Source organism: Micromys minutus, assembly GCF_963924665.1.
Source record: "Micromys minutus genome assembly, chromosome: 21".
NCBI lineage: Eukaryota > Metazoa > Chordata > Mammalia > Rodentia > Muridae > Micromys > Micromys minutus.
The window spans coordinates 48,740,663-48,881,049 of NC_137956.1; the positions used below are offsets into that span (position 1 = coordinate 48,740,663).

The 140,387-nt window shown below is 49.9% G+C and overlaps 5 protein-coding genes and 1 pseudogene across 13 annotated transcripts; 2 read left to right on the forward strand and 4 right to left on the reverse strand.

Moving 5' to 3' along the window:
- Window positions 1-3,359: 3,359 nt before the first annotated feature.
- LOC308434430 (pre-mRNA-splicing factor 18-like) lies at window positions 3,360-4,382 on the reverse strand (annotated as a pseudogene). The gene has a single exon. The product of its transcript is annotated as a pre-mRNA-splicing factor 18-like (transcript).
- Window positions 4,383-17,840: 13,458 nt separating this feature from the next.
- On the forward strand, window positions 17,841-48,458 carry WDR48 (WD repeat domain 48). The gene is made up of 19 exons (XM_080933985.1): window positions 17,841-17,893; window positions 26,331-26,471; window positions 28,213-28,291; window positions 29,027-29,109; window positions 29,193-29,322; window positions 30,817-30,905; window positions 31,354-31,455; window positions 31,578-31,802; window positions 33,649-33,723; window positions 34,944-35,046; window positions 36,088-36,185; window positions 38,961-39,068; window positions 39,339-39,435; window positions 40,636-40,731; window positions 41,746-41,851; window positions 42,416-42,503; window positions 44,714-44,790; window positions 46,035-46,224; window positions 46,722-48,458. The coding sequence occupies exons 1-19, from the start codon at window positions 17,846-17,848 to the stop codon at window positions 46,815-46,817; spliced, it is 2,031 nt and encodes a 676-aa protein (XP_080790111.1). The 5' UTR covers window positions 17,841-17,845; the 3' UTR covers window positions 46,818-48,458.
- Window positions 48,459-48,584: 126 nt separating this feature from the next.
- On the reverse strand, window positions 48,585-59,634 carry GORASP1 (golgi reassembly stacking protein 1). Of its 3 annotated transcripts, none has more exons than XM_080933988.1 (9): window positions 59,545-59,634; window positions 55,220-55,300; window positions 54,787-54,876; window positions 52,135-52,221; window positions 51,886-52,016; window positions 51,446-51,659; window positions 50,739-50,889; window positions 50,218-50,370; window positions 48,585-50,026 (listed from the first exon to the last, which is right to left on the reverse strand). In XM_080933988.1, exons 1-9 carry the CDS (start codon window positions 59,602-59,604, stop codon window positions 49,764-49,766), a joined length of 1,230 nt encoding a protein of 409 aa, XP_080790114.1. In that variant the 5' UTR covers window positions 59,605-59,634; the 3' UTR covers window positions 48,585-49,763. The 3 variants fall into 3 exon arrangements, with proteins under 3 accessions (XP_080790114.1, XP_080790113.1, XP_080790112.1); XM_080933987.1 differs by lacking the exon at window positions 59,545-59,634 and adding an exon at window positions 59,271-59,383 and having other exon boundaries at window positions 54,673-54,876; XM_080933986.1 differs by having other exon boundaries at window positions 48,587-50,026; window positions 54,673-54,876.
- A 176-nt stretch (window positions 59,635-59,810) lies between these two features.
- TTC21A (tetratricopeptide repeat domain 21A) lies at window positions 59,811-88,767 on the forward strand (the record flags this gene model as incomplete). 4 transcript variants are annotated; one of them, XM_080934726.1, is made up of 29 exons in its annotated part: window positions 59,811-59,837; window positions 61,186-61,315; window positions 62,269-62,379; window positions 62,829-62,995; window positions 64,056-64,178; window positions 65,245-65,402; window positions 68,046-68,154; window positions 71,199-71,297; window positions 72,331-72,523; window positions 74,196-74,293; window positions 74,399-74,599; window positions 75,494-75,623; window positions 77,197-77,354; window positions 77,555-77,770; window positions 79,822-80,060; window positions 80,765-80,837; window positions 80,946-81,056; window positions 81,383-81,527; window positions 81,666-81,772; window positions 83,272-83,460; window positions 84,562-84,672; window positions 85,092-85,173; window positions 86,769-86,919; window positions 87,118-87,279; window positions 87,431-87,623; window positions 87,716-87,940; window positions 88,318-88,438; window positions 88,546-88,613; window positions 88,690-88,767. In XM_080934726.1, the coding sequence occupies 29 exons, from the start codon at window positions 59,811-59,813 to the stop codon at window positions 88,765-88,767; spliced, it is 3,975 nt and encodes a 1,324-aa protein (XP_080790852.1). The 4 variants fall into 4 exon arrangements, with proteins under 4 accessions (XP_080790852.1, XP_080790853.1, XP_080790854.1 ...); XM_080934727.1 differs by having other exon boundaries at window positions 77,200-77,354; XM_080934728.1 differs by having other exon boundaries at window positions 68,046-68,130.
- Window positions 88,768-92,075: 3,308 nt separating this feature from the next.
- CSRNP1 (cysteine and serine rich nuclear protein 1) lies at window positions 92,076-104,130 on the reverse strand. The gene is made up of 5 exons (XM_080934013.1): window positions 104,032-104,130; window positions 97,937-98,171; window positions 95,307-95,566; window positions 94,206-94,520; window positions 92,076-94,051 (listed from the first exon to the last, which is right to left on the reverse strand). Exons 2-5 carry the CDS (start codon window positions 98,133-98,135, stop codon window positions 93,080-93,082), a joined length of 1,746 nt encoding a protein of 581 aa, XP_080790139.1. The 5' UTR covers window positions 98,136-98,171; window positions 104,032-104,130; the 3' UTR covers window positions 92,076-93,079.
- Window positions 104,131-128,289: 24,159 nt separating this feature from the next.
- On the reverse strand, window positions 128,290-137,923 carry XIRP1 (xin actin binding repeat containing 1). Of its 3 annotated transcripts, XM_080934045.1 has the most exons (5): window positions 137,801-137,923; window positions 136,834-136,886; window positions 134,557-134,621; window positions 131,002-134,368; window positions 130,469-130,604 (listed from the first exon to the last, which is right to left on the reverse strand). In XM_080934045.1, exons 4-5 carry the CDS (start codon window positions 134,362-134,364, stop codon window positions 130,596-130,598), a joined length of 3,372 nt encoding a protein of 1,123 aa, XP_080790171.1. In that variant the 5' UTR covers window positions 134,365-134,368; window positions 134,557-134,621; window positions 136,834-136,886; window positions 137,801-137,923; the 3' UTR covers window positions 130,469-130,595. The 3 variants fall into 3 exon arrangements, with proteins under 3 accessions (XP_080790169.1, XP_080790170.1, XP_080790171.1); XM_080934043.1 differs by having other exon boundaries at window positions 128,290-134,368; XM_080934044.1 differs by lacking the exon at window positions 134,557-134,621 and having other exon boundaries at window positions 128,290-134,368.
- Window positions 137,924-140,387: the final 2,464 nt, after the last annotated feature.

Below are 140,387 nucleotides of genomic sequence, written 5' to 3' on the forward strand. Positions count from 1 at the left end.
TCCACAGGAAAAGCCACCTCATCTTCTGAACCTGATGGCCAGACTACCCTCAGTGCCATAGAGATGCAGGAGCCTGGGGCCACTGTCTTGTTTAATGGGATATGGACTAGTCTGTCATCTTGATACATAAGCCATTTAGATTACAATTTATCCTTCTCAGGTCTCCGGTCATTGATGGCTAAACTATAAATGTAATTTGACAACTAGAGAACAGGTAACTAGCTCCTTACCCCAAGGTAATCTACAAGTGTGTTCATCAGTCAATTCATTAGTTACTTAAAAACTGCTGGGTCTCTTTAATACTAAGGACAAACAGGTTTGCCTGGCTCGCAGCTCCATGTTAAAAGAGAAACAGATTTCAGTGTAACTTTTTACTGGTCCTTCATTTAAATGACTGCTCCCGATGACCAACCACTGCTCTCATGATGAATAATTGGACACACACAAGTGTCAGGAGCCATAACGGGACAAGCTAATAACCAGAAGGTGACCATCCTGAGATGGCCGCCTCAGATTATTATATAATCTGCGACAGATTCGCCCTTATTCAGCAAGGCTGTAAGGGATTCATTTTAGGAAAGATCCCTGCTATTAATATGCTTTTCTCATTTATTAAACATATATAACAATCATTAAGTAATAGCACACCCCTTTATAGCAGATCTCTGCAGATCAATGAAGATGTACTGTCTTGTACTGAAGCTATATAGACACATGACTTCTTTTTAAAGGAAAGTTATCTCTTTATTTTAAAGTCTTGAAACAAAGTATAGTACATGCAGAAGTAAAATGTCTGGCTTGAAGGAAAGATCATTGTTCTACATGCCCCAGGAGTATCTAGATAGCTTCTTTAATTTACATAGCTTTTTAATTTTGTTCATGAAAGACTTCATTGAGAGCCACATAGTTGAACTTGTTTCTCTCCACCCAAATTCAGAACAGCTAAAGCCACAGTCCTGTAGAATCCATACTCACTCTGCAAACGTAACAGTCTCAAAAAAACAAATTAACTAAACAAAACCCCAGCCCACACAGATCAATTTTAGGAGTATAGATGTCATACGGCAGTTCCTTCTTCATGTGGAATATTAACAGAAAGGAAGACAACATAAAATGACTTACCATGCTGTGAGACCTAACAGTAGATAAAGAATGAGTGATTGGGGCATTTCCAATAGCATTTATAAAGAAAACCTTTATAACAAAGCCGCATGTCACAATAGGGTTTTGCTAGGTATCTCATGGAAGTTTCTTCTTTGTCAAGTGCCCCTAAGTTCTGGCTTGATCCTAAGAAAAGGCTTCAGCTGTGGTGCAAGAGAACACTGATTCAACCAAGCCAGCCACCACCCTGCAAGGAACTGGCAGCAGCTACCCATCTATGCACACATTGGCCCCTAAGTAGCCAAAGTAACTTTCTCTCTCAAAAGGAGCAGCATAACCAAGTGTGAATCTGAACTGCCTACAGCAGCCTCCAGGCCCCGCTCTCTGCACTTCTAAACTTGGACATGCTAAAAGCAAGGACAGGAAAAACCTAACAATGATTCCATCCTTTCCTACTATTGTTGCTAATAAACCGTCATCGCTGTTACACGAGTACATACCATCTATCCCATTGTAGCCACAGGGCCCCATAAAGGCCCTCGGTCTACACTGAAATAAGCAACGATGATCTCTTGTCCTCCTTTAGGCAGTGGGCTCAGCATCTTACACAATAGGAAAGTGAGGTTTGGGTTCTTATCATCACTGTCAGATAAGGAAGTTAAGAGCTCAGGGAGATGGAAGCACTTGCCCAGCTGTAGTTAGAGCAGGAGCTGAGAAGCTGTCAGTCCTGATTTGGCTCACCCCCTCTTCCTTCTCTGACACCACATTCAACTTGTCAGGTAACAACCCATCTGCACAGATCACTGAATTAGTCCCGACCTCTCAGCACCACGGCACTGAGTGATCACAGTGATCAAAGCTCTACTTCATATGACCTAGGGCAAGTCCTCGCTTTGTGAGGCCTGAGTGAGGCACAGGGAAGCCAGGAACCCTCCGGCTGCCACACTCAGCTCCCTCCCACTTCCTCACTCTGGCCTAGATGCACTGGTGTTTTGAACTTATGCTGGTATAGTAGCCATCTTTGCTTTCAACCTATCTATTAATTCTGTCTGTCTAGAAAGGTGACAAACACACTCTGCTTAGAAAGAAAAGCAAGTCTGAAATACAAGAAGAAAAACAATTAACAGGAACATACACTCTGTTGCAAGATGGTGAAAAGTCCAAGAATATAGATTGTACTGAAGCTGTTTGTATTTTAATGTTAATTCCACTTCCCCAAGAAGGGCTGCCTAGTTACGTACTCAAGAGGTGACTTCATCTGAACCTTCCCATTTAGTAAAATAAAGGAAAGTCAGTGACTGGGTGGGGCAAGGGAGGTGGAGGAAGGAGAGGTCTGAAGAGGTCAGAAAACCAGGGTGAAGGTCGTGGCAACATGGAGGTTCCCAAGGACCAGCTGGACCCAGGTGGGATTGATTGGCGTTAAATAGTTATGAACTTTAAGGATTTATAGGTCTAATATCTCATTTAGAAGGGCAGTTTGTATCTTTGTCTATTTGGTATAATCTTGTGTAGAGGGTTTGTGGATTGAGAGTTGGATATATAAACCTGTATGAAAAGCTATCTGGCTGTAGAGTTGTATTTATGTGGGATTTGTGGGTAGAGAAACACCCCAGGACAGAGGCAGAGAACAGGTAGTACAAAACCATCAGGGAAGGGAGTTGCTCGGACAAGTTGGGCCGTGGTGGTGGCTCAGATCGGGCGACAGAGGTGAGCCATGGCTCCAAACTAAAACTGGGCCTGAGGAGTGAGACCTCAGGGCCAAATAAGAAATAAAGCATTATTTTTTAATATTTACTGAAACACAAGAACATGTAAAAATTGTAAAGAGACATTCAATGGTCCCATGCGTTTGTTGAAATACAAAAAAGTATTTTCTATAAATACCACATAGAAAAATGTGTAAGTCACAACAATTTACAGAAAGTTCCAAGCCACCCTCAAATGTTTCTAAGTATCCAATGCCACATTTGGATCTTGAGAATGGTCATCCCAAACCCCCTTTCCTGTGATGGTTGTTGTCTACACATTTAAACTACAGATAGCGTCTTTAGAACTTCATTTTTCAAATGATTAAAATGAAACCAAGACACACAAATTAGTTTGCAGTCCAATACCATGTGAAAGTCAACACAGTTCTCAGAGTCAACAAGAATTGCACTGGGTGGAGCTGCACTGTGGGACCCCTCCCTTGTTGCCGTGGGAAGGCCGGACATCCACAGGCTGCAGGCAGAGGCCGTTACACACCCCGTGCACAGACCTTACAGCGTGTTATACTCCACACATTTGAATGGGTCAGTAGGAAAGTGCTTCTGGCAGATTGTCATTAACCTCTTCAGTCCCTGAATGTATTTCCGTTGGGTTTCATCATTTAAAACATGTGCAACATGCCCGGAAAAAATCTTTTCCCTGCCAGTTCTGGCATGGATACCAACCATGGTGACAGCAATAGGCCAGGGAGCATTTCCAACAGCCATCTGAAGGTAAGTACCATTCGCCTTCATGTAGTCTCTCTGCAACATGAACTTAATATCTGTTATTGATTCTTTAATATCAGCAGGAAGATTCCTTTTCCAGAGCTTTCTGGAAAGCGGTCTGAGGTAGGACTCGGTCTGCTTCTGGGTAGCACTTTTCAGTTTGCCCTGCACGCTGCGTTTCACGTAATCCTCTCTGGCATTCAATTCTTTAGCCCAAACACCAAGAAGAACCTTCAGGAACTTGGTGATGATGTCCATGCCCTTATGATTGTCACCTTTCCCTAAGGACTCCCCCAGTGCCTCTAATCCTTCAGTGGTGGTGTTTCCCTTGTGAACTTTCAGGTCGTTTGTGTGTCCTCCTCTTCGGGTTCCTGACCACCCACGATTTTATTTGAGTACTGCTGGTCAATCTTGGCCAAAGCTGCCTTCAGATCATTCCGTGAGCCCTTGTTAGCTTCTGGTGTAAGAATCTCTATTTTTCTTAAACGCCGAAAAGCATCATAGTCGGTTTCCCCAAACAGTATCATTGGCTCTCCTCTCTCTGTCTTCTGATGACCTCTTGCAGAGAGTCATAGGAAGTTTTTCCTCTGCTAGTTCAAGTTCCAGCACTGGGTTTGATGAAGTCAGTGGTTTCTGGTCATCCTCTTTTGGCTGTATCTTGTAGCCACAGCTTTCAAAGTATGCTTTCTCTTCCTTTTTTGCGTGCTTACTCTGTTTGAAGTACTTTTTATTTTCCACCAGCAGGTTCCCGTCCTCTATCAGCTGCCACTTCTGCAGAATCTCCGATTTCAGGATGTCCCTCTCCATACCAGTGTCTACGCTCTCCTTCGCCTCTCTAGCTCCTCGGCGACAACCTCACCTGCCGCAGGAGGGGAAGAGGGCCGACAAATAACTTAAGTCTTAATGACAATCCTTTAAGAATTCCTAAAATTATAACTGATTATTAGGCTCTTATAGAGGAACTGCTATTAGGTCATTTCTGACAGTCAAAACCGCACTGAGAACTCTGCCAGCCTCCCAAGTGTCACCAGTTAATTGCTCTTAGACAGTAACCAGACTTTCTCCTACTCAAAGCACATTCCAAGAGGTTGTAAAACAATTAACCAAAGGTCATAAAAAGGGAACTAATGATTTATTATAGGTGCTAGAACAGAGGATAAAATATTGACTGGGTTTATCTATACAGAACTTCACTAATAACTTAGTTATGGTTGTAAACCTTCAGTGAGCCTGTGGAGCTGAGACAGGTGATGGATGTTTAGCCAGATAATCACTCCTAATGGATCTGCATGTGAACATATTCTGTTGTAAACTTCTATTTTAGTTTATGGTTTGATTTTATGTGTGAACATGTGATGAGTTTTGTAACATGTGATCATGCGTTCTGAAAGATGTATAAGTACTGAGGACAAAGAGAGAGGCATTCCATCCTCTTTTCCCTTAGAACTTCTTCTTCATAGGAATCGTTTTTCTCTTTCCCCACTTAGGATCTTTCCACTTTTCCCTTAGACAGCTTTCATGGGACACTTTTTACTACTTATCAATAAAAATTATAATCATTTTTCTAAGTGTCCCTTTTTCTCCCTGCGACTTCTGACTAGCAGGCTGAAAGTTAGAGCCCAGCAGTTTCAACTGAGATAGTACAAAGTCTTTTTACTTAATCCTTTGCTGACTTGGAAAGAGGTGCTAAGTGCCAGAAACTGCAGTATCTGGCCTCAGAGGAACACAGAAGGCAGCTCAGAGATTCCACCATGGGGTGGGGCTGGGTGGGGCAGCTCAGTGATTACAAAGGGCTGGGTTGTGGGAGGTGACTCAGTGTTCAAGATCACTTGCTGTTTTCTGTGGAAGACCCAAGTTCAGTTTCATTTCAGAAGATTCACAGCCACCTGTAACTCCAGCTCCGGGGGATTCCGTGATTCCGCCCACTGCACTATTTTGGACCTCAGAGCCTTCACACTACCTCATATCCCTCCCATATGTACACACATGCACATCTATACTTCCAACTTTTGGTTTTTCCAAGACTCTTTTTTAAGGATAACTTAATGAAAAATTAAGCTGCCATCACAGGGAAGGTGGGATTTTTGGACCGTATTTGACAGTGGGAAGGTGAAAATGTGTGGAACATGACGGGTTCTTTTCAGCAGGGGTGTGTGGTCAGGTGTAAAACAAGGAGAGCCCTACTGTTCAGGTGGAAACTCTTGTGCCCACAGTTAGCAGGACAGCAGGGTTGATAGAGCGGCATGTCCCCGTTTGGCATGTCTTTTCCTAACCACAGCCCTCGGTCTTTACTTCCTGTGAGGCAGGGGAACAGCCAGTGGCTGTCCCTAGGGTTTAATTAAGTCCAAACTTATTGCAAATTTAACCACTCATATTCTGAACAGCACAGGCAGAGTCAGCTAACCCACACAAATTTTTTCATCAAAGTAGAAATACTTTTTGGAAAAGGAAAACAGGCCTCAATGGGGCTCTGAGAGACACAATGAAATCGGTGTGCTGGGTAGGTTTCTGCCTCAGCTCCTTCCCTGGGTCTGTGTCCCACGGGAGACTTTGTCTTCTCTTGCCCATCTCTGTGGAGGCCGCTGTGCTTAAGTGATGAGCACCTTGCTGCTGCCTGTTACTTACTTTCTCTTTGGCTCTTTTCTAAACTCTCTCCTGCAATTATGTTGCTTTACTGAGAGTGGCTAAAAATGTACCTGCAGCAAGGACTTGTAAATGCGAGATAAATGCTTGATGAGCTGCAATTAGGGGTTCCTGAAAATAAATACCAGGTGACGGTTAGCACTGCACATCAAGGAGCATGAGGAAGGGGTGAGGGGGCACATTGTCTTCCCTTTTAACAAAGGACCAAAATGAAGGAAACTCATCAGTAATTCTGCCACTTAGAGATAACTGCCTTTAATCGATGACATTAGAGGCTACTGATCACTGCCTTAGCAGAAAACAGCTGATGTGTGTTCTGGAGGGCATCTTAAAGCTCTAGGGCGCACGAAGCCTCCCATGTGAAGACTCTGTGTTCCAACACTATAGCCATGGAGAACCCCAGCCTGTGCTGGAGATAATGTTGGGACACAAAAGAATGAGAAAATCCCCATTCCTCCCTTCCTCCTTCAAGTCTTACAGGCACATGCACGTAATGTGATCCAGATGAAGCCTGTCTTCGCCTTGATCCCACTGGGCACGCCAAGGGAAAGCTTGTAACACACAACCCACCCCGAACAAGGAAAGGGCTTTCCCTCCAGTTCAGTCGTTGGTATGAGCTGCCACGGTATGCTTCCTGGGTCTCATGGGCAGGCATCTTCAGCTGGTCAAGGGCAATCCCTAGAGAAAGGTTAAGTACAGGGTGCAGCCTGAAGCCTCTGCTTGTGGATCTGTATACAGAAGAAGCACTAGAAAGTACCTATTTGGGCTGGAGAGATAGCTCAGTGGTTAAGAGCACTGGCTGCTCTTTCTGAGGACCCGGGTTCGATTCCCAGCGTGCACATGGCAGCTCACAGATGTCTGTAACTCCAGTTCCAGAAGACCTTGGCACCCTCACAAAGGCGTAAAATACAGGCAAAACACCAATGTACATAAAAGTAAATCTTAAAACTAAGGGAAGGAAGGAACTAATGAGCTTAACTGGTGGTCTTTGTTCCTTGTGCTAATCCAAATCCAAGTTTGCTTTCTGCCTAGTGGATATCCTTCCATATTCTGTCTGTCTACTATGTCAGGTAATGGTGCTAAGTTGGTTTAGCTTTTGTTTGAATCCATAACAAACATCAATATGATAGGATGTGGGGCTTTGGAGGAACCAATTAGAACACGAGTGAGGAGCCACTGTGAATGGGACCAGTGTCCTGGAGAGATAGTTCAGCTGTTAACAATGGGTACTTTTGGGCTGGAGAGAGGGCTCAGTGATTAAGAGCTCCACTGCTCTTCCAGAGGTCCTGAGTTCAAATCCCAGCATCCCCATGGTGGCTCACAACCATCTGTAATGGGATCTGATGCCCTCTTCTGGTGTGTCTGAAGACAGTTACAGTGTACTCATACATATAATAAATAAATCTTTTTAAAAAAGAATGGGTACTGTTCTCATAGAGTACCTGAGCTCAATTCCTAGCACCCACAACAGATGGGTCACGACCGCCTTCATCTCCAACTCCAGGGCATTTGACAGCCTCTTCTGTGTTTGGAAGGAAACTACACCATGCACACATGTGCATAATCAATACTTAGAGGCACACATGAGCTGTTTCTTCTCTCCCTGCCGTCTCCCATGTGTGATGATCCAGAGGTCTGCAAACTTGAGAACAGGTGTTCCTCAGATTCCCAGATCTAAAGAGAAATTTAATCTTTTTAAGAATTTATTTATTTCATGTATGTGAGTACACTGTAACTGTGTACAGGCACACCACAAGAGGGCATCAGATCCCATTACAGAGGGTTGTGAGCCACCATGTGGTTGCTAGGAATTGAACTCAGGACCTCTGGAAGAGCAGCCAGTGCTCTTAACCACTGAGCCGTCTCTCCAGCCTGAGAAACTGCATCTTTGACCTTGCTGTATTCAGAAAGCCACAGTCCTAGAAGACTGTACTGGCTGCTTTTCTCCTCACTAAATAAATACCCAGCAAAAGTAACTTAAAGGTTTATCTGAGCTCAAAGCTTTGCGGTACAATGAATTAAGGCTGGGAGTCACAGTGGTAGGTGGCTGGTTACAATGAGACAATGGACCTTGTCCTTTCCTCCTCCTCTTCTCACTCATTCTGAGCAGCAGCCCCTGGGATGATCTGCTCACACTTAGGGTGACTCTTCTACCTCAAGAAATGCAGTCTAGAAACTTCCTTTTAAAATCAAGGTTTGTCTCCTGGTGACTGTAGGTCCCATCACAGTGACAGCCGGTGTTAATTACCACAGCAGCAGACTAACATCCTAGGTCTGTCACCCGTCTCCTCTTAGGCGTCGGATCAGGACGTTAGCCTCCATCTCTACATGCACGGTATAGCAGGTGTACACCTGCACGTAGGCACACGTGTGCACAAATACATCCATACGTTGTTCAAGTACAGAAAATAATTTTTTAAAGTCAAGATATCTGAAATTTAAAGCTGCATTTAAGATTTCTCTATTACTGGTTTTAATCATGGCATGTTTCCATATTGTGTGTATGTGTATGTGTGTGTGCACACATACAAACACATTGTACACACTTGGCTATTTCTGGAGGATCTTGAGTGTATAAAGTTCCCATTTTCACCAAATTTGTGAAATAGTCATTCATTATTTCTTTACTTTTTTCACACAGGGCCTCTCTGTGTGGCCCATGCTGACCTGGAACCTGCAATCCTCCTGCCTCAGCACCCTATCTTCAACCACCCTATCTTCAACTTTTTTAAAAAAGTCTTTTTAACAACATGGGCAGGAAGGAGTGAGCATGTGCATGGAACAGCTGTGGGCACTAGGAAGGGATCCTGGTTCCTGAGAGCTAGATTATAAACCACCCTGAGTGTTACCGGGACTGGGTCTGGTGCAGGAGCTGCAAAGCCTCTACCTGCTGAGCCGGCTCTCCAGTCCCTCCTGACATCTCTGCATTGCCTTCGGAGACCCTGCTGAGCTGCCCTGTGGATTCCACAGCTCTCTTTGCACAATGTAACTATTTTAGCATTTCCATTTAATTATAGTATCTGTGCCCAGTCTGGGCTTCAACTGAATCACCTGTAGCCTCACTATGCGTCGTATTTTCCTGTCTTTTTATTTGCCTGGCAGCTTCACACAGCTGTGGAATGTAACTGAAGGCCTGTGTTCCTGAACACTGGGCATCGGTCTGGATCACTCTGGAAAAGGCTCTGGTTCCTTTTGGGTCTGGCTTTTCAAGTTGTGTTCCTTTGTTTGCTTTTCTTTTGAGAGAAGGTCCTGGGTCCCAGGCTGGCCTTGAAAATTACATTGTAGCCAAGGATGATCTTAAACTCCTGATCCTCCTGCCTCTGCCTCTGTATGCAACTGTAGGTGTGGGGAACCACACCTAGTTCATTCTCGCTCTGTCTCATTCTTGCTCCTCTGTCTCTCTCTCAGTGTGTGTCTGTGTGTGTGTGTGTGTGTGTGCTTGTGTTTCAATGGAGTGTGTATTATGGAGGACAGAGGACAACTTGTGGGAGTCAGTCCTTTCTGTCATGTGTGTTCCACACTTATGGTGGGGTTTTGAGAAAGAAGTAAGAGGCAACCTGTAGAAACTGAATCTCTCCTTTTACCTTGTGGGTCTTGGGAATCAACCTGTTTGTCGGGCATGGGGTCAAGTGTTCCAACCTGCTGAGCCATCTGGGGCCCCAGATGTGTGGCCTTTTGAAATGCAGGTTCTGGGAATCAGGGTCTTGATACATGCAGGGCCAGCACTTCCAACTGAACCAGCCCCAAATGTTCCTCTTCAGGAGATGTGGCACAGCTGCAGGTTCCAAATGTTCCTCTCTGTGAGACTTGACCCAGTTGCAGGCTGCCTCTCTCCCTCCCCAGGTACTTCCCACACATTTAGTCTATGGAAAAGCCTCAGCAAGGGTCTCAGTCAGGGTCTCTATTGCTGTGATGAGTCATCATGAACAAAAAGTAAAGTGGAGAGGAAAGGGTTTATTTAAACTTGCAGAGTCATCCATCGTGGAAGAATTCAGGACAAGAACTCACACAGGGCAGGAACCTGGAGGCAGGAGCTGAAGCAGAGGCCATGGAGGGGTGCTGCTTACTGGCTTGCTTCCTGTGGCTTGCCAAGCCTGCTTTCTTAGAGAAATCAGGACCACCAGCCCAGATAGCTCCACCCACAGTGGGCGGGGCCTACTATTACTAAGGAAATGCCTTAGAGCCTGATCTCACAGAGGCATTTTCTCAACTGAGTCTCCCTCCTCTCTGATGACTCTAGCTTGTGTCAAGTTGAAATAAAACCAGGACACCAGACCCTTACTTCAAAATTATCCCTGTTCCCTGTGAGTTAGTGAAGAAGCATCCAGGTTTGGTTAAATTGGGTAGGTGGACCCCCAAATGAGGGGTTGGGTCCTGAACAACAGAGAAGGAAAGCCAGCTGCATCGTGACTGCTGGCCCAGTGTGTCGGCTGTGCCCCTAGACTCCCACTGGTTTATCCGCCATGACTGTACCCCTCAAACTGTGAGCCAACATGAAGAATTCTGCTCACTCTCTGTTGCCCTGGCACAAAATTCTCTAGGTAGTGCTGGCCTCAAACTCAGACATCTGCCAGCTTCCTCCTCCCAGCTGCTGGGATTAAAGGCACATACCACCATGCCCAGGTCCTGTCAGAAAAGGGACTAATCCCACGTCTACCTCAGGTCAAACTGGGACAGGAGGCAGTCCATCTGACACCACTCCTTCGGATGCGCCAATGACCTTGATGCTTGGCAGTAGCGCTGACTGTCTGCATGCGTCTTGATGGACCTGTCCCCAGAATTTTTTCCAACTAATGCTTCAATTAAAAACCCCTCCCCGTATTAACTGTAAGTACGGCCGGAGAAGGAATTGCTGGGAAAGGAACTGCTAAATTGCTTTCCTGGGCAATTACACTGATTTGCCTTCGCACTCCAAGTGTATAAACATCACCTGAACGCCGCATCTCATTAGGTGCTCAGGTCTTTCCCGAGCTGTAGGAGAAAAGTGCTGTTTGTTCCCTTCAACGCACACTTTCTGCATTATGAATGAGACTGAGGACATACAAACTCCACCGTCTCTTCTGTCAGACACCTATTTGTACCCCTTTGCTCACTTTTCCTATTGTTTTAGTGTGTTCTGTGTTAGCTTGTAACCATTCTTTGTCCTGAGTGTATTTTCTCCAAGGACAACCAGAGGAGGCCAAAGCCTGGGTAGTATTACTTGGTGGGTTCAGGATGTAGCTCCAGATGCTTTGACCTTCAGCTCTCACAGCCCCTCCTCCCTGCACAGGGACCCCGCCCTCACCTCATTCACAGCAGCTCAGCAATGAAGATCTAATTGGCTTGCAGGGGGAGTGGGGTGGAAAGGATGCTTTGAACTGTTGCCATGGAAACTGCCCCTCCCACCACATTTACCATTCAAAGGTTTCTTTGGGCATTCATGTACAACAAATTAGCAAAGAGAGATTTCCAGACTTGCTGGCCAGGTTTTGAATGCAGTTTGAAGGTGCTCAGAGGCATAAAGAATGCCTGTGGTTTTTGCTGGGAGATTAGTAGGAACAGGATCTATGGAAGGGTGATTTGTTGAGGCATTAGAGTGTCTCAGCCCTGCTTGTAATTTTCCTTCCTTCTTCATCTTCCTCTGGGGGCTGTCAACCCACAGAGCATGCTGATCTCAGGGGTGGTTTCCTTGCCCAGCAAAAAGCAGGAGCTCCTAAGGATAGGTTCTCATCTGGACTTCAAAGCCCAAATCACTGAAGACTTTACATTAGAAAGCTGGGTGAAGTGGGAAAAGAGTAAACAATTTAACTCCCATTAGAGGCCAGAAGAGGGGTTAGTGAAAGTGGAGAGGTTCTGAGAGAAGTGAAAACCATAACCTCCAAAGACTGCATCCAGGCTGTTGATGGGCCATGCTCTTAGGCCATGGGCTCTGGGATTCCCAGCCCTGATGATGCCCTACTCCTGATGGAAGAAAAGGCTCCTGGCCTGTCACTTCCAAGGGACCACATTTCTGAGACACTGGGTTCTAAATCTAAACACTGTTGCTGCAGGACTTCAGGTGCCTCCAGTGTGGTCCTAAGATTGACAGGTGACTTACGATAGACTGATGTAGCCATGGTGTATTACTGTATCACTGAACATGAGCTCACCATCTTTTTATTAGGTGGGAGCTCAAAAGTGTACTTAATTAGATTTTTAAAATGTCTTCTGTCTTCCGGGACAGATGCATGTGTATGCCACAGCCCTCGTGTGCAGAACAAAGAACAGCTTGTAGGAGTCCCTCCTTTCCTTCTGCCATGATTTCTGGTCATCAGGCTTGGTAGCAAGTGCCTTCACCTGCTAAGCTATCCCGATGGCCCAGAATTACACTTCATTTTAATAACCCGATAGGGCATCTACTTGAACACATTCAAATATGTGGGGTAAAATTCATACCCAAGACGGTTTTTTGTACTAAACCTCAAAACACTTTAGCCCATTCAAGTCCTGTGGAAAACCATACTGCCAGAAAAGGGACATGTGCAGCACAGTTATACTACTTTCATTTCAGTTACCTGGTAAATTATCAAGTTATCCCTCATATCCATGGTAACTAGTTTCAAGACTCTCTTGGGTACCACAATTCTGGAATGTTCAGGGGTCTTGTGTCAAACAATGCGGGATTTCCATGTACACACACTCTACGGTTACTCCTAAAGCACCCTGACAAAAATGGAGACATTAGGTAAAAACTGAATTCCTAGTTGGTGGTGACACGCGCCTTTAACCCCAGCACGCGGAGGCACAGGCAGGCAGCTTTTTGAATTTGAAGTCAGCCTCGTCTACAGAGTGAGTTCCCGGAGAGCCAAGGCTACACAGAAACAAAAGAAAACAAAAATTGGTTTAACAAATACTTTTTAATCTGGGGTAGTTTGGATCCACAGCTATGGGGCCTACTAACCTCACTAACACACAAGCCGTGTTTTATTTTCACACAGCCTGTCGTCATGATTATTATTAACATTTTCGTGGTGAAAAAATGTGTTTCTTGTAAAGGTACCTTGATTGTGACTTTTCATCAGTAGGGGAGTAATTAGCAAACATTCTGAGGTGGGTCTTAGATGGTCGGACTTTCAAAATTAGGGGCACTGTAAATGGATCAATACTGCCCCCCAGTGGAAAAGATGGACCGAGCATTTCTAGACCTGGAAATGCTTTGTGCTAATACTCCTGTGTAAAGAGGTAGAAGAGGCTGTTTTCTTCCTCGGCGTATTCGGAAATAAACAGCTACTGAACACCATGACTTCTTTTCACTTGGAAGGGAAATTTCCAAGAAATCCTTTAAACAGCTCTCCCTGACAAGATGAAACATCATACAATTTTTGACCTAAGCATCTCCAGCATCTTGTTAGACTTTCTGTAGGAGAATCAACTGCCCATAGAGATTGCAGGGCTGCAAAACTGCATTTGTCAAGTGGGCAAAATAGCAATCTAAAAATCTATCAAAAGGATGGAAAGATGTTTCAGTGATTAAAAGCTTTTGCTGTTCTTGCAGAGGAACAGGGCTCAGTTCCCAGCACCAATGACAGGCAGTTCACAACTGCCAGTGACTCCACCTCCAGGAGATCAGGTGTTGTGATGGTTTGAATAAAAATGGCCCCCATGGGCTCATATATTTGAATGCTTAGTCATAGGGAGTGGCGCTATTTCAGAAGGATTAGTAGGTGTGGCCTTGTTGGAGGAAGTGTCACTGTGGGTAAGCTTTGGGTTTTCCAATGCTTAAGCCAAGCCCAGTGGTTAGAGTTGCCTTGGTCATGGTGTCTCTTCACAACAAAAGAACACTGAGTAAGGCAGGTGTTTTCTTCTGGCATCCTTGGACACACACTCACACACACATATGCATTCATACATACACACAAAATAAGTTAAATTAAATTAAAGCAATACCACAGATGTGCCTTTTATATAGTGTACAGAAGTTGAACTGGCTGAAGCTTCCACAAATACTAGTCAAAAACCAAATTGTAGTGGGTGTAAATTTTATCACACACTCAGAAACTCTGAAGTCTCAAGTTTGGGTCCACACTACCTTGCTGAAATTATTTATACAACTGTATTAGTCAGGGTTCTCTAGAGTCAGAACTTATGCGTAGTCTCTATATAGCAAGAAATTTGTTGGTGACTTACAGTCTGTAGCCCAGCTCCCTAACAATGGTCAGCAGCAGCTGTGAAGTCTAAGGATCTCAAAGATGCCCAACCCCACAAGATAAGCAGGCGAAGACAAGTCTTCCTTCTTCCAAAATCCTTATGTAGGTCTCCAACAGAAGGTGTGTCCCAGATTAAAGGTGTGTCCCACCACACCATGGATTGGGACTTACTTGCTTTGTCCCAGATGACCTTGAGCTCAGAGATCTCCTTGTCTTAGTGTCCTAAGATTCATAGCCTCAAGGTCATCTGGGACAACAACCTTGGGTTGTACATCACTTTTGCTTTGTTTGTTTTGGGTTTTATTTGTTTTTTTTGAGACAGGGTTTCTCTATGTAGCTCTGGCTGTCCTGCAACTCACTCTATACACCAGGCTGGCATCAAACTCAGAGATCCACCTGCCTCTGCCACCCAAGTGCTGGGATTAAAGGCATGAGCAACCACCCCCAGCCTGTACATCACTCTCCAATGGCAATCACCTTCTGGCTTGTCGTACATCATTGTACCGTATTTACTAGAAGACTGTGGTATAGGGAAATTATACAGTTTTCATTTCTCTGTGAATATGATAGACAGCAAGTGTGAGCTTGTACTAAACTATTTGGCTAAGTGGGGACTAAAAACAAACACCCACCAGTGTCAGTTACTTCTCTGTTCTGGAAGAAGTTATTTTTGCTTATGGTTCCAGAGGACTGAGAGCCCATCGTGACAGGGATCGTGTGATGCATGGCAACATGTGATGTACAGGTTTTGGCCAGGCCACGCCATTTCCCCTCACAGTGCTCACAACCAGGACCAAGTGTTCAGATACTATGGGGGACATTGCTCACTCAAACCACCACATGATTTTTTTCCTTTTTTATTTTATGTGTATATCTGTGAATCACATATGTGCAGTAGCTGAGCATGCCAGAAGAGGGTTTGGATCCCCAGGGACTGAGGTTATAAACAGCTGAGCTGCCATCATGGTGCTAGGAACTAAACCAGGACCTCTGGAAGAGCAGTCAGTGCTGTTAACCTCTGAGCCATCTCTCCAGCCCCCTACCACACCATTTCTTAAAATCCAAATATACACTAATCACTAATAGAAACTACTGTAAACCAAAGTTCTGCATGGTTTTGTGTTTTTATTGTATTATGTGTTTATTTTTTATGAACCTGGGCCTGGAGCATACTAACTAGTTACCACTGGGCTACAACATCAGCCCAATTTCATTTCAAGAGGCAGTGATTTTTACTGTGTGCTTACTACAAGCATGCTAAACATCATATGACCATTTTAATATAGTATTTTTCTTTTGCCCTTAGGCAATTTCATATGTGTAAACAATACACTGTGATCATCTTGATCATATGTACCCCCAATTCAGCTCTTCTAATTTCCCAAGGAACCCCTCCTACTCCCTGCAGGAACCCTATGACCTTCCCCAACTCCTCTAGGAACTCCCGATACATCTTACCCTCGTGTCCTCTCCTTTTCAGTGGTCAGAACCCAGAGTTCATTCATCACTGCATGTTGGGATGTTTACAGGTCTTCCGCAGATAACCATAGCGAACTTCATGGTGCGGTGGCCATATCATCCAAAATGCAGCATTCTTCGGGCTTAGCCCCCTCCCCCAGATCTTACATCCTTTCTAACAGTTTTGTTGTTTTTTGGTTTTGGTTTTGTTTTTTTTTTAAGAGTTCCCTGAGCCTTAGGATAAGGTTGATACAGACTCCTATTTAGGGCTGAGCACTTAATGGACATTTAAGTCTCTGCATGGAGTTGGAGAAATGGCTCAGGGGTTAAGAGCTCTGGCTGCTCTTCCTGAGGTCCTGAGTTCAATTCTCAGCAACCACAGGGTGACTCACAGCTGTCTTAACAGAATCCGATCGATGCCCTCTTCTGGTGTGTCTGAAGACAGCAACAAAACATACCTACATACAGAAAACAAACCTTTAACAAAAGTCTCTGCATCAACTGTTGCTCGACACAAAAAGCACCTCTGGCCATGGTTGAGAACAGTACAGATTTGTGGATATACACATAAATCTCTAGAAAGAAGTTTGATACATGTAGCAAAGCAACAGTAATAGGTTCCTCCCTGTGGCCCTGTGCCCATGATGCCCCAAGCCATGGGATTTACAGGACCAGGTTTACAGTACCAGGCTTGAATTCCTTCCAGTGGAACAGGCCTCGCTGCACCAGTGGGCACATTGTCTGGCAAGATTGTCTACTGGTGCATCACAAATACTTTGCCGCTGTGAAAGCTTGTCATCGGAGAGCTCGTCAGTTCCACCTTGATGCCTCTATGTCCAGCTACCAAAGCAACAGTGTCTGACTACTTCGTTTTGGTAGGCAACCAAGAGCAACAGCTATGGCCTGTATTGTTTTGGGGGTCTCTGGGGCTTCTCCGACCCTGTCATAGGAAGCTATCCCATGCCTGGTATTATGATTTCCATTTAATAATGCATGCCTTTTGGAGGAATCATTTTCTATCCATTCAAGTGTATCTATATTCGAAATTCTTTATTTTAGATTTACTTCTGTTTTATGTGTATGAGTGTGTGCCTGCGTGTGTGGCTGTGCCACCTTCCTGCAGTACCCGTAGAGGCCAGAGGGGGTGTGTGGGGTTGGACGTTGTTATAGCAGTTCATGAGTTCCCATGTGGATGATAGGAACCAAATCCAGGTCTTCTGCAAGTGTTCTTAACTTCTCAGCCATCTCTCCAGCCCCTTTGTATTTTTTTATTAGTTTACAAAGGTAGTGGGTTTCCATTGGGAATACTTTGGTCATGTTTTTGCCAAGCTGATCATTTAAAATATATTGTCTTCTATCTAGCAGGGCCTAGGCTAATGTTATCTCATTTAACATCCTAAGATCTATATTACCAGCTGTACAGGCACAAGTCTGTAATTCTAGCACTTGAGAGTCTGGGTAAGATCATGAAGGAGCTGGGGGGCTGGTGAGATGACTCTCTGGATAAAGGTGCCTACTGCCAAGTCTGACTTAGAATCTCAAGGCCCACATAGTGGAAGAGGGCTGACTATCAATAGTGGTTCTCTGACCTCCGCAGGAGTTTGAGGCCACCCAGGACTACACAGCGAGGCCATGCCTCAAATAACTAAATAACAATTTTTTACTATTATTTTAAAAACCTATAAATATGGAGTTAGAGAGGTGGTTCAGCGATTAAGCACTGACTTAAGTGGCTGGGGCACGCCTCTCTTGAGTGCTTCCCTCTGCACGCAAGCGCTGGGGCGACCGTGGGGCTCAGCCATACGGAGTCCGACGAGGATGGGTTCTCCGCTGTGACTCCATTAGCTTTACGGCCCGCACTCTATTTCTCTGGTAGCGTTTCCCCGCGCAACCAGGCCGGAAAGCCTACGCCCTACCTACCTTCTACCCAACCAAAGAATAGGGCGGGACATCCGCCGGTGCCGCGACTCTCCCGGAAGTGACGTCGGAGTGTCAACATGCAAGATGGCGGCCCATCACCGGCAGAACACAGCCGGGCGGAGAAAAGTGCAGGTATGACGGCCCAGCTCGGCGGCCTTGGCGACGCTGCGGTCCAGTCGGGACCCCCCGCGGGCGGGCGGACGCCTCGGGCCGTGACCGGCGGGGTTCGACGGCCGGAGGATAGCGGGGCGGGGCGCAGCGGCGCGAGGGGTGGGGCCGCGGCGCCAACGGCCTGAGGTGGTGGCGGGCGGACTGGGCGCGCGGGCCTCGCGAGCGGTCGCGGGGGACCGCGGTCGCGGGGAACCCCTGTCCCGGGGAACCGCCGTCCCGGGGTACCGGGCCTGCGGCGGCGCCATGGGCCTGCTGCCCGCTCACCTGCCTCTGCTCTCGGCCGCCTTCCTCCGGAACAGCGGCGACCCGGCGGCGGAGGCCGCGCGGCCCCCGCGGGTGGGTGAGGCTGGGGAGCGAGGGGCCTTGCGGGGGCGTGGCGGGACCGGGTCGCACGTGGGAGCTCTGCGCTGGAGGAAATGACAGTTCCCCGTTGCAATAGGCTTTGCCTCCGCTCTCCACCGTCCTCACTAAGCATCTTCCACTAAGTCCTGGTCTCCCTAACGTCTTCCAGTGATAAGTTCACTAACCCACACCGTGGTGCTTTGGGTTTGCCCAAATCACTTTGGTTTGTAGTACGTTTGAGTTTTGCTTGCTGCCAGTCGGGCTGGGGGGTGGAGCTCATTTGGCAGAGTTCTTCCTGTCCTGAGAGCAAGGTTCAAACCCCCTGCACCACATCAAACCAGGACTTCTTAGTACCTCCCTGTACCTACCTCTAGCCCTGGTATGTGTTTCTGTGGTGAAGGCAGGAGAATCAGAAATTCAAGGTCATCCTCCAGTACCTACCAACTTTGAGATCAATTAGTCTGGGTTACTTGAGACACACCGCCTCAAGAAAATGCATTCAGTCATTAAATGTGCACTAAGTGCAAAGAGGGGAAGAGACTGAACGGGATCAGCAATCAGTAAACACTCCACAGATTGAACTCAGTGTTCGGAAGTGAAGGCCAAAGGTGAGCAACTCCAGCATCCGGCTGAAAACCTGTGACATTTTCTGAGTGAGTGTCCTCGTTATACTCCTCACCTCTGCTGGCCCTGCGTACTCACTAGGTGGTTGGTGTGTGGCTGGGGCGATGGCTCAGTCTGGTGAAAGGCCTGTAGCACAAACAAGGATCTGAGTTTGTGTCCCCACTTAAACATATCTGTCCCCTCACTCGTTAAGAAGCCTGGCATGTTGGTTGGCACAGGGAATCTCAGCTCTAGGGAGGCAGAAACTGGAGTACCCCAGAAGTTAGCTAGTCCTGCTGATCAGTAAGTTTCAGGTCCCGTGAAAATACCAGGTGGAGAGTGAGCAATGAGGGAAGGCACCCAGGTCAACCTCTAGCCTCCAGGTGCATGTACACACGCGTCTGTGCTTATGCCCCTGCACATACACACAGACACATATACACATGTACGCACGTACTCACAAATAATAAATACTATAAAGGATGAGGGACGTGACAAGAATCTAAAAGTCCTTTAGCTTTTTCTGAGTAAGTGCTGCTTCTCTTTTAAAGGGTACTCTTGAGGGCACTGAAGAAACCCCAGCCTCCGGGCCAGGGGGTGAGAATGCTGATTCCAACTCAGTTGTAACTTACTCATGTTCTACACACTAGGATAGTGGTTCTTAATAGAGTAGGGATTATCAGTTCATTCAGTGTGGGGGTAAAGACTTAAAAGACAAAGGCTGGCAGGGTAGCTTGGAGGGGGAAAGTGCTTGCTGCCAACCCTGAAGATTTGAGTTTGAGTCCTGGGACCCACATGGTAGACCATGAGAACTGCCTCCAAGTTATTCTTTGACTCTACAGGAATACACCTCAGTGTAGAGCATGTACCTGCCTTTCACAAGGCCCTTGACTTCTGTCCTTAACATCTCTTTAAAAAAAAAAAAATTAAGACAACACACAATAGAGAAGACTGGAGAAGAAAATGAATCACATCCAGTGCCAAAAAAGAAGTGTTTAAATAGGTCAGATGTTGGCCAGTGCATATAGACCAGGGAAGGGCTAATTTCATGCTTAGCTAGCCAGAGAATGAAACTAGAATCTGATGTTTAGCACTTTGTTCCATGGCAAGCAGATTATGATTAGACTATTTCCTACCAAGAGCTGAAATTAGCCTGCTAAAGAGAATGTTGAGAATCTGTCCAGTAGGTACAGAGCGATGCTAGAAGCCTCAGACTAATTTATCTCCTGATGCACAGAAGGGACGCTCTTGTGCACATTGCAAGAAGAACCCACAAATGGTACAAAACTGTAAGTTGTAGTTGTCCTTCACTGTCTCGAGAATAGCATCTATGTGGACTGTCCTGTGTCACTTCTTAGCCTGCTCATTCTCTACACATTAGGGTAGCTCAGCCTTCCCTGCAGGAGATGGGGATCCTGCCCTGTGTGCTTTAAGTTATTTAGGATCCCCCGACTTCTGCCCACTAGGTGTAATAGTACCTCCCGAACTGTAGGACCAAAACCTCTGCAGATAACTTTCCTGTGAGGGCAGAACTAACAGTGGGTGGAAGCTATGCCTATGCTTTTCCAGCAGAGTCGTAGTATTTACCACTTTGTATCTTGCTTTGCCAAACTTAAAAGCAGCCCCTTGAGCCCACAGTTCCTACTTTAAAAATGTGTTCTAACCTTTCATGGTGGCATACTCCTTTAATGATAGCACTCAGGAAACAGAGGCAGGCCTGATATACACACTGCATTCTAGGTCACCTAGAGCTACATAGTAAGGCCCTTGTCTTTAAAAGAAATTTTCTACAAAATGACATATATGTCTGTAATCTGTCTCTACTTCTCTAAGAGTATTCACTGTAGGAATGTTGCTATTGTGGGAAACAAAATACTATATACCCATCTTCGGAAATTTCTATGTAGTCTTCAAACAAAATATATTATATTCATCTAGTGGGTTACTTGGCAATGATCCAGCAAGACTAATTCACAGAAACAAGGTTTAGGCTAAGTTTGTCCTTCAGGCACTTGTTGCTAACCCCTGGTTTAGAAGAAAGCAAACTAGAGTGTGTCCTAAGGAGTTAGTGTGTGCTACCACGTATGTGAATGTAGACATGGTGTACCACAGCACGCACACATGGGAGAGCAGAATAACTTCTACTGTCCATATTCGTGTTCCATCTTAAGACAGTCGCTCACCAGGGCATGTGCAGTGTGGCTACTGGTGAGCTTCCAGGACCTCTGTCATCCCCACCTCCCAACATGCTGTGTAAGCACTGGGGTTCCAGATGTGTGCTGCTTCACCTGGTGTTGCATGGTTTCTGGGAATTCTGCCTCATGCTTATGCTTGCAGGACATGTGAAGCTCTTTACCCACTGAGCTAAAATAACGTTTAAGAATCAGCTGATCTGGAGAGATGGCTCCGCAGTTAAGAGCACTGACTGTTCTTCAAAGGTCCTAAGTTCAATTCCCAGCAATCACATGGTGGCTCACAACCATCTGTAATGGGATCCGATGCGCTCCTCTGTGTCTGAAGACAGTGACAAAAGTACTCCCACACATAAAAAGAATCAGCAGAGATAGAGTTACAAACAGTCATAGCTTCTGGGACAGGACAGGGGGGATAGATGTAGGATAATGCTTATATTTGGTTTTCCTGGACTGGACTAAACTGATATTTAGAAGTAGCCTTGCTCAGGAGCTGTATGCCCCTATTAACAGGGTGTTGTGGTGACAAAATTAGGGTTAGGTTATCTGAGGATAGAGTGTGCACATCAGAGAGAGAAGGGAACTTTGAGGGTGTGATGATGTTCTGTCTTTGGAAGGGTTTGTATTGCATGGGTGAACTGATTTGTCACAATATCTATGGTGTGTTTCACTGTAAATTTATCTTAAATGAATATATATATAAATAGTAAAGATAAAAACAACTAGACAGTGATGACGCGCATGCCTAAAGTTTCAAGACAAGTGTCATGGATGTGCTGCTTGTTTAGAAAGATGTAAGAGGATGAGATGAATCAAATGCATGGATTCAATAAAGCAGATGTCGACAGTGTTAACTGAAATGTATGTACAGTAGGTATGTGCTATGTCATATAATTCTGTGAAACAGCAAGTAGACTCTAGAGGTTAAAAACTCGTCGGAGCTGGCAGTAGAAGAAACAGAGGTGGTGGTGCTGGTGGTTTGAGACTAGCCTCCGTGTGTAGCACTGCCTGGCCTGGAACGCACAGACACTGGCCTTCCTCTGCCTCCCACGTGCTAAGCACAAGGGAAATTTTTGTTCTGGGCAGAGAAGGCCTCACTTGAGAAGGTGACTTGAAAGGCTTTGGCAGCAATCAGGAAGCCATCTAGATTGAGAACATTCCAATGAGTATCTGGTGTGAGTATCCTAAGGTAGGAATGAGGACTCTTTGTGGAGTAGAAAAGAGACCAACCTGGTTAGAGAAAGAAGAGCAGTAGATACGGTCAGAGAAGTGGCTGCAGGCCAGATGGGGGAGGCCTCCATGTCCTGTAGTAAAGTGTAGGTGAGGCGAGGAGTAGTAAGTGGTGGGTTCTGAACTCAGGAACCGTATCACACCCAGCAACCCTTCATCCTCAGTGATGTCCCAGTGTGCATGCTCTCAGTCAGCCACAGTTTGAGAAGAGTAATCCACAGACTATAAAATCCTGAAGAGCAGTGCAGCCATCAGCTGAGGTGAAAAGACTACAGGAAAGAAACATGGAAATAAAACCTGTTGGTTTTAGAGGTGCTCTCGTTCTGGTGTCTTTTAGATACCCAGATAGACATGAATTAGTGTTCAGCTTTGAAGAGCCTGAGTTTGCCCCATGTTCCCTTTGTGAGGTTAGAATGCTTTGGAGTTTCTCTTGGGAGTGTGGGGAGCCATTCCAAGAAGAGCTTGTAGGAGTTGGTTCTCTCCTTCTACTGTGTAGGTCCAGAGATGGAAGTGATGTTTGGTACCACCCACCTCTGTACACCAGCCCACGACCTTCCCTCTTTTGTTTGCTTTGTTTTTTAAAATTCAGTCTCTACACACCTTGTCTGTCTTAGAGCTCACTGTAAACCAGGCTGGCCTAGAAATCCTCCTGCCCCTACCTACCTCCTAAGAACTGGGTATAAAAGCATGCACCACCTTGTCTGGTCCTCTTGTTTGTAAAAGTGAGTTTTGTTTTTACTCTGTAAGATACCCATAGCCATTTTTATATGACAGTTACTGTGTTGTGTGCAGAAGGGGCTGCCATGGCGAAAACATGAGAAAGAATGCAGGTAGCAGGGCTGGAGGGACGGCTCAGAGGTTAGAGCACCGACTGCTTTTCTAGAGGTCCTGAGTTCAATTCCCAGCAACTACATGGTGGCTCACAACCATCTGTAATGGGATTCGATGCCCTCTTGTGGTGTCTGAAGACAGCAACAGTTTACTGAGATACATAGTAAATAAATCCTTTTTTTTTTTTTTTTAAGAGCAGGCAGTTGTTAGGAGCAAGGATGGGAATTTGACTGACAGGCAGTTATGAAAGAAGGACTATAGACCCACAGTCACAGGAACTGAATTGATAGCAATTCAGTGAGTTCAGAAGCATGCTCTTTCCTAGTCTCTATTAAAGAGTAGTTTGAACCTGTGAGACCCTTTGCAGAGGGTACACTAGAGCCTAGCCTGGACTTCAGCCTTTACAAAGGAAAGCAGATCATGTGTGCAGTCATTTGTACTGTGATTGAAGCCCTGCCTGGTTTTTTTGAAGAGGTGATGATGCAGAGATGAAGTTGGGTTAAGAAAAGCCATTGCTTCATATACAAACCACAAAAGTAATTTTAAATGGTCAGAGAATGAAGTTAATCTCTCTCCCTCTCCTCCCCCCCCCCCCCATTATCTCTGCAGTAACTACCAATGACCCTGAGGATATTTTGGCTCCAGATGCTAAAGGAGGGTCTCTCCCACATTACTGAGTCAGACAGGGCTTGCACTGTGGCTGGTTGATGGGGGCTGCCCTGTTATTTTTCTCCTGTCCAAGTCCCTTTAATTTGCTCTTACAAAATATATGTTTCTTACTAAAGGCCTGGCTTCCTGTTACCTTACAAAGCTCATATTTTGCCTGCCCCTTTTTGCAGGCAGCTGAGAATAGTCATGAGTCCTCAACTCTGCCTTCCAACTGTCACAATGAAATTATAAGAAAGTAACTTAGATGCTTCTCTGCCCATGTTTCTCCTGGCTTGCTATTCCTTCCAGTTAAGCTCTTGCCCTAGAACACTACCCTAGGAGAGTATTAAATCCCAGGACTGGGAGGTGGTTCAGCAGTTAAGCACATACTGCTCTTAGAGATGACTTCACTTGGTTCCCAGGACCCATGTCAGGCAGTTCACAACCATCTATAACTCCCAGCTTCTGGCAGCCTCTTCTGGCCTCAATAGGCAGTGTACTCACACATGCACAAATGCATGCATATATATATAATAAAAATAAATTACATATAAAGCTCTGAGTTTGTCCGTTTCTGTCTTTCTGTGTCTAGATATCTTTTTTTTTTTTTTAATAAACACAATGAGTTTATTGGGATGATTCCCACTTGATTCAGGGGGTTTTGTTTCTTCCCGTTCTTCTAAGGAGCCCCTCCTGAGCCCTGCTTCCCCTTCCACAGGCTGGCAGAGAGCAGTGGAGGCCAACACACAAGACTAGCATTTGTCATGGTTAAAGACCTTGGGGTTACAGTGTCCTAGACATCTCACAGTAGGAACTGGGGCTCTGCACCAGGCCCTTGTATTTATTTTACTCTTGTGAAACAAGAAGCACATTTTGTCTTGCTGGACTTGAATAAAATTTAATGTGAAATGTCTTAAGAACCAGTGTATAAATTCTATTCTCCCTTTAATGACCACATAAAATTGTCAGTAGAGTAAATTTTCTAAATCTTTGTTGTTACTGTTGGAGTGGGGATCACATGCCATGGCACATGCAGAGGTCAAAGGACAACTTTGAGAGTGGCTTCTCTCCTTCCACCTTATATAGAGTCCAAGGACCAGATTCAGGTCTCCAGGCTGGTGTGGCAAGCACCCTTACCTGATGAGCCATCTTGCCAGCCTAATGTATGGTAGTGTAACCATTTCCTAATTAAAGATATTGTTTCTATTTTTTATTGTATTATAATTTATTGGAAAAATACACTAGTAAAAGCTGGGCGTGGTAACACATACTTGTAGTCCCAACAGTTGAGCAGCTGGGGTGGGAGGATTAGGAACTCAATACCATCCTGAGCTATATAGAAAGTTTCAGGCTAGCCTGAGCTACATGGTGAGTAGTAGTAAAAGTTATAAAATAGTAAAAGAGGGTTTTTTCAAAATTAATATAAAGAGATAATACGGATTGTATAGAAGACAAAGGGTCCATTGGAAAATTCCACTGTCCAAAGATGGACACTCAAGAAGAACAAAGAAAACAGACACAACAGTATCCACACAGGCCTCATCTGCAGATATGAAGCACCAAAACTTCTAGATTGAAAGTGCTTTCTAAATGCACTTTCTTTTTGATCTGATGCACAGCAAAGAACAAAAATCTAGAAATGTCAAAACACAAGAAGATTCCAAAAGCTTGGGGGATAGCCTAGGGTAAGGTCAGGTGTCCAGGAGAGAACACAAATGAGGCCTTGACAGACACTGGAGGTACGGAGTTTGGTGGTGACAGTGGTGCTAAACTAAAGGACTACAGGAACTTTGGACACAGACACCCATCTTTTTCTTTGTCATATGTGAGGCAGAGTCCAGGCCTTGCGCATGCCTGGCAATTCTCAGTCCGCCCTCAAATCCAAACATCTTTATTTACTTCAAGTGTAAGGTAGAAGACAGACCTTTCCGGTCATGCAAGGACTCCGTCACCTCCTGTACGTTTTTTCTCTGAGCAGCGAGTGAGGCAAGCTGCTCCATCTGCTCTGTGGGCTTTACGGAAAGCTTGCTAGTGTTCTGTCGCCCCTGGGCCTTATGTGCACTGCAGCCATGCATGCCATTGGAGGAGGAGGTGCTGGGGTAAAACGTTCAGATGCACAGCACAGGACACCAGCCATTTCACAAGCTTACTTGTAAGGGACTACAGATCTTGTCCTGGTGTCTGTCAGCCAGCAAGAGGCAGAGCAGGATTGGTGGGGGTGGCAGCTTCTTCCCGTGTTTCCTCTATCTTCTGACTGACTGCCCTGTCTCAGTGGGATATTGGGTATATTTTAGAATACACTGTTGAAAGGTTGGTGAAAATGGCTTAGACAAATGGCGCAGAGGGGAGGCTTGAGGACTTAGGTGTCTGGGTCATTGGCAGTAAGCAGATCTGCTTGTCCCAAGCTGGGCTGTCAGTAATGCTGTTCGCACAAGATTTCAGTCCTCCTGAAGTAAGATGACAAACTGCATTAGCTCGAGGTGAGTTTACTGTTGGTGTTGGCACTGGCAGGCCAGGCCTCACCATGCTTGGCTTTCGTTGGTGCCCATCAGGTTTCCTATGTAATTCGAGATGAAGTGGAGAAGTACAATCGGAATGGAGTCAATGCCCTGCAACTGGATCCAGCACTCAACAGACTCTTCACAGCAGGTCGAGACTCCATCATAAGAATATGGAGTGTCAATCAGCACAAGGTAAAGAAGGAGTCATGTGTTTGGGTTAACTCACATCTAGGACCAGTGGCTTTGTCTGATGGAATTCCTTTCCTCAGTCCCGGCTTTACTCTCTGAACACTGAGCTTCTTAACATCTTCTATAAAGATGTCACCAGAGTTCTGTAAACCTGTGAGAGAACGCCTCCAGGAAAGTTTCACAAGTATTTTTACTTAACTCAGGGGCGCCATAAATTAGTTTGCTGTAAGAGTTGCCTGCCATAGAAGAGTAAAAATATTCGGCTGGTGGGGAATGAGCACTTTCCACAGGATTTCGACTTAATTATGAATCTGAAAAGTCTCTCAATAACGGTGCTGGAAATAGAAAAACAAAGTGTTGAGTGTGTGTACTTTTCTAAAGGGATTAAGGCCCTCACAGTACGGAGTCTTTTTGGCTAATGTAGGTGTGAAGCTGCAGGGGCTGCTCTCTCCTACTCCTTAGGGCTTCCTAAGGCCTTGCTGTTTCTTTTGCAGTGCTGAACATCAAGTTCTGGGCCTTGTGCATGCTGGACAAGCACCCTGCCACCAACTGACCTACATCAGTTCTGAAAGCCCCTTGCTTAAGCAGGGAAGGGTACTTCAGTGTAGGGAAAGGGAGAGCTGCAGTCACAAGGGAGGGAGGGAGCTCTTGGGTTGTTTGAAGGTTGCATTGTGAAGGATGTAGAAAACAATTGGGGAGGTGCATTTACTGACCCCTTAACTGTGTGCCTAGTTCCCTCATGCTTACCACGAGCTGAATTTCCACGGTCCCTCTCAAGACTTAGCACTTGAGAATCCTGACAGCTAAATGGCTAGTGTGCAGTGAATTGGAGCTCAGACTCACTTCAGAGCCCTGGTGCGGGAACCTGTTTTCTAAATATGTCGTTTAGCTACTCTATGAACCAGTGTTGAGTGTAGAAAGAGGGTACTTGGCACAGCTGCCAGGTAGGGTTTCGCCAGCAGCCTCAGTCCAGCGGGCACTGAGTTGTTAAGCAGATGAAGGTAGTATCGAAAGCATAAAAGTACGAATGTGTGTTTGTGTTTGCCTTTGCACGCCTTTGAATTAGTTTGAGTTTTTGAGTTTGTAGTATTTTTAACCAATTAAGAGAAAGTTTAAAGACCTTGCCTAGAAGACTCTGGCTGCCCTGCTCTCAAACATCTTTTTCCTGGTCTTTATGACAAAATCGCATAGCCTTGGTTCTTAGACATGCAAAGAGCTATTCTCTTGCCTGTGAAGTATAAGTATATATGTGTCTGTCTGGGTGTGGGATGTCTGTAAAAGGCTCTCTCATGGCTGAGCCAGTGACTGGATTGGGGTGCTGCTGCAAGCACGTGTCTCAGACCTTGTCTTCTCTGAGGAACAGGCAGTATAGGGACTCACTGAAGGGTGACAAACAGCATCTGGGAGCTAAAAGTCCATGTTTGTCTCAGTTTACCCAGACTAGTGAACCACAGGCACCACGAGCCAGCTGTCCCTGCCTCCGGTTCGCTGGGTCTTTTCTGTCCTCCTGCCCTGTTCCCCATACCATGCCTAGCCCAGAGCTTGTGATCTTTGCCAGCATTGTGTGTAAAACAGCCATGGAAACCTGGGCTTTGGTTATGGACAGTATCCTAAAACAAACTTTTTTCTGCATCAGCTCTCCAGCAGTGTGTCCTACTTGGGGAAATGTTACTCTGGATTTAATTTAAGTGTGATGGTGTGTCCTGTTAATGAATCTGAGCAACTCTATGGTTTTCCATTTCAGCAAGATCCATACATAGCATCTATGGAGCACCACACAGACTGGGTGAACGATGTCGTTCTCTGCTGCAATGGGAAAACATGTAAGTTCATCTCAGGCTTCTTACGATTTAAAGTTCTGTTTGGTTTTTTTTTTTCATTTTTTTTTATGTAAGTCTTTTGTATGTGCACATTAGGATGTGTAGAAGGCAGAGGTTGATATCTGGTGTCTTCTATCACGTTACACCGTAGTGTCTGAGACAGAGGCTCTTACTGATCTGACAGTCACTCAGGTCTGCTGCATTGAAGTTAGAGTAGGTTCAGATGTGTGCTCTACACCCAGCTTTTTATGTGGCACTTGGTGAGCCATGCCTGGTCTACGTTTATTAAAGCACAACATAGATGCAGAAAAATGCACACTTGCTGAGACCACAGTAAAATGTAACAACGTTAGTTACCGGGTGCTTCCTTTCAGTCATTCAACATGATCACTACAATTAGTTTTACACAAATTTGAACTGTAGACTACAGTTGTTATTACATTACAGTGCCTGTGTGTGTGCGTGCGTGTGTGTCTTTAGTATGACCTTTTTCTTACTTTGGTAAGCTTCATTTCTTGGTTTTTGCAGTCTGAGTAATTATTCTTAGGTAAACTAAGGACTTTTTACCTGGGAGATTAGAATAGTTTATCCTAATTAAGACCAATAATGTGTATGTATATTTACATATCTCTGAGGCATCGTTGAGTAAGTTCTGGAAAGAGCTTTTGAGTGTGCATGTGTAAAAAGTTGTTTGAAATTGCATCTGTTTGCTGGAGCATGTTCTCTTATCTCTTCTAGTAATATCTGCTTCTTCAGACACAACAGTCAAAGTCTGGAATGCACATAAAGGGTTCTGCATGTCCACGCTCAGGACGCATAAGGTAATGTCCACCCTTAGGTCTGCCTGTCCTGTGGGGAGCTCAGCTCTTAAGACGTAGACCAGAGTGTATCTGTTGTGTTACAGGACTACGTAAAGGCCTTAGCATATGCCAAGGATAAAGAGCTGGTAGCGTCGGCTGGGCTGGACAGACAGATATTCCTTTGGGATGTGAACACTCTGACAGCACTGACTGCCTCAAACAACACCGTCACAAGTAAGGTGTTTGCAACAGCTCTGAAAGCTCTAAGGTGACATAAAGTAGTTTATGCAGCATTGGTGGTGGTCGCCTCGAGACAGTGCTTTGTATTTGAGAGTGCCAGTGCCTCTGCAGATGGGGCCTTTCTGACCCATGTGTGTGTGTGTGTGTGTGTGTGTGTGTGTGTGTGTGCACGAGATCGTGCAAAGGTGTGAATCCCTGCAGGCATGTCTGACATATCACACCCTGTCTCCCACAGCGTACCTGGCATGTCCCTGCCCCAGACACACATAGCCAGTGTTCTTAAGGTGATATGTGGCAATGCAAGCTCTTTTCTGCCCTCCAAGTCCTACTCCAAAGTATTTACACGCTTTTGAGTTAATGGCCATGATGAGATACCCAGGGAGAGGATGTTTCCAGTAACAGTTGAGAAGGCTTTGTTGGGCTTACACGCATCTAGACTGGAAGTTCAACACTGCACTAGGCCAGCCTATGAGGGCCTCCAGGCTAAGGCTCTGAGGACTTGTTGTAAGAGCAGAGTCTGGCCTGGCCGAGACCAGAGGTGTTCAATCATAGTGGCTAGACTCCAGTCTGTGACTCAGGTGCTCCTGTAGACTGGCTGCAGAGTTGGAATGTGACAGCCTGTTTCAGGAAGGGCAGATAGACTGTTAATAATGGCTTCAGTATTGTTTTGCCCAGAAGTATGCACAGATCTAAGTATTTTCCCTTGTTCCCTTGGAGATGTTTTTGTTTATTTGGTTTTATTTGTTTTGTTTTTCAGGGATTAAGCAGGTACACCCTGTCTGCTGAATCCCTGCTTGCTCCCCCTCCCTACCCTCTTTGTAAGGCCTGTCTCTGAAATACTGAAGGTCAGACACATGGGCTTAGTGACAGATTCTGCCTCAGCTGGACTTGCTTAGAGGTTTATGAACATAGAAACCACACTAACAATAGTTACCACTGGCTGAATCCCCAGAAGCAGTTTGTCAGCTCTCACATGTGCTGACTCCTCCACTTGTGTGTATTTGTGACCCAGTCACCGAGGAAAGAGTTCTGCTTTGGCTTCCAAATCAAAGGGCATGGACATGGTTTTGGCTAAAAGTGTTGCCTTGGATTTTTGTTTGGGGTTTGGGTTGTTTGTTTGTATTACATGATTTGTATGTGAAATGTTGTTTTTATTTTGTATTTTCTTTAAATAATATAGTAATTTTGGTGGGTGCAAGCCCATCTTTGGAAACATGCTGCTTCTGTGGGTCAGTATTAAATGGCAGCACAGTTCATTTAACAGATATATATTAAGCACGTGTACATACTCATATCTAGAAAAAAAAGACATTAATTTTGATGATACTGTTATTTGGAATTATCTCTGTTACAGATAGATTTTATTTTCCTAAAGTATGTGTAAAGATGGGATTTTTTAAAGTCAAACGTGTAAGCTTGTGATTTTTGCTGACAGTTGCTAAACACCTGGTGATTTTGTTAACATTGAACTCCCTTTCTCCTCAATAGCTTCTTCTTTAAGTGGGAACAAAGATTCCATTTATAGCCTGGCCATGAACCAACTGGGAACAATCATTGTATCAGGGTCTACTGAGAAGGTAAGAGAGGCCTGGCCAGTATCTCTAAACCCAAGAAAATGGCCATTGCATCTCTTCAGTTCTTAGACACATACACAGAGCTCAGTGAGGTAGCATGCATAGTCTTAGCACTCAGGAGGCTGAAGCAGGACGGTTGCTTGAGTCCAGGAGTTCAAGACCAGCCTGGGCAACACAGCCAAATTCCTGTCTCAAAACAAACCAAAAAATAGAAATAGTAAAACTCACTATAAAGAAGTATTCATTGCATGTGCACATAGTTAGTGATGGGGGCTGTGTGATTTGGCATTAGAAAACGATCCTTAAGCTTAGCAGCTGTGGACAGCTCTCACTGGCTACAGCAGTGTTTCATGTCCAGAATGTGATAGTTGGCATTTGATAGGAAAGTCGGGTGCTTTCAGAAGCTGGGGTGTCTGATCTGGTTTATCTAATACTCTGTAAAAACTGTCAGGTTCTAAGAGTGTGGGACCCGAGAACCTGCGCCAAACTCATGAAGCTGAAAGGACACACAGACAATGTGAAGGCCCTGCTGCTGCACAGGGACGGCACACAGGTAAGGGCTGTCTGCAGACAAGTTTGCTCTGGCGTCACTCGCCAGTGGATGCATGTTGGGTTTGGTCATTTCATACTGGTTTGCTCCTGGAAACACCCTCACCTTCTGTCCTTTTTTCGTAGTGCCTCTCTGGGAGTTCTGATGGGACGATTCGCCTGTGGTCCCTTGGCCAGCAAAGATGCATCGCAACATACCGAGTCCATGATGAAGGCGTTTGGGCCCTGCAGGTCAATGATGCCTTTACACATGTATATTCTGGAGGACGGGACAGGAAGATCTACTGTACAGACCTAAGGAACCCTGACATTCGGGTTCTGATTTGTGAGGAAAAAGCACCAGTTCTCAAGGTAGGTTGAGTTTCTGAATCTCCCAACCAAGGTTGTGGACTTTAGGAATGTGCAGCAGAATCTGCATAGACCAGATATGGGGTCAAGAAGAGCCACCATCAACAGCTTAGGAAGAGTTTTCATGCACTCAAGTTGTGATGTCTGAAGCACATCTCTGGGCATGGATGACTTTCCTGCAGTAAATCCTAGTGATGCTGTGTCAGGCATCTGCAGTTTGCCCGGCTCTCCTGCCCTGCCCTGAAAAGGAAGAACATAAGCAGTTGAGGGTGTCTGTGAATAGACAGAAAGGCAGAAGGGTCTGTGTTAAGGCTTTAGGCTCAGCACTGAGGAAAGGAAGGTCTCCTGAAGGAGGAGAGCCAGTTGCTTCAGACAGCAAATGCACTGCCTCCAGCAACCCTGGTGGACACAGTACAGATGGGAAGCATCTGCCAGGGAAGTAGAGGAAGCAGCCATAGAAGAGACTCAGCTGTGTGCGCACTGCAGGCACTGGCAGCTCATGGCTGTGGATGGCAAGCTAAAGAAGGCAGCCCAGGGTACCTATATGTTGAAGACAATCACTGAGAATTCCTGGTAACCAAGAGTCAAGAAATGCACCCCCCCCACTCCATGCAGTGTCCTGGTGTTGGAAGAAGAGTGGTTCCATTTGAGTATAAGTGCAGGTCTTACATGTTCAACATTCTGAAAGGACCAGAGGGCATGCAGTGATGTGATCCTGATGAGCCTGTGCCCAGGTGAGGGCTAACTTCGTATCCACCGTATTAGGATTTTTTCCCTATAAACATTCGCAAAAAAAAAGGAAGAAATGGGGAGCTGGAGAGATGGCTCAGTGGTTAAGTGTAGATTTATGTTAAGTCAATACATGATTAGACAGGGAGAGAGGTGGGAAAAAGGAGAGAAAACGGAAGAGGGGGAGTCAGAGGAGGAGACGAAGGAACAGGAACAGCAGGACGGTTAAGGGCAAATGATAAGGGATCTCCTAGGAGGGGAATAGAGAGTGCGGTGGGAAATCTGCCCAGTACAGACACGCAGCTTGTGTTCCTAACTACTGAGTTGTGTTTTCATTGAATGGGTTTATTGGGTTGAAGAGGATATTGCAATCAATAGTTAAGAGCACTGGCTGCTCTTCCAGAGGTCCTGAGTTCAAATCCTAGCAACCACATGGTGGCTCACAACCATCTGTAATGGGATCTCATGCCCTCTTCTGGTGTATCTGACAGCTACAGTGTACTTAGATATAATAAATCTTTTTTTTTTTAAAAGGAAGAAATGTATTTGCTCTTTAAGGAAGAATGTAAGCTAAGCATGGTGGCCACCAAAGGTCAACTTTGAAGGCACAGCAAGAACCTGTCTCAGAAAAGTGCACATACACACATACAACGTAAAAACTAGACTAGCAGAGGCAGAATGTTGCTTTTGTTCCAGAAAGTCCTTGTCCTTTTGACTGTGTCACTTAGGTCTCAATAGTTAACTTCATTTAGAGCCGTGCCCTTGGCCACAGCAGTGCCTGTGCTCATGCAGGAGAACCATGCATTTAGAAGCAGCCTGGCTGACTGAGTGAGACCCTCAAAGTGTAAGTGCACACGTGCACATGCACAGGAGCAGCTGCAGGCAGCTCTCTGGTGGGAGAGTACTCGCCTGCCGTGCAGCCTCTCCACTTCTTTGGAGACCTTTTCTTATGTGTCTACAGCTTACTGTTGCAAGCCTGGTGCAGGTGTGTACAGGTGTGTACGGGTGTCGACAAAGGAGTTGTGCTCCCTGATGTATCGCATGCTAATAGCTCATCTCGGGGCTAACAGCTCAGAGTTATCAGCCCTTGACAAAGAAGACTTTGATGTTTGGTTTTTAGATGGAACTCGACAGATCGGCAGATCCCCCTCCTGCAATCTGGGTTGCAACAACAAAGTCCACAGTAAATAAGTGGGTAAGTGCATGACCGTGTTTCTGACACGTGTGTGGTCGTGGTTGGCTTGCTGTCTCAGATATGCCAGTTCCCTGTAGCAGAGGCTCAGTGTACCCCTATCCATATGCCCCTGTGAATTCAGGTGTGATCCCAAGAGTAAGAATAACCCTGACATTCATGGGCAAAATGGACCTTCTTTTTCTTTTACCAGCTAGAATATGTGCTTGATGTACTTAGAACAGAGTGTTGCCTGATTAAACCAGTCAGTGTTAGACAGCTTCTGACCTTAGAAAAGTGCACCTGAGAGTAGGCAGTCCAGCCATGTGTGTAGCGCACAGCTAGACTCCTACCTGGAAGACTAACAGAAGGGAGTGCTGCATGTTCAAGGCCGGCCTGAACTACATAGCAAGACACTGTTTAAGTTAAACACAAGAAGAATAAGGCAACCAGTCCACATACCCATTTTTCTAAAGATAATAGAACAACAGGTTGGCTTCTGAATTCCTGCCTTTCTCCATGGAAAGCAGGGTTATTAGAGAAAGACTGGGTTAGGTCCTAACAGCACCAGCTCCTTACTAAGGAACTGAGCTTTCTTGCATAACTGGCTCTGGGAGCTATGGGAAGGGTTTGTGTGCAGGTCAGCTGCAGAACTTATGTGAGCGCCCTTATGCCTGTTAATTAAAATCTTACCTTGAAATAGTCCCCTGCTTTGGGACTGTCTTAGTTACTGTTCTGTTGCTGATAAAACCTAAAGGCACCTTGCAGCAGAAAGTATTTAATTGGGGGAGATTAGTCCATGACCATCATGGTGGGGAATGTGGCGGTAGACAGATGTGGAGCTAGGACCGTAGCTCAGAGGTCACAGCTGGTCCAAAAGTTGCAGGCAAAGAGTAGGCATGGCATAAACCACAAGGCACACCCCTAGTGACAGACACCTCTGTTCCAACAGGACCACACCTCCCAATCCTTCAAGCATTCAAATCTGTGAGCCTATGGAAACCCATCTCATTCAAGCCCCCACAGAGTCCTGTGGGTTTGTTGTTTGTTTGGGGCTCAACATTCTCTCCTTAACTGTTGGATTTCTTGCTGGCTGACCCCGTGGCTCCCTGCTAAGACTGGCTGTGTCTTATGTAGCTGTGATAGATCCCTCAACATCCACTAGTTCTACAGCTATGACATTCTCAACCCTTGACAAGCCTGAAGAACATAAAATGATGACATCATTCATTTTGTTCCTTTAGACACTGAAGGGAATTCATAATTTCCGAGCCTCTGGTGATTATGACAATGATTGTACAAGTCCCATAACGCCCCTCTGCACACAGCCCGACCAAGTTATTAAAGGTAAGGCCACGTGCAAGCGCTCTTTTCATGGGTTACAGTGAATGAGCGTGACAGCCAGTGGGGCCTTTCTCTCAGTGCAGTGCTTCACAGACAAAAGCCCAGAGACGTGGGCTCCTAGTATAGTGACGGCAGAGATGAGTGGGCTTGTAAGAACATGTTTGACGTTTGCTTGGTTCTTTGTCTCTGCCATGTGTGCCATATGTCTTTGTCATATCCGCTCCTAGGTCATCTCTTTTGGTCCCTTCACACCTCCTCAGCACGTCCCTCCTACCATCAGGAGTAATTTTTAAATAACCGACTGCGTCCCGTCAGTGCTGTCCACGTGCACAAGGGTGTGGGGCCCACAGGCCACTTCCCAGCAGCCACAAGAAATGGATTTTTGATTGATTTCTTTTTTAATTAGTGGCTGTCGGTGGTAGAGATGAGGGCTTGCATGGGGTGCTTCAGTACGTGCGTGTACGCTGATGAGATCCGTTCTCCCAGACCTGAGGATTGCTTTGAGTGTTTGGATCTGCGTGAGAACTATGGGTCTGATGCAGTGTCTCCCAGCTCTGCTTGCTGCAAACAGCAGTATGCTGAAACCTTTTGCTTTCGGTACACAACAGGGCTGCCTTTATAATGTGTATTGTGGCGCTGTTCTCTTGTTCATATTTTACCCTACAGCACAGTTGCCAGGGTAAGATACCTTTAATCTTGTCTTCAGGCACAAGCCAGAGAAGGTCAGATGTTGAGCTTTAAAGGGGGTGAGGGGAGAAAGTGTGTTGAATGTTTGCACTTAGGATTAGAGTCCTATCTGCACATTCATCTGTAGTCTTACCTGCCTTGGGAATAGAACACTGTTGGGGAGGTAGAGGAGAGGAAGTGAGAAGCTGGAGGAGAGACGAGGCTGGCAGGCTGACTCAGCACTTGCTGCTCAGGCCTCACAGCTTGGCTTCTCTCCCCAAAATCCTTGTAAAGATAGCTATCACCGCCCGCCAGCACATGGCGCTATCGACGAGAACTACCAGTCTGTCTTTTGCCAGTTGTTTTTTCTTCCTTTAGGGGGCGCCAGTATCATTCAGTGCCACATCCTAAATGATAAGCGACACATATTAACCAAAGATACGAATAACAATGTGGCGTACTGGGACGTGTTGAAGGTGAGTGCCTGTCCTGTCCTGTATTTCCCTTGGTTCTCCTCTTCTGTACGTGATAGTCAATATTTATCTGCAGTAGTACCTTATTTGGAGGTGGATATTTTTGGCTATTGGATGGTATGGTAGTCGCTAACCTTTTCCCTGGTAGCTGTATAACAAACCATGTCCAGTGCTGCTTTACCGTGAAGGTTCTTCTCGTATGCCGTTGGCATTTAGACTGGGTCATTCTCTGAGTGTAAAGAGAGCTGTTCTGTCCTGTCCTTTCTTTTACAAAAGGGTCCCATGGTAACTGGGAGGATCCAGAAAAGCCCTAATCGTTCATCTGCAAAACTGCTTGATTCTTCCCAGACTGCCCTCCTCCCTGTCACTGACTGTTTCCACAGTACCCAAGAGTCTTGCCACGCCGCGTCTCTAATCAAACTAGCAGTTTGGTTCTGCCTGTGGTTCTGTCCCCTGTTCTTGGTCTGCTAGTTGTTTCGGTAGACCCCTGCTGTCTAGATGGGGTAGAGTTGTACTTGGTGGAGCTCCAGGGCATGTGTCATGGCTGTCATCTCTGCAAACAGCTTCCCGTGTCTGGATATGAACCTTGAAAGTCCTGAAGTCACATGATCTGGTATAAGTCTAACAGGGTAAAGAAGTTAAGGAAGTCTGGGAACGTGAAGGAGAGGGCAGAGCTCTGTTTTAGTCTGTAGCCAGTGACCTCAACCCAGAAATGAGGGGAACCCATTTTCTGGTGATGTCGAGGACATATTTCAGAACCATACAACACAAGACTCGGCACAGAGGAATCTTCTACAGTGAGATGGGTGGGAAACAAAAGACAGTGGAGAGTAGAGAGGAAGATGTGAGGATGAGCCCTCTCCTCTGTTGTGGACTGAAGTAGTGCACTCAGATGATGACGGCCCAGCTTCCGGGAAAATGGTGCGTGTGAGTTCATCTGGATAGGTGGACACTGCACAGTCCACTGGGTAAGCACCAGGCTGGATAAGGCGCACAGCAGCCCTCAGCATGGGAATTACAGATGATGTCATGGGAACTGTCAGGGTTGCCAAGAAGAGAATAAGCTGGGCCATCATTCTTGTCAAGGATTTAGAAGGAAACCACCAGTGTGTGATAAAGATGGGTAAGAACACCAGAAGCCAGTGACAGCTCAAGGACAAGTGAGGGTTTCAGGGAGCTGAGTTATTGTAAGATTCCTGAGCCGGGAAGGTAGTCTCTGGGACAAGCCCTTCAGGCAGCAGCCAGTGGGTTCAGGGTTAACGGCAATGAAGAAAGAAATTGTCTTGAACTCACTGGATTACAGGAGTGGGGCAGAGAGAGGTAGTTGGAACGGATTAGGAGCAAGCGCCAAGGGGAGGCCATTTTTACTCGTGTGTGTGTGTGTGTGTGTGTGTGTGTGTGTGTGTGTGTGTGTTCAGGTATGTTTAGGGTGGAAGAATTCGAGCCTGTTTCACTACTTATGAGAGGGTCCATTGGGGATGGGGACTGTCAGTGATACAGAGGTTCTGTCCAGGCTTGCTTACATACTCGTATGCACACACACACTTCCAGACAGAAGTAATGGTCCAGTTATGGCTGGAGACAGTGACAGTTTCAATGGAGGTCTGAGGGGCAACATAACCATTTGCAACTGCATTTGAATGGAGCAAGGCTTGGGTTTTCAGAAAATTAAGGAAGAATAGTCTCGAGGTGCCAGCTAGGACCAAGGAATATGTGTGCAGCATAGTGAATGATGTAGGCTTCTGGGATACAGGCTTATCCTGTGGTTTGAGTATGTTACGGTGGTGTATGCTTTCTCTGGAACGTTATGGAGCAATGGAATGGTCCATGTCTACCTGTGAGGCGATTACTGCAGTACTGAAAGCCATGCTGATACTGAACTGACCAGTCAGTCAGGAGTCACTCGGTTCTAGGTTTCAGCACTAAAGAGAAACTACCCGACACTGAGGATGGTTAAGGCTTTGGGGAAGTACATTTTTAGAATGAGAGGTGTTCAGAAGGCTTTTTTTTTTTTTTAAGATTGTTTAAATTGTGTATGTATGAGTGTTTTGCCTTCATGGATGTGTATGCCTGGTACCTACAGAGGTCAGAAGAAATAATCAGATTCTGGATGCATAATATGGATGGTTCTGAGCCACCATGTAGGTGCTGGGAATTGAACTTGGGTCTTCTGCAAGAATAAGTGTTCTTAACCACTGAACCATCCTCCAGGCATGGAAGTATGAAGTTGGCCAGCAGAGGGAAGCTCTGGGTTGTTCCCTGAGCCGGCTGTTGTCTGAAAGGGACTCAGCGCCCGTTAAGCAGGCACTTGTAACATGTCTCTTGGTTACTTTTCTCCCCCTTGATCTGAAGTTTACTTTGATGTGCTTCCAGGTGAGTGTTGGGGGCTCAGTGTAGAAAAATTAAACTACAGCCACACCCTTAGAAAAGAGATTTTTTTATGTGTATGAGAATTTGCCTGCACATATGTCTGTGTACCATGGGTGTGCCTGGTGCCAGGGAGATAAGCAGAGGGCACCAGATTCCCAGGACTTAGAGTGAATGGATGGTTGTGAGGCTGGTGGCCACAGGAGCAACAACTGCTCTTAACCACTGAGCCATCCTCCAGCTCACTAAGTTTACTATCAGGTAGTTATTTAAAAGCCTTAGAATAAAAGAAGTTGGCTGTGTTCTTTTTGAAGTGTACTTTAGTTATTTAAGCCAGTGTGAAGCTGGGAAGAATGACGTCTCAGCCAGTCGGCCCTTACTTCATCCTGACCATTGTGCTTTCTTATGCAGGCATGCAAAGTGGAAGATTTGGGCAAAGTGGACTTTGAAGATGAAATTAAGAAAAGATTTAAAATGGTGTATGTTCCAAATTGGTTCTCAGTAGACCTAAAAACAGGGGTGAGTTAGGCAATCAGTATTTATGTGATTTTGGATAATTGAAGACCCCCTCCATGCCCTAATTATTCTCCAAGAGTTTGCTGTCTTTAAATGTGTACAGTTGCTTTTCCCATTTTAATATGTTGTCATTGAAGCCCGCCACTTGAATAAAGTGAGCCGTAGCTGAATCCCAGGAGCACGGCTTAGCCTTAGTCTAGCGTATGGATGGATGCTGCAGGGTCAGGTGCTGGAGAGGAGGGGGAGGGCGCTGCTGACACTGTCCTCCCACAGATGCTGACCATTACTCTGGATGAAAGTGACTGCTTCGCCGCTTGGGTTTCTGCGAAAGACGCTGGCTTCAGCAGTCCTGATGGCTCAGACCCAAAATGTGAGTCAAGTGTCTAGGGTTGCAGAAGGTAGCTGGTCATCTTTGTATGTGTCCCTCAAGTCATGACTCTTACTGTTGTTTGTATGTTTTGCTTCAAGACAGGGTTTTTCTGTGTAGCCCTGGCTGTCCTGGAACTCACTATAAACCAGCTGTCCTTGAACTCAGAAATCTGCCTGCTTCTGCCTCCGAGTGCTGGGATTAAAGATCTACATCTCCACTGCCCAAACACATCATGACACTATCTCAGTCAGCACTCTGCTGAGAATTTGGTGTGGAACAGTGCAACACATGTACAAATACAAGGCTGCTGGCTTTAGGGGAGATCTGGGAATAACAGCCTGTTACTTTGTAGCTTAAACCAGACTTCGTGGCTCATGCTGTAATCCCAGCCCTTGGGAGGCTTACGTTGGATAACTGCCGTGAGTTCCAGGCCGCCTTAGCCACGGTGTAAATCCTGTCTCCACAGAAGGGTAGAGAAGAGTGTCCACTGAATAGCAGAGCAGTACTTTCTCTGCAGCTTCCATTCTGAGATCAAGCACCAAGACCTGCCTGTTTCTGGTCGTGTGTTGGGACCCTAAGGATGTGTCTTGGTGGAGAGACCACATCAGCTCTTACAAAGGAAAACATTTCACTGAGGCTGGCTCACAGTTTCAGAGGTTTATTCCATTATTATCATGTCAGGAAGTATGGCAGCGTACAGGCAGACATGGTGCTGGAGGAATGGAGAGTTCTACATCTTGATCCACAGGCAGCAAGGAGAGACTGTGTGTGTCGCACTGGGTGTAGCTTTTGCATAGGAATTGTCAAAGCCTACCTCCGCTGTGACATGCTTTTTCTAACAAGGCCACACCTCCTGTTTCACTCCCTGTTGGCCAGGCATTCAAATACATAACTCTGGTGGGCTGGGAGAGGGGCCTTCCTATTCAGACCACCACAGCGTGTGTACCACGGCATGGTGCACATGCCTCTAATCCATGTACTTGGGAGAAGGAAGAAAGATGAGTCAAGGACCAGGCTGAACTCACAAAGAAAGAATGTCGTAACAGCGCCAATTCAAGCTTGTATGTGTGTAGCTTCTGTAAGGCACCCACTTGTAACCCCATCCTGAGAAGCAAGAAGACAGATGCGGCATGAGCACGCTGACGCCGTCTTTGTTAGGTTGGAGCTAACAGACTCCCCATTTCTCCTCTTAACCCTCAGTGAACTTAGGAGGACTTCTACTACAGGCACTCCTGGAGTACTGGCCCAGAACACATGTGACTCCCATGGACGAAGAAGAGAATGAAGTGAACCATGGTTAGTGTGTGTGTTGAGAAAGGTGACAGTAGCAGGGCCGAGGGGTACTTAGCATATGTGCTGTAGTCTCACATAGCCTGCGGTGCCCAGTTGTCTTTCCTGCATCCGAGTGACAGCATCAGTGCACTGAGAGCTGGCAGAAGCTGAGACAGACCACTGTGGGATGTGGCTCTCACAGGTAAAAGGAACCCTGTGTTTGATTCTCTGCACAGGGACATTGACGTCACCTGTTGATACAAGCGGTTTCCCTTCTCTTTCTCCTTTTGAGAAAAGTCTCTTACAGTCCAGGCTTCCTCACAGTTGTCATAGACCCTTCCAAGTTCTAGATGGTGCCATTGTGCTCAGGTTCCGGGAGCTGAGTATTAAAGCCCTCCAAAGGGGCTGTGTTTACAGTGGACAGTGTACTGGGCTTCTGATGAGATTCTTTGCTCTCATATATATATAATGCTACATTCTTTTTTCAAGAATTTAATTACTTGTTTCATACCTTCATTACTTTTTAAAATATTTTTTAAAATTTATGTGTATTCAGTTATGTGGGGATGCATGTGAAGGCCAGGCAAGGGCACCAGATCTCCTGGACCTAGGAAGCTGGGAACTGAACAGGTCCTCTGAAGAGCACTCGGTCCTCTTAACCTAGAGCCTTCACTCCAGCTTCCTAACACTGACCGAGGAACAGGGTTTTGATTTCAATGTTTTTTTAAATTTGTTCGTTTTTATTTGATGTGTATCAGTTTTCCTGTATGTATATGTGGGCAACACTGGAACACGCCTAGTGTCCAAGGAGGCCAGAGAGAGTGTTGGATGCCCTGGAACTAGGGTTAAGATGGTTGTAAGCCACTGTGTGGTACTGGGTCCTCTAGAAGAGCAACAACCAGTGTTCCAACCACTGAGCCATCACTCCAGACCCAGGATTTTTTATTTTTAAAATGTTGGCATGTTTACATTTACATGTGTGATCGGTGTTTATAGGAGCTATGGTCTCAGCACTAACAGCCTGCCTATCTTTCCTAGTGAGTGGGGAGCAGGAGAGCCGAGTCCAGAAAGGAAATGGTTATTTCCAAGTGCCCCCCCACACCCCTGTGATCTTTGGAGAAGCTGGAGGCCGCACACTATTCAGGTACGGATGAGAAAGACTAGAGGCCCTGCCTAAGAAAGGCCTTGCTTAGTAAACCAACCCTCTTGCTAGGAAATGCTGCCCAAACAGACATGAGCAGTTGTCATTAAGAGTGTCATCTCCTTGAGGTACTTAATGCCTGGTGCAGTGAATATTAATAGCGAAGGGCCAAGGTGAGACATGCACGCACGCACGCACGCACATATGCACGCACAACACCCCTGCCTGCCTGCCTCCAGGCTCTGACTCTAGCCATGGGAAGCTGATGGAGCAGGGTGAAGTGTTGCAGTATGGCGTGGTTGTCAGAAGTGGGGTGATACTTGCCTTTTCCTTGAGTATAGGCTTCCTCCTGTCGATACTTCCTGAGACTGCAGGTGCAGCCTGTGCCATGCATGGCACTGGCTAGGCCCTGGGCTGAGTGCTTCTTGTAGTGATCCAGGACTCGGAAGCAGCTTGATCAGGGCCCAAGTCTCCCTACCCTCCCATCACCTTTGCTGTCCTCAGTGAGCACTGTGAGGGCTCCTCCTCTGCTCGTCTGACACTGACTACCCGATGGATTGTGTCTAGGCTGCTCTGCCGAGATTCCGGGGGCGAGACTGAGGCGATGCTTCTCAATGAGACCGTGCCACAATGGGTGATTGACATCACTGTGGATGTAAGTGTCCTTCACTTTTCCCAGACTGTGACATTGAGTATCACACTGTAACAAAAGTCACCTGCCAAGGGGAGCCCCCTGTGTTCCTGAAGTTGCAGAGTTGCAGACGCATCTGATAGCTATTTACATGTCGACTTTTATCTTTGTCTGCTTTCAGTCAGAACAATATTTGCTTATTCTATGATGTAATCAGTGTTTTAAGTGCCCACCACTTCCCATCCATCCTCCTCACCCTTCCTCCCAGTCCGGAGGGCACCTAATAGGAGGTTGATGCAGCCTTTGCCACTTTCTTCACCTACATGAGCACATGTTATTTGTGAGCATACACAAGTGTATAGTTCATTTAATTTTGCACAAAATCTCTTAGAGTATTCTGCAACTTTTTTTTACTTAAAAATGTCTTGGACATCTGTTCATGCCTGTACTTATGGACTGTTCCCTTTTAAAAACTACACCCTATCCTTTTGTGTAATTGTATCATTTTTTATTTGATCAGCCCTTATTAATGGGCTCAGGTTGTCTCCAGTGTTTTGTGTTGCAAACAGTGCTGCAGTGAACGTCCTGTATGTGTCTTTGTGCACCCTTTAGATGAACTACACATGAAATGGCTGGGTCAGAGGGTGTGCACATTGTGAATTTGTATAGATAATGCCGAGTTGCCCTTTCACAAAGGCGGGTTACACTGAAGCAGCAGTATGAGTACCCGATTGTCACAGCCACAGCAGCACTGGACACTGAGCTGTGCGATGACCTCAGTGTGGGCGCTTCTCTGTTCATGGTGAGGTTAGGGCCTTCTCACACTGACTGTCTCTGCTGTGACCTGCCTGTTTGTGCCCTTTGCCATGTCTCTAACTGGGTCATCGTCTTACTCGCAGGTGATCTTTCATTGCCAATTAACCTGACTCCTCTGTGCCTTCATTAAACTTTTACTTTAGTCAAGGTGAAAACTTAAGTTTTGTATAATCAAATTGAGTTTTTATGGCTCTGAGTTCCATGTTTTGTTAGATATCTCCCAATTCAGAGTATCCTTTATGTAAGCTCTCGGACTTTATCGTTTTCTTACCTGCCTCTTTACTGTTACTCATTCTTCTGTTTGCTATGAGGTGACATCCTAACTTTTCCCAGAGAACTATGCCGTGTGCCAGTGAAGTTTATAGGAGTCTGACCTGTCTACTAATTTGAAATGCTACACTGTCTGTGGTGCACTAAATTCCTACAGACAGTCTGTTTCTAGACTTCGTGTCCTCCTGACTATTTGTATATTCCTAAAGCCATATGAAAAGGAATTTAATCTCTTGAAACTTTAAAAAATTTGTTTTCTATCCCAGATACACCCCAAGGACTTAGAGCCAGTGTGACACCTGTTGGGTATTCCTGTGGCCTTGCCTGCCCAGGCTCCCATAAACCACTGCTTCTTTTGAGTATAGAACTCAGCCTGGGTGCATTAGTAGTGACCCTGTGACATGGGCTATGCTCCAAGAAAAGCTGGCTGGATCATCTCAGCCGTCATTTGAGAATGGGGATTATTTTCACAGGAGACCCCCCCTCTGTCAGAGGGAAGACAAATGGTAGGAGGGCCTGACCGCCTCTCCACTGGATGATGGGCCCACAGGCACCCAAGTGTCTGCTCAAAAGTGAATGTTCTGGGGGCTTCCTCAGAACACTTAAACTTCTGTTGGGGCCTTTAGTCATCAGGACTGATTGATATTTTGATTGGAGCTTTAAAAATTTAGGTTTGGGGCTAGAGAGATGACTCCGTGGTTAAGAGCACTGACTGCTCTTCCAGAGGTTCTGAGTTCAATTCCCAGCAACCACATGGTGGCTCACAACCATCTGTAATGGGATCCGATGCCCTCTTCTGGTGTCTGAAAATAGCTACGGTGTACTTACATATAATAAATAAATTAAAAAAAAAAAAAATTCAGGTTTGTTTTCCTATCATGCCTTGAACGGTAATTTCAGAAGAGCCATGCCACTAGTTTTGACACTAATACTACATATAATTTGTCATCTATTTTTATTGTAAACTAAACATCATACTTACTGAGAAATTTTTAAGGTATACTTCTATTGATAACTTATTATAAGTTTCATTAAAAGTCATTTTATTGTAAAAATGGTTATTTATAAATTATGTTTTCCTGTTGACAGCATTTTTGTTTTATCAGCTAACAGAAACTATTATACCTCTTAAACTTTTAATATTTCAGAAAAATATGCCCAAATTCAACAAAATTCCTTTCTACCTCCAACCTCATGCATCTTCAGGAGCAAAAACTTTAAAAAAGTAAGTAACTGTTGTGTTTCCTTACTCTGGTCACACGGATGCCTCCGCCCTTTGGCCCGCTTTATAATAGGGGAGGCAGGTGCTAGGTTGGAGGCTGATTGCTATGGCTTTTGTCTCCTAATTGCTGGCACACATCTTTTAAATCTCAGCACTTGGAGACAAGAGACAGAGACACCAGCCTGGGCAATAAAGTGAGTTCCAGGCCAGCCAAGACTACATAGCAAGACCAAGTAGCCATGTGTAGTGGCACACACCGTAATCCAGTTCTTACAAGGTGACTAGAGGAGTCTGTAAACCAAGCAGTTCCATTGAGGATGGTACCTGTGTGTAGAGGCTGCTTTTACGCTTAGGAGAGGATGAGAATGGAGCTGACCAGCTCTGAACAGAGCCCTTCTAGAAGGACAAGGAATCGCACCTGAACACACATGGATGGGTGCAATACCCAAAGACAGACTCCCAGACAAGAGCTTGCTCAGGATACCAGAAATGGTATGAAGATGCATGCTCCCACATAGGATGGTGTGAAAAGATACAGCGAGTCAGGGGCTTCATGAGTCGGAATTTTTGTGCCAGGTTACAGCATGCAGTGACCACTGGAAACTCCTGATATAGATAGACATGGCTCCAAGAGAAGCTTACAGCGGAGAACTTGGAGTCTGAACTGTGATCAGTATGTATGGCTAGTGAGTGAAATCAACAAGGCTATTAAAGTGTCACAGGGATTCCCAACCTCACACAGAGGCCAAGTTCTGCTGTCCCAGCAAACACTTGTGACCTCTGTGAGACTGACAGTGTTCCACCCACACCTCTGCCCGCCCCGCCTCCTCCACATGCTCGCTCTGGATCTCTGGAGCAGGCGTAGACTCCACTCCAAGGTCCTGGTGTGGGCTTGGAGGTCAGGGACTTGTGTAGTGCTGGGTTGGTGCTCTGGAGCAAGCTGTGGGTGTTTGTTGTCTCCTGATGAAGGCACAGCTAGGAGATAACACTGAGCCCTTGGTTGTTAATTGGTGGCTTTGCCCAGACTTGAGGAGAGGACTTGGAGGCATATCATGCAAGTGGCTGTTATGTGAGCATGAGCCCTCAAAGGAACCAGAGGAACTCTCCTGACACCTCTCAAATGAATTGAGGCAGTGACTGAAAACATGTATTGATTTCAGATGTCTGTGCGACATTTATCTTGAGATGTTGACACAAATGAAAAATAATAAAAGATTTTTCATGATGCCAAAACATGTCTTTTTTAGAGATAGACTCTCTGCCAGTGACATGCTGCAGGTCCGGAAGGTGATGGAGCACGTCTACGAGAAGATCATCAACCTGGATAACGAGTCCCAAACCACCAGCTCTTCTAATAATGAAAAACCAGAGCAGGAGAAGGAGGAGGATATCGCTGTGTTGGCAGAGGAGAAAATTGAACTTCTGTGCCAGGACCAGGTGAGTGGACCTGAAGAGCCGAGGTGCCCATAAAGTCACAGACGGTGTCTCAGCAGTCTCAAGCTGGTGGCCTCCAAGGCGTCTGCTTTTCGAGGCTCTAAAGAACTGTCTCTTGGAAAGGTTCTTCAGCTCCTCTTTACCTGAGGGAGGCACTCGGAAAGAGGTCAGATTTCCAGATGCCCACAGTAGGGCTGTGTCGGGTAAAAAGGCAAAGTCGTCTTGACTTGCAGGGTGGTATCTGTCACAATAAAGACCTTGGAGTGGAGGTGGGTGGAGAAGAGATGAATTACAACCAAGACAAGTGCCCTGTCATCAGGCAGGGCTGAGCTGGTGCTGCTGATGAGCAGCAGAGGTGCACATTTCAGATTCCGTGTGTGGAAACAAAAACCAGGCTCCTGGGCACAGTGGGGAGCGAGCTGGGCCTCCTGGCAGTCTCTGGCTAAGGACGTCTTTAGCTTTAGTGATGCTGACATTCTCAATGCACTTTGGCTATTCAGGTTTTGGACCCAAATATGGACCTTCGGACAGTAAAGCACTTCATATGGAAGAGTGGTGGGGACCTCACCCTCCATTACCGTCAGAAGTCCACGTGAAGGGTGGGCCCATGCTCCTGGGTTCTTCACCAACCACCTTCCTCTGTGGCCCCAAGAGTAGTCCTAGGAAGCCCACACGTCCTACAGGAACAAGACCTCCAAGCGGCCAGTTTGGTGACGTGATGGAGATGTAATATAGAAACCAGGCTCCATGCATAGATTAAGGTGTCCCCAAGGACTCAAGAGTGCAAGGACAGTAAAGCCCCTGGCACTGTCCTGGGAGATGTACAGAGAATCTACAGCAGGCCAGTGCAGACTTCGCTGACTCCTTTTGACGGACCCACCTTTGTCTCTTAGCACTTAGAGAACATCAGCGGGGCCACATCAGTCGCCATGTTTCAGTTTCAAACCCACAAGCTCTGCAGCTTTTCCAAGTACATTCCACTCATGCAGTACCCATGAAGGCTTTTTCCACAATTGTCATTACAAAAAAATTAAGTTTTCACCATATAAGAGTTATTTTTAATGGAAATCACTGTTGCACAATTCAAGAGCCAGCCCATTTCCTAAGAAATGACCATGTTTGGGCTACTTTTGAAATGCCACATCTCAGCTATGCTCTTGTAGGAAGACCTTCCGCAACTCCAGGGCTAGAGCGCAGCACTTGGACCCAAGGGCTCTAACAGCCTGTGTTGCGCAGCACTGCCCCATAGCGCCCGGCTGTGTGACGGTCCTCACAGGCAAAGCCAGCGCTCTGGGTGAGCAGCATGACGACTGTCGGGACTTAGACCACGCTGAAGTCTGTCTCAAAGTTTGTTGCTAGAGTAAAAAGATCTCACAGTGAGTTGGCTTGATATTTATATTGTGGTCCATGTTTGTTTTTCCAGTTTTATACACGGGCTTTTGTTACGCCTTCATCCAGGTCTTTCCGCTGTCTTCTAACAGTCAAAACCTTTCATAGACTCACTTGGATCTTGTACAGAATATTAACTTATTGGGGATAAACACTTCAACTTTTGGCAAAAAATACTTTGGATTCTTCCCTTGGTCATTTACATCCAGACAGATGAATGGCCCAGCCATGAAACTGCAGGTGAACCTTTGAGCACAGCGGAAGCACACGTGCCTTGGGAGGGCAGCTTACTCCGTCCAGCTGCCCCTGCCTTGTGTGTGGTCTGTTCCCACAGGAGCAAGGGGAAGGGGCCTGGGAAAGGAAGGTTTTTTTTCTCTTCTCTACATCTTCACAGGTTCTGCTGGGGACAGCTGAGGGGCCCAAATCTATCCCTTACAAATTGAGGCACTAATCCCGTACAACTGCAGAGCAGGGTCCCCTCACTGCTAACTGTGGAACACACATGCCATAGCTTCCACACCCTCAAGTGAGCAAGTACATTTTCCGGGTGTTAAACCATTCTTGCTCCCCAGAGCAGCCAGCTTCTTTTTTTACAGAAGTCCTTTATATCTGTGTTGGACACAACTGTGCACTTTTGGTGCATATTTTTTAGTGGTAGCTGTAATCTCAAAGCAAGGGGTGGGGTGGTGGTGTTTGCAGGAGGGGCCTCTGCAGTAAGCATAGGTTTTGCTGGTTGGCTCGCGGGCACAGTTCTGATCCACAGGCAGTTGTGCCCCTGTGGAGAGTTTACCCCCAGCATGGTTGTACTTTTTCCCCCTATAGTCAAAAATCAGTTTCCAGAAAATTGGACAGTCTGCAATGCCAAAAGGGTCAGAGTCTGTATTTCAAGTTGTATAGAATAAAGCTTTAGTTACAAATATTTCAGTGTGCTGGACATGTTTATTTTTTCATTTGTCACTTTCCCCCACAGCAGATAACAGGGAAAGAAACATCTGGGGGTTCACTTGAAACAGCATTAGCATCCATCTTACCCCATTTACAGGATCCTGAGTGTAACCTTCCAATGAGGGAAGCTGGGGGGTCAGAATGCCTAACCACAGAGCTAAATTGAGCTGGCCCCATAGCAGCCCTGTGGTAACTATGTTGTATAGCCACAGGCCTCTCAGTGGCTCTGGAGACCTCACAGGTCTGGCTATAAATATATTCCTAGTGTTTGGGGTTGTGCTTGCCCATCCAGGACCTGGCCCACTGTACTATTTGGCCTGTGCTTCGTAGAACAGAGTCCTTAGCTTAATAGCCTAAATGCCTTGAACAGACAGTTACATGGTCTGTGGATGGTGAGACAGAGTCTGGAAAACAAGACCAGCGGCAGCCGACCGTGATTAGCAAGGACACAGGACTGGAGCTACAGAAGACATGCCTGGTACCATCTGTAGCAAGGCAGCAGCACAGATGTCTTTTTGGAGCCTGAGCCCCTAAAGGCACCTTCCCCTTAACACTGAGGACAGATGGGAGGGGCCTTTGTCCATTCTCCTCTGGCTCTCCTGGGGAAGAAGTCAGGACAACAGGGCTAGGTAGAGGGGTTTTGATGGTAAGCACAGTTTGACTTGTTTACCATCAGCCAGCCATACCTTGTGTACTCAGAGCCTGTTAATCTGCGTGTGCAGACTGAAAGGAGATCACAGGACACTAGAACTGAACTGGATGCTCTTACACCTCTCCCTGGGGCTAGTGTGCAGCTATCAGAGGTAGGTCCCTCTGGAGGACCTAGAATTTCCCAACCTAGGAACAGTGGCCAAGTATACTACCGCTCTCATCCAGTGTAAGAATTAGAGTGAGAAAGGGCTTTGGGATCTGGAGTGCTCAGTACCAGCATGGCTGCTTGTAGACACAGCCTCTCTTGTCCCCTCACCCCATCTTCACATGGAGATTGTGATCAGGCCTGCTGCCTCTCCCTTCCCTTGAGGCCTCAATGCTACTCTGAGAGTCTAGATTTCGTTTCCTGCCTCTACAGAAGCTGGATGTTGCTCCAGTGTTCCGTTCCTTTCAATCCAGGATCTCGTGTATGTACCCGAGCAAAGCCCATGCCTCACTTGGAGGCTGCAGCCTAGAGCTACACAGTTAAGCAACACCAAACGTCACCAGGGGCATTCTCACAGCCCCGGCTCTGGATCTGGGGTGGCCTGGACTTGGCTGGCTCGCCCCTCGGTTTCTGCACTGCAGTCCAGGCTGGCTGTGTCTGCTGGCTCCTCAGTCTGTGCCTCCAGCAGCTCTGCAGACAGCCCTTCCTCAGGCGAGACTGCAGACGTGAGGCCATCAGGCAGAGTCAGCTGGGGCAGGTGGTCCGCCTGGGCCTGGGAGCCCGGACTGTCTGGGAAGGAGATCTCAAACTCTGACCCTGACCACGTAGCTTCACCTGAAAGATAAGGTGAAGCTGAGGAGACCCACCCTCAGTGATTGATTACCCCTGCAGCCCAGGCTTTGGTGGAGAGTTAGAGGTCAATTGTGAATCCCTTGACACAGCCAACCTCTAACCCACCTGAGGAGCTCAGGGCAGACCTCCCCAAACACAGGAATCCTCAGATTGTGTCACTGAAGGTCACTTACCACCCCGCTCATGAGAACTGCTGCTGGAACCAATGTCCTCTGGTCCTGAGGCTGAAACAGCTGTGGAGGTCAGGGCTGTGGCAGATGACAGGCTGGGGCACACACTTGTATTGCTGCTGTCCAGGAGGGACATGCCTGACACATCCAGGAAGCCTGGAGAGGAAAAGCAAACCCAGTTCTTTGCTTGCATGAAACCCCAGCTACTGGGAATGTGGAAGCCTATCTTCCCCTCAGCCCCACAGATACCCTCCCTCTCATCCTGCGGAGGCTGCGACCACCTGATGCAATGTCCCTGAGGGACATAAGGAACCCAGAGCTGAACATCATGGGGTAACACCATGGCATTGGGCCCAGATCCTGCTTTGCCTCTATTTGCCAAGTCACTCAGAGTGGGCCTTCTCTACCCTGGACTGGACTGACAGGTTAGCAGGTCCTGAGGAAAGCTGGGACTGCTGTGCAAGCCCAGCTGTGAGCCTGAAGCCCCCATTAGCATCAGGGCTCTTCCAGGACCTGCCCCATACCTGGGTCCATAACCCGCTGCACTGGTGGTGGAGGCTGAAGCGGGATCTCCATGGAGTGTAGGCATCCCCCACAGTCAACAGCACCATGGCTAGGACTCCCAGGCCCAAGGAGCTGTCCCTCCATAAAGCTACCAGACACCTGTGGTAGTGCCTAGAAAGGTACCAGGAAAGGAGAAACTGCAGGTTAGGCCAGTGCCTAGAAATACCCAGTACAAAGACCTCTCTTCACCCTTGCACGGCAAGTATTACCCTTCCTCCCTGTGGGTAATGGGAGGTCAGCCGGATCCTCTCTACAAAGACACACCAGGGAAGCTTTCTAGCACTTCTTGAGGGGGTTCCCTGGTACCCCGGTCCTCTGAACCTCCCTTCAATCCAGGTGCAAATGAGGACCAAGCAGCACACCATGTCCAGTCCTGGCCTGACTGCCTCCTACCTCACTTCGGCACAAGGTTCTGCCCGTTTCTAGGTTACCGTTTCCCGCTCACATATGACCACCTGTGCCTTACCTCCACTCGAGAACAACTGAGCCAAAAGCATGTTTTACCCAAGCAGAGCCTCTCCGCTCCTACATGACAGAAGCAGATGGGCCACCTCAAGTCCAGGACCTCACAGGCTCAGTGTTTCTCGGGTCCCTAGAGAGCCCACAGGTGGCAGACGCAATGCCCCAGACTCCTCTCTCCCATGGCCCAACAGGTGCTCCCACATACCTCCGTGTAGTCACTCTGCCTGGAACCCAACTCTGGGCCAGAAGAGTCCTGAGGGATGGGCCAGAGTGGTGGGGTACCAAGAGGAAAGGCATTATTAAGTTGTGGGGTCTTAGCTGGAGTGCCAGGTGATGAGGCACCTGGTGGCTTCTTGTTCTGGCTGGAGGGCTGCGTTGGGATCCGGTGCAGGTACCCGTAACCAATGCCACACCCCAGACTGTGGAAGGCCAGATGTGTTCAATCAGGGCAGTCCACACCTCAGCCCTCCCCACCTACATCACCCCCACCCACAACCCACAACAGTGACTGAACAAGGATCCTGGACAAGGATGAGCCTCAGGGCTCTTGGGTCCGGGCTGATTCCTCCAAGGGATTTGAGAAGCCCATGCCCGCTGGGTCAGCCCACCCACCTAGCCCTGTATCCCTTTGACCCCAGTTAGTACCTGCCCTCTCCACCCCAGGCTGCATTGGGAGTCACAGTCACCTCCCGGCAGGAGTCGGACTCAGAGTTATACACCATCAGCTTCAGGGGCTTCCCCTCATGGGACTCAATGAGGGTAAAGAAGTCTTCCGACTAGGAGAAACACAGTGTCGGAGGGGTGTTCCCAGCCTTGAGACACATGCACAACACATCTGCCCACAGCCCTTCAGGGGGCCCGGAAACAGGCGCACCAACACCATGGGTTCTTTACCTCCTGGAGAATCTGGTCAGAGCCAACTACGTAGTCTGTGTAAGGGCACAGGCCGGCCAAGGCAGCGGGTGAAGAGGGCTCCACGTCCTGAGGTGAGGATGATAAACTAAGACTCATGCTAAGCAGAGAGAATAGGCTTCTCTAGGGAGGAAGACACTTGTCCTCTATTGTGCAGCAGGGTGTAGAGCAAGACTTCTTCACAGGGCACAAGTTTCTTCCCTCCCCCAAGTTACAGCCTGGTGAGCAGAGAGAGCAGCTGCACACAGTCCAGAGTCTACCCCCTAGGCTGCACTGCCCCACTGGCCTTAGGCCTGTGCCGGGAAAATGTTACTGAACCTCTCTAGATCCCAGCACTCAGAGTGGGGCAGGGGGCGGGGGCTAGAGGGAAGGGCAGAGGCAAGTGGATCTTTGAATTTGGGGCTGGCCGGATCTACACAGACAGTACCAGGTCAGCCAAAGCTATATAGTGAAATCCTACTTCAAAAACCTTAGAGAAGACCATCTCCCTGCCAAGACAATTTTGGCAGAGTGAAGTGTAAACCTTAGACCCTGTGTTCGGGTCCCCAGCAGCCATGAAAACGCCAGGACAGCAGCATTCAGCAGGAGGCAAACTAAGCGACACCATCTCAAAACTACAGTGCAGAGAGAGGACACCAGGGTTAACACCTGGCCACCACACTTGCACATACATGAAGTTGGGGGTTGAGGGCGGATCAAGTTAGCTCCACAGGTAAAGGGACTTGCCGAAAGGCCTGGCAACCTGAGTTCACCTGCCTTGCTGCCTGTGCACAGGTGCGCCCCTGACAGACTGGCACTGCGAAGGGGAGAGCTGAGCAGAAGGTTCCCTCATTTCTCCCCAGAAAGCTCTGTTGGAGCAGGGGTGTCCTATGGCCGAGGGCAGCCAAGGACAGCTACTAATACAATCCAAAACCCAAAGTCTTAAACTACTAAAGCCATGATGAGGAGCCTTGGGGGAGGCTCAATCAACTGAGTGTTCGACTCTGAGTTCAAGCTCTGGAACCCAGGCGGTGTGTACCTGTGGCTGGCTAGGGAGGGGGAGCGGGGCAGCTCGCAGGGCCTCACTGTCAGGCATAAAGTCGAATTGCTGAGCTCAGGCCAAAGTGAGACTGTTCCAAAGAAGCTGAACAAGATTCCCAGCAATGACACCCAAAGATATCTTGGCTTCCGCACGCACACACAACATGAGCATGGGTCCACTGGGAGCACACATACTTTATTTTAAAGGACTGACTACCATGATTGCTTAAGGCATGAGTAATGTCAATCAGACCCGAGTTCAGTCCCTAAGAACCCACACAGTGGAAGGACTGTTTCCTCTGACCTGCATATGTGCCAGGGCACAGGTGCACCCGCACAAAACAAATGTCCCGTTGTAAATAAAAACAGAGCACAGACTCTGAGGTGTGTGGCTCTGTAGCATAAGCTTCATAGATGACGACACCATACTTACTACACCACCACACGAGGCAAATAGAGACATACTCGTAAAACCCACAAGTCCAGAACCCCTGGAACATGTGACCTAAAACAAGTAGCCACCCCAAGCCAGAAGCTGGACAACCCTGTTGCAACCACACTGCTCTTGTGTGCTCCGGAGTCGTCCTTGTCAGCCCTTTGTGCGCAGGCACACCTTTGCATGCAGACCGCAAAGATCCTACAAAGGCAGCTAGAACCCCAACTAGCAAACCTTCCAGCAGGGGCACCCTCCCTCCACCGAACCAGGAGACTGAGCATCGAAGAGCTCCGGTGTGCCGCCGATATCCACAGTGTCATCTGTGCATGTGTGTCTGAGACCTAACGCTAACATCTGGGGCAGCTCAGATTCGACTGTGTACCTGTTACGTAGCTACAGGCCAGAGAAACTACCATGTCATCTTCATCCCGCAAGCAGCACTAAACACTGCAGCAGGCTTCTGGCGCTTCATGCTGGCCCACCCTTCAGATAAGGGACAAAGCCATGGGGACTGCACAGGCAGCTTGGAGGTCTAGCACCGGCTGCTCTGGCAGGAGACCCTAGTTCGATCGCCAGAACCCACACGGCAGCTCACAACCATCTGCAACCCCAGTCCCAGAGGACCCAAGGCCCTCTTGTAGCCTCCAGGGGCACTGCACACATGTCCACAGACATATATGCAGATAAAAATGCCCGTATACACAGAGGAATAGAATCTAAGAGAAAAACTACGGTATGGAGTGAAGAACAATGAAGACTGCCAGGTGTGCTGGGACACACTTTTAATCCCAGCACTCAGGAGACAGAAGTTACTGAGTCTCTGCAGATTCCTGCCCAGTCTGGCTGCACAGTGAATTCCAGGCTAGTCAGGGTGACAAAGTGAGACCCTGTCCCAAAACAACAACGTGAAACAAGTATGCCAAGGTCAAACAGCTAACAACAGCACTGATGTGCTGTCCTCTGAGAACAGCACTGCCCTCTGGTCCCTGCCCCACCCATCACCCTGGTCACCCGGCTCCTGCTTGTCCCCAGCCCGCCACGCCATCCGCCCTGCCAGGACTCACCAGCACGTGCCACACATGCTCACTGGCCCTGCGGAAGCTGCAGAAGCGCACGCTGGCTCCCAGCAGGCCCTGGCCGCCCCACATGTTGCTGGGCACCACCTCCACCTCGCGCACCTTCATGGTCTTCATGTTGAATACCTCCAGCTTCACCGGCTTCTCCACATTGGCCTTCAACAGTGCCTTCAGCGTGTCGTTCTCCTTGTTCTGCGGGGACAGGGAGGAGCTGGCTCCATCTGAGACCACTGGGCCAGAACCCTTGGACGCGTCAGGGCCTGAGAGGCATCGAGGGCCCAGCATGAGGGCAAGGTAGGCCCAGCTTCTCAGGCTAGGTTTGGGACTGCAGCCACCACGGCCACCATCCATTTCATACACCCCAAGCTTTGGTCCCCGAGCTTTCCAAAACACTAACAAAGCAAGCATGTCCTAAGGCCTCATATGTCTTGAAAGGCAGCCTTCTTAGGCCTGGTGGCCCTGGTCCATCCAGGAAGGAAAAAAGGCAGAAGCAAATAGGGGCAGCCTGTGGGAACGGGGCAGCGGGGAGCCTCACCAGCCTCGAGTGTCCAATGGTGATGATGAAGTCGAAGTAGGGCTCCAGGCCCGCCTGCTGGGCCGGCGAGTTCTCCTGCACCTGTTACAGGGCAGAGGCCAGTCCCGGCCAAGACATGATTTACACAGGCTCTAGGAGCCCAGGCCTCCTCCCCCCTCCCCACATTCCCCTCCTTCCGGCGGCCGAGAACCAGTGCAAAGGACTCACCTCTGCACAGACTGCTCTGCTCACCCACCTCCCCGCTCACCTCCTTCCCAGACACAAGTTTCCTCTGGGGAAAGGACTTTTCCTGATTGTGATGCACAAAACGCTTCCAGAATGGACTCAAACAGCCCTGGGAGTAAGGGGCACCTGGGGAATACTACCCACCTGCCCCAAAACTGGACTGAAGTTACTAGGAGGTTAGAGGGACTGGGCAGGAAAGCTCAGACATGCAGGAGAAATGCAGCCAGGGGAGGGACTGCAAAAGGCAGCCTGGGGCCAGATCCTAAAGAGCCTAGCCCCTGAGTGGCTGCCTAGCTCCAGTCACGCAGGCAGGGAGAGCCTGCACTGAAGGAGAGCAGATCCCAGGGTCAGGACCGGCCTCTACATGCGCTCAGCTGCACCCAGCCACAGTCCGGATGGGTGCTCCCTGCCCTCTCAATTACTAACTTACCACTAGCTCCAAAGTAAAAGTACAGCCAGCCCCCCCATCACAAGCTGTACCTGGAACACATCTCCAACCCCTACCTACAGTGCCTTGTTCAAACAGGCAACCTTTTCCCCCAGGTCCTGAACTCCAGAGATGCACCTAGGCCTTTGGCGCAAGCCTTTTGCTATGAACAGTTGATGACTTTTTGGGCCAGGCATCGACAGGGAACAGGACACAGGTTGTCCCCAAGCTGAAGAACTCTTCAGGAGCCTGAAGAGAACCAAGTGTTGCAGTTGCCTCTAGTTCAAGGCCAGTTTGCGCTGGCATAAAAACTCCCAGACAGCAGCAGCGACTGAGTGAGTCCTCCTGAGTGGCACCTACTAGAGCTGCCACAGCCTCTAGCAAAAGTGAGCCCACGGTAGGGGCTAGCCCAGCCCCAGGGCAAGCTGTTCCTGGCCTGTGTGGGAACTCCAAGTCCTGCTCCATCCCTCTAGGGGCCCTGCTTCAGAGCCTCTGAGACCTGCCCTCTGTTCTTCTAGAAGCGATTCTAAACCTTCCTGCTGTGACCCTTTAACACAGTTCCTTGTATTGTGCTGACCCCAACCATAAAACTGTGTTGCTGCTTCATAACTAGTTTTGCTACTGTTGTGAATCATAAATGTAAATATCTGTGTTTTCCTCTTGCAGGATACTTAACACACTGTGAATCACGAGGTTGTTATTTACTGGAAAACCTGCTTTTAGTTGTGGTGTGACTCAGCCTTAACACACACCTTCAATCCAAGAGCTTTCTGCTTGAATATTGTAAACAGGACTTAAATACAGTCAACCACAGGTCAAGAGGTGGAATAAGCAACCAGTTTACATGAAGTGGATATTAAGATTATTAAGGAAAAAAAGAAAAACAGAGAGAGCAAGAGGGAGTCAGGAGGATGGGTAGACACACACAGGAAGTAGAAGGGTCTTTCGATTTGAAGGAGGATTTTGGAAGACTGTGAGAGAGAACATGGCTGCTGGACCTAAGCTGAGGAGGAAGGTCAGCTGGGTACTTGCTCTGCCTTTCTGAACTAGCAGAGTTTCACCCCAGCATCTGGCTACCAAGTTTGCAACGGTAAAATCGAACAATTAAGATTTTGTTTTAAAAAAAATTCTGATGGTTTTAGGCAACCCCTGCGAAAGGATCATTCAAATCCAGGTTCTATTGACCTCCATACATACGTGACATTTCACACATGCATAAAAGTGTGTGTGTGTGTGTGTGTGTGTGTGTGTGTGTGTGTAGCCTGTCATTCCTCCACTTACAGTCTCTCAAGAGGCTGGACTCCTCTTGGAGAGAACCTGGGTTCAGTTCCCAGCACCCACGGGTGGCTCACAGCTATCCATGACTCCAATTCCAGGGGACCTAACTCCCTAAGACCTCTGTAGGCACCAGGCACATGCATATATGCTGGCAAACATTCTTAAACATAAAAACAAAGAAATCTAAAACAACAACAAAACCCTCCACAGTTCCATATAATAAATACTAAATAAAATGCCAAGTTTCAGGACCTGGGGAAGGAGCTCTGTGGCATTATTATTATTTTTCTTTTAGAAGATTTATTTATTTCATGTGTGTAAGTACACTGTAGCTGTCTTCAGACACACCAGAAGAGGGCATCGGATCCCATTACAGATGGTCGTGGGCCACCATGTGGTTGCTGGGAATTGAACTCAGGACCTCTGGAAGAGCAGTCAGTGCTCTAACCACTGAGCCATCTGTCCAGCCCTGTGGCATTATTGTATAGTTGAGATTTATGTGGTGTGCTAGTGTGTGCAGATGCCTGGAGTAGGGTATGCCTACACAAGTCAGAAGAGGTCTCTGATCCTCTGGAACTGGAGTTACAGGCAGATGTGAACAACCCGATGTCATAAGCTCTGCGCACACATGTGCGAACGTAATACCAGGAACTAAACCTGGGCTGCCTTAACTGCTGAGCCATCCCTTCAGCTCACGTTTGCTTTTGAGATAAGAGACTTGATGTATGGGCTGGAGACATGGCTCAGCGGTTGAGAGCACTGACTGCTCTTCCAGAGGTCCTGAGTTCAAATCCCAGCAACCACATGGTGGCTCACAACCATCTGTAATGAGATCTGATGCCCTCTTCTGGTGTATCTGAGGACAGTGACAGTGTACTCAAATATGATAAATAAATATTAAGAAGAAAAACAGAAACTTGATGTATAACATAAACTGACCTCAAACTTGGAGTCCTCCTGCCTTTACCTCTAAATACTGGTATTCCACATGTGAGCCACCACACCCTATTCCACATAGCTCTTTATGGCCTTCCTTCTCTCCAGTTGGGCTTTCAAAGACTTCGTCTACCATGTTATCTCTAGTGCCCAAGCTCTGCCTGCCTTAGAGTATGTGGTCAAACCCATGTCTATAGCTAGGTGTACTGGTGCACATTGTAACCCTGGTACTGGGGAAGAAGAGGCAGGAGGATGAGGAGTTAAAGGCCCTCCTTGGCTATATAAGATCCTATATCAAAACAAACAACACAGCGGGGCTGGAAATATGGGTCAGCAGTTAAAAGAGCCTATTGCTCTGTCAAACAACCAGGGTTCAGTTCCCAGCATGCAAGTGTGGCAGCCCCCAAATGCCTGTAACTCCAACTCAAAGGGATCTGAAACCTCTGGTTCATATACTCATGTGCACAAACAAAAACAACACACACACACACACTGAAAACACATCTCCATATCGGGTTCTCATCCTCCGACCTGATCAAGCTGTTCCCCTTCGGCAAGCCCCTCTTGTCTTGACTCCCTCCAGCATCCCCACCATCTCACTTTCCACAGGCCTTGTGCAAAGATCCTCAACTCCTGTCTCTCCACGAACTTGCTTTAAAACACCCCTGACTGGATACAATCCAGTGTCTAATCTTGTCACTTCTGGTCTGTGAAGCCGATGTGGCTCTCCAGCTAGGAGAGCCTTTGACATAGACCAGAGAGGCACAGAACAGAGCTGGCAATCCAGCTCAGCCCGGCATCACCTGAGTCGGACTCAGGAGGCAGACACAGATGGATTTCTGTAGGTTCCAGGCCACTCAGGATTATATAATGGTACTACCGCAAAAAAATAAATTAAATTAAATTTTTTTAATTTAAATTTAAGAGAGGCCGAGAAAGAGCAGCTGAGAGTTTGCGAACAGCTTGAGCTAAGTACTAAGATCCTGTCTGAAGGAATGAAGGCAGGCAGGCTGACCCAACAGCCAGACAACCTGATAAACCTGCCCGCCTCCACACAGCTCGGCATCTACCTGCTTTTCAGGGGGGCAAATGGGAGAGCTGAGTTCAAAGACCTTCCTATTCCCAACTCCATATCGCTCTCTTTACCAACCAGACTATACTTCCCAGAAGCCTGTTCGCTCGTACCTCCCAGCAAAGTGACACGTAGGGCCTCATCCAAGTCTCGGGGTGTTTCACTCTGGAGTCCCAGTGCCCACCCTGGCTCCAGTCATTCTGGCCATCTCACCCCTCTGCAGCAGCCTTCCCAAAGTCCACGAGCTCCCCCAGCCCCTTTCGATGCACCTTACAGAAGGAGCCTCGGATCTTGGACGCGCTGGGCCTCGCAAGGCATGCAGGGAGATCACTGCAGGCCTCGGGGCTCTGCTACCCTCCCTGGTAACCGCCCGCCGCCCCGGCTCACCCCGTGCAGGTGGAAGCCCTCGCCGCCCGCCGGCTGCTCGCTGCTTGCCCCTAGCCCCATGGCCGCCCTCTCCCTCCGCTGCGTGGCCTGGTCACGTGGCGCCAGGCCACGCCCTTCCGGATGTCAGAGTTCTTAGCAACAGGCCGAGTGCCAGGTTGCCAAGGACGCGCGCGCCTTGGACTTCCGGCTGCGAACTGGGCTGCGAATTGGGCGGCCAGAGCTGGGAATCACGCTCAGCCGGGCATCACCTGAGCCGGGCTGCAGCCATGAGTAGCGACGACTCCTCCCTCATGGTGCGTGAGCGCTGGGCCGCCTGCATCCCGGGCTGGCTCTGCCCTGGGCTACCTCTCTGCTCTCTGGCCATTTCTTCTCTGGTTACCTCTCTGCTTTCTCTGGCCATCTGCCCTTGAGCCACCTCCGCCACCCTCTCCACCCTGCTGCTAGCCCTCAGGTCATCTTCTACTCTTGGACCACTTCCACCCGCAAACCGCAACCACCTCTACCCCTCTGTCCACGACTCTGGCAGCTTCCAAAAGTCCTTCCATCTTTCCCAACGCCCTAACCAATGCATTCCTCCCAGTTCCTCTGCACCCCAACCTCAAATTAGCACCCAGACCTGATCTATCTATCCCCCAAACGAAGCCCATGTCTGTCAGTTCCTCACATCTGCCTTCCACCTTAGCCTCTTCTGTGTCCCCACGGAAGTAGATGCTATGAGTGAGGTCCATGCCCACCCCCCAAGCCTGGTCCTAATCCAGTAACAAGTGTCAGCTTCCAAATGCTCACCAGAGCCACCATGTCTCCTCTGGACACCTCTGGCAGGTTTCTCTACTTGGGCTCTTTGCATCAGCACTACCGCCTGAAGCGACACACTACCCATGCAACACCTGCAGCCACACCACACATCAGTGCAGGAAACAGCCAGAGTCATTTCTTTAGAATACATACATTTGAGGTAACTGGGGATCTGGCTCCATTCTAGGGTGCACACCAAGCCCTGATAGCCACAAAACAGGTGTGGTGGTAGATGCCTTTAATCCTAGCACTGGAGAGATAGGGAGGGAGGGTCAGAAATTCAACGTAGTTGAGCTTGAGGCCAGTCTGGTATACAAGGCTCTGCCAAAGGTTTTAGGAATCTGAAAACGTCACCATTCCGATTGTTTCCTGTTTACTACCCTGTCTCGATGTCTAGGCTCTTCCAAATGGCCCGTGAGGTTTTTACGGCCCAACCATATCTATCCCCAACTCAGCGCCCACAAACCTTAGAGGAAGTGAGCCTTCGCTTTAAAATATCGGTCCTCAATTACTGTGTGATCTCTGTGGGCTGCATCTCCCTGAGCTTCTGCTTTTTTAATTTTTTTTAAGGTTTCTATTTATTTTATGTATGTAAGTACGCTGTAGCTGTCTTCAGACACACCAGAAGAGGGCATCAGATCGCATTACAAATGGTTGTGAGCCTCCATGTGGTTGCTGGGAACTGAACTCCTGGAGAAGGCAGGGCCTGAATGTCACCTTTGCTCCCTGTTTGTAGAATGAGAAGGAACTGGGCACCTGGACAGGAGCGGGAATCACCCCATCTGGACCAGAACAGATGGAGGGACAGGGGCTGTGACGAGCATGGTGTTTTTTTTTCTCACGCAGGCTTTGATCATTTACTACAGCCAGGAGAAGTACTTCCACCACGTGCTGCAGGCTGCGAATGTGGGCCTGGAGCGGTACAGCAGCGACCCTGTGCTCCAGTTCTTCAGAGCTTACGGAGTCCTTGGGGAAGGTACCATTCTAGCTCTCATTCTCTGGCAGCATCCATATGCCTACTTCCAGCTGTGTTCCCATGGGATGAACAAAAACACACACCACACACACACAAACACACCGCTGATAAACAGAAGAAACCTGCAGAGTCTATATATATATATATATATATATATATATATATATATATATATATATATATATATATATATATATATATATAAAATTAGCTTTTGAGATCTTGGCTCACTGCCCCTGCTGTCTGCCTCAGTATCCCTATCTGTAAAATGGGTTGTTGGGGGGGGCTGTGACTGTAGAACTCTTCGCGGGCTTGGAAGCTGAGAGTTGGAGCTGAAGGAAAAGAGAAGTGGGAGATGTGTGTGCACAGGAAGGTAGGGCATGGATGTGAGGGTGGGGCTTAAACACAGCCCTGGTGCACTTGGGAGGTAGAAGCGGAAGGCTCTGGAAGCTCAGTGTTATCTTAGATCGCATACCACGTTTCAATGCCTGTTACACACGAGAACCTTTCTCAAAAGCCAAACAGAAAGCAGGGGCTGGAGGAACGGATCAGAGCTCCTGCTACTCTTACCGAGGACTCAGATTCGGTTCCCAGAACCCACCAGGCAGCTCACATCGGTTGATATGGATGTGCGCCCTCTTCTGGCCTACATACACAAAAAACTAATAAGCACATTATTTATCAAACAAGGTAGGTGGTGCCTAAAGAAAAGCAGTTAAGTTTGTCCTCTGACCGCCACACACAGGTACACACACAGACCTCCCCTTGCTGGCCTGGACCACAGTGGCAATGGCCGTCAGAGACCTTCACCCTCCAGGAAACGCAGGCTCTCCGAGGACCTTTCACATGGGCCTGTTTCTGGATTTAGTGTGTGAAAGCAGGCAGTGACCGCCAGGAATCCCGTGGCGTGTGTCTGGAGCCCCAGAGCCAAACCCCGTACACTCTTTCTACAGACCATGTCCACGATGCCATCAGTGAGCTGGAGAGCATCCAGAGCCACCCAGACACGTCCCTGTGTGCGACCATCGCTCTGCTTTATGCTCACAAATGCTGTGACACCATTGGTGAGTGTGGCTCTGATTGGTGGACTGGGCCCCAAGGGAGAAAAAAGAGCCACTGCAGAGACACAGGCTTGCAAGAGCCGTTGAGGAAGGCACTGTGCACAGGCCACTTAGGTCTGCCGCTAGCCAGCCAAGCCAGGCTAACCCTCACCCTCACCCCCAGTTGTGTGTGTCCCCAATCTGAGGTCCCCAGAAAGCCAGAGAGAGAGAGGTGCCAGTGGAGACTCTCATCCCTCACTCAGGATGGACTATGGGGTTCAGTCAGGAGTTCAGGGTTAGTCCATCTGCTCGACACCCTGATGGACATGGGGCGGGGCGTCCCAGACCGGAAACTGCCCCAAGGTGTACACAGATCCTGCGGACATAGGCTGCGGTGGTGGGCGGCAGCTGCATCGGAAGAGAGCACACCGCAGTCCTCACTCAGCCTCCTTCTCCACCCCTCCTGGATTCAGACTCAGAAGCAGTTCAGAAGCTGGAGAGCAGCCTGAAGGAAATGCGCAGGAAGGCCAGCCACACGGCCCTGTACTACGCCAGCCTCTTCCTCTGGTTCATGGGCCAGCACGACAAGGCCAGGGAGTATGTTGACCACATGCTGAAGGTCTCCAGTGGCTCCAAAGAGGTACAGGAACTATGACCCTAGGTGTCGCCTCCTTCTGGAACCACATTGTTGAAACTTTTTTATTTTAAGATTTAATTTTTTATTTATTTCTTTTATGTGAGTACACTGTCCCTGTCTTCAGACACACCAGAAGAGGACATCATATCTCATTACAGATGGTTGTGAGCCACTATGTGGTTGCTGGGAATTGAACTCAGAACCTCTGGAAGACAGCTACAGTGCACTTATATATAATAAATTAAATTAATCTTTAAGTTTATATATACATATATATGTGTGTATATATATAATATATATACATATATATATATATATATATATATATATATATATATATATATATATATATATATATGCCTGCCCCACATGCATGACAGACGGCTGTAAGCTTCCGTGTGGGTACTGGAAACATAACCAAGGTCTTCTAGAGGAGCCGGCCAAAGCTCTTATCCCCGTGCCATCTTCCGAGGGCCTACTTCCATACAGCCCTTTAAACATCTTGAATTAGTTGCTGACATGCAGAAAAGCAGACGATTTGGCTGGCAAGATGGCTCAGGCATTTGCTGAGCCAAGGCATTTGCCGCCAAGCCCCATGACCTCAGTTTGATCTCTGGGACCCATATGGTGGTGCGTGCTCCCCCCAGGCCGGGCCCTCCCTATGACTGGAAGGGGATGTGCCCAAGCCGCAGTGTTGTTCACCTGACTGCCAGGACCGGTCCTCGGGGAGCGGGGGAGGGGGACGGAGTGATGGAGAGCTATGGGGAGTGGTAGAGGTGCCTAAAAAGCAGGCCCCTGGGGTAGCGGTGCGTGTGGGGCTCCTGGCTAAGCTGTAACCAGGTCCTTTACCAGATGTAGAGGCCCCTGTCCAGAAGGTGAGAGGTGTCAGGGTGCAGGCTGTGCAGGCAGGGGACACCACCTGACAGAGAAGCCTTCCACTGGGACCAGCACAAGATGGCGCCTACCAGCCGATGTAGGGCTGGTGAAGGGCAGGACACCAGCTAGCTCGGGTGGAGGCTGGACAGGGTGCGGAACTTTACCTTTGCCCTCGTGCTCACCCCAGGGCTACGTGCTCAAAGGCTGGGTGGACCTCACCTCCAGTAAACCCCACGTTGTGAAGAAATCCATCAAGTACCTGGAACAAGGAACTCAAGACACCAAAGATGTGCTGGGGCTCATGGGCAAGGTGGGGGAGGGAAAGTGGGGAGGGGGAGGGGAGGTGGGGAGGAGGAGGGGAAGTGGGGAGTTCCCAGCCTGATTACTGGAGATAAAGTCTGCCATGTGAACTCAGATCTGAGACCCAGGCCCAGCAGCAGCCCAGGGTCCACACCACTCCCCTCCCTGCTTTCCTTTCCCATCCTTCTTGGGGTGTGTTGTGTTGTTTGGAGGGGGCTAACCCCAGGGCTTTGCACACACTAGGCAAGCACTCTGCCACTGAGCCACACCCCTAGGTCCTGCTTTGAGACGGGCCCTCGAATATCCAAGACTGGCCTTATACTCACTATGTAGCTAAGGCTAGCCTTGAGCTCCCAATTCTCCTGCCTCCACCTCGTAAACGCTGGTCAGACATGAGGGGGAGTGACCAGGCAGACCCTCTAGGTTCTGCCAAGGGCTGTGACCTCTGACCCTCCTATCCCTTGGCCTGCCTCTCTGTCCGTTTTCTTCACCTCTGACTTTTATTCCCCCCACACCCCCCAATCTCTCTCTACTCACTGTCCACAAGAAAAAGGAAGACACACACTTTGCATGCTCTGACTTTCCCCACCTTAATTTGAATAAAAATCTTTCTTTTTCTTTTATGACCCTCGCTGATTCAATCTTTGAGAGAAGAAAACTGTCCTCTTACTATCTTCTGTATGTCTGTCTGTCTGTCTGTCCTCACAAAATCCTTAAGCCGCGGGAAGGGAAAGGAGAGGGGCAGCGACACCACATGCAAGAATTTTATCAACTGAGCTACACCCCCTCTCCCCCACACACACACCCCAGCCCTTATGCCTTTTTAGAAGTCCTGCTCTGGCCCTCAGGACTCCTGGTAGGACACCCCAGGGGAACAGTAGCTGACATTGGGCTGCCGAGGCCATGCTCCCCAATCACAAACAATAAACAGCTTCCTAGTCTAGCTGGCCCTAGGCCCCCACAGTTAAACTCTGGGCCCAGCCGAAAGGATCTGCACTGCCCATTGTGGCCCCCAGCCCCTAACAAGTGCAGTGGACCCAGCATCATATGAAAGGTCTTTTCTTGGGCTCCCCCAGGCAACGTACTTCATGACACAACAGAACTTCTCTGGGGCCCTGGAGGTGGCGAACCAAGTCACTTTGGCCTACAGCAACTTCCTGCCGGCCTTAGTCCTGAAGATGAAGCTGTTCCTGGCTCGGCAGGATTGGGATCAGACGGTAGAAACTGGACAGAGGTGAGGGACGAGCCACCTGCCAGGTACCCTCCCTTTTAGATAGTTGAGGTGCTGGAGATGGAGCACAGGGCTTGGTGTATGAGCTCTACCATGGAGCTACGGCCTCGGCCCTTTACATTTATTCTGAGTTGGGTTATCATTAAGTTGCCCAGGCTGGCCTTGAGTTCATTCTGTAGCCCAGGTTAGCTGTGACCCACCCGATTCAGCCTCCCAGGTGACTGTGATTACAGATTTAAGCCACCATGACTGGCCTGTTTTTCAGGGTGGTTTGGTTTGGATTGGGATGGGTTTGAGAAAGGATCTCACTGTGTTCTAGGTTGTCCCGGAACTCACTGTGTAGCACAGGCTGGCCACAAACCCATGGTAATCCTCCTGCCTCGGCCTACCAAGTGCTGGAATTACTCGGGCGAGCCTCCCCACATGGCTTGTTTGGTTTTACTTAGTTTTGTTTTGTTTTTCTTATTTATCGTCACCATCATCATTAATGTGTGCAGAGATCAGAGGACAGCTTTTTGGAGTCGGTTCTCCATCTTCCACTATCTGGGTCCCAAGGGTGAATTCAAGGCTTGTCCAGGACTAGACTCAGGGTCTTATATTTTATGACAAGGTATCACTATGAAGCCCAGACTGTACTTGAACTCAGTATCTCTGCTCCCAGAAGAGTCAGAAGAGTGCATCAGGGCTGGAGAGATGGCTCAGTGGTTAGAGCACTGACTGTTCTTCCAGAGGTCCTGAGTTCAATTCTCAGCAACCACATGGTGGCTTACAGCCATCTGTAATGGGATCTGATGCCCTCTTCTGTTGTGTCTGAAGACAGCTATGGTGTACTCATCTAAATAGAACAAATAAATCTTTATTTTAAAATAGTGCATCAGATCCCAGGGAACTGGAGTTACAGATGGTTCTGAGCCACTGTGTGGGTTCTGGGAATCACGTGTGGGTCCACTGCAGGAGCGTGCATTGCCCTTAACCACTGAGCCACCCCTCCAGCCCTTGAAACTTCATCTTTTAAAACTGTGAGATGAGGGCCAGGAGACCACTCAGAGGGTAAGAGCACAGATGACTCTTGCAATGATATCCTTCTGTGTCTTTGTCACTTTCTATCTCTGTGTGTGTGTGTGTGCAAACGCTTGCTCTCTATCTCTCTCTATCTCTCTCTCTCTCTCTCTCTCTCTCTCTCTCTCTCTCTCTCTCTCTCTCTCTCTCTCTCTCGCCTGTTATGACAAGTGCTCTGTGGCAACTTTGTTTGGAGGTCAGAGGACAGCTCTGTGGATTTGATTCTTTGTTGTGGAGTTGACCCTTCGTGTGGGACCTGGAAATAGAACCCCCTGGCATAGCAAGTGCCATTACCCCCTAAGCTATCTAAAAGTTGCTTTGCTTTGCCTTATGGTTTTGGCTTCCAAATGAAAGAAAAATAAAACAGCAAGAGCTCCTGCCTTGGGGTTTCCAAGGCTTTTGGAAGCATTAACCCTGGCTAGACCTATTTCAGTGTTGGTAATGCCTATTCACATTGCAATTTTGTCTGTTAACTTGAGGAACCCTGAGCTAGGTGCCTTGGCATACACACCAGCAATCCCGACTCTCTGAGGGGGAAGAGGAGGATTCTGAGGCAAGCCGGAGTTACCTAACAAGTTTGAGGCCAACCCAAGAAACCTGCTTTCAAAGGGAGGGGGGTGGAGAAGGGAGAGATGGGGAAGAGAGAGAGAAACTGTGGGACTTTGGGCCAGAAGTCCCATACAGATCTCTGGTCAGAGATGGGAGTGGCTTCTGCCGCCTCTGCTGCTGGGAGATCCTTAACCCTGTTTCCACCGCTGCTGCCAGGAGACACCAGGTCAGGCTGAACTGAGCCAGCAAGAAAAGACTCTGGTGTGGGATGCATGAAGTTTCAGGAGAGGAAATCTCTTCTCAAACAGCAGTGTTACCAGCTCTTATAACAAAACCCTCAGATGATGGAATGATTCTTACACACACCTTTTCCTCTTGAGCTTGAGCAACCCCCCCCCCATATATATATACAGTTTTTTAAATGGTTCAGAGTCTGACAACTGGTACTTCCTATTGGTTTGGCCTGGGGGGCTTGAGAAATACCTCATCTACATATTTGGGGGTGTGGTCCTGCTTCTGCCTGGAGTTTAAGTGACCTGTGGGGGACTTGGGGCGTGAAGATCCCTATTTCTCTGGAGACTAGGAAGCTTCCTACCTTCTCACTAATTGTTCCCCAGCTTCACTTATCTTGACCAAGAACCAGGGCACTCTTCACTGCCCACCTGCCCCACAAGAGACAATGAGGGAGAGACAATGAGGGGGAGAGAAAGAGAGAGAAAGAAAACACAATAGAGGAACCAGAGACCTGAGAGAAGGCTCAGCAGTTAAGAACTCTTGCTGCCCTTCCAGAGGACCTGAGTTCAGTTCCCAGCTCCTACATGGCAGCTCACGCCTGTCTGTAACTCCAGTTCCAGGGAATCAGACACCCTCACACAGACAGACAGGCAGGCAAAACACCAATGCACATAATACAAAAATTAGTAAGTTATTTAAAAAAAAATAAAATCTAAACATAACAAGTAGGAACAGATGTTAAAAGGTAATCCTGGCTGCGCTGTGAATGCAGTTCTGTTCACACAGTTTCTCTTTCTCCTTCAGAATCCTTGAAAAAGACGACAGCAACATTGACGCCTGGCAAATTCTAGCTGTGCATGAACTCGTGAAGGAAGGAAACACGGACAGAGTAAGCTGCCAAAAGACCCAGAAGCTCAGCTGGGGAACACATCTGTAATCCCAGGAGGCAGGGACACAGCTGTAATCCCAGGAGGCAGGGAACACATCTGTAATCCCAGGAGGCAGGGACACAGCTGTAATCCCAGGAGGCAGGGGCACAGCTGTAATCCCAGGAGGCAGGGGCACAGCTGTAATCCCAGGAGGCAGGGACACATCTGTAATCTCAGGAGGCAGGGACACATTTGTAATCCCAGGAGGCAGGGGCACATTTGTAATCCCAGGAGGCAGGGACACATCTGTAATCCCAGGAGGAAGGGACAAATCTGTAATCCCAGGAGGCAGGGGACACATTTGTAATATCAGGAGGCAGGGACACATCTGTAATCTCAGGAGGCAGGGACACATTTGTAATCCCAGGAGGCAGGGGCACAGCTGTAATCCCAGGAGGCAGGGACACATCTGTAATCTCAGGAGGCAGGGGACACATCTGTAATATCAGGAGGCAGGGGCACAGCTATAATCCCAGGAGGCAGGGACACATCTGTAATCTCAGGAGGCAGGGACACATCTGTAATCCTAGGAGGAAGGGACACATCTGTAATCCCAGGAGGCAGGGGACACATTTGTAATATCAGGAGGCAGGGACACATCTGTAATCCCAGGAGGCAGGGGACACATCTGTAATCTCAGGAGGCAGGGGCACAGCTGTAATCTCAGGAGGCAGGGACACATCTGTAATCTCAGGAGGCAGGGGCACATCTGTAATCCCAGGAGGCAGGGGCACATCTGTAATCCCAGGAGGCAGGGGCACATCTGTAATCCCAGGAGGCAGGGGCACAGCTGTAATCCCAGGAGGCAGGGACACATCTGTAATTCCAGGAGGCAGGGGCACATCTGTAATCCCAGGAGGCAGGGACACATCTGTAATCCCAGGAGGCAGGGGACACATCTGTAATCTCAGGAGGCAGGGGCACAGCTGTAATCTCAGGAGGCAGGGACACATCTGTAATCTCAGGAGGCAGGGGCACATCTGTAATCCCAGGAGGCAGGGGCACATCTGTAATCTCAGGAGGCAGGGACACATCTGTAATCCCAGGAGGCAGGGGACACATTTGTAATCCCAGGAGGCAGGGGACACATCTGTAATCCCAGGAGGCAGGGACACATCTGTAATTCCAGGAGGCAGGGGCACATCTGTAATCCCAGGAGGCAGGGACACATCTGTAATCCCAGGAGGCAGGGGCACAGCTGTAATCCCAGGAGGCAGGGGCACAGCTGTAATCCCAGGAGGCAGGGGCACAGCTGTAATCCCAGGAGGCAGGGGCACAGCTGTAATCCCAGGAGGCAGAAGCAGGATGATCAGATATGAGTTCAGGTCAAGACCCTGTCCTCCCAAAAAGAAAAGACAGAGACAGAGAGACAGAGGGAAGGAAGGGGAGACTGACTCGGTTGAGCAATGAACAGATATGCTACAAAGAGGAGCCCACTGCACCCCAAGCCCCAGCCCAGTCCCACCCCAACCCCTACCCTATCCCACCCCCAGCTCCATATCCAGCCCCAGCCCAGCCCTATTCCCACCCCAGCCTCACCCCAACTTCCACCCCCACCCCAGACCAACCCAGACCCACCCCTACCTCATACCCACCCCACACCCAGACCCAGACCAACCCCACCCCCAGACCCAGCCCAGGCTTTTGAATAATGAGAAATACACCATCCTTTGATGAGTCCAAGGATGCAGAATCTAAGGGGGGTCACTGTAGGAGGAAGTTCTGGCTCCTCCCATCTGTAGAGCTCTGAGTCAGAGCAACTTAGAGAAACAGCCCGTACCAGGGGAAAATCCTTGGGAAAGGCCCTGGCATCATCTCTGGGGGAAGCAAGAACACAAATCTGTTTCCACCCCTGGACAGGCCTTCTTCAGAGCCACAGCATCAGCAGGTTCACCATAAAGGCAGGGTCAGCTTCTCCCCCTTCTCAAGCTCTGGGACCTCCCAAGAGCTCCAGCCTGGCTGCCCAGTTCTAATCCTGTCTCACAGAGGAGAGCAGACCCAGCTGGGCCCCCATCCCCTCCCCTTTCTCTCCCCCTCTTTTGCTCTCTTGATCAGTGTGTGTGTGTGTGTGTGTGTGTGTGTGTGTGTCAGAGGGGGTGGGGGGAGGAGAAAGAAACGAGAGCATAAATGTATAGAAGTCAAAGAACAACCTGCAGGATGCTCAGCCTCCTCCTCCACCATGCGGGTTTCATCCCAAGGATAGAAGTCAAGATGTCAGGCTTATGCACTGAGCCCTCTCACTGGCCCCTGGGCTTCTCTTTCCAAAGCTTTGGCAACCAGGACTCCAGCCTCGCTGCCCCCAGCCAGGGTGTGCGCAGGAGAGTCAAGCCTGTGACTGAAGTTTCAGAATCAGTTGCCTGGGCAGCTGAGTCAGCACAGAGCAGTTGCCGGGACTCTCTGACCTTCCTCCGCTGTGCTGGGGAGTCGAGACGGCAGCATTCACTCACAGTACTGTAGGAGGTCCCCTAGAACGGCAGGTGACACTGTGATCCGTAAGAGGCTTCCTCTAGCCAGGGTCTCTGCCTGGGCGGGTCTGGCAGGACAGACTCCTCAGACACTAAGGGCATGGGACAGCATCATCCCTGGGGAAAATAATGTTCCTCGGAGCTCCACCCATAGGGATTTTTTATTTGTTTTATGTGAGTCACACTGTTGCTGACTTCAGACACCCCAGAAGAGGGCAACAGATCCCATTACAGATGGTTGTGAGCCACCATGTGGTTGCTGGGAATTGAACTCAGGACCTCTGGGAGAGCAGTCGGTAAGCAGAGGGCAAAATCCACAGCCAGGATTAAAAAGCCCCACCCAACGCTGGCTCTGTGTTTTGGGGTTCAGTTTAGCTTTGTTCCACTTACAGGCAGGTCCTGGAACTTCCTGCTAGTGAGGACGACCTTGATGTCCCCACCCTGCACCCCCACACGCATCACCATGCTTGGTTTTATTCTGTGGAGTTTGGGGCTTCGTGCATACTCGGCAAGCACTCCGCCAGCCAAGCTGTGCCCCAACAGTACCTGCTTTGTCCCCACAGGCTGCCGACCGTGTCAGAAACCTAATCAAGGCGCTAGAGACTGGAGAGCCCCACAATCCAAACCTACATCTGAAGAAGATCCTTGTAATCAGCAGGCTGGTTAGTAGGTGGCACCCCGTTTCTGACCTATCCCCAAGAGAAGACCTTGGCTTCCCTTTATGCACACAACCCCTCTCCTTCCACTCCAGCCTGGATCTTCTGCCTGGTAGCACATCCCTATGGCCTCTGCCCTTCTCTGGTTGTAAACAGTTTCACAATGTGGCAACTAGGAGGCGCCACCATGGCCAGGGAATTGGGGTCTGAAGGGCTTTTACTGTGGCGGCTCTCCTAGGGAGAGAAGGTACCACTATCTCTGCCGTGCAGAACCAGCCCTGACCTACCTTCTCATGGTAGTAACCTGACAGACAGTCCACCTGGGCTTCTGACATCAAAGGTCCAAACAAACCAAGTTGCCACAGTTTGTCTTTTGTAAAACCTTTGCTCCCAAGCAAGGTTTACAAGAAAAAACTAAGAATCAGGCCAACCCTTGGAGCTACAGGAGCCAGACAAGGCTGCTAGGTGCCACTGGGTGACTGTCACCCTCCACGTGTATATCTGAGTGTCTGAATTTCTCAGCTTTGTCCTCAAGTAGCATGGGGTGCGGTTCACCGTGGCCACTTCTCATAAACAAACTCGATCGCTTTTCAACACGCTTTAACTAAAAACAAAAAACAAAAGCCAACGCCTCCTGGTAGGAAGCCAAGAGTGGTGGTACACACTGTGGTCCTAGTGCTCAGTAGAAGCAAGAGGATAGAGAGTTCAAAGCCAGCCTCAGCTACATAGCAAGTTCAAGGCCAGCCTGGACTACAGGAGATCCAGTTCCCAAAACAAAACAACCAGTCCGTAATTATCAACATCAGCCAAGGGCATGTCCAGGAGACACTGTGGCCGGAGGCAGGTTCCTCAGGACATGGACACACCCAGGTCCCTAAACAGAGATCCCAGATACCTCTTGGGCTCTTTGGGACCTCCCCAACTATGCTGAAATCACACACACGCACACGCGCACACACACACACACACACACACACACACTTACCTAGGCAGGTTGAGCTGACAAGATTCTCTGTTCCCATATGTGCACTCTCGGCAGTGTGGGAGGCACCAGGCGGTCCATCGGCTTGTGAGCGGCTTCCTGGAGCGCATCTTCATGGCTGCGCCTTCCTGCACCATGGTGGCCACAGAGCTGGGCCACCTCTTCATCCTACAGCAGCAAGTGAAGGAAGCGTGTTTGTGGTACAAGGAGGCCATGAAGCTGGAGGAGAACAGGCTGACCGCCTTGGCAGGTCTCTGGAGGCAGGGCAGGGCAGGGTGACAGCCCAGCAAGGGGTGTGCCTGGGAACATCCTCTCCAGACTGTATGTGAGTTTGGGGGTTACTGTATGTACCATGGGGGTCTGTGTCTCAGCATCCGCTCACCATGCCGAATCCTTCCCGGCTTCCTCATGTCAGGGGAAGCCCCAGCAGGCAGCCGGGGTTGGGGGACAGCTGGTCACAAGTCTGTCTCACATAAAGCTTACCTAGGACAAGCTCAGCCTTGGGACTCCGCTTGCTGGAGTCTCTGTCTCAGCTGATGCAGAGGGACAAGTCAGGGGGAAGTGCCAACCTGAGCTTAGATGTTTTACCAGCTATCCCAGGCCGGGTCTTTGCACTTCTAGATCTGCAAGCAGTGTGCAGGGCGGGGTTGTCCAATGGGTCATGAAAATCAGGGGGCCTCTGAGGAGCAAAGTCAAGCCCCCCAAAGAGCCTGGGACTTCCCTATGGTTGGAGTAAAGAACACCATCAGCTGGGCTTATTGGCCCACGCCTGTTACCCCAGCGGGGTGGGGGGCGGGGAGCAGGAAGACCATGAGTTCAAGAACATCCTCAGCTCCATAGAGTTTGGGGGCAGCCGAGGCTACATGAGACACAGTCTTGAACATAATAATGATTAAAAACAAGTTAATGACCCTAGACTATAAAAAGAAATAGGCAGTTAAAATAAAGTTGTTCAAAAAAAAAAAAAAAAAAAAAAAAGGCAGACATGGCCTAGTAGAGTGTTTGTCTGCCACCAACACCATACAAAAATCACCCCAAACAAACGTGGGGGCTACAAATAAGAAATTCACAATCTAATTAAAAAGTTACTAAATATTCCTTTCCCCCTAATAATCAAAAGGCTATGGATTAGAACTCATCCTTTGAGTGGAATAGATAGATAGATAAATAGATAGGTAGACAGACAGACAGATAGACAGACAGAGAGAGAGAGGGAGACCAGCACACAGATGTCCACAGAGGTCAAAAGAGGGTGTCAGATCCCCTGGCCAGCTGACAGTTGTGAGCCCTCTGTTGTGAGAGCTAGGAACCTAACTCAGGTCCTCTGCAGAAACCGCCAGCGCCCTTACCGACTGAGTCTACCCTCCAGCCCCTCCTGTCACATTAGACAGGTAAGGACTGAAACGTGTCTGAGATGGTAAGGAAGAGTATGTTTAAACTCTTAGCAGGGAAGACAAGATGTCTGCATGGGTAAAGTGGCCCCCTGCCAGCCTGAGTCCAGCCCCCAGGGCCCACAAAGGACAGAACTGACCCCCACTGGTTGCCTGCTAATCCTCAAAAGCACAACCTGGCAGACACACTCGTGGGCATGTACACATATACTCAAGGCTTCGTGTGTGCTATACCCTGAACCCCCAAGTGTAGATCCTCAGTTAGTGTGCATGTATTAATAACAGACACTTAGAAAAGCGTTTGAAGGGTTCAACCCCAAGTTCTTAATGGCGGTTATCACTGGAGCCGTGAATGAAGGACGAATGAAGGACGGTTGTTGTTCTTCGGCTTCAGTTCCCCTGCCCCGCACATGCCTGGCTTCTTCAGTTTGTAAAGACGTGAGAACACCAGCCTGGGGTCCCTCCTCCCTCCTCAGTCCCACCCCTGGCTCTGCTGCCCACCCACCCAGCTTTGTTCTCACCCATCTATAGGGAGTATCTGGTGCCAGATCCTACAGGGCCAGCTGGAGGAGGCTGCTCACCAATTGGAGTTCCTCAAGGAGGTGCAGCAGTCACTCGGGAAGTCTGAGGTCAGAGCTAACGGGCAAGGGTGGCTGGGAGTGGGGGTCTCCAGCAGAGAGTGATCGAGGTGGCCCACCTTACCGTTTGGGTCAGCCTCACCCTCTCTTGCACAGGTGCTGGTTTTCCTGCAAGCCCTGGTGGCAGCTAAGAAGCAAAAGCTGGAGCAAGAGGCCACGGCGCTGCTGAAGGAAGCAGTGGAGCTGCATTTCTCCAGCATGCAGGGCCTGGCCCTGAGCCCCGAGTACTTTGAAAAGCTGGACCCCCTCTTCCTGGTCTGCATTGCCAAGGAGTATCTGAATTTCTGCCCCAAGCAGGTTAGGGGAACCCATCGTCATGACAGGGGCGTGGATATACGTAGGGATGTGGATGGCACTCACAGGAAGGACAGAGGCGAGGGCTTCCCGTGGCCAGGCACGGAGGCACCAGGCCAGCCTGAGCTGTGAGCAAACAGGGGCCTACTGTTTCTTCTGGGTTTTGTCTGTTTGTTGACTTGTTTTTGAAGCAGGGTTTCCTGTAGCAGAGATTAGTTTGTAACTTACTCCATAGCCAGGGGTGACCTTGAACTCCTGATCCTTCCCCCTGCACATCATGAAGCTGGGATTACAGGTGTGCGCCACCACATAGCAAGTGCCCCGCCCACTGAGAGAACAGCCACTGCTCCATGCTTCTCAAACCAGAGGACCTCGGAAGCTGTTCCAGCAGAGCTGGATGTCCTGGGTGAGGTCCAGGCCGTCCTGAAGGTGTAGTGCAGGGGCCATGTTTGGGTGGCTTGGTACACTGGCCATGTACCTGTCTGTGTCCTGACAGGAACTATAATCCCAGCACTGAGGAGGTAGAGGGAGGAAGATCAGAAGTTCAGGAATGTTGGTGCTGGAGAAAAGATGGTTCAGCTCTTGAGAGCATTCACTGGCTTCTCTTCCAGAGGTCAAGGGTTCAATTCCCAGCAACCACATGGTGGCTCACAAATGACTATAGCTGTGCAGGACCCAATTTCCTCTTCTGGTGTTCAGATAGATGTGCAGACAAAACACCCAGATACACGATATAAATCTTAAAAAAAAAAAAAATAGAAAAAAAAACCCTCCAGATTATCCTTGGCTGCATAGGGAATTCAAGGCCGCCATGGGCCATGGGAGGTTTTTAGAAAGAGGAAGAGGTAAGAAAGAGAACAGGGCAAACCACGCATTTATCCCCCGGTGTTCCCACAGCCCCGGTCACCCGGCCAGCTCGTGTCCCCACTTCTAAAACAAGTCGCCATGATCTTGAGTCCTGTGGTGAAGGTGGCCCCGGCCATGATGGACCCACTGTATGTGGCAGCTCAGGTTAAATTTCTTTCAGGTGAGCGCTGAGTCCCAGCAGACACTGATGGGGCTTTTTCCCTAGGGCTACATCCTGGGAAATAACCTTGCCCAGGATACTTTCCCTATATGTGACATACATGCACAACTACATACATGTGGACATGTACACATACATACGTACATACATCACAATGTTGCTGTGGAGGAAGCAAAGGCAGACACGTGGGTAAGAAAAGTGTCTTGGTGAAGCCGTGGGTGTAGGAGATTCCAGGAGGCCACCGCCCGGCTGCTAACTTCTCCCAAGTCACAGCTCGGGCACCAGAGAGAAAAGGGAAGCAGGCTCCAGGGATGCCCGGTTATTGTGACACTGTGACACTCAACCCTTCCCTCTTCTGCAGTCGGCTCTATGTTGAGTGGTTTTGCTCACCTGAGGTTTACTCTTAGCTTTAAGGTCTCTTGAGTTCAGGGCCACAGAAGGACTGTCCCCAGAGACACTGGCAGCCGCCAACAGGTTTGGGACCAAAGCTAAGTGTCCAAGTGCTTAGGTTGCCAAGGTGACTTGTTCCTTTCTCCACAACAACACACAAGAAAAGATGAGGGAGTTTGGGACCCAAAAGAGGTGTAGCCCAACCTCTAGGTGAGGGACTCCAGGCAGCAGCTGTGGAGAGGCCTGGCTACAGAGGGTGGAAGGGCACCCCCTGACCCACAGCACCCTGGCATTAAGCCACTGCTATCAAACATGGCTGTAGCCTGTCTTCAGAGAGGCTCCCAAGTCTCCTAGTGTCTGGAGTTCAGACCTCCATGAAGAGGGATTTTCTTAAATGAAGACTCTATCCATCCAGTTGAATGTCCTGCATGACTACATCCCAAGTCCCACATCCAAAAGATATAGTATGTCAAGGCCCAAGCAGATACAGTGCCTGCTTAGCATGACTGAGGTCCTGGGTTCAATTCCCAGCACCACCAAAAATAAAGATAAAACACAAGGATCAGAATAGCTGCCTTCCGGGGTCACATGGATATTAAGTCAAGTTAGACTTTCTCTCTTTTTTCTTTTTTATTGTTGTTGTATTCTTTTGTTTTATTTTGAAGACAGAGTTTCTATGAGTAGCCCTGGCTATCCTGGAATTCACTCTGTAGACGAGGCTGGCCTACAAACTCACAGAGATCCTTCTGCCTCTGCCTCCTGAGTCTCAGGCCTTGCAGGACAGAGGAAAGAGCACAGTTGTTAAAGTAGTTTCCTTGCAAGCCAAGGACCTGAGTTTGACCCCATGCTTGTAGCATTAGTGCTGGAGACGCAGAGGTATCCTGGGATCTGAGGCTGGCTGGTTGGCCAGTCTAGCCTACATGGTGAGCTCCAGGTCAGAGAAAGACTTGGTTTCAACACAAGGTGAATGGCTCCTGAAGGTGTTATCCTCGCACACACGCACACATGCACACACTCACACACGTGCAGACACACTGTCAAAATTATAAAACTGTAAGACGTCAATGTTGAGACTTCTGAATGGCTGCATCTGTGAAATCCAGTCTCCCTCCCTCTGCTTGTCGGGTTGGGGAGGGGGGCTCCTGAAGATCCCTGGATGCAGACTTTGGTTTCATGTTCCTAGGAGAGCTGGAAAATGCTCAGAGCACCCTGCAGCGCTGCCTAGAGCTGGACCCCACCTTTGTGGACGCTCACCTCCTCATGTCCCAGATCTACCTGGCCCAGGGCAACTTTGCCATGTGCTCCCATTGTCTAGAGCTGGGTGTCAGCCACAACTTCCAGGTGGGAGCTCTCCACACTCTGTGGCCCACCCAAATGTTGTACCCCTTTCTGGACAGTTGCCCTGTGGGGGGGACACATAAAGGCATAAGCGTCCCCCAGGCTCTCTGCTAACCCGCAGGCAGGGTTGGCATCCTGGCTCCCCTGGAGAAGTTCCTGGGGCTGCCATATGAGTTAGACCCCATCTTCTCTGCCTCTCCTAGGTCCGGGACCATCCCCTCTACCACTTCATCAAAGCCAGGGCCCTCAATAAGACCGGCGACTACGCCGAAGCCATAAAGACCTTAAAAATGATCATAAAGGTACCCGCCTCGAAGGCAGAAGAGGGCAGGAAGTCCCGAAGCCCCTCCGTTCGGCCCAGCGAGCGGGCATCCATCCTGCTGGAGCTAGTAGAGGCCCTCCGACTGAATGGGGAACTGGTGAGAAATGCCACACTTGGGGCTGGAGATTGGGCTCAGTGGATAAAGAGCTTGCTGTGAAGTCCTGAGGACCAGGGTTCAAATCACCAGAGCCCACAAGTCATCTGAGAGTCTTAGGCTCAGTGAGAGTCCTGCCTCAGGAAATAGAGTGGAGAACAACTGAAGGAGACATTTCTGTTGGGCTCTTCCCTCCTCACGCAGACAGGAATGAGCAGGGTGAGCCCACTCATGCCTCCACCCCTCAGTGGGAACAGGCATGCGCACATGCACATCACACACAGAGACACACATGCATGGTGCCCTGGCTTCAGCAGCCTTGCCAGCACACAGGATGTAGTCTGTCCAGGCCATCTCTGTGACCAGGGCCGTATGTAGCCTTGCCCTGTGCTGAGACCGGTGAAGACCGGAAAATAGCCTGAAAAAGGCAGCTGCTCACTCTTTCTAGACACCGGGAGTGTGAAAAGGGATGGGGCCAGTGTGGAGGTTAGCCTGATCTACATAGTGAGTTTCAGGCCAGCCAGGGCTACACAAGGAGACAGTGTCTTTAAATGTGTGTGTCTGTGTGCGCGTGCACACGTGCATATGTGTGTATACAGACATATACATATTTATACATACATACATATTTTATTGTGTATATATAGTGTATGTATGTGAGTATATGTATATATGTATATATATTTTATGCATATATATTATATTATGTGCATATATGTATATATGTGTGTATTATTTATGTTTTATTGTTTTTATATTTGCTTGTATAATTATGTTATTTTAACATATGTATATGTCTGTGTGTGTGTGTGTGTGTATGTGTGTGAGTGAGTGTGTGTGTGGTGTGTGTGTGTATGAGTGTGTATGTATATGTGTGTGTGAGTGAGTGTGTGTGGTGTGTGTGAGTGTGTATGTATGTGTGTGTGTGAGTGAGTGTGTGTGGTTGTGTGTCTGCATGCTAAAGAGATGTTAAGAGCACCGGCTACTCTTGCAGAGGATCTAGTTTCAGTTCTTAGCACCATCATGGTGGCTCACAACTATCTGTAACTCCAGGTCCAGAGGGTCTAATTCCCTCTTCTGGCCACTAAAGGCACAAGGTACATATACACACACACACACATATACAGAGAGAGAGAGAGAAAGGGGGAGGGGAGAGAAGAGACTCATACACATGGAATGAAAATAAATATTTCTTTTTTGTTTTTGGTTTTTTGAGATGAGGTTTCTCTGAGTAGCCCTGGCTGTCCTGGAACTCACTCTGTAGACCAGGCTCCTAACCTTTAATTTACAGAAATCCACTAGCCTCTGTCCCCTGAGTGCTGGGATTAAAGGCATGTGCCACCAGCACCCAGCCAAAATAAATGTTTCTTTAAAAAAGAAAAAGCTGGACAGCATTTGATATCTTCAGCTTGACTGGTTTGCTTTCTTAACTTTGGAGGCTTACCATCAGTTTATCATTGTGTGTGTACATATGTACACGTTGTCATACACATGTCACATCATGCATGAGTGGAGATCATATGTACACATGTTGTCATACACATGTCACATCATGCATGAGTGGAGATCATATGTACACATGTTGTCATACACATGTCACATCATGCATGAGTGGAGATCAGAAGACAAATTGTGGGCATTGGCTCCCTCCTTCCACCATATTAGTCCTGGGGATCTGTTTGTTTGTTTTAACTGTCTACGTAGTCCAGATTGGCATGAAACTCATGATCCTCCTGCTTCCACCTCTCACGTGTTAGGATTGCAGGTGTCCGTCATCATGACTGGCCTCCCAGCTAAGGTCCCGGGATAAGGTTCAGGTCGGGTGAGCTGTCCCCATCAGTGGAGACACATGAGGGGAGCAGAATCTCTGGGTTCTAAAGAATAGTCCTTGCTCCACAGCGGCTCTGCAGAAAGGTTGAGAACCACATTGGCTCAGGAGCATCAATCAGGCCATGAGCCGAACCCGGAGGGTGGGGAAGGCGGTTTAAACCTCCCTGGGTCGCCTGTAATAATTAATACCAAAGAGAGGGTCTGCTTGGTCCCATGCGTTGTAGCACGAGGCCACCAAGATCATGCAGGATGCCATCAACGAGTTCAGTGGCACACCAGAGGAGATGCGTATCATGGTCGCCAACGTGGACTTGGCTCTGAGCAAGGGCAATGTAGACCTGGCACTGAACATGCTAAGAAGCATCACACCCAAGCAACCCTGCTACACAGAAGCCAAGGAGAAGATGGCCAGCATCTACCTACACACTCGCAAGGATGCGCGCCTCTACATCAGCTGCTACGTGTAAGCTCCACTTACAGCAGGTGGCACCTTTTCCCCTTGGGGGTTTCCTCGGGTGGCATGCCTTCAACCGGGACTCCCTCCAGAGTGTGTCCCCCAGAGTGCTTTAGACCGAGGTAGGAGCACCTTGTAGGTCTCCCTGCCTGTGGGTGAGTTCTGAGGACCTGCTGCCAGCCCCTGCCCTGCATCTCTGCCCTGCGTGGCTTGCGTTCTGGTGGGAGGATCTGGGCGTGGCTCCCAGCACTGATGCCAAAGGCATCCCTAGAACACAGTCACACTGTAGCCCCTCACTCTGCCTTTCCTTAAAGAACCACAGTGCAGGGTCTCTGGGACGACCAGTGTGGGCTGGGTGAGGAGAGGAGTGGAAGGCGGTGGCCCCAACCCTCCGTTTCCCAGGATTTGGTGTTGTGACCTCAGGGGGCCCTTCCCAGCCTCTTTCTCTGGTAAAAACTAGTTTGGAGGTGAGAGAAGTGGGAGTGTAGAAACTGACTGACAGCGTAGCATGTCCGGATTGGACATTCTCGGGAGCAATGTGGAGCTGGAGTGGGGAGTCCATGGCCGATCACTTGCCAGACGTGCACCGGCTTCCATCTCAGGGCCTCAGAATGGCTCTCAGGGCTCCCGAAGGTTCTCTGTGATTCCAGAATGGTGAATGGCGTCCGTTAGGCAGGCCGAGGCCTGAGAGCCGCAGTTGCTTTCTCCTGTAGGGAGCTTTGTGAACATCTGCCTGGCCCCCACAGCAGCCTGCTCCTGGGTGATGCTTTCATGAACATTCAGGAGGTAAGTGGGGTGGTGGGGACCCAGCCTTGCTAACCAGTTCCCAGGATCACTCCTCCAGTGAGGGGTGAGGGAAGAAAAAGACACCCCCTTCTATACTTCCCCCATCAGCCTGAGAAGGCCCTGGAGGTGTATGACGAGGCCTATAGAAAGAACCCTCACGACGCCTCCTTGGTCAGCAGGATCGGACAAGCCTACGTGAAGACCCACCAGTATGCCAAGGTGAGGTTGCCCTGGGGAAGGGCCAGCCACGCAGGGAAGGAAAGAAAGCCCACGCACCGGGGCCGGAGATGAGGAGGGACAAAGTGTTTCCACTCCAGCTGCCGGCTGAGTGTGTGTGTGTGACCAGTGGTGAACTCAGACAGCCTACACAGCAGCCTGCTCCACTGAGGCCTGAGTCCCGTTGCAGGGGGGGTTGGGGGGGAGGCATTCACCTCGGGCATCTGCTTGCTGAGGGACCGTCTAACACAGTGGCTGCTGAAGGGACATGGCATTAGCCACCCCCGTGCAGAGCCAAACCGAGGCCCATGTATCCTGCTTGTGCTAAGGCCATTAATTACTACGAGGCTGCCCAGAAGATCAGCGGGCAGGACTTCCTGTGCTGTGAGCTGGCGGAGCTGCTCCTGAAGCTGAAGAAATACCACAAGGCAGAGAAGGCGCTGAAGCAGGCCTTGGAGCGAGACTCCTTTTCCGGTGAGTGGCATTGGAACAGGGCCCTCCCACATTAGCGGTGGGAGGGGAGGTGGGGGGGACGGGAAGGGGCACCTGAACCCAGCCCTCCCCATCAGCTCACGGTCCAGACCACACTGAGTGTCTGTCGTTTCCTTCTAGGGGTCAAGGATATCCCCTCCATGATGAATGAGGTTAAGTGCCTGCTTTTGTTGGCAAAGGTTTACAAGAGCCATAAGAAGGAAGAAGTGATGGAAACGCTGAATCAGGTAACTGGCCAAGGTCTTTATCTCCCGAGGGCTGCTGAAGGAAAGGGAAGGGGCTCGGCCCATGGTCTGCCAGGGCGACAGGCTGTTCACCTCGGCTCCCTCATCCTACAGCTTTGCTCCTCAGTGAAGGCGAACCTGAGACTGCTGGGATGGGCGGGGCGGGGCGGGGCGGGGCGGGGCTGGGCGAGAAGGGCCTTTGGGTGTCGACCCTTTTGGAAGTTGAATGGCTCTTTCCCAGAGGCCAACTTAAGACCATTGGAAAACACCAATATTTACAGTTACAATTCATAGCAGTAGCACAATGACAGTTACAAAGTAGCAACAAAAATAACTTTATGGTTGGGGGGGTCACCACAACATGAGGAACTGCATTAAAGGGTCACAGCTAAAATAGACTAAGCTGGACTTGAACTCAAAGATCCTCCTGTGTCTGTCTCCCAAGTGCTAGGGCCAAAGGAGTGTGCGTCCGTTACTCATATCCACCTTAAAATGGGTTTATCATGAGTCAGGGAGGTAAAGCGGAGATTTGACATCTGCCTGTACCAACCTTCTTCCCTCCATACCGTGCCATCCCTGATCCAGGCATTCTTGGCCATTCCCATTCCTGCCTTGTCTCTCCACCCACACGGGCAGGCTCCCACTTGTTCCCAGGATGCACTGCATGGTTCTAGAGGGAGATACCACCAGTGCCACCACCTGAGATGACTTCTCTTATTTACCGCCCGGTCCCCACTCATCTCTCTGTCGCCAAGGAGTCCAGCGTTAGTCCACACCCACCTTCTGAAACCTGCCTGTCTTTCCTGCTCACCTCAGCCGCTCACGTGTTAGATGTGTGCCGAGTGCCTCAAATTCTAGAAAGGAGAGCAGCACAGAGCAAACGTGCCCATCAAAGCACAGCCCAGGGACATGATCTATGTTGCTCACATACACAAAGCCCAGTACCGGATAAACCACGCACGGTGGCACAGGACCAGAGGTTCAAAGTCATCCTCAATTATATAATGGGTTCCAGGCCAGCCTGTCTCAAACAACAAAAACCTAGCCTGCGCTAGGCGTGGTGCTGCACACCTTGATCTCAGCACTCTAGAGGCAGAAGCAGGCAGATCTCTGTGAGTTCGGGGACAGCCTGGTCTACATAGCAAGTTCCACATCGGCCAGAGCTACACAATGAGACCCTGCCTCAAAACTAAAACACCGCCAGTAATAAGAAGCCCAGCCCACTTTGCGCACCTCTTGTGTGTGATGCTCTAACCTGCAAGAGAGCAAGCAAATCAGACACAGTCGCAAAGTGTGATGGAGTCAAGCAAGTGGGTACAGTAGTTTGTGCCCAGTCCTCCCCCCAGGGGGCCAGTGCCAGCCTACCTCCTGTGTCCAGAGGGTGTGGCCCTGAGTTCCTCAAGGCACCCTGTCTGACCCTGCCAGCCACGGAACACTGGAAATCCCTGTGCTCTGGCACACGGGCTCAGAGGTTCTGAAGCTCACCTCATTGGTCCCCCAAGGCCTTGGACCTCCAGTCCCGGATACTGAAGCGGGTTTCTCTGGAGCAGCCAGAAATGATCCCCCTCCAGAACCAGCTGGCTGCCGCCATCTGCATCCAGACTGGGGAGCATCACCTCACAGAGAAAGATTATGACAGCGCCGTGAAGTCCTACAAGGACGCCCTTGCCTACTCGCCTACAGACAATAAGGTGTGCGGCCCTCCGAGCGACACCCTGAGGGCTGGGGAATGTGGCTCAGTTGATAAAGAACTTGCCTAGCATTCACAAAGCCCCAGGCCCAGTCCCCAGTAGCTTACAAACCAAGTAAGATGGTATATACACATCTGTTACCTCAGCCCTTGGAAGGTGGAGGCAGGATCAGGAGTTTGGGGGTACCCTTGCTGAGTGACACCTTTCTTCTCTGAGGAGCCTCAGGTGTAAAGCAGGAAGGAGGCCTCCAGGGTGGCTTCAGCTGACTCTGGGCCCTCACCTTCTACAGTTCTTAGAGGAAGGCTAGGATGACCATCTTTGGACTCTGAAAACCACGCTTGCCTGGCCTTTGCAGGTTCCCGCTGCTAGGTTTAGGGGGGCATGGTAAGAGTTGTGGCTGCCAGGCTGCATGGGAATGGAGCCCAGGCTGGGTTTCCAAGCCAGCTGAGAGTTGTCCGAGGGGTGTGGTTCCAGATGAAGGACCAGTTCACACTAAGTTCACACTGAAGAAAGAGCCCAGCCGTGGAAGAGTGATTGTTCAGCACGCACAAAGCCCTGGGTTCAGTCCCCAACACCACCTCAGACCTTTCATCTCTGCACTTGGGCAGTGGAGGCCAGCCCTGTCTCAAAAATATACCTACATATATTGTATGAAAAAAAAAAAAAAGCTGGGTAACTGTTCACCTTTTGACAGATCCCTGGTTCGCACCAGGTACTTACTGTTCTAGGCCTTGGAGACAGTAGGCCAGGGCTGGAGTCTTGCCTATAGACTGCCCTCAGGCAAGAGGAAAGTGAGAAGCGTGTAGGAGGCGCCTGTCATCTATCCCGGAGTCCCCAGGGCTCGAGGATTTCCCAGAGGAAGGAGCAGAGGCCAAAGGATAAGATTAGCGTGTTAGCTAGGCCCCATTTCATGCCGCTTCTAAAAGACAGAATGGCAGGGGAATTTGGTGGGCCGGATAGCCATCATCTGCCGGAGGCAAGAGCCTGCTTTAGGAGCCAGCTGATAGGCCGGCCGGGGAGGGAAGTCAGAGTCCGAGGTGATTGCAGGGTTTTCCCGGGCCTGTGGCACTGACTTGTGTGATCTGTCTGGTCTTGTCATAGGTGGTGCTGGAGCTGGCACAGCTCTACCTGCTTCAGGGGCAGCTGGACTTGTGTGAACAGCGCTGTGGCCCGCTCTTAGAGATGGAGCAGACCCACGAGAGAGCGGCTGTGGTAGGAGATGCCACGCTGTACACCTCCCCGGGGCCCCGTGACCAGATTTGGGCTGCTTTCTAATTGCTGACCTCACAGATGCTCTGGCACCCGGCCCCAGCCCTTCATAGGGAGGGATGGGCAGGCCAGCAGAGGGCAGCAGCAATCTCTGTGCCAGGCTGTGGGGGTGGGGCGGTGTTGAACAGACTTCAGGGGAAACCACACCCTCTATGAGGTGAAGGTGAAGGTCAGGTGACTGGAAGGCTGTGAGATAACCTTCCCTGGTCAGGCCTTCTCCAGGGCCACCCCAGGCTCACACCTTGCAGAGTCAGAAAGGTCCCACAAGCTCTCTGGACCAGGGAGGCTACCCTGCCTTTGCTCTCTGCCAGCCCCCATGCATGCTGCTGTCAGGAATGCTCAGCTTACGTGTCTTCTGATAGATGCTGGCCGACCTGATGTTTAGAAAACAAAACTACGAAACCGCCATCAATCTCTACCACCAAGTGCTGGAGAAAGCTCCAGGTAACTAGGACCCGCAGATTCTTCCCCACCCACCAGCACGGCTATCCCAGAGAAGGGTGGGCCTTCGCCCCTCCTTCCTGGCGGGTCAGAGGAAGCCCCTTTCTTCCCAATTGTTCCCAGAGAGGCAGGAAACTGATAAAGACCCAGAACGTGGCAGCCCTTCCTGAGTCAAAGGGGCCAGTTCCTGGACCCAGGCACTTGGCACTGGAGCCAGGACCGCCTGTCTGTCCCCATATCTTTTCAGCCACCGGGACTGAACAGTCTCCTCTACTGTCACGCCCACTTGAAAGACACTAAATGTTCTCTCTTGGTTGTAGCTGCACCCCTACTTGCTACTGAATGAAGCAGCAGCTTTAAGGGTCAAACCTGAAGCCCAAGCCAAGGGCCTGTCCACACTAGTCACCATGGGCCCAGCAATCAGGGTTAGATAGTCTTAGAGTCAGGGTACCTGGGTCTGAATCCTGATGTCACCTAACCACATGGCCTTTGAAAAATGACTTCACTCTTCCATGTTCTTTGTCCTCATCTGTCAGATGGGGACAGAAAGAATATTTGCCTACAGCTAAGTCACAGGCAGAACCCGAAGCCAGATACAGTGTAAGTGCTTGATTAGTAGGTGTAACTGTCACTTGTGTGTGTGTGTGAGTGTGAGAGAAAGACAGACAGACACACAGACACACAAAGATGCAGAGTGTGGCTAGAGAGCAGTGTGTGACCCTGCTCTACCACCTTCATCCTCGCTCCTTTGGAACAAGCTCTCTAGCTGGACTTGGCCCCGAGCCAGCAAGCCTCAGCAATCTTTCTGCCTGTGCCCTCCAAGGCCTGAGGTTCAGAGACAGGTGGCCCCGCTCACAGCCCACACCTCCCATCAAAGGGTGCTGGGAATTTGAACTCAAGTCCTCATGTCTGTCTGGCAAGTACTTTACTACCGGCAACATCTCCCCAGCCCCCCCCCCCGTAGCTATTTCAAGCACTATATAATTTACTCACGCTCAGATACAGACTCATCCATGCTCAGCCTAAACAAGTAATGTCTCCTAGGGCCTCCTCAAGGTCCAGCACTCCTCCCCCATCACACCAGCCTGATGCACAGCACCCTCCCCCATCAGACCCCATCACACCAGCCTGATGCACAGCACCCTCCCCCATCAGACCCCATCACACCAGCCTGATGCACAGCACCCCTCCCCCATCAGACCCCATCACACCAGCCTGATGCACAGCACCCTCCCCCATCAGACCCCATCACACCAGCCTGATGCACAGCACCCTCCCCCATCAGACCCCATCACACCAGCCTGATGCACAGCACCCTCCCCCATCAGACCCCATCACACCAGCCTGATGCACAGCACCCTCCCCCATCAGACCCCATCACACCAGCCTGATGCACAGCACCCTCCCCCATCAGACCCCATCACCACCAGCCTGATGCACAGCACCCTCCCCCATCAGACCCCATCACACCAGCCTGATGCACAGCACCCTCCCCCATCAGACCCCATCACACCAGCCTGATGCACAGCACCCTCCCCCATCAGACCCCATCACCACCAGTCTGCACCATGTGCTGCAGATTTTTGCTCTCATTTCAGACAACTTTTTGGTACTGAATAAACTGATCGATCTGCTACGACGGAGCGGCAAGCTCGAAGAGGCCCCTGCTTTCTTTGAGCTGGCCAAGAAGGTGTCTAGCCGGGTGCCTCTGGAGCCAGGGTTTAACTACTGCCAAGGCATTTACTACTGGTAAGTTAGGCTCCAGGAGACAGAGGGGCAGCAGTGGGATAAGAGGCACCCCCTACCCTCAAGCTGGTAGGTAGTGTCTTGCTCAGTAGAAGAAAGACAGAGCAGCTTCCAGGACCAGAAGCCCTCAGACCTTGCATCCATGCCCCCTGGCCTCACAGTTCCCCTCATGCCTCCTGGCATTTCTTTTGCACACTGCAGGCACATTGGACAGCCCAATGAAGCCTTGAAGTTTCTGAACAAGGCCCGAAAGGACAGCACTTGGGGCCAGCTTGCCACCTGTTACATGGTACAGATCTGTCTGAACCCTGACAATGAGATTGTCGGTGGAGAGGCTTTTGAGAGCCTAATGGGTGACAGCAAGTAAGACGACTAAGAGGCAGAACGAGGCGGGCGGGAGGAGAGGGTGGGACCAGGGGGCGGGACCAGGGGGCGGGACCAGGCTTCAGCTTCTGGGCGGAGACCAGGTGAGTGCCTCATAAGCAGGCTGTCAGCACGAGTCCTATGTCCACAGCTCTGCCAGCAGGAAAGAGTCTCAGCAGCACGGGGTGCGCACTGCAGAGAAGCTACTTCGGGAATTTTACCCTCACTCGGAATCCGGGCAGACCCAGCTGCGGCTGCTGCAGAGCCTCTGCCTGCTGGCCACCAGGGAGAAGGCGAATGTAGAGGTGGCTCTGGGCACCTTTATCGAGATGGCCCAGGCTGAGGTGCGAGGGCTAGGGACGGGTTCCCGTGGGCAGGGGTCAAGATGGGGGTGACTGCCAAAGTGCCCCAACCTCTGCTTCCCACGGGTGTGCAGAAGGACAGCATCCCTGCACTGCTGGCCATGGCACAGGCCTACATCCTCCTGAAGCAAGTCCCCAAGGCCCGAACGCAGCTGAAGCGCCTGGCCAAAGTCCCATGGACGCTGGACGAGGCCGAAGACCTGGAAAAGAGCTGGCTTCTGTTGGCAGACATCTACTGCCAAGGCGGCAAGTTCGACCTGGCCTTGGAGCTGCTGCGCCGCTGCCTGCAGTACAACAAGGCAAGGGAGAATAGGGGCGGGGCGTGGGGGCGGGGTCAGGAGCCCGGCCAAGGAGGGCCAAGCTTATGAGGGTCAGGCATAGCCATGAAAAGAGGAAAATGGAATGCCTGAGAAAGGTTAACGGTGGTCAGTGGGCTTGAGCCATAGCTTCCGTGAAATGGAATCCTTGGTTAGAGGGGCTTTATTTAAAGGGGTTATTGTAGGTTCTGAGTAAAGAGTGGGTACACAGTTAACCCTTCAAAAAGCCGAAGGTGCTTTCGGGGGTCCCTAGTGCACTTTGGGTTACCGCTGCTGCTTACCACCATCCAGCTCCCCCTCCTGGTCCCCCCTGAAGACCAAGGTGCCTGGCAGAGGCACTCACTTCCTCTCCCCTGCAGTCTTGCTGCAGGGCCTATGAGTACATGGGCTTCATCATGGAGAAGGAGCAGTCCTACAAGGACGCAGCCACCAATTATGAGCTAGCCTGGAAGTACAGCCATCAGGCCAACCCTACCATCGGTAAGGCACGGGCCGATCCTAGAACCCAAGTCCTGCATGGTGACAGTTCAAGGAGCCAGAGGGCTCCCCAGTCACCAGAGTGTCCCCCTACCCCTATCCCGGGACAGGTTTCAAACTGGCTTTCAACTACCTGAAAGACAAGAAGTTCGTAGATGCCATTGAAGTCTGTCACAGCGTAAGTCACCAGCACAGGCAGGGGAGGGGGTGCCATGTGGGTCCGACTCCACACATCTGATCTTCCTCTGCACCAGGTCCTGACGGAGCACCCCAACTACCCCAAGATCAGGGAGGAGATTTTGGAGAAAGCCCAAGGGTCCTTGAGGCCCTAGCAGTGGCTGCGAGGGGCTCAGGCCAGTAGAAGCGTCGTCCGCGGACCGTTCATGGGGAGAGTAGGAAGTGAATTGGTGGAGAAACAAGTGAGAAATGCATATTCTCCCCATTTCTGCATCGTCCATGTTTTATTCATGCCTCGTGGGGCCCCGAGGGTGTCTGGAAGCTTTATGTTTTTAAGGACTAAGAAGTAATTTTGCCCGGGGAAAGAAGACAGCTGGCTTAGCCTGTGCAGGGGAGTCCTGGGCCTTCCTCATGGACTGCCCCCCCACATTTGTTCCAGACTCTTGAAGACATGGAACAGAGATACCCCCACCCAGCAGATCTTTGGCTAGAAAACATACCCTACAGCTATTTCAAAGTATAGCCCCACCCCAATCTTGTCCCCAGCATCTCGGAACTAGAGAAGCACCACCCCTCCCGCCATGATGCCCACCAGGTCTGCCCAGCAGTGGGCTCTGACTGGAGGACCCACCACACGAGAGCCCAGAACTCAAGGCCCTGTGCAAGAGGGCAGCAGATTTTCAAGGCCCATTCATTCTCTGTTTCTCTGTCCCCATATTCTGTTCCTACCCACCTCCCCCAAACTGGACCGCACCCATTTGGGACACACCAGACTTCCACTGAGCCCCATCCACCCTTTACATGCAACCGCATTTTGACTCCTGTAAAAGATATTGGCCAGGGTCCCACTTAATGCCAGGGTCCCTACTTACTGCCTAAGGGGGCAGTCACAGTGGCCCGTATTCAAGTGGCCAATAGTCATTTTTAATTGGGTCCCTGCTTCTCGGGATGGCATTATAGGTCATCCCAGCCTCAGGGGAAGGAACTCTTGAGTATCTGGAGGCCTGAGTTCTCACCATGTGCTCTTCCCAAGTGCTTGCCCTTTCTGGGTCTCATTGTCCTACTCTTCAGGAAGAAATTAGATTAGACTGGGTGGAGTCCACGCCTAGCATGCATGAAACCCTGGGTTCAACCCCCTGCATCACTTAAACTGGCTTTGGCAGTGCACACCTGGAACCCCGGCACGTTGGAGGTAAGGCAGAAAAGTCATCAGGTCAGGGTCACCTAACTTAGTGTCTGGGGTTGTCTTGGGGTACATGAGACCATGTCTCAAGAAAAGAAAAAGACTCCATTTCCCAGATCATTGTATCATGCTTTGCCGGTCATGTCTAGAAAATGTTTTATTTATGTTCCTGGGATTGAAGTGGAGAGTACATTCTGTACCCCTAAGCTATAGGCTTCACCCCTTAAATCAAAGCAACCTTGTGCTTATCTATGTTCACATAATAGCTAACACACACACTTAGGAGATCTTAGGCGCTGTTGAACAGGTTCTCTCACTTTCAAGGGTATTGATATATTCTATTTAAAGAAAACTACAGGCAGGCATGGTCTAATCCAGTTACAATCCCAGTGTTTGGGGGCCACAGGGAGGGCAGCTACAAGCCTGAAGCCAGCCTGGCTTGCACAATGAGTTCCAGGACCATCTAGAGCTAGGTAGCCAGATACAGTCTCAAAGCAAAAGAGGGGTTAGCTAAGCCAGCAGGTTCCTGTCCCAACTCTGGACCTGAGTTAAATCCCTGGGTCCCATACAGTGGAAGGAGAGAACCAACTCCTACAAGTTGCCCTCTGACCTCCACACTGGAATTCTAGCATGTGTAAACTCACGTGTATATGCAAAATAAAAATGTGATAATGACTAAATTAATGAATAAAGAAAGCAGTCTCAAAACAAGCAATTTAGGGCAGGTAAAATGGAAATGTGGTTTTCATGAAGCCATCCTGGTGCAATTGCTTGCTGTCCCAGCACTTGGAGAGTGGAGGCAGGAGGATTTGGGAAGGAGGGTGAAGGTCACCCTGCACAACAAAGCAAGTGCAGCTTGGTCAGGCTGCAGGAGATCTTCTTCAAAAAGCATCTGTGTGTGCAAGCCTGCATGTGTGTGTGCACGTGTAATGCTGGGAGCACTTGGGAGATAGAAGCAGGAACATCAAGAGTTCAAGGTCACCCTCAGCAACCCAGCAAGAGTTTTAGAAAGAAGTTGAGTTTCCTGGAGGGCTGCTGTTTTTCTTCTGGAGCTGGGGCAAGAGCCAAGGGCTTGGATGGTGCCTGGCTGCTACTCCAGCCCCAGTCCTGTCCCGTTCTGTGACATTGTTGATGCCACATGCATGGACCCGGTATTATTTATCTTATTTATACGAGCACACTGTAGCTGTCTTCTGATACACCAGAAGGCATCGGATCCCATTACAGATGGTTGTGAGCCACCATGTGGTTGCTGGGATTTGAACTCAGGACCTCCGGAAGAGCAGCCAGTGCTCTTAACCACTGAGCCATCTCTCCAGCCCCTCCTGGGGCACTAGGTTCCTTTTCCCATGATCTGTTTCACAACCGTTTGTTGAGACGGATTTAGGAGATAGGTCTGTTCTGAGAGAGCTTTGTTGTAAGGAGACTGCCTGTTGGTCATGTTCTGTCTGTCTGCCTGCCTGTCACTTGACCTCCGCAAACAAGACCGTCTCTGCCTGCGCTTTGGCCCTATGACCCTAGTTGGGAATTGGGAAGCCTGTTTGATCAGGGACAGAGTCTGTGGGGGAGTCTGTAGGGGTGGAAAGAGCTCCCACCAGGTGCCCTGAATTACCAGAGAAACCTCTCAGAACCATGCTGCACACCAGCTTGAACCCTGCCCCAGGGGGAAGAGATAGGACAACAGGGTGCACCAGGGCACTCTATGCTGAGAGGTCAAAACTAAATGAGCCAAGCCAGTGACAGGTCCACGTGGCCCCAATACAGCCAGTGCTCCAGAGAGGGGTACAGCAGCCTGCTCTGCACCCCTGACCTAAGCCCTATTCTGGCTGCCTCAGGACGGGTCTGGCTCAAGTCCCCAGGGACTAACAGCTGCCTGAGCAGCCTGTCACCAGGCCAGGCCTCCACTAGCCTGCCCTTTCTCAACCCAGACCAGGGTATATGTGTGCAAAGGAGTGTGCCCTCACCCAGCCCAAGCAGGACAGCTCTGCTTCTTCAAGCTCCAGATGGCACCACGGAAGAACAGGTTAATCCAGAGGGGAAAATCACTCCACTTGCTCAGCCAGCCTCTCAGCTGGCTCTTGGCCTACAGCTTGACTGGCCTGGCTGGAAGAAAGCCCAGCGTGCTGTCCTCCTGCCTCAGTACAGCTTCCGTCCATGCCACACCACAGTGCCCATCCCCCGCCTGCTTCCTGGGGCTGCACCATGCTCCCCACCCCACCAAGGAGACCACACTTAAAAATAGAGCATCTTTATTGGTACCTGTCAGCTCAGGTACAATGTGTTCCCACAAGCACACAGGCTGGCAAGGCCTCCTGGGCTAGGAGGCAGGCCCAGAGCCTGTGTTTCTTGGCACACACACACACACACAGAAATGAATAAATTATAGTTCTGACACTTAGAGACAATATAAAAATGCATATAAAATCCAACATCAGCTAATGAAGGGCATAAAAGCCCTCAAGAGCCACCCCTTGCCAACTGGCGTGGGGATGTGTAGTGGGCCAGGATGGATTCAGTGCCCCCAAAAGGCTTGAGACAGTGATCTGGGGTGTGCTTCATGTCTTGTGGCCTCTGGTTCCCCATCGTACAGAGGGCCTTTAACCCATGGCCTTGGGGAGAGGGAACCGGACAGTAGAGTCTGGGCAGGGGGCAGAGAGAGCTTAGTTACCGCTGGTCAAGCTCAGCCTGTCTGCTCAGCCGAGCCAGGCCACTGTTTGATATAAGAGATCAGAAGCTCAAACCCACACACCACAACGAAGCGCAGACTGGCAGGGTACACTGGAGACTATGCCAACACTGCCCACCTGCCAGAGAGGCTCAAACACTGCTTGTCTCAGTCCCCAAATAAATTACAGAAATAAATTACATCTTCACAGTCCAGAAGACCTAGCTCCTATGGAAACCATACGGCCCTGCTTTTAGCTGTGGCTGTCTTTGGACCAAGGAGCATCTTACAGTACAGAAAGAGGGGACATGAGGCTCCAGGAGAGCCCTCCCCCTTCTTCCTTCGGGCATACAGTAGGAGGTGGAAGACCTGTTTGGACATAAAGAAACCAGGCATTGAGAAGAGGGACACCCTCCCCACCATCTTCTCTTCAGCACAGAAAAACATAAAAAAAAATAAATAAATTCAGAGTGTTAATGTAAAAATAGAGAGTGCCCACGTGGCACCGTGGGCAGGACCAGCCCATGGGAGACCGTTACATACAGAGACCTTGGAGAACCCCAAGATCACATAAAAAGCAGCAACAGGGTCTCCGGGCAGGAAAAAGGCACCGTAATTCTTATACTGGCACAGGCTCCATCAAAGGTGCCAAGGAAGTGTCTTCAAACTGGCTCTCCAAAAGGGGTGCCAGGATATCGGTAACCGGCTCAGACAGGCCTACGAGGGACTCCAGGAAGCAAGCGCTGGCATCCCTTGGTGGGGAGAAGCTGGGCAAAGGGTGGAAGGTCTCAAGGCTGTCCAGGCTGCCAGATATCCTTCGGGAAGTATAGTGAGGCCCCAGACTATAATCTGGCAGAGCCTGGAGCAGCTCAAAGGAGTCACAGGAGGATAAACTGAGGTCCAAGGAGCTGCTCTGGACGGCCTCCCCCTCAGGGGACCCAGAACTGCCAGGGAGGCTACCTTCTCTCAACCCTTCAAGTCTGCTGTTGAGGAAGCAGCTGGCATCCAGGTTGGCATTCTCATCAAGGATGCCCGACGCGAGGCTGGAGCCAGATGGGCTGTGAGCCCAGCTGGCCAGGCTGCCGGGGTCACCGGTACCAAAGATGTCAGCCAGATGGAAGCTGCTGAGGTTATCCAAGTTGCCCACACTCCCTCCCTCCTCCTCTTCTTCCTCAATACCGAGGTCAGAGTCACTGAAATTCAGGATCTGTTCTAGGCCGTCTTCATCTACTCCAGGCCGGAAGCTGGGACCCGGCAGGCTGGGGTGGGCAAGGTGGTTTGGGGGCTCGCTGCTGCCAGAAGACGAGGTCGTGGAAGAGTCTGTCATGTCGCTGCCACAGCTGTTGTCTTCCAGCTCACTGCTCACGGGGGGCTTGGAAGGCGGGAAGGGGGCAACCAGGGTTTGTTCAACAGGAGTGTCCTCCACGGAGGACTCCAGGTCCCCCAAGCTCTCTGCACCCTGCTCCATCTGCAGGCGGGTGAGCGTGTGGATGAAGTGTGTCTGAACTCTTGTCTGATTGAATTCCACTCGACCATTGGGGTTCTCACAGCCCTCACTGCAGCAGCCACAGGGGAAGGACGTGTGATCCATCTGTAGAGAGAGACACACAACCCGAAAGTGAGGACTTTGCCAGCGGCAGGGTTTCCCTGTATAGCCCTGGCTGTTGTGGAACTCAGAAATCCACCAGCCTCCCGCCTGAGTGCTGGGATTATAGGCACCCCTCCCTTATCCCATCCACACGCACCTGGCACTTAATGCCAGCCAGGCTGCAACTGCAGGTCACAGGGTCACAGACGCCATCACAGTGACAACCACAATCCTCCCGGGATTGACGCAGTGCCTGCAGCTCTCGCTTCTCCTCTCGGTCAATCCTTCGAACACCGGAAGCCCGAAGGAGGGCCCGTCGCTTCCGGGGTGGGTGGGGCTGTAGGAAATTCGCTTCCTCTAGGCGACCACCTGCTACGGCCACTGCCAAGTCCTCCTCTACCGAGGCGTCATCGATGGCATCCACTGTGAGGGGCGCGCCTGTCCCTGTCTCCGGAACTCCAGCCACTGAAAGCTACAAGGACAGGAAAGGGGTGTGAGAGATACAGAAATTGAGCTCTCCCAGAGTGTGGGGAGAGGGGAACACACTGTCCTCAGCATCTTCAAAGGTCTCTTACATCACCTTAGCTCAGATACAAACACCTCTCTCTCTCTCTCATTTTTTTTACAAACCCCTGCTCTAACTAGATGCAGGTACTGGCCGTGTCAGACTGCTGATCGGATTCAGATAAAAAGATCCAAGCATTGTGCCCAGGCCCTACCCTTTGTCTGATGGCACTACTTTTCTGTTGTTTTCAAGATTTATTTATTATACATAAGTACACTGTAGCTGTCCTCAGACACACCACAAGAGGGCATCAGATCTCATGACAGATGGTTGTGAGCCACCATGTGGTTGCTGGGATTTGAACCCAGGACCTCTGGAAGGGCAGTCAGGGCTCTTAACCACTGAGCCATCCGTAGTGGCTACTTCTGGTTGTCGAGACTATTCGTAAGTTCTGTGACTCTAGAGAACCCTGACTTAATACACTATCTCTTCAGCTCTACTACTTTTCTTTTGAAAATGGTCCATGGCCTCAAGCTTGCTGAAGATGACCCTGAATCCTGGATTCCCAAGTTCCAGGATGTGTGCACCAAGATGCCGGATTTTAGCAGTACTGGTGCTCACAGAACTCCTTCCCCCTAGGCAGGTTTCTCCTCCTGCCTGAGCTACAACCTCAGCCATTGAGCCTCCCCCGACACCAACACAGGCCTGTTTCTCTTCACTGTAACGGGCAACCCCGCACCACGGGCCCCGTACCTTCCACCGCAGCATCTCCAGCTTCTCCTCCTTTAAACGCCGACGAAGCTTCTCACGCCGAGCTCGGACCTGCTCCTGTGTGAACTCGGCTAAGGAGAAGAGGCGGCAGGCGCTATGACGAGAAGCCATGCCCAGGGTACAGCCACCACGGCTGGGCACACTGGTGAATCCCTGGCACCGTGGGAAATAGTAGACTGTGATGCCATCAAAGGCCACGTGACCTGGACGCTGCCGAGGAGCCCGCTTCAGGATGGACGGGGCTGAAAGGGACAAGAGAGGGCACTGAGTTCTCAATGCTATGCAATCTTGCTATCTCCACCCACCCTGGGTTCCAATGTAAAAGTCAGGCCTGGCTGGATCTGGAGAACCACACCCAAGGCAACACTGCTTTCCTGTCGTTTATCAGCCCAAAGAACTGCATGCAAAGACCATGAAGCGTCTTACCATCATGACCGCATATTTATAAATCCTTTCCACAGTTTTCTGTAATTTTTATCCCTTACGTGTAATAAAGACAATATAAAGAACGGGAGAAATGGCTCAGCAGTTAAGAGAACTGGGAACCACAGGAGAGGTCACAGCCCAGGAACTCATTTTCAGGAGATCTAATGCCCTCTTCTGGCCTTCTCAGGTATAACATGCATGTGGTACATGAGCATACACACAGGCAAAATACTCATACACACAAATTAAGATATACATATATATCCTTTTCCTTTATAGTTTAAGTGTTCTCTCCTCTCTCCCTCCCTCTCTCTCACTGTTGATTACAAATGAGTAACAAACTGTAGGAGTTGGTTCTCCCACCATAACAGTGTGAACTCAGGATCCTGACATCAGGCTTGGCACCTTTACCTGTTGAGGCATCTCACTGGTATGAATGTATTATTGGGGGTTTTTTTGTTGTTGTGTCCAAACTTAATTATTTTTGTCCCCCCCCCCCCCAAAAACAGGGTTTTCTCTGTGTAGCTCCAGCTGTTTTGGAATTAGTTCTGTAGACCAGGACCAGACTGGCCTTGAACTCAGAGATCTGCCTGTCTCTGCCTCTGGAGTACTGGGATTAAAGGCGTGTGCTACCACACCCAGCTTGGGTATGGGTACCTTTGAAGTTCTGAAAGTTCCAGATCCCTAGTGTTAGGAGCTACAGGTGGTTGTGAGCCATCTGATGTAGGTGCTAAGGACCAAACTCAGGTCCTCTGCAAGAGCAAGATTCTCTTACCCACTGTACTGTCTTCCTAGCCCTCATTTATGCTTTCGTGAGACAGGGTGTCACTATCTAACACTGACTGTCCTAGAACTTGATAAGTTGACCAGGTTGGCTCTGACTCTCAAGAACTGGAATTAAAGGCATACACCATCCTTTATCCCAAGAGAGATAGGACTGGTTCTATAGCGAAAGACTCTCCAGTTTGGGGATTATAGGTGTTTGCCACTATGCCGAATGACTTCAAGTTAGCATTAGTAACACTGCACTCAACTACCTGGGAAAATTCCTTCTAAAAGGTTTTCTGTTTGTAATATTAGATTCCGGACATTGAAAATCCTACTTTAGAAAAAAATATGTAATACCCAGGTATGCATAGGAGACATGAAAGATGAATGAACAGCTATGGTTTCAGAACTTCATAGGAAGGGAAAAAACTGTCTAAAATGGTTCTTGAAGTAGAAAGGCCATTTTAAAAATCAAAGACTGTCTTTTTTTAAAAAAAAAGGATTATCTACTTATTTTATGTATATGGGTACACTGTCACTGTCTTCAGACACACCAGAAGAGGGCATCAGATCCCATTACAGATGGTTGTGAGCCACCATGTGGTTGCTGGGATTTGAACTCAGGACCTCTGGAAGAGCAGTCAGTGCTCTTAACCACTGAACCATCTCTCCAGCCCCAAAGTGTGTCTTTATATTATAAAGACAAGGCAGACTGTACTTAGAATATTTAGGAGTATTTGTATATACTTATGCAACAATAAATAATAAAAAACAGACAGCGAATTTGAAAGAGGGTAAGGACGGATATATGGGAGGATTTGGAGAAAGGGAAGGATAGGGGAACTAATGTAATTATAATCTCAAAAATAAAAAGAAATTCATTTTGTAAAGGACCATTTTTCAGTTTGAAATCAAAATTACACAAGCTTAAAAGATAACCAGGAAATCAGCCATTCTTGTACCCGAGTGGCAGATGCCAACAGGGTTGGAAGACAACCTGGATTAGAGAGTCTGGTCTCAAAAAAAAAAAAAAAAAAGGGAAGAAAACTATTCAGGAAAAACCCTTTTGGGGACATTCAGAAAAAAGCTGAAAAGCAAGGAAGAGGGAAGTGGCTTAGCAGGCCAGCGTTCACTGGGTGTGTGAGGAGAGGGCTTCCTGGAAGGGGCAGGGTGTGCTGGGGAAACTGAGACGCAACACCCCTCGGAAAGGCCCCAGAATCACTCAGGGAGCAACGTCTCCGACAGCACCACCCCGAGGTAAACAGGAAGTCAAGGTGTCTTTAGAGTCAGGCAATCACAAGACTTCACAGAAGGAGGCACCCTGAGGGGGCTACAGAGGCTGAAAAGGCCAATTTCCGCTTTAGGGAAGTAAGAAGGGGGGGGGTGTGTGGTGGGTGCCCAGGATGAGAGAGACTCACGAGTGAAACTTTGAAGGCCACAGGAGTCGCGATTAGGCTGGGGTGCCCGAGCACCTGGTCCCTCCTCATCAAAGTTCCAGGCAGGGGAGACAGAAGAGCCGGGGGAAGAGGAGACAGACAGACAGCCAGAGGACACGGAGGAGGAGTTGGAGTCATCCTCTTCCAGCTGGTCGAACTTCCTCTTCAATAGCCCAGCCATGGTGGGACGTCGGGGGTTCCAGCAGCTGACAGACGCCTAGAATGTGGATAATGAAACTGTTCAATCGCAGGCTCCCAGCCTACCCGTGTTTTCCCCGTCCCCGGTATCTCCCAGACTCTAAAGCTGCAGGTTCCTGGTGGTGTCTCCAGTAAGGGTCCCCAGCCCCAAGCAACACAGTACCTCCTTCCTCCCTCAAATGAGTCTAACATGCAAATACAAAGACTTTGGCCTCCCAAGACCTGGCCCCTGATAACAAGCCTCCTCTGAAAAACAGCCAGGTACCTTCCCCATTGCCACCTACACACACACACACACACACACACACACACACACACACACACACACACACACACATGCACACGCACGCCAGCAGGCAGACAGACCAACAGATGGACTGACAGAACTCCTGGCCTGGCTCTTCTTCACAGGAATCCTGGAGGCTGACTCACAGGCACTAAGGTCCTTGTGCACTTGCCTGTGCAGAGCCTTCTGCAATCTCCAGAGGCCCCCTCTGAGGGCAGCACTCCTCTCTGACCACACAGGTCCACTGCCTTGCTGACTGACAGCTCCAGGCCCACACTCCTGCACCAGGCTGACCAGGAGCTCTGAGAGTGGGCACTGGTTTTAACATTGGCTCGATTCCCGGCAGAAGGACTTTCCCAAGCTCCTCCCCTCCCTGGGATGGAGCTTAGACTTTCCCTCAGAAACCCCCATGCCACAGGAGAAAAGTCCCCTGCTCTAGGCTGGACTGTGGCAGGAGACTTCACTTTGATCTTAAACTCACCTCCAATCGCTAACCTCTATGGTTAATTCTCCTTAAAACAAAAACCAAACCTCTAACAGTGAAAACTGCTGTCCTATGTCTCCCTTGCTGGCTTGCAGCTTCTCTGGACCCCGGAGGATGTGATCGCTCTCCTGGAGGTGTACAAGCTGGAGGGGCTAACCCCCCCCCCCCCCAATGCATGGACAAGTCCTTCCCGGACTTGGGGACCCTCAGAGGGTTCAAAGGATAAAAGCTGAGCACAGCTACCTGCTGTGTGGCTCGTTAGAGTCCCCCCCCCCACTCACTCTTTCAGGGTTGAATGCCCCCAGCTGGGGACCCCTCCCCCACCTCCGTCATAGGAAGCGAAAGAGGCAGGAAAACTAAGCAGAAAGCCGTCTGGGTCTCCACTGAGGCATCCTTTGATCCCCTCTCCTAGCCCAAGCCTTCAGGCAGGTCCCTAAATCTGAGGGCACCAGCTGTCAAATCACTGGATAAAAGTACTCGCGGGAGAGTGACAGCCATCTATCTCCTCCAGGCAGGCACCGGAGAGGCTTAAGAAAATCTTACAACCAGGCCAAGCCCTCACCCCAGCCCCGGGGGAAGGAGGATGTGCAGGTGTTTCCGGGGCAGTTTCTCAGGCTAGGTTACCCGGCTTCCCAGAGTCAAACCACAAACACAAACAGCCCGGTTAACCTGTAGACTCTCCCAGGAGATGAGGGTGTTTGGTTGTGAGCCAGGCACCACACACACACGTGCACACGCACCCATACCACAGAGACACTTGTACACACAAGTTGACAGGTAGCCCCTATGTATCCTGTCACCTCTGCAGCCTAATGCACCGGGGTGCTGGGGGGAGATAACACCCCCTCTCTAATTCCATTTGCTTCCCATGAGACAGGTACAAATCCAAGACCCCCAAACCAAGGACCCACTTCTCTTGGAAATACACAATTCTACAGGCCCCAAATTGAACCTCTCTGCCCCCCCCCCCAGCCATCTGTTCCTCTTCCTGTGTTCCCTGTCTTAGTAACTGCTGCCACCCACCCGGTTGCTCAAGCCAGAAACCTGCAGCCTGCAGCCACCCTCAGCTTCTCCCTCCTTTTCCTCCACCCACACCCAGGCAGCCTCGGTCCTGGAAGTTCACCTACAGGCTAGGCAGACTTGAGAGGTATCCTAGAGGCCAAACTCAGCTGCTTGAATCTGGTCCTGGGCAGATTCCTTAGCATCACTGTTTGCCACTGCCTGTAGGCCCCAGACGGCCAGACAAGGTGGTGCACACCTGCTATCTATATCCCAGCTCTTGGGAGGTGCGGGAGAATCAAGAGTTCAAGATCAGCCTCGGCTATGGGAGACTGGGTCTCAAAGGAAATAAATACATGTTAGCACCTCACAGGGCTGGAAGGAATCCAGGAATCAACACATGTCAAGTTCTCTGTCAGTGAACCCTGCACTCGGTGAGTGTGCAAATAGTAAGCCCTAGGACTCACGAGCTGCAACACAGGAGTGAACGCGCCAGAAAATGCAAACGGAGATTGACAAAGGGAAGAACCAATCAGAGGGGCACTGTACCCGCCCTCCTCTCCACAGCCAAGGGACAGGACAGGTTTCCAGGAGGGGGGCTTGTGTGAGCTGGGGACAGTTGAGAGGATTTCCTGGGGGAGGTTGGGGGGTGGTAGTTAGAGGCTGGCCTGGGGGGGGTTGCAGGGGTGTTAAATGCTTAGCAATTCCTCTACTGCACAGTGACATTCCTATACTGTATTCTATGTAGGTCACCTGATGGTGTAGCTCCCTGAGGTGCTCCTGCAAAGCCCTGAGGTGGCTTCTCAGCACACACACTGAGCTTATCACCTGTCCCGTGTCTCTGCTGAGCCATCCTGTACACCACAGCCAAATGACAGAAAGAAAACACCACCTGGAAGTCCCCCATGCTGAGCACCACTGTTGGCAGTTCCCATGCTGAGCACCACTGTTTGCAGTTCCCCACAAGGCCAAGTCCCTGCTACCCTCCCTGTCTTCCCCCCAAACTGGAACAGCACACCCAGCCTTACAACCCTCCCAGAAGTCATTTCTAAGCTGAGTATCATAGCTCACATTTATCCAGTCTCAAACAAGGCAGGAGAATTGCCTGGAGTTTTAAGCCAACCTGATTTACAGAGAAAACCCTTCTTCAAAAAGACATTTCCAAAAAGACCTTGAAAGCCCCCAACTTCTGCCTTTTGGGGGTACTACTATCGACAGGACGCTCCCCAACAAAAAAGCCCCAAACCAAAGATTATCAACCTCCGATGCCACGACCTTGGAGGCAAGTGATTTAGAAAATAATAGATCTTGATTGAGAGAAGGTCTGTGTAACCCACACACAAGGCTAGGCTACAGGAGCCCAGATGAGTGGGTAGGAAAGCCACACAGTGCTTAACCCCGGGGGTCTTAGTGTGACTTTTTTCTGCCCCTGAAAGCTTATCTAAGGAGGAGACACATGCCCATCTCCCATCCAGGGTCAGAGCTGGCTGAGCAAGAACAGTATTCAAAGGTGGCTTTGAGGACGGGGAGGCATGCAAGCGCTCACTGGCTTGCTCGCTCGTGTGCAAGTGTGAGGTGGTATCTCAGAGGCTCCGGGTTCCCTGAGGGTAAACGTGTCAGGAGGTAGGTGTAGATTGGATAGAGATCCACAGTAAGTGTACCCCAAGATAAGAACGAAGACTGAAGAGTGTTAACACTCAAAGCTGTGGGCAGAGTTCTGGGAAGGCCAGGCGGCTTTAGGCATCAGTGCTGGACCCCTGGCTGCGTCTGAGGACAGAGAGGGAGGGGACAGTGCCACCTGCGATCCAGAGGCTGAAAGAAGGCAGAGACAGAAAGACTGCACAGCAGAGGAGAGGAGGCCAAGTCAGAAAACGGAATGAAAGATCGCTGAGGAGCGCCAGACAGTGAGTCAGGGGGTGGGGGAAGGGCTGCAGCAGCCACTCAGGAATCAGGATCCCGTTCCCAGGGTGAACATGGGCCCGTCCTAGGGTCCTGGAGGAAGGAAAAGCCATTCCCAGGAGCTGGCTCAGACAGAAACACCACACCCCCTGAGGAGCCCCAGAGGCAGGCCCAGGAATCAAAGAGAACCAGGCTCCTTCCGGGATGGTAGCAGCTTGAGAATCTGGGGCCGCCCCCTTCCTGCCACCACACACAGGCACTGACAGCCTCTGGGACGGAATGTCACCCCAGTCTAGTGACCACAGCTATCTACTACACTGAACCAGTGAAGGCAACAAGGGGCAGCTATGGGAAGCCTCAGCCCGCCAGTATGCTCCAGTCCCCAGCCCCCTAGCTGCCTCGATCCCCCTTCCAGGAATCTGAAGAATGTGTCCTTTGACCTCAGAACCCCAGGTCTTGATCAGTCATGCCCCCACCCCCAACACCTAGGGTCATAGGACCCCAGACCCTCCTGAAGGGCTTCCTGGGATGCGGAAAATCACCTCCGAGCACTTCTGGACCTCGCGGAAACAAAGTGCTGGGCAGCTCAAGAGACAGCAGACAGGAAGCACTGACGTACCCCTCCCCCACCCGTGCCTCAGAAAGTGATGGGGGAGGGGACAGTTCCTTCGATTCTGCCTCCAGGGCCCTGCTCTGGGTAAATGCCAAATGTTTGCTGGCTATATGAAATACTTGGTTCTACCCAGGGAAATCTGCATTTGATAGTTACCCCTTCCTCTGCCTTAAGCCAGTTTTCCTCATTCATTCATTCATTCATCAATCAAAATTTGGCTAAGCTTCCAAAAGATTCCAAGCAATATGGCAGACATTGGGACCATAGGGAAAGGACCTACAACCAACACCTCTCAAACTGGAGTTAACAGAAGATAGACAAGAAGCATACAACTGGGAACCAAGCAGGTTCCTCTGAAGGAGGGACGTTGGCAGAGTTCCAGAAAGAGGTCACAGCATGGTCCAGGGGCTGGAGCAAAGGGCAGCCAGTACGCCTTCTGGTGGAAATGCATTTAAGAGGGCCCGTGTTAGCCCGAGGGCATAGGAAGCCACCCAAGGGTGTAAGTAGGGACTGACAATTCTAGATTTGCATGGTTGAAAGATGGCTCAGTGCCAGGGCCAGAGAGAGAGAGGGTGTGACCCGTAGGACACACAGGGCAGGGCCAGGTGAACCGACAGGACAAGCTCAGAGGAGAAAAGGGGGTGGGATTTGGTGACAACCAGAAAGATGTGGGCGGGGCTGTCAAAGATTTGGGTGCAGGGAGTATAGACTTACTCTCTGCAAGAGGCGGAGACTTCGGCCCAGAGGTGTTGGGTGGGCAGTTGGATAGCTGGGAGGGATTCTCTGTTGTCAGGAAGGTGGGCTAAGTCTGGGAGTGACTGTACCGGCACCCCGAGTGACTAAGTGTGTGGCCGTTGCTGAGGTGTGGGCATTTCTACTGTACGTGAAGGCGAAAGGAACTCCGGGAAGGGGAAACTGAGGAAGGAGAGGGAATTCGTGCAGAAGAGGGAGTAGAGGTGCGTGGGAGAGAGCCTGCGTGTGCCCGCGGGTAGCCGGTGTAGCTGGGCCCGGTGATTCACTGCAGTGGCCTCTGCGTGTGACGGTGACAGGTGAACATACGACACAATCCTCCTCCCCCTCTCTCCCCCCCGGGGTCCGTGACTCACCAAGCCTCACTCATTCCTCACTCATCCCTCCACACCCTCCCAGACCCCCTCCTGCCGGGGGCGCGCGGCACACGCCGCAGCTCCGGCACCCTCCCGCTGGAGAGCCCGAGGAGGAAGACGACCAATGTCACCTGCCCCGGCCACGCGAGTAACTTCTGAAAAGTTCTCAGGCAACTAGGTCAAAAGGAAACTCACCCGCGGGCACGCGCACCCCGTCCCTCTGCCACCTGCGCCCGGCTTTGGGGCGCCTAAACATCTCGGAGTAACTACAGCGAGGCGGGGGAGGGGAAGCCTGGTCTCCCCCAACCTCGCAGCCTTGGGCTTCCCTCCCGGGCGTGCGAGCTCCAAGTCGGGCTGGGAGGCCGGATCCCGGCGTCGCCTCCGGAGGACCCAAGGGAGATCAGCCCGGAGCTGGAGTGACAGCGCCACTCACCCGAGACGCCCCCCTGCCCCAATTCCCATCCAGCCGCGATCAGGATTCCCGGCACTCACCTAAGCTAACAGCGCTCGCCCAGGACACCGCAGCCACTCGTGTCCCGGCCCCCGGTTCGCAGCGCGCGCAGCGACCCGCAGTGCGCTCGGCCGGGCGGCCGTCGGTGCAGCCGGCCCAGGTCTGCGCGTCCGGCGGCGGCGGGAGAGACTGGCTCAGCCCCGGCCCCGCCCGCAGCTCCGCCCTCCTCGTCAGTGGAAAACTCCGGGGCTCACGGCGCTGACGCACGCCGGGCCTCCCGCCAGACCGCCCCGCAGCCGGCAGCCCGCGGCCCCGCCCCGGAGGCGCCGCCCCCTCCCCCGCCCCGAGTCTCCCCGCGGACTCTGACCGGGCCGCGGCGCCGCTGCTCCGCGCTCGTCTCCTCGGGTCGCCGAGCCGAGCTTCGCGCAGAGCCCGGGTCCTAGAGATGCCCGCCTCTCTCCACGCCGAGCAGTCCCGAGCTGCAGACTGGGTAGACTGAGGCTGCCAGCGATGGGAGCTCCTCCCTCTGCTTCCACCCGTTCAGGGCAGTTGATTATCAATCCAATCTGACGACCCTGCCCGGGCCCTCACTCTATTTCTCATTCCCAGATCCCGTAGAAAGTTAGCCCAGACTGGATACCAGCCAGGGATGAGAGAAGAAAAGGTCATCCTAGGGTCTGGCCTTCACCTCTGCCCTCCAGCCAGAATCCTCACTCCTGAACAATACCTAAAGTAGAGATTGCTGGAAACAGCTTCCCCACCCCCCATTCCTCCTTTAAAAAAAAAAAAAAAAAAAAAAAGGAATCTGGTTTCTCTAGACCGAACCCTGGCTACTTACAGCGGCCTGCTGCCTTCTCTGCTCCCGCCAAGACCTTCCCTAGGCTCGCAGCCAGCTCCCTGCACTACTAGGGCAGAAGAAAGTGTGTTCAAGCAGTCAACTTCTCAAAAGCCCACCAGAGTCCTCGTCCGCCCACGGCAGGGCCACTTCGACCCAGCACCTAGAGCGCTTTTCTCTCCTGTTCTGACTGCACGAGCCTGTTTTACCCTCTCCCTGCTCACCTGAGGGAATCCCAGCAACGCCTCGGATGGCTCAGCAAGTACTGCCTCCTCCTGGAAGCCTCCGTGGAAGCTCGACCCTCCCCCTCTCAGCCCTGCTCCCGCTGCATTCTGGGTTCTTCTGACTGTCCTAGATGAATGCTGTCAGTGGCTAGTCCAACCCTCAGGATTCCATTCTCCCCTCCCCCGGGTGCAGTAGGGAGGTGACCTTCTGTCCTGCCTAAATGGCACCGAGGGTGGAGAAGATGGCGGGTCCTTTCCTCAGTCTTCAGTCCTGGATATATATGTACGGAGGACAAGCAGAGTGGGGGTGGGGGGTCAACCTGCCCTTTATCCGTGGTAATCTGGGGGCCACATGAGATGCCCAACACACAGCTTTGGTACACTGAAGCTGCCGAGTGGCTGGGCTAGCCTGTGTGTAGCTCAGTGGTCGGGCACTTTCCCTGCATGTCGAAAGCGCTATGTCCAACCCCATTTTGAGAACAAGATATGGCAGACCGGTGGTGGTGCAGGCCTTTTTAATCCCAGCATTCAGGAGACAGAGGCCGTAGAATCTGAATTCAAGGCCAACCTGGTCTACAGAGCAAGTTCCAGGACGGCCAGGGCCACACAGAGAAACTCCAAAACAAAACATGGTCTGGCATGCTATTGCACACTTTTAATCCCAGCACTCAGGAAGCAGAGGCAGGGGATTTCTGTAAGTTCCAGGCCAGCATGGTCTATACAGTGACTTTCAGGATAGCCAGAGCTACATGTCTCAAAAAAAAAAAAAAGAAAGAAAGAAAGAAAGAACCCACACACACAAAAGCAAACAAACAAAAAACAAAACACCACAAACCAGAGAACTGCATGTCCGTCTGTAGAGGTGACCTAGGTTTCAGGGCTGTCCCTCCAGACCCCACATCTCCCCATTACCAGATTCAGCTGGTCTCTCTCTGTGCTTACAGTTTTGCAGCTCTCCATGACCAAACTATCTTGGCACCACCAGTCTTCCTCCTTGTCACCAGCAGAAGGGTTTATTATTTTGGAGACCAGGGCTCATGTACCCCAGACTGGCCTTCAGCTCACTGTGCAGCTGAGGATGGCTTTGGGCTTCCTGGTTCTCTGGCCTCCAAGTCCTGAGTGCTGGAATTGCAGGCAGGTACCACCACTCAATTACATAGTGCTGTGGATAGAACCCAGGGCGTTGTGTGTTAGGCAAGCACTCTGCAGACTAAGCTACCTCTCTAGTCCAGAGAGAGGGTTTTAATGAGGCCTACAAGCGCTGTTTTCCCAGCCCCAGCCTTCAGTATAGAAGATGGGAGCATTGGACCAGTGGCCCAGCCAGCTGCAACAGTCTTTGCCTCCGATTCTGCAAGATGCTGATGGGGGAGCTGGGCAGGGCTGGATTCTAGAGTTAATGAGGTTCTTGGAGCTACCTAGGTTTGCATCCTGCTAGGCTCTATATCCAGGAAACCAGACAAGGCTGAAAGCCAGGGCAGGGAGTTGGCAAGAGCTGGACTGGGGGCTTAGAGCGAGCAGGGAACCTGACGGGTGAGGGAGTCTGGTGAGCAGGAGGAGGAGGAGATTAAAGGGAAAAAATATAATCAAATAAGTGATGTATTTCTGCAGAAAAGCGTCTCCCTGTCCTGGGATGGCTCACCAGATGTTGCCCAGATGTTGCTGGTGATGGGAAACATCTCCCTCAGGGATCTCATCTGAACTCTTCCTGTTGGTAGGGAATGAAGTATCTGTTCCAAGGCAGGCAGAGTCGGATTTGGAGCACTCATCTGTGAATATGGCACGCATGCACACGCGCACACACACTATACAATGTGTGTGTGAGCTCACACACTCTAAGGCAAAAAAAAAAAAAAAAAAAAAAAAACACCCACATATCCTCAATCCTCAGGGAATTTCTGAATTCTTGGAGACTTGCAAGGACTAAGGACCACCCACCCATCCACTTAGGCAAATTAAAATTATTACAAATTTTGCAGGCTTTTGGGGTGGGGGGTTCATTGTAACCCTAGCTATCCTGGAATTTGATCTGTAGACCTGGCTGGTTCCAAACTCTGGCATCTGCCTACTTCTCTCCCCAAGTGCTGGTGTTAAAGGTGTGCACCACCACTGCCCGGCTTTTAGTGGTGAGCAGCAGCCACTACTAGCTGGGAGAGGAGATCCGACAATCTTCCTGTTACAGACCTGACAGGTGAGAAGTCTGAGTTAAGGGAGGAGGTCTCTGAGCTCAGTGGGTTCGCTGAGTTTAACAGGTGAGTGAAGGTCTAGATAAAATGCAAAATGTAGTCTCTGCAGGAACAGAATCTCTTCTCTGTCACAGCCCAAACTCTGTTCATGGCAAAGATTCCGTCTTGTACCTCCTTGGGGTGCTTTGCTGAGAGGAGTAGCTGGGGACCCTAGTACCTCGGAGCGACAGTGGGGTGCCAGAGGAAAAAGGGGACCACAGTTCTATCTCCTTTGGAGCCTCAAACATTCTGAAGAGCTCAGCCTAGTGACCTCATATCCCTGGATCAAATTCTGACCAGCCCCATGATGCCTCTTTGTCTCCTTCACTTAAAGGGACCCCCACCCCACTCCTTTACCCTCCTAGGCCCCTCAGCAGCCTAAGGCAAAACAGCTGGAGACTGGACCTGACCGCTCAACCCCTCAGTGTCCTCTGAAAACTTAGCAAAGGCTAATTGATTGTTAGACTCTCCTTGACTGGCTGAGTTGGTAACCCTGGGCAGGCTCCAGCAGCTTCTAATATCAAGTTCTCTACATGACCTGTTGCCCATCAACTTTGAGACCCACAGAACTAATGTAGAGAAAGAAAAGTTATTAGGGAGGCTGCCTTTCTGTTCAGCACACGAGGACATTTTGGTTTTTTAAAAAAGACTTATTGTATGTAAGTACACTGTAGCTGTCTTCAGACACACCAGACACATCTGATCCCATTACAGATGGTTGTAAGCCACCGTGTGATTGCTGGGAATTGAACTCAGGACCTCCAGGAAGAACAGTCTTTGCTCTTAACCACTGAGCCATCTCTCCAGCCCCCATGAGGATACATTGTTACCTAAATATCTCAGGTGAAAAGCGCAAACTGAAGGGAATCAGGAAGCATTGAGTTGAGACCCCGCCCCATAAGCACCAGACAGAAACTAAAAATGCGGCCAGGCAAGATGGCCCTGGAGTGGCTCACAGCTGCCTTGTAACTCCCATTCCAGGGGGTCTGAGGATGTCTTGTGATCTCCACAGGCACCAGACACATACATGGCACCGTTACATACACCCAGGACCTATTTATACACAAAATATAAATGATACAGGCTGGGGGCTGGGGAATGTGACTTGGTTGTAGGACACTTGTCTAACACAGCCTGAGTTCAACACCACCACCAAAATGCAAAGCAAAATCTACCACAAAACAGGTGTCTTTAGCTGCAGAGGCAGGAGGATCAAAAGTTCAATACCAGTTTGGGGAACTTCTTAAGTGAGATCTTGTCTCAAAAATTAAAAGCACAGACTGGGCGTGATGGTGCCCACCTTTAATCCCAGCACTGGGAAGGCAGAAGCAGGTAAACTCTGTTCTAGGTCAGTCAGGCGTACAAAGATCCTCCACCAGGGTATTGTACAATTTTACACACACACAAACAGGGACACACTGAGAGACACACACAGACACAAACACCCACCATGTATATGTACATTTAAATAATTTATTAAATACAGAAATGGTGGGGTATATAGTAGAACACTTGCCTAATGTTATGGTTTGTATATGCTTTGCCCAGGGGGTGGCACTAGTAGAAGGTGTGGCCTTGTTGGAGGAAGTGTGTCACTCTGGGGGTGGGCTTGGAGACACTCCTCCTAGCTGCCTGATGATGCTTAGTAAGTCCCTGGCTTCCCTTGGATAAAGATGTAGAACTCTCAGCTCCTTCTGCACCATGCCTGCCTGGATGCTGCCATGCTCCTGCCTTGATACTGGACTGAACCTCTGAACCTGTAAGCCAGCCTCAATTAAATGTTGTCCTTTATAAAACTTGCATTGGTCATGGTGTCTGTTCACAGCAATAAAACCCTAAGACACCTAGTAAGTATGAGGTTCTCAGAATGAGCAACAGCAAGAGATAACAATGTACACTCCTGGAAATGTCCCTCAGCAGACACCATCCACTTCTCCACACGGAGCTCTTAAAATACCCAGAGGCCATGAAAATACAGTAGATTCCAAAGTAAGAAGCCAGATTGTCACCTGACAGCAGATGGGTGTTAAGATAGAGTGGGCATGGGGCTGGAGAGATGGCTCAGTGGTTAGGAGCACTGACTGCTCTTCCACAGGTCCTGAGTTCAATTCCCAGCAACCACGTGGTGGCTCACAACCATTTGTAATGAGATCCAATGCCCTCTTCTGGTGTGTCTGAAGACAGCTACAGTGTACTTGAATATAATAAATGAATAAATCTTTACAAAACAAAAGATAGAGTAGGATGACCCTCGGATGCAGGGTTTGTTTTGTTCTAAATCTGTGAATTAGTGTTGCACTAGTCAGTGTGCAAAGACATAAACAAAACCCTTAAGATGGGGTGATTATAAAGACGACTTATTTAGGTGCAGGTTCTGAAGCTCTCCAGGGGACAAACTCCGGAAGAGCCAGAGCTGCCGTCACCAATAGGTCAGGGAGAAAGATGAGGGGACCAGGGGCTTGCTTCACCAGAAGGGAGAGACCCTATAGAGTTCTCTTGTCAGGGGTGCTACATAATCTGTAGTGACCCACATGGAGGGATCCACATTCTTTTTCCCTCCCGTCCTATTTTCTCCTCAGGTACTTATGGCAGAAGCCACTTGGAAACTGGAGTGTGGCTCTAATATTTTCCTGTTATTTTGTTGTTTGTTTGTTTGTTTTGGTTTTTTGGATTTAATTTATGGACAGGATTTGATAATGTAGTTCTGGCTGCCCTGGAATTCACGGTGTAGACCAAGCTGGTCTTGAACTCAGTGATCAGCCTGCCTCTGTGCCCTAGGTGTTGGGACTAAAAGTGTATGTGAAGTGTATTAATCTTTGGGTGTGTGCTGTGTATGTGTGTGTGAGCACTCTTGTCCGCATGCATATTTCAGACTTATGTTTGGTATAATCCGATAGTCAGTAGAGAAACAGTTTTGGCTATATTTACTGTCTGGAGATCTGTCTCAATCCCCACAAGCTCCACTCCTACCCACCCACGGCTGAAATTGCAGATACATCCCTCCAAGTTCAGTTTTTACTCCGGTATTGAGATCCAAACTCAGACCCTCATTGCTTGAGTGGCAATCATTTACCCACCGAGGCCCATCACTAACCTTGAAAAGGAATCCAGCAATGAATAGAACAAAATGTCATCAAGTACATTTTCCTCCAGTTTGATGTGTGTGTGTGTGGGTATGTGTGTGTGTGTAAGTGTGGGGAGGGGTAGAGGAAAGGACAATGTTTAGGAACCCACACACCGCACTTATTAAGAAATGAAAGTTTAGGTTGGGGTTAAACATCTATATAGTAGTATGCAGAAAGCCCTAGTTTTGATATTTAGCACACATCTGTGTGATACCAGCATCCCCATTTTGAAGGTGAAGGTATGTAATCCAAGGTAAATGTCACTCTTACCTACATAGTAAGGGGAAGCCCAGCAAGGGTTACTTGAGCCAATGCCTTTTTTTCTTTTCTTTTTTCTTTCTTTTATCTTCCTTCCCCTCCCCTCCTCCCCCCTCCCCCTCCTCTTCTTCTCCTGAGATAAGAGTTTCTCTGTATAGCCTTGGGTATTCTGGAACTCACTCTACAGAGAAGGCTGGACTCCAACTCCTAGATCTGCCTCCCCCTGCATCCCAGTTGCTGGGGTTAAAGATGTGCCCCCCCACCGCCCCGTTTATATAACACACTCTCTTGAAAAAAACAAATGAAAATAAAAATTGCCACAAGAGGACCCTCAGCAGATGTCTTGTTTCACTGGCTAGGACTCCGTTTCCTCCAGCAGCCAGGGAAACTAACAAAGTGGGCAATGGACTGATTTAAAACACTTTTTCATTCTTTTTTGCCTGAGCCTGGAGAATGTGTGTGCAGGGGTCAGAACGAAGGGTTTGTTATCAAGAAAGAAGGGACGGGGTGAAGGAGGCTCGCCTCCAGTGTTTTATTTGACAGTGCAGCCTCTTATCTGCCGGCATTCACCAGGGGCTGGACTGCAGCGTGGGCCACTGGTTCTGTGCATCCAAACCGGCTGTCTGATGAACGGGTTTTTACCTGTGCTTTCCTCTGACCATCACATCTCTCAGCAACCCATGGCTCTGCTCATAGAAGCCCCACCCGGATGAACTGTGTGGTTTCAGCGAGGCTTCAAGGGCTTTATTCTCTCTTAATTAGGAAAAAAAACTAAAACAAAAACAAACAAACAAACAAAAAAACACCTCATGAACACACACTCGACTTAATTTTACCCACAGCCTGGGAACAAACTAACCTGGGTTTTTAACTGCTAACAGGGCCCCGGTGGGATTCACAGCATTTCACAGGATTTCATAATACAGGGCTGGGGATGGAGCACCAAGTAAAACTATGCTAGAGGATTCATACCTATCATTCCAGCGCTTGGGAGGTAAAGGCCAGAGGATGGGGAACTTGAGTCATTCCTAGCTATATAGTGAGTTCAAGATCAACCCCGGCTACTGGAGATTCTGTTCAGGTGCTCTTGGCTATTCCTGTTGTTCCCTCCCCCTTCCCACCTTCTTGACCCAGGCACCCACGATATGGACCAGCTGTTTGAATTCAAACTCACAGAGGTTCACCTGCCTATTTCTCCCGAGTGCTGAGATTAAAATGCCCACAGCGTTCTGGCAAGGACTATCTTGCCTCACACATCTTCAAGAGTTGACACAATGCTACCATGTCACAGCAATTAGATGAAGATAAACATCCCAGTCGCGGCAGGGACATAAGGACAGTGGGAGCATTTTTTTACTAGTTGCATCACAGTGGACGGCCATGTTTTTACTGAGTACGAGCTGGATCTCGAACTGGCCAACTCCAATCTGGTGGCACAAAAGCACCGGACAGTTACTACAGGAACGGTGACTTCTCTGAGACTATCTTTGATCTCACACCTCTGAGATGTCCTGAATGAAACACCTGTGTGGTAGCAATCCCTGCCCAGCCCTTCAGGGCCACGGGCCTCACGTGTGCCGAGTTAATCCATGCAAACAGCTGACTCGGCCTGGGGCAATCTTCCAGTTTACGTGGACTCCCAGGAATTTACCCAGAGGCAGGATGGAGGTGGCCTTGAATGCTTGGGTGCAGCTCTGAGGAATGTTCCAGATACTGTCTCAGTAAAATGAACTAAGGTAGCCTTCTCTAGAAGTCAATCCAATACAGCCACTGTCCTTTGTTGGTTTTGTCCCCTGCCCCCTCCTTATATCCATGGCACCTGAACACACACATGTCTCACACACACTCACACACACATACACACACACCATAAATCTTTGAAAAAGGAATATGTCTTGAAGCTAAACTGGTAGCACAGGATTACAATCCTAGCTCCTGCAGAGGCTGACACAGGAGCATTGGAAACTCAAGGCCTGCTGGGCATGGTGATACATAACTTTGCTCTCAGCACTCAGGAGGCCCAGGCAGGCAGATATCTATGAGTTCAAGGTCAGCTTAATCTACAAATCAAGTTCTAGGACAGCCAGAGTTATACAGAGAAACCCTGTTTAAAAACAAAGAAACAAACAAACAAACAAAAAAAAAAAACCCACAAAAAACAAACAACAATTCAAGTCCTAAAACAGGCATGGTGACTCAAGACAAATCCTGCCTCGTCAATTTAGATATTGGCTCAAAATAAAAAGTATGTCTGGTTTTTGGTGGCCAACAGCTGCAACTCTCGTGCTCGGCTGTGGAGACAGGAGTTCAAGGTCATCCTAGGCTACAAGGGAACTTGACTCAACATAATTTGTTGATTGACTAATTTTTAAGAAAATAGCTGAAGGTGTATCCCAGAGGCAGAGAGCTTGTCTGGCCCATATACTTTCCTACACATACATCCACCCATCCATCCATTCACCCATTCATCCATTCACCCACCCACCCAAGCATTTATCCATCCATCCATCTATCCATCCATCCATCTACCCATCACCCACCCATCCATCCATCCATCCATCCATTCATCCATCCATCCACCCATCATCTAGCCATCCTTCTGACTGAACTGTACCAGGCTTACATTCATTTGGTATATCAATGGTCCATAACTGCTAGGCTGACTGCTCTTGTAAGTGTTCTGTTGTTTCTTTTTGTGTTTGTTTCTTTATGTAGTCTTGACTGTTCTGGAACTCCCTATAGTAGACCAAGCTGACCTTGAATTTAGAGATCTGCCTGCCTCTGCTTCCCAAGTGCGAGTGCTGGGATTAAAGGCGTGTGATACCTCACAGCTTAAGGTATTACTTAGTAGAAAGCTTCTGGGCACAGGATATATGGAGATGCTTGAATTATTCTCAGCTAGGATGAGGGTCTTAAAGCCCACACCCACAGTGACACACTTACTGAACAAGGCCACACCTCCTAATAGTGCCACACCCTGGGTCAAACATAAACAAACCATCACAACTCCTCAAAAAGTCATCAGTCTTAGATCTACCTGCTGGACAAGTACTCTATCACTAATTTATAATCTGGTCCTGTTCTATTTTTATTTTTTAAGCTATGCTTCTTTGTTTTCAGTGTATATATGGTGTGTGTACATGCCTGTGTGTATGCAGTTAGGCTAGGAGGGCCTACTCGAGTGGCTGGAGATGGTGTTACAGGTGATTATAAACCACCTAAAATGGATTCTGGGAACCAAGAGAGCTCCGGTCCTCTGCAATAGCATGCAAGCTCCTCCAAGCCAGGAACCATTGTCCCCAAACCACCTCCTCTTACTTTATTTTATTTTGAGATAGGGTATCACTAAGTTGCTCAGGCTGGTCTTGAACCGATGACCTTCTTGCTTTGCCTCCGAGGTAACTGGGATTACAGACTGGTTAGTACCTGAGAAGCAAAAGAGTTTGTGTTCTGTAGGGAGAGATACCTTGTCCCAGGTGTCCTGGCATCATCAGAAAGAGCTATTTATGATAGGGCCAACCCATGTAATTTCTGCACTCGGGACAAGGGGATCAGGGATTCAAGGGCAGCCTCAGCCACATGGACATATTTATGTTTGTTTCATCTAAATAGAACTTCACGTACCCCAGGCTGGCCTCAAACTTACTATATAGCTGAAGGTGGTCTTGAACTCTTGGGCCTTCTGCTTCTACCTTCCAAATGCTGGGACTGAAGGCACATGCCACCCAGGCTGTCTTTAAAATTGTTTTTGTTTTTTGGTATGGAATATTAAAAAGATTAAAATCGGGGCTGGAGAGACGGCTCAGCAGTTAAGGGAACTCTTGTAGAGGACTTAGGTTCAGGTCCCAGCAGCAACCATGTGGAAGCCGCAACTGACTATAATTCCAGTACCAAGTGGGCCAACAATGTCTTCTGCCATCCTCGGACACTAGACACACACACACACACACACACACACACACACACACACATATGCAGGTAAAACACTCATACACATAAAATAAAGCCCTAAAAGATGTTCAACTAAAGAAATGCTAAAAGCACCCCAAACACCGTGGTAGAGGGCTATAATCCTGGCACTTGGGAAAGACAGAAGTAAGCAGTTCAGAAGACCAAGGCTAGCCTCTGCTACATAGACTATATAGTGACTTAAAGGCGAGCCTCATATACATTAGACCCTATAACAACAACCTATAAAAAAAACCCGAAAGGCTGACTTATAAAACACTTAGGGGATACTGAGATATCAGAGTAAGCAGATGGATCACCAGGGAAAAAAACTTGGAGCCTGAAGACTGAGTTTGTAATCCAAGTAATCCAAGGGTGAAGGGCAGACCCGGTTCTTATACATTGTCCTTTGACTTTCGAGCTCACAGGCATACCCACACAAAATAAACAGATACATATACAAAAATTAAGATGCTGAGATATGAAGATAGCTAGCTTTTCTTTGATTGATTGGTTGATTTTTTTTTTTTTTCTGAGGTGAAGTTTCTCTGGGTAGCCCTGGCTGTCCTGGGATGGCCTTCAACTCAGAGATCTTCCCATCTCTGCCTGCTGAATGCTGGGATTAAAGGCAAGTCACACCACCGTACCTGGTCTGAAGACTGCTTTTAAAAAATATATTTATTTATTTATTTATGTATATGAGTACACTGCAGCTGTCTTCAGACACACCAGATCCCATTACAGATGGTTGTGAGCCACCATGTGGTCCCTGGGAACTGAATTCAGGACCTCTGGGAGAAAAGTCAGTGCTCTCAACCACTGAGCCACCTCTCCAACCTGAAGATTGCTTTCTAAAGGATGAGCTATACAGTTGTGGGCAGGAAATCAGCTTGGAGGGTCAGAGCACACAGCAGGACCTGATTTAATCCAGATGTCCAAGGTCATTGCTCCTAAAGCCACTGGCTGGACTGACCCAGGGAGGAAGGATCCATCCCTCCCAGACTCTGCTGACTCCCCTGAAAGCTCACCAGCATGCCAAGTCTGGCTTTCTGTCTCTTAGAGGAAACCCTGACATCTACCCTTGGTTCTGAGGAGGCAGCTCAAGGTAGCGCACATCCTTAGGATGTGTGAGGCACTGGGCTCAATGCACAGCACTGAAGAATTATTTTTAACGGAAAAGTTTGTTTGTTTACTTGTGTGTTGTATATGTGTGTATCAGGGGCACACTGATGTACCGTTCTCCAGCTCTTCCACCTCAGCTTTTAAGACAGAGATCTTACTAAACCTAGAGTTCTCTGCTAAAGTAGATGGCTTCCTCCTTCTTTGCTTCCTCTAGCACTGGGGTTACTTAGACATACAGGCTGCCAACACCTGACTTTTACATGGTCACTACTTTCTCTCTGGGTGTCGGGCCTGTCTGACTGTCTGTCTTCTTAGAGTGTCTGGAGTGCTTATCCCAGCCTGATCTCCCTCTCCCCCTCCCCCCATCATACTCTTATTCTACTTGACAACCGACAGGGCTCTTGTCTCTTCTCGCTAGAGGACCCTATCCCAGTCCTGATTTCCCTCCCAACCTCTAATTGCCAGAGGGCAGGGAGTGACCTCCTTTCTTTAACTAGCTGAATTCAGTCTCCGGGATCATGGCTTCATACCCGGGCCCTCTTCCCTGCAGGACCCTGTCCATCCATCAGCTGTCTGGTCTTGGCTCTGCACATGGGGAATAACTCTGCAAGCTGTCCTTGAGCCTCCTTGGCTTCAGGCTTCGCAGGGGCTCTGGGGGAGTAGACTGGGGTCAGAGGTGTGTTCCCCTTGTAGGGATGCCATAAAGAGGCTCCAACAAAACGCAGACCCTGCCAGCTGGCCACAGCCACGCTTGTATAGCAGAATTAATCTCCTTTCTTGGATGAAGTCACAAAAAAGTTGGATGTCTCATCTCTACTCCCTGCACTGAGCTTTCTTTCTCTTGCCTCTCTCTTCTTTTGAGACAGGGCTTTAGGATGTAGCCAGCCACAAAACTACAACTTTCCTACCTTCCGCCTTTCGGCAGAGACTCCCCCTTGGAAGTGTAGATGTTCAAACCCATGTTCAACACTGTCCTTGTAGCTTCCGTATGCTGGGCTTGCCTTGCAAAGGCTGACTTTCTTTTCTTCCTTTTTTTTTTATGAAGCTCTTCTCAAATTTCTCATTCGAGCATGCCAGCTGTTTCTCCCTAGAGCCTTGTTCAAGTTCCAAACACTCCCATTTCCACCAGGCTGAGACCCCAGCCTTTTTTTTTTTTTTTTTTTTTTTTTTTTTTTAAAGCTTTATTTATTTTATGTATGTGAGTACTCTGTCACTGTCTTCAGACACACCAGAAGAGGGCATCAGATTCCATTACAGATGGTTGTGAGCCACCATGTGGTTGCTGGGAATTGAACTCAGGACCTTTGGAAGAGCAGTCAGTGCTCTTCACCACTGAGCCATCTCTCCAGCCCCAACCCCAGCCTTAATAAGCTGCTCAGACTACTGGTTCTTCACCTAGTACATCCTTCACAGCACATCCTCAGTCTCCTCCAACCTGCACAAGACCTGCTTGAGCCTCTGGCTACACAACAGCCTGGGGCCTCTTCCCCTCACACTTTGCATCCTGGCTATCTACCGCTCAGCAAATTCTATCAGCTCTGTCTGCAAAATACACCTCAGAGCAGAATCCTGTTCCCTATCTCTTCCAGCTCTGGTTAGGCCTCTGTTGTTTCCCTCTGAGGTCATGGCTGGGCTCCTGGGTCTCCTCTAAGGTAGATCTCAATCCAATAGCCAGAGAGGGCTGTCATTTCATTGTTCAAGACCCACCAAGGGGCTGGGGCCGTAGAGTGCTTGCCTAGCTTGCCCCGTGCCCCTTCAGTCCAGAATAAAGCCATGTGTAGCAGTGCAAGCACTCGAGGCAGAGTCAGGAGGATCAGAAATTCAAGTTCACCTTTGGCTATAGAGAGAGTTCAAAGCCAGCCTGGGCTACATTGTTTAAGATCCTGATTCGGAAAACAAAGCAAAAGCCCTCCAAGGGTTTCTCTGCTGGCTGGTAAAAACCAAAGGTCCCACAAGGACTCCTCAGCTCCTACCCAGCATCCTTCACACCTCTCCAACCTTGGCAGATGCAAGATGCTCACACCTCGTTCTGGTCTCTGCTCAGATGTGCACAGCCTTCCTTTCTCTCTGTGCTAGTGTGTTGTGATTACCCCTCTCCACAGGCTGCTCTGCCAGAGTCTCCCTGGTGCCCCTACCCTGAAAGTACCCAGTGTACTTGTCTTGTTTGAAAAAGGTCTCACTATATAGCCAAGGCTAGCCTGAACCTTGGTGTGTAGACCAGACTGGTGCCTGCCCCTGTATGCTAATATAAAAGGCAGAAGCTGGAAGGTTACAAGCTCATAGCTAGAGTTAGACATGGAAGTCCTGTCTCCAAAATATAAAATAAAATAAAAATAAACAAAATCCACAGTGTGATATAACTTGACACTTATACAACCAGCGTTGTTCTACATGTACAAGGTCCTGAGCTCAACCCTCTGTGCTGCTAAATTATGAGGAAAGAAAATTAGACCAGCACAGGATGCAAAAATGTTGGCAGGGCATTCTTGGGCTTCATTATAAAATATCTTGGATAACTTGCAAGTAATCCACTGAGGAAGCAGAGGCAAGAGGATGGAGAGTTCAAAGCCCGCCTGGGAGATATATATGTATAATTTTACAATGTTCCAGGTTGGCATGGCTATGAGACCCTGTCTTAAAAACAAACAAATAGGAAGAAACAAACCGGCAAGCCAGTTGTCTTCCTAGCACAACATATGGAGTGCTAATTTCCCATGCCGTATTTTATTTTAAAATTAGCTCCTTACAGAGGGATTATCTAGGTCTTCGATATTTTAAAGTCTCTGGCCCCAAACCACCTCAGCATTTATCCTTCTGTTGTGTGCTTAAGGACAAATCCTTGCAGTGGTTAGGTCAAAGGACATGTTCATTTAAAATCAGGTCATATTCTCAAGTAATTCTTCAACCCCGCGGGTAGACCCTCTCCTGCGTCATCTGCTCCAACATGAGTCGTCTGGGACTTTTGGCTCTTGGCTCATAGGGATAACTATCGCTTTCTTCATTCTGCTGGCCTTTCTCATATGTGACTGGCTGAGACGTCATCTCTTCTGGGGTCTGAAGAGCCAAGTTCCTGCAGGGGACAAGCCTGGGCTCAGGCAGCTGGCTACCACCCCCTCGGCCCCCAATACTCCCTCTTTCCTTCTTCTGAGTTTTCCTTTCTCGCCCACAAGTTTCGGATTCCTGGAACCACTCTCGATGACCTCAGGCCCGTGACTTCACATCCGGAACCTTCTGGGAATTCTCAGCCGCACTTTTTCGTAAGAAATCTAGAAGGGGAGGAGGTTGGGTCAGGCGGAGCTTTGCAGACTCTACTGCGTGCCCCCGGTCCCGCCCCCGGTCCCGCCCCTCCCGCAGCGCGCACCCGAGGGCCCGCCCAGGCAGCTACTCTTAGTAGTTTAGAATCACAGGTTGAGCCTAAGCCATTCCAAATTAGCTAGGCGTTAAAGCCTGCTCTGTGATCGTGGGAGGGATAGGGTACCGAGAGGGGAAAGAAAGCAGAAATGGATTTTCCATCAGTAAGTCCCACTAACTTGGGTGCCCCACAGTGGAGTAGGGCTTCAGGAAGTTGGGGCTGGGGCCAAAGATGGACATTGCTGATGGCTCTGAAGTCCTCAGAGGAGCCTCAGACCTGAGTCCTCAGGTCAAGCTTTCTATAAAAGGTGGATGGAAAACAGGGGGTATGGAGTTCAACCCAAGCAAAGCCAGGACCTCTCCTGGGCTCTCCTGCCTTCGTGGGGGTCCCTCTCTTTATGTACTTTAAATATGTTAATGCGTTATGTTATATATTATGCTATATGTTAAAGCATTTTTTCTAGAGACTAAAGATGACGCTCTGGGGCTGGAGAGATGGCTCAGTGGTTAAGAGCACTGACTGCTCTTCCGGAGGTCCTGAGTTCAATTCCCAGCCACCACATGGTGGCTCACAACCATCTATGATGAGATCTGTTGCCCTCTTTTGGTGTGTCTGAAGACAGCTACAGTGTACTCCTATATATAAGATACATAAGTAAATCTTTAAAAAAAAAAAAAAAAAAAGATGGTGCTCTGTTCGTAGTCGGCTTTGCCTAGTCCCACAAAATCTTGGGTTTGATTCCCCAGCACCTTATCAGCCAGCGTGGTGGGTGACACAGCCTATGATCCTAACGTTCAGGAGCTGGAGGCAGGAGAATCTGAAGTTCAAGGTCATCCTTAGAGACACAGCAAGTTTGAAGCCTGCCTGGGCTACATGAGACTCCCATCTATAAAATGAACATTTTCTGTATTGGGTATGCTGGCTCATTTCTTAAATCCCAGTCCTCAGGAGGCTGAGGCAGGAGGACTACTGCAAATTCAAAGCCAGTTTGGTCTATGAAATATGTTTTATTTTAGATAGAGCAAAACCTTGTCCTAGGTAAACAAAACAAAAGATGAGAGGGACAGGGAGACATAATTTTAAATTTTTATTTATTTATTTTGTCTAAAAGGTCACACATACCCTTGTTCTTCAGATTTTTTTTTTTTTTAACTTTTCCAGAGAGGGTTTCTCTGCATAGCTCTGGCTGTCCCGGAACTCCTGTAGACCAGGCTGGCCTCGAACTCAGAGATCCACTTGCCTTCCCAGTGCTGAGATTAAAGGCGAGGGCCATCACCTCCCGCTCTCCTTCAGATGTGAAAAGGAGCTAGATTTTCAAGGGACTCTGAAAGTATTTTAGGCCTTATACAGGATGAGAACTGAAAGGGTCAGTTGGCCCTGACCCAAGCCAGAAGAATGACAGTCTGGACAGAAGGCAAAGGCTCTCAAAGGACGCTCGCTGGCTTGGGTGAAAAACAGCAGCTGCTAGGAAGAGTCTGGACCACCCACACGTGGGGAATTTGAAGGTGAGGGTGGAGAGACACCCCGCAGGGTTGCGTAGGAGAAGCGATGGTCTGGGGGCCTCGAGGGAGGTAGGAAACTGTTACTGAGGCACAAGGCCACAGAACAACTGTGTAATGGGGACAAAGATCTGGGGAGTCGACGGGGACCTGGGGGCCGGGCAGCTGGAAGCCTGGGCTTGGGTGGGTGGCGCCCGCTGCCATCCTCGCATGAAAAGGGAAAAAAACCAGAGAAACAATATGGAGGTTCGGGAAGGAACAAATGTATGTCTGTCAGGAATAAACTGGCATGAAGGACAGACATCCACTTGGCCCTTAAGTTCACGTTCAGTTTGAGAAACTTCACAGGCTGTGTTCAGCTTCGGGGCGGGTAACAGAGCCAGTCAGCCTGGGTCCTGGCAGCCCTGACAAGTTTGATTCTGCCACCCTCAATAGTCCAGTAAAACAGACAAAGGTACACTGAAAACCAAAGGGGGAAGGGAGTTATTCAATGTAGCCACATAGAGACTAAGAACAAAGAGATCCATTGAACACATTAAGTCTGTCTTGGGGGGCAATGTTTCTGTTTAGCCCTAGCTGTCCTGGAATTCACTCCATAGATCAGGGGCTTCAATCCATCTGCCTCTGCCTTCACTGATGCCAGTGATAAGGTCTCCTCTGGCTAATGCTCTGGTAAGGTTTATTATTTCGACTGTCTGATAGATAAGGGGTGTGCACGAGTTCTCTTTAGAATATCTTAATAATAAAACATCATCGCCATTGTCGTCCAAAGGGAGGGAAACACAAGTTCTCTTTAGGATATCTTTTTCTTTTCTTTTCTTTTTTTTTTAATTATCATATTTGAAGTACTGTCGCTGTACTTCAGACACACCAGAAGAGGGCATAAGATCCCATTACAGATGGGACCATGTGGTTTACAAGCCACCATGTGGTTGTTGGGACTTGAACTCAGGACCTCTGGAAGAGCAGTTGGTGCTCTTAATCGCTGAGCCATCTCTCCAACCTGAGAATATTTTAAGATTATAAAATAACTCTTGCCTGCTACCCCTCCCAAAAGCTCCATTCCCAAGCATACACTTTCCTTTTTCTAAGGCCTGCCTGTCCAAAAACACTTAGAGAGAGAGAGACCAAAAATTAAATAGGGAAGAGGGTCTGGGGGAAGGGCAGCCCAGGCTTTGGCCTAGAAAGTTCAAGGTTGGGGGTAGGGTATGCCAGGTAGGGACTGAGGAATGCTGGGATAACCTGGAGGCCAGGTCCACTTTGATGTTTAAATATGCACCTCCCTGCCTTGTCTGGTCTGGGTGGGAAACCAAACATCCTAGCTTTTTATTGATTATAAATGAATGAGGGTCTACTTCCTCCTGCAGACTTTGGGGTGAGGTTTTGTTTTTGGGGTGTGGCCAAAAAGCTGGGATGTTGGCCTAGTCTAGGAAGAGGTGGTGATTTCACTGCTGACCGGGTTCTGTGGAACCATCTGTGGGTAGGAGTGTGTAGGCCCAGTTAAAGCAGTGTGTGAGGCTGGGCCAGAGCACCTGTTGGTAACTGTTTTCAAGAGCTGTCTTGGATGCAGATTCTGAGAGAACGCCTGGATGTTAGGAGCAATAGATAAAGTTTAGGGAGATAAACTTTTTCTTGGGTGTACATTTGAAATTCTTAGGCCCATGCGTTCAGTATTTGGAGTAGGGGTGGGTTGGGGGTCCCAGAACCCCGGAAAAGGATATAGATTCCACCCTCAGGAATAGGCTGCTGGGGCGGCAAACAGGCTGTTAGGTGACAACATTCACCTGGAATCCGTTTGACTGTGGGAGGTGGATTCCAGTAGATTCCCTCCCTGGAGCTTACAAGAATCTTTTAAAGTTTACCAAAAGGTAGATCCTTCATAGCGTGCATTTACCAACCTCAGAACTCCTTCCTAGACCTTTAACCACTTCTTAGACCCTTACTGTTTTGGAAGCTTTCATATCCTCAGACCTCACATAAATTTTTCCTATTATCCAGCAGCTGCATCTGTCTCCTCAAGAGAAAAACAAAAGATTAGGCTGGTGACCTTGTCCTCCGGTCTTCACAGCAGGAATAAATACGTGTAATTAAAAAACAAACAAACAAACTTTAAGTGACTGTCGTCTTAAATACAATAAGAGGTCTGTCATCAGGTTGATGAACAATCTTCAGGTGCCTCAGGGAGGGAAGCCCGGTGAGAGCGTGGCTCATTGCTCTCTGCTTTCCTGCCTGTGATTGGATTTCTCAGCTCTGCTGTGACTTCCCTTCTGTGATGGAGGGCACTCGCAAACAACTAGAAAAATGTTAGGGCTTCCTCTCTCAGGAGATGGCACCTGCCCAAGACTTAGCACATTTTACCATTTTGTCTCTTCCTCATCCAAAGGTGCCACCCAACACCTGTCCCGTTTAATCTGGAGGGATTTGTGACTAATTTATAATCCAGAGAGCTTTATTCTTTGGGAATCTGAATGCAGCTTCTGCTTTGCCAGGTGGGCCACACACCTAGAGCCCTACTACAATGAGTGGTGCCCATGACACAGCCATGCCATGAGAATGGTCACACGGAGAGCAGATGCCCTCCACATTACAGGACAGGGAAAAACTATGCTTCTTGGGTTCTGTTCCAACTCCTGGAATCCACATGGTGTCCGCATGATGTGAGTATCACTCAGAACTATTTAAGCTGAGTTCACGAGGTTTCCAGTGCAGAAATTGTGCCTGTGATACTAATGCACCAGCAAACACCAAGGGCAAGACCAATGAATATTTTTAAGGATTCATTTATTCAGGTTTATGCTCATATTCATGAAGTACTCACAGAGGCCAGAAGAGGGCATAGTATTGGAGCACTCGAAGCTGGTTAGTGTACTTATATATAATAAATAAATCTTTAAAAAGAGAATAAATAAAAGATGTATGTATGTATGTATGAGAGCTCATGTGCATGTACACCTACATGTCTTTTAAAGATTTTAAAAATATTTATTATTTATAAATACACTGTCTCTGTCTTCAGACACACCAGTAGAGGGCATCCGATCCCATTACAGATGGCTGTGAGCCACCATGTGGTTGCTGGGATTTGAACTCAGGGCCTCTGGAAAGCAGTCAGTGCTCTTAACCACTGAGCCATTTCTCCAGCTCCCCGAAAAAATTTAAAGCTCAAGGACAGTTTTATTACAGTTTAAAAAAAAAAACAAAACAAAAAAAAACCCAGAGGCCTGGAGGAGGAGGGGGATGGTGGAGAAAAGAAGAAACGACCATGTCATTCATGTAAGCTGGAAGGGAGGTCAGACACATGGTGAGGGCGGGGCTTCAAATAAAGATCGTGGAAGTCAAATGTTGGGGAGAGAGCCCAGGTGGGAAAGGAAGCACGCTTAGAAAAGAGATAAAAGCCTCCTGACGCGCGAGACACTTTTCTTCACAGCATTAGGGAGGGAGAGAGGCAGGCAGATCTTGGTGGGTTCCAGGTCAGCGTGGTCTGTACATAGTTGCAGTTCAGTCAAGAATAGAGAAACCCTACCTCAGACAAACAAGCAAGCAATCAGCAAAAACAATAACGGTAACAGAAAGAGAAAGAGGGAAAGAGATAAAGGAAAGAAAAGCCCCACCCCGCTGTGGTTCTGCAGCCCTGCAGCCTGGCAGCTCCTGCCCTCAGTTTATAGGTTAATAGGTTTTAGGGAAAACTTGACAGGACATGGAAACACGGGGGAGGTCCTTCCTGTTTAGATAGGAGGAAAGGGCCGGGTGTGTGGGTAACTTTTCCTGGAGAGACAAGAACACAGTAACAATCCCACCCAAGTCTGACTTGCAAGACAAATGAGTTTCTTGGACTAACTTCCAGAGCACAGATGAGAGTTACTCACGCAGCGTGGGTGACAGCTACATCATGGAAGAGTCCCTCCTAGTCATGGATCCTGAGCTCATGGGTCACCTTGGAGTCCTCCACTCAGTATATTCTCTTTTAAGACTTGCAGCCTGGTTTAGGGAGTGAGAGGGGTCATGGCTGGAATCTTAGGTGAGGTTCCTGGGACCTTTAGCTCCCTCCTTCTAGGGAAAGTTAACTCTCTATTAAGGTACTTGTAACTCTGTATTGTTTTGCTCAGTGAGTTGCCATGGCTACCGATCCAAGGTAATTTGTACTCCTAGGTGGTGCTGGTGCTGGTGCTGGTGATGGAAGATTGTTATGCCCTGAGGAAAGACCATTACATCACTGAGGTGGACAGCCTTTCACATGGGAAGTTAGGTTGAGATCAAAACGAGAAGGATTTCAGCCACTGAAGATCTGGAGATCTTCTAGAAAAAAAAAAATGGATAGGACCAAGGTCCTGGGGCAGGAACCAACTGGTATGTTTTTATGACTGGAGGAGGAGGGTAAAGAGCAGTAGGGGCCTGGGGGGGTTGGAGAAGAATGTGGAGAGACAAGCCATTCTGGTCTGACAGGCTTAGATTCCAGACCTAGTAACCTGGGCAGCCAGGGGAGAAGTGAAGTGTGTGTGTGTGTGTGTGTGTGTGTGTGTGTGTGTGTTGAACCCAGGGCCTTGAACATGCTAAGCAAATGCTTTACCACCAAGCCACATTTTTAGACTTTTATTTTTGAGACAAGATCCCATGTTATCCTGGCTGACCTGGAACTCACTATGTAGATCAGGCTAGCCTCCAATTCACAAAGATCTGTCTACCTCTGCCTCCCAAAGAAGGGAGGGGTTAAATGAGTGAGCTACTCTCCCCTTTCAAAACTTAAAAAAAGCTCCACATAATTACTTATATTTGGCTTATATTTATATTTGAGACAGGGACCTACTATATAGTCAGCTTGGTCTCAAAAGGGCAGAATATTTCACCTCAGCTTCCCAGAGACTGGAGTTACAGGAGCGAACCACACTCTTGACTCTAACATTTAAAGCTAATTTAAGAAATGTATTGTTACTGGGGCTGGAGAGATGGCTCAGAGGTTGAGAACTTGTACTGCTTTTCCACAAGATGGGGTTCAGTTCTTTGCACGGATGGCGGCCAAACTCCAGCTCCCGTAGAAACCTATAGTCACACGTATATACCTACACAGACACGCATTTGCAAAATTAGTAATAAAAACCTTTCAATCTTTGACTATTGTGTGTGCATGATGTGTGTGGAGGTCACAGGATAACATTTGTTACTTGTAGATTTTCTGCTTTCCACCTTTACCTGCGTTCTGGGTCGGGACTCAGGTTGCTAAGCTTGCACCACAAGGCGCCTTTATCTGCAGAGCTATCTCTGCCCAGGCCTTTAAGATTTTACTTTGATATAAAGTATCAAAGTGGGGAAGCAGGGATGGGTGGTAGCGGGAAGCAGAGGACGAATTCCAGACGCAGGCAAGGACAGAGCATCGAGGGACCAGGCGCCCTCCCGGGTGAGCCCCGGAACCGGCATCCGTTTGGAATCTGGGAGGGAGGCTCCGCGCAGAGGGCTGGCCGGGACGGCGCGTCCTGGCGCCCGGCGTCTGCTCGTGGAGCCAGCCCTGGCAGCACGCCTGCCGGGCGTTTCCTGGCAACCAGCCACCGCCTGAACGTTCCGAACTCTACAGCCCGAGACGTCACCATCACCTTGACGACGACGGCCGTGGGAACACGCCCCGTCGGCTGTGGGGGCGGGGTCTGGGCGCCGCGCGCTCCGCGGGTGTGGAGAGAGGCGGAGCCTGGGCAGGTGCGGCTGCAGGTGTGAGCGGGGCGGGGCTTCTGCATCCGCTGCTCTGCAGCTGCGCTCTCGCGCCCCTTCTGCTCCGGTAGCTGTGCGGCAAGGCCTCCTAGACCACCCAAACTCAGCTTGACCTTGTTTTTCACACACAGTTTTCTGTGTAAAATGACCTAATCTGCTTATATATTTGTCTGTGTCAGCCCTGTGAGGTCAGGGATGAATTCTGCCTTGTTCATCTCTATTTTTAGCACCCTGAACAGATCCTGGCACGGAGCGCTATTGAATGCCAGTAGCGTGAATCCACAGATTGACTCAATCGTTTCGTTCATTTGTATGCTCATTTGACTAGTAACCAAGATGAACAACACCAGGCACACGCCCCCTGCAGGTGAGAAATGACTAGCCTTGAGAGGTAGAGACAAGATCAGGGGCCCAAGATCATCTTCAGCCACGGAGCAATTTTGAGGCCAGTCAATTTGATACGAGACTCTCAAAACAGAATAAAACAAACAGACAAAAAAACCAAGGCTGCTGGGCAGGGTAGTACACACTTGTAATCCTCAGTACGATGGAGGTTAGGGCGCAGGAGAATTAGTACAAATTCAGGACTAGCTTGGTCTGCATACTGTTTTAAAACCGCGTCTCGAACTTTAGAAAACAAAGCTCTCCCCTAAATTGCAGTACTAAGCATGAATGCCAGGCAAAGGCTTATTAACAACTATCAGTTCACAGTCCTTACAGGGCTGTAGCCACAATCACACCCACTGACAGACTAGGATGAGAACACTCCTGTGATAAACTGCTGGGACCAGTGGCCAAGTGAGAGCTTGTGGAAGGTGGAGAAGAGAAACAAGCTGAGGGAACATTTACTGAGGCCTTATGCATGTTAGCTGAACAAGACATCACTCTATACCCACTGGCAAACCTTGTTTTGTTTTGTGGGGGGGCAGTGTTTCATTATGTAGTCTGGGCTAACCCAGAGTTTGCTCTGTAGACCAGGCTGCCTTTGAACTCACAGAGACCTGTTGCCTCTGCCTCCCTAATGCTGGAATTAAAGGGGTGCACCACTATACCCAGCTCCCACACCCTTTCTTTTGAGACAGTCTAATGCAGCCCAGGCTGACTTCAAACTGACTAGTTGCTAACAATACCTAGAACTTCAGGTTCTCCTGACTCCTCCCCCGAAATGCTGAGATTGCATGCACGCACCACCTACCCCGAGTCCTGCTCTCATGACATTTAGGTATCAGATGCTTCTTCCTTAAGAAGGTCCACCCTTGCCTCCTCTCTGAGGCTATTCTTTGTCATGGTCACACTGCCATGACGCATGAGTCATGTCTTCTGAGTGGAAAGTCAGGCACTCACCCTCTTCTGATGTCACCCTTCTTGTCACTCTCCTGAGGCAGCACCCATTGGACCTTGCTGTCATCCCCGTGACCCACAGTGGACCTGACATGGGATGTTCAGTGGTTTTCGAGAGAGGGAGAACGGTTTTCACGAAAATTGTTGCATTTCCCAGCCTGGATCTGATCACTCCCTTCCCAAGAACACCCTCTGCTCGGCACACAGTGCCCTCTGTGAACGAGAAATGGCCTAGCCACTCTGGGCATGGGAATTCTGCTGGGAATGTCTACCTTTTCCTCCCTGGCTGTACAGGGCTGTTCGCCCATCCTGGACCAGGATTTTAAGAATTTCCCCTGGAATGTCGTCTAAGGACATCAGGAGGGAGGCAGAGATGAGGGGCATAAGCGGCATGTAGGTCTGTGGCACACATGTGCATACGTGTACATGCATGAGAGTGGTACATGGCATGTGCATATGTATGTGCTGTATGTGTGTGGATAAAGTGTGGTGGACGTGTGCATACAAATAACACAGAACATGGGAGGGGCCAGGCCTGCTTTCTGTCGCGTGCTGTTGGGGACTGCTGTATCTTCTGCATCTGTGTTTCTCCCGCCAGAACAGGCACCTGGTGTCATGGCCGTCACTGTGAACGCAGACACCGGGGCAGCACATACTCAGTCTGACACACAGAGCACAGGATCTCTTTTGGGTTTATTTTTGGGTCATTTTTCCCATTCGGGGTGGAGTGGGGGTGATGGGATCAGGAAGGGTGGTGTATTCAGCTTCTAGGAACACTACTGACCGCTAGCGCTCTCTCTGTGCCCTTTGGATCATTGGTGAGGAAGAGGAAGGCACCCAGTTTTTCTGGAGCCTTCGGTCCAGTCTCTGTGAGACCAGTGTCACGTCTGGTCTGCTCAGCCCTGGGTCCTCATCAGGGATCAAGACAGCCAGATTCCATAACCAAAGAAAAAGGCTGACCATGGGGGGGGACACAGTGGAGGGGTGTCCCTCCAGATCTAGGCAGTGAGGTGCAGACTTGCATGTGCGACCGTGAGCTGAGCTAGCGTGGGCTAGTTCTCCAGGAGCACCTGTCAGGTCCTGTCCTACCCATCCGGCTTTCCCGCGGACGTCTGTTTTACTTTTCTTGTCCCTTTCCAAGAACCGGAACCGACAAGGCAAACAGCCCTCCCTCGTCAGCTCTCTGAAGGCCCCATTTTTCTCGGTCCTTGTTCCACATGTGCTGGTAAGCCCGTGACTCAGTCCTAGAGCTTTGGGGGAGGAACCCAAGACTGGTGGGAGAGAGAGGGGCTCACTGGGCAGCTGGATGGAAGTGGCTACAGGGAACCCATGTTATCTCAGCTTCTGCCAGGTTGCTGTTGAGCCTGGAGGGGCTGTGTAGGAACTGCCTTAACATGGGAGAAGTGTGGAGGCGGGGCTGGGGGCCGGGGTCCATCAGTGGCTCTGCCTGTTGGGTGATGGTAGTGGAGGAAGCGAGGACTGTATTCCCAAACTGGTCCATCTCCTCATACTGTTCGCTCACTGTTCTCCTGGCTCCATAGGCCTTGGAGGTAGCAGACCCAGTCTGGAATTCCAGAACATTCTTTTGTTGCCCTGTGGGCACAGAGCTCTTGATGACCATCTCCTGTGTCCCAGCCTGATCCTGGGTATCTCTCTGGTAGAGCAGGTCTTGGCCCATGTCCTGAGCTAGGTGTGTACTTTTCCCTGAGATGTAATGGTTTCCCTGAGGGCTAGAAGCTTCCGGAAGCTTCTTTGTAGCTGACTGGGTAGAGATGAAAGTTGGAGGGGAGGGTCCTTCACAGGAAGGCGAGACTTGTTGGAGTCCAGGCTCAGCTCTTGGTGTCTCTGGTCTCCCGGAGGGCAGGACATTCACTGCTGCCTGACCTCTGGCCTCTGCATGGTTTCTGATCTTGTCTTGACCTTGCTTCTCGGGATGACTCCCAACCTTTTCTTGGTTTTTGAGTACAGGTGGGTCTTTTGCCTGGTTGGAGCCTGTCGGTCTGGCTCTGCTACTGGTGGAGACCTTGCGCACGCTCGGAGCCTCTGCAGGTCCCTGTGGATGGCTGCTTGTGTGAGCCTCAGACTGGAGGCTAGACATGGAGCTAAGAGCCTTGTGCACCGCTTCTTCGATGTCCAGCAGCCTGGCTAGGGTCTGCTCTTTCAGCTGAGCAACCTCTGTACTCACCCGAGTCAGTTCCCCGAAGGCCTGTTCCACTGAGGCCTCAGTCTTGTGAGAAGCAGTGGGAACCTGAGGGGCATCCCCTCCCAGCTGGGGTACACCCTCAAAGAGCTTCCGCAGGGCCTGCACATCCACGCTGTGAGTTGCTTCCTTCTCCAGGGTTTGCTCTTGGCTCTGGAGGCCCTGGAGGTCTTCATGGCTGCCCTGTGCAACCTCTAGGCTCTCAGGGGTCCCCTGCTTGGAACAGTCCATAGGCTGCTCTTTTGGGGAGCTGGGGTGCTTTTGTGGTGAGCTGAAGTCATTGTTGAGAATGTCCAACTTAGGAGACTCAGGGCTCTGGCTGTTGCTGCCGGCTCTTTGACCCCTGCTAGGCCTGGAAGCCACAGTGCTGAGTGGATGCTGATGCAGAGGTTGTTTCTGCCCCTTGGAGCATTCAGTCAGAGGCAGGCAGTCCTGGCCTTCTGTGGTGGGAGCTTTGACTGACCCAGGGTTGGCTACACCTGGCTCACCTGGCTTGGGGTCTTGTCTGGCTTCTGCGATGCTGGCAGAACCCGCTAAGGGCTTGGGCGGCCACTGAGGTGGGTGGACATGGCTTAGATGTGCAGGTTTGGGAGGCACTGGGGGTTTCTTTCTCGGAGGCACGGTGGATTGCGCTTTGGAGAGTTTTGTCTCAGACCCTTCAGGGGTTTTCTGGCCAGCAAGTCTGTTGTGAGTATGAAGAAGGGGTTCCTGCAGGGGCGTGGCAGCCTGCTGGATGGAGTCTTTCTGGTGGTGGCCTGGAGCTGGGTGGCCTGGTTCTTCTGTCACAGCAGCTGAGAGAGTAGGAGGGGGAGGAACAGAGGCATTATGGGAGTGCAGGTTGGTACCTGCAGCCTGAGGTTTAGATGGCAGAGTGTGGTGAGTTAGAGGGATAGTCTTCGGGGAGGTGTCTGCTGCCTGGAGGTACTCGGGCCAGATTTGGGGTATCATTTTCCCCAGAGGTCCCCAGGCCCTTTGTGTGTGACCCTCAGGCTCATGATACCCTAGCCTGGGACTCTGACCTTGGTCTGTCTGGGTTGGGTTGTCCCTTGACTGGGGCTCTTTTTCAGAAGGCTGGATAGCCCCAGGGGGGTCAGCGGTTTTCACAGGGTGAGCAGCATAGATTCCATCCTGTATGGTCACCCGCCCCCTAGGCAGCCCTTTGGGGACTGCTTTGTGGTCCCCACTGACCTTTCTGGGGACCGCTGGGATCCTGGCTTCCCTTGTAGGCCCAGTGGGAGGAGTGGATACTTGCAGAACATCTTGGACAGGTATGGAGGTGGTTGTGGGGTCGGAGCCCTGTGGGTGCCTGCTCAGAACCTGCCGGTGCAGGCTTTGGGCCTCGGAGGTCGCCAAACGCAGACCTCGCATGGCTTCCTGGAGATCTGGAGCCCCAGACCCTAAAGGGGAAGCAATGGTTCCTTCTGGTCTTCCTGAGGCTGCCTTCCCTTTCTGCCCAGCATGGCTGATGTCCATTTGCCTTCTTGCTTCCTGCAATGGAGCTTGGGCTACAGGTGTCCCATTCGGAAGGGCCACTTTTCCAGCTGCACGAGGTAGAGGTGGGCAGGGTGTGGACCCTGAGACTCTCAGCTGCCCCATCTCCATGGCAGAGTCTAAGGGGGTGACATGTATGACGCTCTCAGTTGGGGGAAGCCTCTGGGAGTCCTCAGAAGCTGGTACTGAACTTGAGTCGGCTGGCGGCTCCCACCGCAAACCGTGAAGGCTGCGCAGGTCTCCTTTGTCTATGCAGCTGGCCAGTAGCTGCACACTGCTTCTTTCAGGGGCCCTGCTGTTTAGCTGGGGCTGGAGGGAGTAGGCGGTCAGTGCCACTAGGCCCTGTCCTGTTTCCTGCATCACCAGCCCAGTCTTTGCCACAGAGATTCCCAGGCCACAGGCCAGCAGCTGCTGGAGCTCAGGGTCCATGTCTTCAATATTCCCAGGGTCACCAGGCCCTGGCAGCTTGAGTGGGTGGAGCCGGAGATGGCCAGCTGCATCCTCCTGAACCATCAGTCCCTGCTGGTCCACATCTGTCCGGCGCAGCACTTGACGAACGATCCTGGGGAGCTCCCCACACACCAGCTCCTCCTTTCGTACATAGGGGCGCCCCTGCCCCGAGCTTGGGAGCACGTACTTGGCAAGGCAGAGCTCCCCTGGCCCTCGGGCTTCCATTAGGATGCCTCCATGGTGCAGGATACCAGGGGTGGCATGCAAAGTCCGAAGGGTTCTCTCGGCTTCTGTCTCCTGCCTCTCTGGTGTCCCATGGTCCCCGGAGCCTTTGGGCTGTTCTTCCTGGAGGTTATCCCCTCTGACGCTCTCAGCTGCCAAGGAGCCCATGGGGCAGTTTTCAAAGAGCCAGGTGAATTTATGCACAGAGCCCATGGGGATGGATGCCGGGCTTATTGTGGTCGCCTGTACCCCCTTCTTGCCCGCCTCCAGGGCCTGGAAAACCTCTTTCTGGCGAGATACCTGCCCAGAAGGAATCTCCACTCGGCTGCAGTACCTTACAGGCTTTCTCTCACTGGACTGGCCTGAGGCTGGCAGAGATTCAGTCTCAAAGACGTGCCTGTCTGTCTGTCTGTCTCCAGCCCGGACCTGGCTGGTTTGCAGGTGCTGCTCCCCAGAGCCTTCTGCCTGGTTCAGAGATTGAGGCCCGAACATCCAGGTGCATGACTGTGCCTCAGCCTTGCTCGCAGGGTCTGTGACCTCAGATTCTTGCTTCTCTGCCAACTCGCTCATAGGGTAGGTCTCAAACAGCCAGCGGATGGTCTGCACATCACCCTTCTGAGGGAGCTCAGGAGGGGCGGCTCCTGGACCCCTCCCCTGCTCCTCCTCTCGTTTCTGTTGCTCTTGTTGGTGGATCATCTCCAGTGGCTGTGTCTCAAAGAGCCACCGAGTGGTACCAACATCCCCAGCCAGCACTTCCTGCCGAGTGATGCCCCGTACCACATCAATGGTACTGGGGCTTCTACCCAGCTTGTCCAGGGGCTGTGTCTCAAACATCCACCTGTAACTTTGTACGTCACCTCCAACTACCTGTTCTCTGCTGACAGAAGTCAGGGCATGAAGCTGTCCTCTACTGTCCTGCATAGCATATATGGGGGTGTCAGCATCCTGGGGCTGCTCGGCAGAATCAGTCCTTTGTCCTCTGTCTATGTTCCCGGAGGCTGAAGGCTCACCCTGCCCAATGCTGTCTAAGGGAAGGGTCTCAAAAAGATTCTTGAAGGTTTTCACGTCCCCTTTCAACCCATCGTTCTGGGGGACACCCTGAGACAGAGGCAATGCTGAAGTACCATTACTGGACAGACACTCAGTCACAAGCCCCTCACTGTTCTGGTGGCCCACCCTTTGTAGGTGGCCCACTTGGACCTGGTCTCTGAGGGCATCCAGGGGTTTTGTTTCAAATAGCCAGAGTGTAGAGCGGACATCACCAGGAACCACCTCCTCCTTGGGTGGAGCCTTTGCCTCTGTTTCTCTTTCGCCCTTCAGAGTGTCCAGGGCACAGGTCTCAAACAGATGTCGCTGATGCTGAACATCTGGGCCAGGAGGGATGAGATCTGGAGACGGCTGGAAGTCCTTCTCGTCCACCAAGATCTCACGAATGGCATCCAGAGGCTGCGTCTCAAAGATCCAGCGAGTTGCACTGACGTCCGGCAGGGCTCCCTCCTCAAGGGAGATCCCCCGAATCACCCGCACCTGGCTGGGGTCCTGGTTGAAGGCATCCAGAGGTCGGGTCTCAAAGAGCCAGCGAGCAGACCTCACTGCATTGCTTTGAATCTCCTCCCGACAGGCAGCCTTGACTTCGTGGATGACGCCTTCTGAGTCCTGGATGGCACACAGAGGCTCGGTCTGAAACAGCTTTACCGTCTTCTTCACATCACCCTTCAGCTCCTGGATCTCTGAGCGCAGCTCTAAAGGGCTCTGCTCCTGGATAGAGGGGCGGGAGCCCAGCCGGTCCAGGGGTCTAGTCTCAAAGAGTTTTCTGGTTCCTTGTACATCTCCGGTGGCTGCAGGTTCCTTCGTGGTTGTCGGCGTTTCCTCCCCCTGGCCTGTCAGCGCATCCAGTGGCTTGGTCTCAAACAACTGTCTGGCGGCTTGGACATCACCCCCTGACGGCTGGGGTCCCGCCGGCTCCTGATCCGAGCTGTTGGCAAAGGAGCCTTCCTCAAACTTTCGAGAGGTGGCCTGAACGTTGCCGCCCGACACAGGCTCCTTGGCGGCTGGCCTCTCGCGATCGCCGATGGCGTCCAGGCGCCAATTCTCAAAGATCCAGCGCATACATTGAACGTCACCCTCAGTGGGCTCCTCTGAACCTAGTACCTCGGCCAGGTCCTCTGCCACAGCCTCCTCGAGGTTCTTCCGAAGCTCAGGGTGGATGTGCTTGTAGAGCCGGCGGAGCTCGCTGGCTTGCCGCTGCTGCTGGAACTTGGAGAAGGCTTCCTTGGGGGGCGGTGGTGGTAGATCCTCTTGGGCTGAGGGAGGAGGGAGGGACAGGGTCTCTCCAGTCCTCATTTGGATGGTTGGTGTAGGAGCCACCTGCATCTGGGCATCGGTCATCCTTCTGGGAAGGAGGAGAGAAGCTAAGTTAAGTGAGGTGTCCCTGGCGTTCCGGGGAGAAAGGCTAGGGACTATGTGACTACTACTAAGGGGGTCCTCACATCTCTAGATCTAGCCTGGGGCTCACTCTGCCACTGCTTGTCTGGTGTACGACAGTCCATCCATTCATCAATACCTGCTTCCTAGTCTCACCTGGTTTCACTGGGATCAGTCAGGACACGGCTGGCCTGGAGATTCTTTCCAGCCCCTGGAGAGATCTGAAAATCCAGTAGGAAAGATGGATGAATCACCTACATCTCCCTCTGTCAAAATCATTTATCCCTGGCAGACTCCCAAGAGAGTGCGCCTAAGAGTGCTGTCGTGGGGAGAAGGCTGAATTAAGGCGCCCTTAAATGAAGACTTATTTCCTACAATGGTGAAATTCCCCCATATACCACCAGAGGGCGCGATCAGCATGTTTACTAGAAACCTTTCTGTAACCTCCACTTCTTGGCGCTCTTCAACTTTTCCCAGGCCCCTGGATCCAACGCCCTTGCTGGGGAAATAGAGAAGACATCGCTCATGTTTAGGCAGGGCCACTATTTGAATTACAGGTCATGGTTTGCTTTTTACATGTAGACAAGTAGCCCAGACTGGCCTCAAACTCTGCATAGCTCAGGGTGACCTTGAGCTTCCCCCTGCCGCCACCTTCCAAATGTGAGATTTCTGGAATGTACCACCAGCCTACATGCCAGGGATTGGACTCAGACTTCGTGCATTCTAGGCAAGCATTCTCCCAACTGAGACACCTTGCCAGTCCTGCGCTAACTGTCTCCTGAGTTCTTTTCTCCCCATAGCTCTCTACAATTAAGGACAAGAAGCTTGAGTTTCGGGATCAGATCTTGCAGAATGAGTTATAGGTTGTGCTGACTTCGAGTCCCTAGACCTTACGGGAGGCCTGAACCCCAGGAAGTAGCAGGACTGGGTGTGCGGGCTTTGTTATTCGCCGTGCGCCCCTCTAGTCCTGCATCCCTAGGAGAACTGGAAGGTGATGTATCCAGGGTATGTGTGTGGTAGAGGATTGTGGGATTAGGGTCTCTTCTGCCAAAGCAGCTCTGGACATAAGAGCCCTGCCCTGGCTCACAGAATGCCCTCCCCGTGTGTACCAGCAGGCATGGCTTGGCGAGTCTCTAGGACAGGGCTGGAACCAGAATCTAGATCCTGACCATTCTCCTGCATCAGCTTCCAGCAAGGCCTGCCTCTCCCCGACCATCATCACACCCCAGAGGCTTCACACTCCACCAGCCATCTTCTGGTCTGTTTCATGTATGTCCTATCTGTCTTGTGGCAGGTGTTATGACAGTCCCCAGAGGCCATTAGGGAAAGAATGTAAAATATGCCCCTCCCCCGTCACTGCTCTGCCCTGCACTTGGCACTAAATATAGCTGAGGTCCAGGCCTCAGCCAGATATCATGGCATTCAGAGGAGGTTCCAGCTCAGCCAGGTGAGCCTACGCCCCATGCCGTCTCTTTCTGTACTTCGAGCTCCTGGAAGATGCTGCCTTCTGCGTCCTGTGAAGGGCTAAGGTATTTATTTGACCTGTAGGCCAAGCTAGGAATAACTATCACTCAAAGGGACCTGAGGGTGTGGGGTGAATCAGGAACGCTGGTGACAAGAGACAGAAGAAGGAAGGGCTGCTGGCTCCACTCCTTCTCTGGGCTGTCCATCAAGGATATGAGAGTCCAGAGGAAGCAAGATCTGACATCCCCTTACAGAACCCCAAGCAAAACCTCCGGGTGGTCCCTGAGTAGGAGACCACACACAAACTCATGCCTGTCCCCACTTCTGCTCTATCAGGTCACCAGGAGGGTGGCCTGGGCAGATTTCCCGTACAGACCTCCAGCTGCCCCCAGGGATCCCCAGAATCCTTGCTTGGGTCACAGAGATCCAAGAGGTCACACAAGAATCCATTGAGGCCAATGAATCTAATGGCCTGTTATTAGGGGATACAGAAGCCCATCGAGGGGACAGGGGCTGCCCATGGAGGCTCAGCTGAGGACTCAGAAAAGGCTGAGGCAGGCTTTCAGGCTCCTGGCCTTCCTGGCTTAATTCTCATCTGGCCTGAGCCTCCTAAGGGCAGTTTTGGAGGCAGGTTTAGGTTATAGTAAGTTTCAAAGACTGTCTGCATATGCTGAGACAGTCGCTTGGCACTGCTGACTACCACACACCTCCACCTCAGACCCCTCTTTGGCACCAGCTTGCTCTAGATGCCTACCACTGGGCACATCCAAATTTCTCCATTCTGAGTCACCCAGGCTTAGTTAGAGGATTTCCCCATGGGGCAAAAAAAATGGCTTGGGACAAAGTCATTGCACCCAAACTGCCTCACAAGGAAAGTTGCTCACAGCTTAGCCTGGACATAGAATCGTTGGGGTCATTTATGCCAAAACTGTGACCATGTTCTGGCTCTGGCTATCCAGGGTCTCTTACCTTCCTCCTCTCTTCTTTCTTTCCCGAAGTCTCAGACTTCTTGAGAGGGAGCCCTGAAACGAGAGGAGGCCCATATCAGCAGTTTTATTTATTTTCCAGACAGAATCTCATCTACCCCAGGTTGGCCTTGAATGCAGTAAGTAGTTAAGGGTGACCTTGAACTTCAGACCCTTCTGCCTCCACCTCCCAAGACAGATTACAAACATACAATGTCACTTTTTTTTGTTTTTGTTTTCTTGTGCATGCTAGGTAAGCTGAGCTATGTCACAGGCCCATAGCTGCATTTGAAAAATCAGAGCCTCAGCTGTCCGTGGTGGCACACACCTTAATTCCAGCACACTGGAGGCGGAGGCAGGTGGATCTCTGAGTTCGAGGCCAGCCTGGTCTACAAATCGAGTTCCAGGACAGCTGGGGCTACACAGAGAAATCCTGTCTCAAACAAAACAAAAAACCAATAGAAACTCCAGGCTAGGATGATGGGCCAGTGGTATAGGCACCTCTTGCTACTTCTGAGGATCAGAGTTCTATTCCCGGGAACCACATACATGGTAAAAGAGAGAAACAATGTTCTCTGATCTCTACACCTCTACCATGACACGTTGACCCACACACACAAAGTAAGCAGAAACTCTTAAAAAAAAAAAAAAACAAACAAACAAAAAAAAAAAAAAAAACACAAAGCTCCAGATGACCCCCTGGAAACTGTCTCTCGATTATACTAGATCAGAATTTAACAGCTCCTTGGGCCAGCCTGAGGTCACCACAGCAACTGCTGAGGACATACAAACACTTGCTACCTTCTAGAGAGAAGTGTTGGTGCCTTTCTCTCTGGGGAGCCTGTCCCTGTACCACATCCTCCCGAAACCCGCTACCCATAGACACCCTCCTGACACCATCCGGCCTGGTGTCAAAGGGCCTGGGTTAGAGAGGTAGCCTTGCCTATAACACCAGAGGGGAGGGTACTCACCAAGGGTCTGGCTGGCGTCTGAGTGTTTTTGGTGTGTCTATCCTTGGGGTCTGTCGCTCTGCTGGAATTCTTTATTGTTTGTTCTGTCCCTGGGTCCCACGCCTCTCTCTACCTTGGCTCTGGGTCTCTGTTCTCTGCCAGTCAGGCGGCTGCTTTTATCTGGCTGGGTGGGGGTGGGTGAGGATGGGGGCGGGGGAGAGGCTATGTTGGGAGTATTAAGTGGTCTGGTTATTTTTAGGGCTTGTGGAAGTCACTTTTCCATCCTGGGGAATCAGTTACAAGTCCTTTGGGCTGGGGAGGGACAGGGTGGAGGAGTCCCATTCATCCCAACTCTGCCCGGAAGACTGGGGTGGGTGACTCAGTTGTGGATGGAGACATCTAGGTTATTCTGAGGAGATGAATAGGGGGGACACTTGACATATAAGTGATCCTGTCCCCTTCCCCTGCAGGCCCCCTCTCTCTGTGCTGAACTATCTTTGCCACATGTGTTCCACCGTGCCCAAAGTCCAGCAGCTTCCTGAGGGCAGAGCTAGGCTTCTCACTACCAGAGACATCTTTATGTAGAAGTCCCAACCCCTGTTTCTCTCCGTGTAAAAAACAAAGAGGGCCTGTCTCCCATCTATTCACAGCCCAAGTCTGTGAAGCTATGGGGGAAGTAAACTTGGGGGTGAGAGAGATTTCTGAAGGAACAGGCCCTTGAATTATCAAAAAAAATCTGAATGATAGATCCGAGGTGTTCCAGCCCAATGACCCGGGTCTGTGGCTCCTTCTAGACCCTTCCCTCTGACTCAGAACCCAGACTCTCTGGGAATGGCTGAGAGGACCCACACATGGAAGCTGACTGTGGGGTTATTTCTGACCCTGGAGTCATCATCTTTGTGGTCGCAGATGGAGTGACAGACCGTGCACCTGTCTCTTCCCCAGTCACACGGAGCCCTGGGGGACCTGGCAGGCTTCATCACTTACTTGGCACGCAGGCCCGTGTGGAGAGATGCCACCGAAAATACGGAAGAGGCGTTTTGTACCAGGTGGGTGTAGCAGGAATGGCGGGTCCAACCGCTATGTAAACAATGGGGGCCGTGGAGCCGCAAAAGCATCTCCTGCAGGAAGACCTAACTGAGGACGGCCTGAGAGACCGTGGATTGCTGAATGCCAGCCAATCGGGAACTGCTGTTTAGAAGCGATGCTTTTTTGGGACCAATGGGGCACAGGTGGAGGGGAATGAAGGAGTTGGCAGGAGCGTCCGAAGAGCTTGCTGCTCCCAGAGTCTGCCATTGACCCTGCACCGCTTCACCCCCAACCCCCAAGGGCAGGTAGTGGTGCAGGGAGAGGGCGGTGAGTAGTCCAGGGCAACAGGTGGGAAGCCGGGCCCCTCCCTGGCTGCGAGTGTCGGGTCTTCCTTCTGAATCCCACGTGCCTTCAGATGACAGAGGCGATGACAGGCGTGAATCTTTTCTATGGTGTCAATACCATCCTGTTGTCAGCTCGGGCCCGGGAGATGCAACTCGGACACCCCCCTCCCGCCCTTGTCCCCATCCTCCACCCCAGAATCCTGGTTGTGTGGAAGTTCTTCCAGAGGTCCGGAGTTCAGTTCCCAGCAACCACCTAGTGGCTCACAACCATCTGTAATGGGATCTGATGCCCTCTTCTGGCGGGCGGGTGTATATGCAGCAGAGTACTCACACATTAAATATTTATTTAATGTATTATGAGCACACTGTCCTTGACACACCTGGGATTTGAACTCAGGACCTCTGGAAGAGCAGCCAGTGCTCTTAACCGCTGAGCCATCTCTCCAGCCCCTGACAAGATTTAGAACGCGGCCGGCTGCAGGAGCATGCCTACAATCATGCATAAACGGTGAATGGGTCTCAAAGAACAGCAACAGAGCACGTGAAAAAGTTCCCCGTGACAAGCCACGATGTCGTGGGGTTTTACTGCTGAGGCGAAGCACCATGAGCTCGTCTCTTTTGCTCCTCCACCTCAAGGAAGTGAGGGCGGGAACGCTACCTCCTGTCAGGTGGATATAAAACCCAGCCAGCACACCGAGCTGTATGTATGACGCTGTCCAGGAGACGGAAAACCGAGGCTCTTTTTTATTAGTCCAGCTTGGAGAGTGAGTAGGTAGGACAGCGGCATGATGGCTTTGAACAGGAGAGAGCCCACGAGTCACACTGAGAGCTGGAAGTCAGAGGACTGAGCTGCATTCCCTGCACACATAGGAGTCTGAGGGCTGGTGATCTCCTGGATGGCTGGTTAATGGCTCAGTGCTGGACCCGGGAGGAGGAAGACCAGAGATTTGGCTGGGGAGAGGTTGCAGCCAGAGACTAGCTGGAGACCATGCAGAGACAAAACGCTATTTTGGGAAGAAAGAGTGGTGCAGTGTGGGTAAGACCGGCTGCCAGGAGGGCCTGCCAGGAGCCACAGCATGTCCTGAGGGATCCCGGCAGAGCAAGAGGTGAAGAATGCCAACCCTGGCAAACTCCAGGAGGGGACAGGACAGTTTGAGCCATGCGAACAGACACAAGGGAGATTCAAATGAGAATTAATACAGGGGCCAGGATTGTTGTCAGACAGACAGGCAGGC

Excerpts from the sequence above, each read along its gene's own strand:
- CSRNP1 (XM_080934013.1), bottom strand. The coding sequence starts at position 98,135 with ATGGCTGGGCTATTGAAGAGGAAGTTCGACCAGCTGGAAGAGGATGAC. Across the intron at positions 95,567-97,936 it reads TGGCCTTCAAAGTTTCACTC|CCCCGTCCATCCTGAAGCGG; the intron begins GTGAGTCTCTCT and ends TGTCCCTTTCAG. Across the intron at positions 94,521-95,306 it reads TGGAGATGCTGCGGTGGAAG|CTTTCAGTGGCTGGAGTTCC; the intron begins GTACGGGGCCCG and ends CTGTCCTTGTAG.
- GORASP1 (XM_080933986.1), bottom strand. The coding sequence starts at position 59,604 with ATGGGGCTAGGGGCAAGCAGCGAGCAGCCGGCGGGCGGCGAGGGCTTC. Across the intron at positions 55,301-59,544 it reads AGGGCTTCCACCTGCACGGG|GTGCAGGAGAACTCGCCGGC; the intron begins GTGAGCCGGGGC and ends GCCCTGTAACAG. Across the intron at positions 52,222-54,672 it reads AGCATGTGTGGCACGTGCTG|GACGTGGAGCCCTCTTCACC; the intron begins GTGAGTCCTGGC and ends TCCTCACCTCAG.
- XIRP1 (XM_080934044.1), bottom strand. The coding sequence starts at position 134,364 with ATGACCGATGCCCAGATGCAGGTGGCTCCTACACCAACCATCCAAATG.
- WDR48 (XM_080933985.1), top strand. The coding sequence starts at position 17,846 with ATGGCGGCCCATCACCGGCAGAACACAGCCGGGCGGAGAAAAGTGCAG. Across the intron at positions 29,323-30,816 it reads CTCAAACAACACCGTCACAA|CTTCTTCTTTAAGTGGGAAC; the intron begins GTAAGGTGTTTG and ends TCTCCTCAATAG. Across the intron at positions 40,732-41,745 it reads AGAGAATGAAGTGAACCATG|TGAGTGGGGAGCAGGAGAGC; the intron begins GTTAGTGTGTGT and ends TATCTTTCCTAG.